At 34.7% G+C, this 137209-nt stretch overlaps 16 protein-coding genes and 1 pseudogene across 27 annotated transcripts; 8 read left to right on the plus strand and 9 right to left on the minus strand.

Annotated features, from left to right (window-relative positions):
- Positions 1-3280: 3280 nt before the first annotated feature.
- On the minus strand, positions 3281-7130 carry LOC110620886 (protein CNGC15b). The gene is made up of 8 exons (XM_021764826.2): positions 6703-7130; positions 6436-6506; positions 5845-6331; positions 5543-5755; positions 5148-5440; positions 4957-5068; positions 4616-4852; positions 3281-4544 (listed from the first exon to the last, which is right to left on the minus strand). The coding sequence occupies exons 2-8, from the start codon at positions 6462-6464 to the stop codon at positions 3891-3893; spliced, it is 2025 nt and encodes a 674-aa protein (XP_021620518.1). The 5' UTR covers positions 6465-6506; positions 6703-7130; the 3' UTR covers positions 3281-3890.
- Positions 7131-11258: 4128 nt separating this feature from the next.
- On the minus strand, positions 11259-13546 carry LOC110621337 (29 kDa ribonucleoprotein, chloroplastic). Its single transcript, XM_021765588.2, has 5 exons — positions 13078-13546; positions 12807-12908; positions 12171-12467; positions 11648-11752; positions 11259-11552 (listed from the first exon to the last, which is right to left on the minus strand). Exons 1-4 carry the CDS (start codon positions 13456-13458, stop codon positions 11690-11692), a joined length of 843 nt encoding a protein of 280 aa, XP_021621280.1. The 5' UTR covers positions 13459-13546; the 3' UTR covers positions 11259-11552; positions 11648-11689.
- A 1210-nt stretch (positions 13547-14756) lies between these two features.
- On the minus strand, positions 14757-17502 carry LOC110620887 (annotated as a pseudogene).
- Positions 17503-17647: 145 nt separating this feature from the next.
- Positions 17648-22449, minus strand: LOC110621702 (synaptotagmin-3). The gene is made up of 12 exons (XM_021765989.2): positions 22273-22449; positions 22085-22183; positions 21955-22005; positions 21737-21860; positions 21180-21298; positions 20857-20958; positions 20664-20738; positions 19746-19822; positions 19111-19360; positions 18292-18663; positions 18074-18202; positions 17648-17939 (listed from the first exon to the last, which is right to left on the minus strand). Exons 1-12 carry the CDS (start codon positions 22381-22383, stop codon positions 17811-17813), a joined length of 1638 nt encoding a protein of 545 aa, XP_021621681.1. The 5' UTR covers positions 22384-22449; the 3' UTR covers positions 17648-17810.
- A 3301-nt stretch (positions 22450-25750) lies between these two features.
- Positions 25751-33518, plus strand: LOC110620895 (ethylene-insensitive protein 2). Of its 4 annotated transcripts, XM_043959433.1 has the most exons (9): positions 25751-25963; positions 26100-26156; positions 26789-27608; positions 28127-28213; positions 28348-28458; positions 28535-28747; positions 29636-29821; positions 29936-32629; positions 32876-33518. In XM_043959433.1, exons 3-9 carry the CDS (start codon positions 27360-27362, stop codon positions 33212-33214), a joined length of 3879 nt encoding a protein of 1292 aa, XP_043815368.1. In that variant the 5' UTR covers positions 25751-25963; positions 26100-26156; positions 26789-27359; the 3' UTR covers positions 33215-33518. The 4 variants fall into 4 exon arrangements, with proteins under 4 accessions (XP_043815368.1, XP_043815367.1, XP_021620534.1 ...); XM_043959432.1 differs by lacking the exon at positions 26100-26156 and having other exon boundaries at positions 26764-27608; XM_021764842.2 differs by lacking the exon at positions 26100-26156.
- Positions 33519-40577: 7059 nt separating this feature from the next.
- On the plus strand, positions 40578-43689 carry LOC110620815 (phenylalanine ammonia-lyase). Its single transcript, XM_021764705.2, has 2 exons — positions 40578-41117; positions 41828-43689. The coding sequence occupies exons 1-2, from the start codon at positions 40729-40731 to the stop codon at positions 43575-43577; spliced, it is 2139 nt and encodes a 712-aa protein (XP_021620397.1). The 5' UTR covers positions 40578-40728; the 3' UTR covers positions 43578-43689.
- Positions 43690-44886: 1197 nt separating this feature from the next.
- On the plus strand, positions 44887-49662 carry LOC110621233 (isocitrate dehydrogenase [NAD] catalytic subunit 5, mitochondrial). Its single transcript, XM_021765428.2, has 7 exons — positions 44887-45164; positions 46600-46920; positions 47006-47167; positions 47256-47330; positions 47847-47956; positions 48029-48101; positions 49048-49662. The coding sequence occupies exons 1-7, from the start codon at positions 44964-44966 to the stop codon at positions 49237-49239; spliced, it is 1134 nt and encodes a 377-aa protein (XP_021621120.1). The 5' UTR covers positions 44887-44963; the 3' UTR covers positions 49240-49662.
- Positions 49663-51353: 1691 nt separating this feature from the next.
- Positions 51354-53318, plus strand: LOC110621303. Its single transcript, XM_021765535.2, has one exon. It carries the CDS (start codon positions 51562-51564, stop codon positions 52987-52989), a length of 1428 nt encoding a protein of 475 aa, XP_021621227.1. The 5' UTR covers positions 51354-51561; the 3' UTR covers positions 52990-53318.
- Positions 53319-58333: 5015 nt separating this feature from the next.
- On the minus strand, positions 58334-59058 carry LOC110620759 (indole-3-acetic acid-induced protein ARG7). The gene has a single exon (XM_021764608.2). The coding sequence runs from the start codon at positions 58903-58905 to the stop codon at positions 58525-58527; it is 381 nt and encodes a 126-aa protein (XP_021620300.1). The 5' UTR covers positions 58906-59058; the 3' UTR covers positions 58334-58524.
- A 7481-nt stretch (positions 59059-66539) lies between these two features.
- LOC110620807 (telomere repeat-binding protein 3) lies at positions 66540-74015 on the minus strand. Of its 7 annotated transcripts, none has more exons than XM_021764695.1 (9): positions 73812-74015; positions 70949-71120; positions 70315-70364; positions 70049-70139; positions 69553-69949; positions 69141-69456; positions 68530-68757; positions 68386-68454; positions 66540-67238 (listed from the first exon to the last, which is right to left on the minus strand). In XM_021764695.1, the coding sequence occupies exons 1-9, from the start codon at positions 73998-74000 to the stop codon at positions 67107-67109; spliced, it is 1644 nt and encodes a 547-aa protein (XP_021620387.1). In that variant the 5' UTR covers positions 74001-74015; the 3' UTR covers positions 66540-67106. The 7 variants fall into 7 exon arrangements, with proteins under 7 accessions (XP_021620387.1, XP_021620383.1, XP_021620384.1 ...); XM_021764691.1 differs by having other exon boundaries at positions 66540-66962; positions 67092-67238; positions 69141-69949; XM_021764692.1 differs by having other exon boundaries at positions 66540-66962; positions 67088-67238; positions 69141-69949.
- Positions 74016-87577: 13562 nt separating this feature from the next.
- On the plus strand, positions 87578-92270 carry LOC122724378 (dynactin subunit 1-like). The gene is made up of 6 exons (XM_043959110.1): positions 87578-87804; positions 89942-89996; positions 90120-90453; positions 90556-90749; positions 90883-91476; positions 92238-92270. Exons 1-6 carry the CDS (start codon positions 87578-87580, stop codon positions 92268-92270), a joined length of 1437 nt encoding a protein of 478 aa, XP_043815045.1.
- An 8147-nt stretch (positions 92271-100417) lies between these two features.
- LOC110621221 (OVARIAN TUMOR DOMAIN-containing deubiquitinating enzyme 12) lies at positions 100418-107034 on the plus strand. 3 transcript variants are annotated; one of them, XM_021765411.2, is made up of 11 exons: positions 100418-100625; positions 101233-101587; positions 101672-101835; positions 102819-102892; positions 104634-104688; positions 104845-104919; positions 105021-105094; positions 105185-105233; positions 105622-105706; positions 106294-106350; positions 106575-107034. In XM_021765411.2, the coding sequence occupies exons 2-11, from the start codon at positions 101263-101265 to the stop codon at positions 106580-106582; spliced, it is 966 nt and encodes a 321-aa protein (XP_021621103.1). In that variant the 5' UTR covers positions 100418-100625; positions 101233-101262; the 3' UTR covers positions 106583-107034. The 3 variants fall into 3 exon arrangements, with proteins under 3 accessions (XP_021621103.1, XP_021621101.1, XP_021621102.1); XM_021765409.2 differs by having other exon boundaries at positions 106658-107034; XM_021765410.2 differs by having other exon boundaries at positions 100419-100625; positions 101233-101560; positions 106658-107034.
- A 351-nt stretch (positions 107035-107385) lies between these two features.
- Positions 107386-108386, minus strand: LOC110621222 (transcription factor TCP11). Its single transcript, XM_021765412.2, has one exon. The coding sequence runs from the start codon at positions 108287-108289 to the stop codon at positions 107732-107734; it is 558 nt and encodes a 185-aa protein (XP_021621104.1). The 5' UTR covers positions 108290-108386; the 3' UTR covers positions 107386-107731.
- A 4418-nt stretch (positions 108387-112804) lies between these two features.
- On the plus strand, positions 112805-114941 carry LOC110621792 (high affinity nitrate transporter 2.4). The gene is made up of 3 exons (XM_021766095.2): positions 112805-113647; positions 113793-113908; positions 114002-114941. The coding sequence occupies exons 1-3, from the start codon at positions 112838-112840 to the stop codon at positions 114666-114668; spliced, it is 1593 nt and encodes a 530-aa protein (XP_021621787.1). The 5' UTR covers positions 112805-112837; the 3' UTR covers positions 114669-114941.
- Positions 114942-116977: 2036 nt separating this feature from the next.
- On the plus strand, positions 116978-117545 carry LOC122724457 (small polypeptide DEVIL 16-like). Its single transcript, XM_043959435.1, has one exon. It carries the CDS (start codon positions 117241-117243, stop codon positions 117415-117417), a length of 177 nt encoding a protein of 58 aa, XP_043815370.1. The 5' UTR covers positions 116978-117240; the 3' UTR covers positions 117418-117545.
- A 10546-nt stretch (positions 117546-128091) lies between these two features.
- LOC110620691 (cell division cycle protein 48 homolog) lies at positions 128092-133733 on the minus strand. Its single transcript, XM_021764511.2, has 9 exons — positions 133570-133733; positions 133256-133421; positions 132399-132627; positions 130084-130850; positions 129778-129999; positions 129610-129681; positions 129231-129512; positions 128711-129070; positions 128092-128618 (listed from the first exon to the last, which is right to left on the minus strand). The coding sequence occupies exons 1-9, from the start codon at positions 133596-133598 to the stop codon at positions 128328-128330; spliced, it is 2418 nt and encodes an 805-aa protein (XP_021620203.1). The 5' UTR covers positions 133599-133733; the 3' UTR covers positions 128092-128327.
- Positions 133734-134190: 457 nt separating this feature from the next.
- On the minus strand, positions 134191-135969 carry LOC110620296 (UDP-glycosyltransferase 86A1). Its single transcript, XM_021763980.2, has 2 exons — positions 135353-135969; positions 134191-135275 (listed from the first exon to the last, which is right to left on the minus strand). Exons 1-2 carry the CDS (start codon positions 135957-135959, stop codon positions 134362-134364), a joined length of 1521 nt encoding a protein of 506 aa, XP_021619672.1. The 5' UTR covers positions 135960-135969; the 3' UTR covers positions 134191-134361.
- Between the last annotated feature and the right edge of the window lie 1240 nt (positions 135970-137209).

Here is a 137209-nt window from a genome sequence, read left to right on the forward strand (position 1 = left end):
ATAAAAAAATTTTATTGTGATTTAACTGTAAAATTTAACTAGCCAGTGTATCCTAAAAAAACAAAGAGAGGAATGGCCTTCCCAACAAAGCAAAGTTTTTTTCTTTTTTGGCCTTCTCTCTCTCTACGCCTCCAAAACAATCACTTCCAAATCTCCAGCTTTGGAAAAACAGAAACTCAAGTTCTCCATACCCAATAAACTTCCAACTGAAATAAAGTCCACTTCCCCTTCAATTTTAACTGCAAAACCAGTACTCAATAATTGAATAATGCCAAAACTTTGGGGAAGCAATTAGGGAAAGAGAGAGAGAAATGGAGGAATTTGTGACAAGAGAGAAGGCAATGTGGTTTGCTTAAGTCCCAATGTGTCTTGCACTTGGGAGACAATTATAACTCAAAGGACTACTATCCCATAATCATCAGTTCCCCATAGGTTTCCTTGCCATCATCATACACCAAGTTTTATGCAGCACCATATATCACATGTGCTTCGAGTTTCTTGGTGGTGCTTTCTTGAAAGCTAAGTTCAATATATTATTTAGGACACACATACAAGTCTAAGCTAATGGGATTATGTAGATATGTAGTTGGTTTCTAACTAGGAATTTCATCAGTTTTCTACCAATGATGAACATCTTAATTATTGAAATGTTTTTCATATAACTTCCTATAGTTTTCTATGGTCCTACATTGTTTTTAAGAAGAGTGAACCATGACCTTGGAACAAACTTATTTAATTATTCCTACATTGAATCTTAAATGAAATAAAGTTCCATTTTGGGGGTTGATGTGAATTGATAGAAGTTGTAGTTGATTTGGTGCATGGCATGAATTATTATTGATTGGATGATGGGTAATAACACAAATAGATTGTGGTGGGTTTTGAGTTAATTTGTTTGCTTTACAAAGAAGCAATAAAAGATTAATGGTCTATAGATATGCAGAGTTTTAATAATCAACACTCATCCCATTTTTCAAAACTACTGCCAATGCCATGGCTGTGGTCCACATTGCTCCTAGATAAAAAAAAATAATAATAATAATAATTATTACATATATTTATTATCAGAATAAACTTATGAATATACCATCTTCAAATGCTTTTACCAAATGAATAGCCTTCTCCAATGCCAATGTTGATGGCTTTCCACACATTTCCTAAAGGTTACAGGTTACATATATATTTATAACTTCCATCTTATATAAAATTAGCTTAAAAGTAACATTCATATAATTTTTTTTCTTTCAAAAACTGAGGAAGATAATTTTAATTGAACGGACACTCTAGAGTTATATAATTGAGATTATAAATCAAAATTTTTAATTTAAATTTGTTAATTATAATCACAATCTTCAATAAGAATATTTCAAAAAAAAAAATGGTGAAAAGGTTAGTTTGCCTTTTCTTGGACCTAATTTGATTGCTTGGTTTTCTCAATTCTTCCTTTTATACTTTTCTCTTTGTTTTTTATTTTTATTTTATTTTTCGATTTAGACCAATGATGTTGAGTGTGAAATATCTTTGGTGGTTGGTTGATTTTTTTTAAATTAAAATTGAGAATTTAAATAATAAAATTTAAAATTTTTCAGATTTATTTAAATGTATTTAATATTAAAATAAATCTTTGAGTGTTGGATGAATTCTTTTCTTTTTAACTGTTGTTCTGTTAATTTGAAAGGTATTGACTCTAATTTTATTATTTAAATTTTTTTCACATTACATAATTACTTTTCTTTTGAAAAATAAATAATTACTATTTTTACTTGTTTGTGGATATGAAATAATTTTTAAAATTATCAAAAAAATAATTTAATATTTATGAAAAAAAGTGTGATTATTTTTGTGGGTTGATGAGAGAGGGAAACTGAAAAATCTTAAACTAAAAAAGAAATAAAAAGACTGAAAAATAGTCAAAGTGGGCCAGTCTCTGCTGACTAAATGAGAAGGTTCTCAAAAGGCATGGTTCGAATGTGACATGGTCAGGGGGACCATGTCTAGACAACCGTAATAACTAATTATTAAACTATAAAATTTTAATTTTTTTCTAAAAAAATTGAAAATTGCAGAGACATAAGGAGAGGCTCTGACTAGGTTTCTGGGGTTGATCATTTCATTGATGTTGTCCCACTTTTTGATGCTATGTTATGGTACATCCTTATCAATTTGTCTACCAATCTCAGCTCTGCATTCCCACTAAATAATCTCTGCCCAAAAACCCAAAAATAAAGAAAATAAAATAAAATAATCTCAAATATTTTTCCCTCCCCTTTTGAGTTTGGAATTCTCCATGAATTCTCATGCAATAATTCCCTACTTTGAGGCTATGTCTCCTGTGTGTGTTGTGCTTAACATCATTACCTTTAGATGGTAAGCCATGTCTTGACGAGACCTAGCGGTTCTGGAAATAATTTCGATTTTAATAAATTAAAGTTTTTAATTACAATTACTTTTTTCTGCAATTAAAGACTTAAAATGGTGTAGCAAATGATTTTATGAAAAATAAAAAGTAGAAAACTTCTTCTATTAATACGAAAAAATAATTTTCAACTTTTAAAAAACTATGCATTTCTTTCATAATTAAAAAAATAAATTATTACAAAATGTATCTAAAACCTTGTTTTGCTTTCAAAATTTTTAATATGCATTATTCATTTATTTTATAATAATATAATTAATTTGTTATGGTTATGAATAAATATTTGCTAGACTTTGGAGGGCACTCTATTCTTAGAAATTGAGAATTGAGATTATCCTACCTAAGTTGTCCAAAAATATCGGAGCCAAAAAAACCACCATGCAAAAAATGAATCATAGGTAATGATTAAATAAGACATTGCTTAGTGCTTTAGCCCATTCAAAATCTTCTAAAAGGGACATCGACCCAATAACGAAGACTCACTAAAGACAAAGGAAGTATTATCCAATCTATAATTTATTTTATCACCATCTCCATACAAATAATATGCTTAATTATAATTAATCTAATACTATTATTTTAAATGAAACCCTAACTTTGTGAAGCTTTCATATATTCTCTCTCTCTATATATATTTATATTTTACTTCTCTTTGGCTTGAAGACAAAGGTTACAGTATGATCTGAAATCATCTCTGATTCAACTTCATTAAAAAGGTGGAGCACAATCCCAAAAAGAAAATGAGCATGAAAAAAAAATTCCCCAAAAGATGGCAGCTCTCAGAATAACAGGTAAAGGAATCTGCAGCCAGAGTGAATGAGCCCAAATTAAGAAATGTCAACTACAGAATTTTTCAGTCCTGGACCATTTATGCGTGAATCCAAATGGTTTGGTAGCCTTAGGTAAAATTTGGGCTAAGTTGGAATGGAAGTGGGCTCAGCTTAAAATGGCTCAGTAATTTTGACCCTACCTGAAAGGCCTGGCATTGACTTTGACTGTGATTCGATTTTAAGACCAATGGGCCGAAGCCCATTAGCACTATATGTTATTAGAAGTTGAAACAACGATTCTAATTCATATTACAAGTTGCGTATAAGAAACCTGCTTGCTGAAGATATCACAGTCTGCATTTAGCAATGTATTTATAGTCACTAAGAATTGCCCAATAAAAACTGTTACATTTCCTAATGATATCTAAACTTTTAGAAAGAAAATTAGAATGTTCTGTCAATAAATGTAATGGTTAAATCAAGAATACAAATAGAGTTAGTTTCTTTTTGGCCTGTCTTGTCACACTTTGATTTTTCTAACACAACAGGGATGAGAATAACAAGATCTAATTCCCCTTCCATTGTTAATCCAATCTCTACCAAACTGAGTGTTACTTTCTTTTAACTCTTGTTTTGGACTGAAACTTGAAACTTTAAGAGTTCATTGATGTCACTACACCTACCTCATTATATTCATGAGATGTTTATTTGTCAACAGAAAAATCAGGTTCTTCTGGCTTTGATCCACCCCTCTTAGTGCTGGCAGCCAATTTTGATGCATAAATAGTGAAGTTAGTAGCCGCTAGAAGCAAGGATGAACATGTCTGCTTCTTTTCTCCTCCACCCATACTCGTCCGAATCTTATCCAACTCGGCTTCCTCTTTCCTTCTTTTATACCGAAACCACGCTGCTTGTATGAAGCAAGCAGCCCATGTCCTCCACTGTGGAGAGTGAAACCTGAACACATTCCTCAGTTGTTTGCTGTTGAGCCTGCGGAATTGAAATGCTACAAACTTCAAGTCCTCTGCAACTAATGCGAATACTTCAACATCAGTAATGGCAATAACTGTTCGTGTAGACGAAGGGAGGGTAATGGTCGAATTTGAACGAGGGTCCAATGCCCAGGTTAACAATTCCTCCCCACAGAAGTCACCAGGAGCAATCAGGCATGAATTGAAGAAATCAGCACGACCACCATTGGTGGTGTAAGAGTTCAGGCGACCTCTGATGATGAAAATCATCTCATTGACAGGATCACCTTCGCGAACCAGGCAAGTTCCTTGGTCATATAGACAAGGTTTCAGCCTTTCACATATTGCATCAAGCATCTGCTCATCCATCATGTTAAAAAGCTGAACCTGCCATATATTATTAGCAAGCTCAGAATCAAAGTGGTTAATTAAGAGAATAGAAAGCTGATAAAGCTTACTTTTCGGACTAAATCAAGGCAGAGATGTCGCTTGATGTTGCGTCTGAGATCCATTGGCAGGCTTTTCAGAATAGCCTCTTCATCAACTCCTCTAGTTGCACACCATCTATGTTGATTATATCTTCTAATGCTCTCCTTCATTTCAAGAGGCAGCTGCCTGTGACGCATCCATCTCTCCGTATCAGTCTTGAAAGTCCTCCATTGTTCGAGTCGTACACTGCTGGACTGGAGATATCTCTGTCAAACACAAATAAATACAGGTTCAAGAAGCTTGTTCAGAAATTTCTGAAACATAATAACCTTGCAAGAACTCAAGGATTTTTGTCAATGGACAAACTTACTTGCATATTTCCAATAAGCAACCCAAAAAGGATTAATGAAACAATTCCCACAATCATGGCATAATTTATTTCTCCAATGTAAGTGCTTGTGCAGAGTCCCTGTCCTAAAGAGCTACAAAATTGAGAGCAAAGAACAAGTCAAATTACATATTCAACAGTTCAACTTATCATGATGTTGTCTAGAAACTCACTTCAGATTCCGAAATGCCCACCAAAGGCAGTAGAAGAATTTCTTGAAGAAGCTAGAGGATGTAACTTGAGAAGACAACGCGTCGCCATAGATACCAAACTCGAAGAATCCACTACTTGGATAACATAGGTTTGAGACATTGCTTGATATTAACCAGGATTCTCTGCCAGGATCATCCGCAAAACTGCAGTCCATAAATGAATAATTGCATTCTCCTTGTTCCAGAATACAAACTTTTCTCCAACAGTGTTCCTGCCGTTCGATTGCTAAGAGGTACCACAAGCATCCCAAGACCTTCCACAGAAGGATTAATATGATTTAGACAAAGTAGTTTCAGCATAACATATCAGGAGTTTGTATTTATTAAGAAAAAAAGGGATCATAGTGATGATTTACATGGCTTGCCAACATATAGAGCACTAGATTATAAGCTGCCCCAGCCCAAGCTGTTTCCAGGACAAGGCCTGTAGCCTTGTTGATTTGAGATGAAAGAGGGAAGATAAGATAAAGTCTGAGAAGATACTGAATTATGATACTGGTTCGAATTACGAGTCTTGTATGTGCTGCTGATGAGCCTCTTAAACTTGGTATCACAGCCCATGTCAGAACCTGAAGCAAATTGCAAACAAGAAGTATTAATTTCTTGAAGCTAAATGTTAAGCCAAGTTCAATCAAATAATGAGGCATAGGTCGCAAACCTGAGGAATTGGTTGAGCAGCCAAGATGTCGAGCCAAAAATCCCTGTCAAGGTATCTTGAAGCAATCTTTGCAGGATCTACAACAAGCTCTCCTCTCCCAATTACCCGAGAGGAAGGAGCAACATAAGCCATTCGAAACCGAACAAAAACGTGGAAAATGTAAAATATATCAGCCAAGGATCTGATGGCTGTAAAAGCTACTTCAAGATTGGTAGACACATGAATGCAATGGTTCTCAACTTTAGGCAGTAAAAAGAAAAGAGGGTCAACAAATAATGAAGTTAAGCAAGCTGCAAAGAAAATTTTGTTCCATTTGTCTATGAGAGGTCCTCGAGGATCCAGTATTGTCTTCTCCACTGCATCATATTCATAATCCTCTGAAAACACTCTGGAAAGCACTTTCCGCGGAAAGATTTTGCATGCTGAAACGTTCTCAGCCTTTTTTGAGGCTCTAGAGATCTTTTCCAATTCAACATCTTCTTGAATACTGAAAATGTACGGGACTTCTCAATAATGAATTTGGTCGAGGATATGAATTTTTATGGATTAAATTAATTTGCTATATACAAAAAAGAATAAGTAGTTCAAGACCTTATAGTGCTCAATGTACCAGAAGCCATTTAAGTACTCAGGACTCAGTGTTCTGCTTGGTATTAGTTGTTCTGCCATAACAATGGTGGAGAATATGAGTTAATACAAGTCTAAATGAGACTAATGGTTGAATACTTGACGAGCTCATGATGGGAGATTTGGAGTTTTAAGTAATAACGGCAAGTCTGAAGGTTTTTTATTTTTATTTTTTTTAAAAAAAGAAGGAAATGAGAAACTAATGAAAAATGAAGTAATAATTATACATACCAAGCAAATGTTGTCTGAAAATGCAGGAGCTGGGGAAGGAGGAGGAGGAATAAATTGAAGGGTATAGATAAAATGGCTTTTCCACCGAAATTATTTTCGATGAAGAGAAATTTCCTGTTGTATTATTTAAATAGCTTTAAAGTTAACACGAGAAAAAAAAAACATGTCAGGGTATATGCTTCGCTGGTTGTCTTTGCAGCTTGTAATTACCATCGGTTTGACCATTTGTTGTAGTTTCAGAAAATTACCCATTTTGGAGAATAATTAGAAAGTGACATCGAGATTTGTGGTAATTAAGGATACTAAGACTTGATAAGTATCCCTTAGCTTTAAAAAACATGAATGTCTTTGTTCCTATCAGTATGACCGACAAAGAAATGAACCATTTCTCAAAGAAATGTGGCTCAAAGGTCCACACTGGGTTCTGCCTCTTCATGCCAATCTATATCTATACATATTCAAAATAGACTATTAATATATCCATAATTTATTATTTTTGTTATTACAATTTATATATAATTTTTAAATTTCTTTTTATTATTATTAGTATCTGATTTTTTAATATAATATATTAATTTATAATTAAAAAAATTTTAAATTAAAAATTAACTATATATTTAAAATAATCAATAAAAAAATTAATATATTATCTATCTTTTTAACTATAAAATTTGAGAAATAATATATTTAAATTTAATTACATCTTTTTAATTATATTTCTAGTATTAGTAAATAATAAATATATATAGATATATGATATAATTGGACTTTGAAATAGATTGATGAGAAAATGATAAATGATATAATTAACTCTAAATATTTATGACAAGTGGAGTAAATATATTTATAATTTTTTTATATATTTTTAATTTTATTTTATATAAAATAATAATTAATATATGTGTAATAAATATAATTTATAATTTTTTTAATCACTATTAATGTATAACTTTTGATTTTCTACTTCTTTATAATATAATAAATATAATTTTTATTATATTTATTATCACTATTATATCAGTTTGATGTTCTACTACTTTTTAATATATTATATCATTAATAATGTAATTAAAATTTTATTGTATTTTTATTATTAAAAAAATTTATTATATTTTTTTATTTTAATAATAAATAAAATGTTAAAAATATATTAATAAAAAGTCGTTTAAACAATTAAAAAAATCACTTTTATCATATAACAATAATTTTATAACAAAAGACTATATAAAAAGTTTTTATTATCTCATAATATTATTATTTATTTGATAATTTTATAAAATTATAACTAATATAATTTAATTACAAATACTTTATATAATGTGAATAATTAAATGGGATAAATATATATAATTAATTAAAATTATTATAAAAAATATTAACTATAATAAAAATATTAAATAATTAAAGAATTTATTGTATAAAATATTATCAAACTAAAATTTTATTAATTTAAATAATTATAAAAAATTTATAAATATAAATAATTAAAATATAATAATAAATAAAATTATAACTTTAATACTCGAAATCAATTTTCACAAGTATTAAATAATTAAGTTATTAAATTTAAATTATTATAATTTATTATATTAATAACTATAACCTTTTACTCTTCACAAAAATATAACTTTTATTATTTATTTTATATAAAATCTATTAGTATAATCTATATATATATATATATATATATATATATATATATATATATATATATATATATATATTTCTTCGCACGTCTCTCTTTCATTTTCAAATGACTCGTATTTTAATTTTTTTTATTTTTTTAATATTTAATATAAAATATATAGTTGTACTACTTTCGACAGCTAACTCAACCATTTTGATTATATTAAGGTTGGACAATAAGTTATCTAAATGTTTTGAAAAGATTATTTTATTCTTTCCCAATAGTAAAATATATTTATATTATAATTTTATAAAACCATTTATGTTATTATTCGCCTAACATAATTGATATATTAGATTTTATCATTCAAAAAATTGATATACTTAAAGGATATTGTAATAAAATATATGATACTCCTCTTTCACCGCCACAACTTTATTTTCTTAAAAATATAATTTCTTGAATAGAATTTATTATTATATATCAATAATATATGATAATAAATATTAAAATCTTTAATTTTCTTTCTTGCAGTTGAGTTTGATGGTATATAGATTTGTGTTTGATTACTATTTGGAATTTAAAATTTTAGACAAAATATTTTATTTTTTTTAATAAGCGGAGAGAATTTATAAAAAACAAATATTATCTTATAAAATAATATTATACAATAATAATATAAAAAATTTTTATACCCTCACACCGTATGAGTAAATGACTAATATATATAAAATTGAGTCTAAAATATGTTAAGAAGATATTGACAAGTAACATATTTAAATTTATGTATTTATACCAAGTGACATATCTAAACTTTTATATATTTGTATCGACTACTTAATATATTTTATTTTTATTTTTATTTTTAAATTATATTTTTATATTTAATAATATTATAATTAATATGTTTATAATAAATATAATTTATTTTTTTATTATTATAATTTATATATAACTTTTAAATTTCTTACTATTATTATGTGATTTTTTAATTTTTTATAATATTTTTAATATAATATATTAATTTATAATTAAAAAATCTAAAACTAAAAACTAGGCTATATTTAAAATAATTAATAAAAAATTAATACATATCTATTTTATCTAATTATAAAATGTGAGAAATAATATATTTAAATTTGTAATACATCTTTTTAATTATATTTCTATCATATATATATATATAATTAGACTTTAAAATATATTAATAAGAGATTGATAAGTGATATTATTAAATTTATCTAGGAGAGATTGACAACTGATACAATTAACTCTGTGTGGCGTAAATATATTTATAATTTTTATATAATTTTATTTTTATTTTTATATAAAATAAAAATTAATATATATGTAATAAATATAATTTATTATTTTTTAATGATTATTAATGTATAATTTTTTGATTTCCTACCTTTTCTAATATAATAAACACAGTTTTTACATTATTATGATATTTTGATATCCTACTACTTTTTAATATATTATATTATTAATATTATAATAAAATATATTTATAAAATTAAATAAATATTATATAAAATATTATTTAAACAATCAAAAATATTTTTACCATATAAAAATAATCATATAAAAAGTTTTTACTATTTATTTATTTGACAAATTTATCATAACTAATATAATTTATATAATGTGAATAATTATATAAAATAAAATATAATAGATTAAAATTCTTATAAAAAAAATTAACAGAGATAAAAATATAAAATAATTAAAGAATTAATAAAATTAATTATATAAAATATTATCAAACTAAAATTTATTTAATTCAAATAATAAGTTAATAAATATAAATAATTAAAATATAATAAAAATAAAATTGTAATTCTAAAGTGTTACAAATATTAAATAACTAAATTATTAAATTTAAATTATTATAATTTATTATATTAATAATTATAATAATTTTAGTCCCTTTACTTTTTTTTAACCTTCATTATCTATTCTTATATAAAATCTATCAATATAATCTCTATTCTATATATTTTTCAATCCAGTGCTCTCCATCTAGTACTCTCTTTCATTTTCAAATGATTGTGAGTGGGTTGAATTTTTTTTTTTTATTATCATTTTCTTAGTATTTATTATGGGATGCATGGTTATACAATATCCGATTATTAACTTAATTTAATTTTATTGACTACATTAAAATTGAATGACAAATTATTTATATGTTTTAGAGAAATTATAATATTATTATGAAATCATTCGTACTACTATAAAATAATATTTACTTAATATAATTAATATATTAAATTTTATCGATTAAAAAATTATCTTACATAAAAAGTTTTTCTCCTCTCTCACCCATTTTCATTGTCATCTGTCATGATTGAAATTTAGTAAAAAAAATATAATTTCTTAAATAGAATTTATTATTAAATATTAATAATATATGATAATTAATACTAAAACTTTTAATTTCGCGATTTTGATATACAAGATTCGTACTTATTATTACTTTAAATTTAAAATTTTAAAGAAAATATTTATTTTAAATAGATAGGGTAAATTTATATGAAAAAAATATTATTTTATAAAATAATATCATATAATAATAATATAAAAAATTTTAGTACGGACAAAATACGATTTTCCTTGTATCCATCGACCAATCCACCACCAGCAGAAGCTCACTCGGCCACCCATTGAAAGAAAAACCAACCTCACAAATAGGCTAGAGTCTAGACCTGTCTTTTTGCCCCAGGATGAGCCTGAGCCTGAGCCTGAGCCTGGGCCTGAACGAAGGCATAAAAGTTTCAGGCTTAATTGGACCTTCTGGACCTGGAAAATAGATCGGTCTAGTGGATTTTATACCCTACAAGAAGGCTGTGAACTTTTGAAAAGGAGGAAAAGAACCTCCTTGAAGAGGAGAAATTTCAATAAAAAAACGTTCTTGCAAACGTGCATGGGAAAGCCAAACTAAATAACTGATACATTAACTATATAAATAGCCTACATATGTCAGTTTTCATCAGGATCGAGTACCCAAAAAATACATCAAGAAATTTCAGTGCAGGGCTCTTGCTCATCTAGATGCATACGTCTAAGAAGCACATGGCTGTCATTCTCAGAAGCATTTTAGGAACAAGGAGCATTGGGCGTGTGTTTGAAGAGCGATACAGCAATAGATTGCGGTTGCTCATCTCACAATTCCCTGTCACAGAAATTTGAGGTTTTTGATTGCAAGTACTCATGCCCATACCTACAAATAACAAAAACTGCTCATCAGTTAAGTTCAATACAATATGAACATAGAAATCCACATAGGAAAAGAAAAAAAGCAAACAGATAAGGTACCTGAAGCATTCTTTCAGAAAGAAAAACAAGTACAGTTTACGCTCAAAATTGACGCCTTGGCCTAGCTTCTGCAATAGAGACCCGAATTGCTCTGCCATCCAATTCCTGAACCAAATAAATTTCACAAAGTACAAGTCAACTTGCAGCATTTATGGTCAGAACTTAGAAGCACATCCACAAATGGCATAGTAAGACATCATGTTGAAGTTAAGGATAACTTAATCAAATGACTAATACATGAAATATTTAACTTCCAAATTAGATTCACCTAAACATCATGTATCATTCAGTGAGTCAGCTTGATGAAATATGATCGAAGCTAATCATCCACATGAAAAACAAAACACTCCAACAGATAAAGCCACAAACGCATAATAGAAAAATTAATAATAATAGCACTATGAATTAGCAACATTGAATGCCTGTTTTGAGACTAGGAAATCAGATTCAGCATAAGGCAGTCAACCTGAAGATTATTTAAACAACACATATGTCATCAAGAAAGAGAGAATAATAAACTTACAACACCATTCAGGGACTCAATGGCAGTTTCAACCTCCTCAGCAGAACTATAAGTAACAAAACCAAAGCCCCTTGATCTACCGCTGTCTCTGTCATAGACCACCTTAGCCTCCACAACCCTGCCTTGCTCACTGAACAAGTTCTCAAGTGCCAAGTTATCAACACCCCAAGAAAGGTTACCAACATACAATCGGTTGGCTGAATCAAAAGCTTCACCGCCTCGTGGACCTCTAGAAAAAGAAGTTTCCCTCTGGGGAGGAGGTCCAGAATTCACTCTCAATGCCCTACCCTCAAGTTCCTTCAATTGTAACAAACACTTGCTCAGAAGCAATAACCTTAATCATGGAATATACAAGTATATGACGGTATCATAAACGAAGTGACAAATAGGCCACTTTGGCTGGATACAACCAATAATTCACCACTAAGTTAACCCACATGAATTTCAGTCCCAAGTAAGTCAAAGCTTACTTTCACGTGGTGCTTTTTATTTCAACAATTTAGAAATAGCCTCAATCAAAAGCAAGAAGTCTTAAAACCCTTTCACCCGTCCATTCTGATAGACATATAAAAATAGATGCATAACACATTACAAAGTAACGTTCACGAAAGATGTATAAAATATGATTCGACATACATAGCCATTGAACTGCTGAGCAGCTGCTTCAGCTTCCTCAATAGTTGACATGGTCACAAAACCAAACCCTCTGCTTCTCCCAGTTACTTTGTCATATATTACCTTCCAGAAAAAGAACAAGACTTTAGCACATAAAAGCTTAATTCCATATGAAAAGGGGAACCAAAAAAACATACTTTCAAAATGCTAAGTATAAACAAATCCTATCTTATCATGAGTACGTAAATTATTGTAAAAGCCACAAAATTTTGAATAGAATAATGAAAAATACCTCAACCATCTCGACATTTCCAGCACTTTCAAACAAGCCAGCGAGCTGGGCACTGTCAACGCTAAATGGAAGATTACCCACAAACAATTTGAGGTCGGGAGAGAAACTGGGTTCATCTCCGTCGCTCGTGACCTCCTCTTCTTGTCCGAACTCAGAAGAAACAGCGACGTTGGGAACAAAGCGAGAGGAAAAGGATTGTCGAAGAGCTCCCACGGAGTGGAAAAGTGTAGGAGTTGCAATGAAGCCCTTAGCATGGAGCCTGAGAGAAGAGGAAGCGGGAGAGACAAAAAAGAGAGAAATGGGTTTGTTAGGTTTGCAGAAGGAGAGGGTTTTATGATGGAGAGAAGGAAGAACAAGAGAAGAGGCTGCAGCTGTAGACATGGCTCTCCTTCCGAACTTGTGAGGACAGAGAGATGGATAGGAAATAGGATGGATAAGATTTTCAGGAAAAGGAGAAGGGTTTTTAAAGGGGATTGCCAAGGTCGAGATATTTATGGGCAAGTTTTGGTAAATTTGTTTTTAATAAAAAAATAATTTCTATTTGAAAATTAATAGATTTTTTTATTTTTGAAATTCAAATAACATAAAGTTAAACTAGTGATTAAGTCATTTATATTTTTTTATTGATTAAGAAGCAAATGTTAATTTAAACATAATTAAGAATAAAAATAATATAATTATTTCTCAAACAATTAATGAAAAATTAGTAAAAAATTGATCAATATATAGAAATTAAATTATTACATTTGAAAAAATTAAAAAAAATACTTTTTATTTTTTAAGTAAAAATTATGATGTTTTAATAAAAGATAAATATGATTATATATTTTTAGTAATATTTTAATATTTAAAATTATTTGATGAAATTTTATTAATATAAATATTATATTTATCATCAACTTGGATCCAGAATGTGGAGTCTGGACTAAACTCAAGTTGCCTGAGAAATGCTTACTAATTTACCCACTAGGGAAATAGACAGAGAAGGTTGCAACTTGATAGCATGGGATACAAACATCAAACCATTAGATGGCTATCTTCCAAACCTAGCAACAGGACAAAACCACCCTAGATATTCATAAATCCCATTTAACCATATAAATTTTACAAATTTATACACAGTAAATCTATAAAAATAAATATACACAACCAATTCATCATAAATAAAAATAATAAATAAGACCTATTTATTCGGTCTAGAATTTACAATGAAATCGAGTATAAATAAGTATTTTCCGTAAGCCTATACTAATAATCACCTGAAATTAATTCTGTATTTATGCGAGTAAAAATTCATGTCATGGAAAGACCGAAAAATACTGGATCATTACACAAAATATAAAGCAAGAACATGTATATCTAATTAGCAATGCAGAAGAAAAATGACAAATAATTATATTGCTTCAGGTGCACAACAATCTCAATATCACAGAAAACAGTTAATCTAATATTTAGTTCTGGCCTACCAAGAAGGTATCAGCGTATCTTTAGCATTAATGCCAGAACAAATGGATACTTCAATTGAAAAACATTTATACACATAACTGGTAATAGGAATGCAATTTAGACAAGAGTGATACAGCTTACTGCAAAGATGTAGGAGGAGAAGAGCAGACATGTATGAAGATCTAGCTACCTGTAATAAGAGCAACACCGCTATCATAAGATGCATTAGCCTTGAAGGAATAAAATTCTCATTAATTTTCAGAACCGGGCATATAAGCATAATCTATTAATAATATACTCTTCAGCAAACACATGGTCAAGAAAAAGCTGTAAAACCTGAGTTTGGTAATCCACAACGAATTGAATGCCGTTGTAAGTGGGCGAATGCCCCTTTCTCATTACAATAGGAAGTGAGCTCTTAAGTCAAAGATAAGAGCTGGTAACACAACTTTCTTTCAGAGACAGATCTTATAGCATCAAAACCAGCTAATAGGGGTGCTAGTTGCAGTGAAGAGCATATCATTAATATATTGTGCTTATATGCGCAGTTTACATTAGTAAATTGTCAATCTAGAGTTAATAACTAAATTAAAATAACTAAATAACAAACAAAATGAGTACAAAGACCAACGTAAAGGATGGGATTAGCAACAAATATGATCAGAAGCCATCCATCTTCTGAAATCCTGAAGTAATAGAAGTAGAAATATCTTCTGGTCTACAATATCCTGTCTAATTCACTATCTCATCAAAAAATAACTCAACAAGGAAACATTTCTCCTGTTTGAAGGGATAACACCCTATCTTCAAAATGATTAAACAGAACATTTACATTGCTTTCCTCAAAGATTTATTCTACTCAATAAATCGAGTAATAATATTCCATTGGACATTGAACAATATTCTAACAACTAAATCAACGAGAAATTAAAAGTACTGCAATTGAAAAACAAAAGAAGCTTGTTTCTTTCCTTTCTTGTTTTCACGAGATTTCTGCCTTTCCTTTATCATTCTTGAGAGAACATCACCCTGCTTTGTGTTACCCTCTTGATTAAGGCTCTTAATCAAATCCTCAGAGCTATTCCAATCTGTACATGACACCCACTATGCGTTAGTAGCTCAATTCGTCCCAGAGCTTCCTCAACATGACCTCTCATGAGGAGAGCTTCCAAAATCTTAGCTACTAAATCCATATTCTCCTTCACCCCTTTCTCCATCATACTCTTCATAACATGGCTAGCAGTTTGAACCCTTCCATCTTCAAACAAACTCTCCATCACTGACCTGAATACTGATGAATCTGGGACATGTCCATCTTTAATCATAGCATCCAAAGCTGTTTTAGCATCAGATGGCTCACCTTTCCTCAGGAAGCTCTTGATGAGCAAGATATAAGCATCTGCATCCCGGGGGATGGCTCTCCTACCCATGATCTTTATAATTTCAAAAGCAGAATCAGGAGAACCTTCTTTTGCATGCCCACGGATCAAATTATTTAAGGCATTTGGATCCTGAACACCCTTTTTCATCAACTGTCGGAAAAAGATTTCCGCTTTTCCTGTTTGCCCCTTACTGCACAGATACTGAATCATAGGGTTATAAGCGTTGGACTCCATTTACAAAGTATTCTGTGGCCTCAAAATTATTTCCTTCTCAACAAGCTTATCCAACAACTTCATTGCCCGATCATACTCCTCAGCCTTACAGAAATTTTCTATTAAGATACCGTAATGTCGATCCTCCGTTGGTATGCTCAATCATATCATTGCATTTAGCACGTCCTCAGCAGCTTTCCAATCTCCAGCCCTGCACCGGCTAGATAACAAACTCATAAATACGGAATTGTCCTAGGGAGCAAGATGCATCCCCGCCATCTCCTTCAAAATCTCTTTGGCCTCGGTCATTTTCGCAGAATTACAAAGCCCCTGCAACAAAGTCGAATGAGTGTGAGCATTAGGCTTAATACCAAACGACTTCATCTCCCAAAGCAACCTCAAGGCATCAATACACTCTATCCACTGATCATGGTCGTATAACTAATGACTGTAGGAACTCTGTCCTTCCCCCTCATCTCCACAAACAACTTCTCATCCTCCTCCATCTTTCTAAATCTATAATACCCATTGACCATTGTATTGTAAGTAACTACATCAGGAGATATCCCTCTGCTCTTCATATCCTCATAAAACCTTATTGCCGTTTCCAACCTCAATGACAAGAAGAAACCCCAAAGCATAATATTATAAGTATGCCTAGTTGGCGCAATCCCTTCACTTAGCATCTTATTAAAAAACCTCTTAGCCATCATATACCTCCCTCTCCGCAGAATCACTTTAAACAAAGCATCATAACTCTTAATTGACCTCTTAACACCCAATTCATTCATTTTCTGAAATATCTTGACAGCTTCTTGAACTATCCCAGCCTTACCATAACTCTCAATTAGTACTACAAACATATCCTCATCCCATCCAACACCCGTCTTTGGCATATCCAAGAGAATGCAGCGAGCCTGATTGAGCTTCGAAGCTCGACCCAAAATCTCAATAATCTTCATATGGGTATCACGGTCGTGTCGAAACAAACCCGCCCCCTCGACCCACCTGAGGAACTGGAGGGGCATGCTCATAGTTACGAGCACCGTGCATTATAAACTAAAGAATGGTGAAATTCGGTGACCAAATCCCGGATCGAGTTCTTCAATCTGGTCGTCCAGGCTCGACTTGCCATCATTCTGCATATTATATCCTCTAAGTTTTCTGGGGACGGACGCTTACCTCGCAGGATTCGCTGCTGCTTTTGATTCTCTGGAGTCGGATTTGGGGTCTCGGTTTCTGATTGGAGTTGTTGGCTAAGTTGCGAGATTTCAGTGACAGAGGAGATCGGATCCTGGGTTAATGCGCAGAAATGTAAGGGAGTGTAGAAGTAGGAGAGTATGAGTATGCGGATAATGGGACAAACCCTATGTTTAGGGATTAATTAGGAGATAAATATTTAATTTGTGATTTTAGCTATTTTTTTCCTTTAAAAGAAATTAAATTAAAAATTATAGCACACTTGTATGCGAATTGCAAAATAAAATAAAATATAGTTACCCTTCATCCACAAATAATTTGAAATGAAATATTTCTAAACAAATAAATCACCATATTAAGAAATTAGCTTTGGAAATTAATATACATGCGTTAAATGTAGGAAGTTTCAAAATTATATACTGCCCTATAGCTAATGAGATATTTACATACAGTCAATAACTATCAATAGAAAACTTTTCTAGAAATTGCATCTTACAGAGCCTTCCATCTAATATCAACAGTTAAAACTCCATTTCTGGAATTGATTAGATGATACTTCTGATTGATTCTTCCATTGTAAACCACATCCATCAGGTTAATATCCACATACCCCAGTGTTTCCTGCAACAACCTCCCTCATTAGTTCATGACATTAACTGATATCTCAATGATTTTAAAGTAGTCTGCACGGTATCAAATTCCAACCCCAATTACAGAGCAATACAAATACTATGAATATGGGTAAAATGGACAACCTTGGGTCTGAAGCTGAACCATGTCCTCTTGCTTATGACATCAATATGGATCTTATCTTTCAATGGAGCCTCTTCTAGTAAAAACTGGAATTCTTCATTCCATTTTGGATCTCTTGTTTTCCTAATCAACTAGAAAAAGAAAAAAAGAAAAAAAAACAAATCAATTGTAAGTACAAAGATTACAAATGGCTGAGATTGCACATGTAAGATGATATTACCTTGGTTTGCTTCTGCTCTCCCCTGAATATAACCATTGCATAAGGATTGTTATGGTGCTTTCCCTCAACGTCCTCTGCTCCTTCAACTGTAACTAAAAGCAAACCACCTCTATGTACCAACATGTCTTCAGGTACCCCTCCAACTCCACTTTCCTTTCTGACATGGCAATCTGAAGGGCCATTAAATCTTTCACCATCTTCCTTAAAAGGATTAAATGCCATCTCCACAACAAGTTTGCCTCTGGGTTTTTCATTCTGAGGATCATCTGGATTTCTGTTTTTTACTAAATCGAGCGTAAATCTTTTGGTTTCATATGGAGTAAGCAATCTAAGTGGGACTACTTGCATTCCCAACTTATCATGAGTGCCAACCTGTGAAATCAGATATAAAAACTCAACCTCAAATCCCATCAATTGCCAAAATACACAAATGAGTTTAATCTGATATATTTTTACTAGCTAGAATAACAAATTCAATAGTTTGATTTCTTGGAAATAAAAGTCATGTGAGCTTGTTATTGCTCTCTGCAATTAGTATATTAATGGAAAGTAAGGCTTCAGCAAGTACAAGAAACCACTAGTTTAAAGTAAAAGATCTAGTACTTCTAATAGAGTGTGAAGCTTCACATAAAGGAAAGTCAATTTATGTTAATTAGGATAATTTCCTTTTTGTACTTCACCATACCCATATTAACTCATCCATTTTAGAGCATAACCGCAGAAAAAAGACATCAATTTGGCCTGCTTTAAAAGTGCATGGTTCAGGGGAAACATAAAAATTGAGTTAATGAATTCGTGTAGTTAACAAAAAAACACAACCTTTTCCCAGTCGTTAACATGCAACTGAAGGACTTGAGACTCAGGATCCTTGACAACAAGCTTGAAGCGCTCGTTCCACTCAGGGTTAAGGTTCTTCATCTTAATAGAAGTTCTCTTTGCTGGAAGCCTCTCTCCAGTCAGGCTGAGTTGAACATAAGGATCAGATGTTCCCAACAGATCCATCTTCAAAAGTTTAACTGCTCGTACGACCTTCACATGCAGAATGCCTACAGGCTTCTTCATAGCCCCTCTATTAATATTAAAAAAAAAAATTGTCATTGATGATTTCCACTGATATTTTAGATGGTCCAAGGTGGGATTCAACGGAGTTTCGTTAGCAAATATCCATGCATGAATCTAGAACTTCGACCCCATTAGACATTTTAATGAGGTCCAACTGCATTGCAACAACCATAACATGCCAATTGTATGGAACATTTTCCAATTTTTCAATGTTCAATGAGAAAAGAAATAGTAAATAGAAACTAGCATTGACCTATTTAATTAACAAACTCCTGCCTATTGTTTTATATATTCAAATGTGATCTCCAAGTTGCAGAACACTTTTTTTCTCTCATCAATAACGTAATTGCTGTCAATTGTCCTCGGCTACAGTGCATAACATAAAAACTTACACTGAACCATCCAGGATCTGTATGTCAAGGGTTTGAGGCCAGAGATAAAGACTAGCAATTTGTCTTCCTATACGATCCTGCAGGCAATGAGAAGAAAACATCACTACCACAGAATGCACATAAGCACAATGTGTACTTATGCAAGTATGCATAAGTAATTAAGTATACCTATAAACACATGCTTACTTGCATGAGGTGTAAGCTTAAGAAATAGAATATATCCTTCTCCATCTTCTCTTCTAATGATGCCTAAGCTTAACTAATCTGGTTATGCATAATTCAAAGTGAGTAGTCTTGGGATCTCAACTATACTTATAAGCTGAATCTTTTCATATTTTCAATGGTATTTTCACTTCACCCCTAAATTACACTCAACCCAAATTATGAATAGTTTATCATCTAGATCACATATTAACTTGTACTTCACTGTGATTGATGCACATCTCCTTACACCTCTGTCATTAACTTGACACTGGCAAACTTGCAACCAGCAGTTGTCGTCCTGTTATATCAGAGAAGTATTGTTCTGCACTGTTAAGTGACAAAGCTTATTTAAATGTGGTCTTCTTGGTGATGTATATCAAATTATAAAATAAGAGGACTATATTTACAATGATAGGACACATTGTAGAATAAAATTTTCAATTCCTTAAAGAACGGGAAAAGTTAGTTGACTTCTAAGGGTAGCACTTTCTTTCTTTTTTTTCTTAAATTAAGAGTGTGGCGGATATAGTTTGATAAATGTAGATGGGTTATGATCATGTTAGTTGTTGGGGTCAACTCTCATAAGGTCAACTAATGGGATTTTGAACAATATCCTAATTACAATATTTTAGATGAACATCATTACTCAAATGAAGTCATTGTCATAAGCTGAAAAATGTTGTTGCAATCACATTGGAAATTGTAGGCGAGTACCTGAACAAATTGATACAGACCAGGGATTGCCATCACATCAGCTCCAAGCAGTTTCAATCCAAAGTCTACACGTGGCTGCAATTTAATAGCTACTCACTTCATTCAAACTTAAAAGGAGGATGAGAAAAAGAAGAAATTGACAATCTAACGTTTTGAAATGTACAGTACTGCACAAATTTGGCTTCACCATTACCTTTTCTAGCAAAGAAACTACCAAGCTGCCAAAACAAGGGAAAGTAGGCACAAGAGGTCTTAAGGTGATCCGTGGTGCTGCAAATACTTGAACATCCAACAGCTGAAAGCAGCAATAGAATTTTTAGTAATATGCCTTTCAGAAAAACTATTCCAAGTTTTGACAGAGCATGTGCATAACGCAAATACAAATCATATTTTTTTCAATGTATATACCAAGCAATGCAATGCAAGGAAATTAAAATCATGATGATGACGATGACTCGTAACAACCAAATTTCATAATTAATTATTGTCAACAAATAGTTTCAAGGCTTCTCTAACCTGCACTGTAATTGGTAGAGATAAGAATTTCAGCACCAGACTTATGTTAGGATTTCCGACCCATCTAACTGCAGGCTCAATTACTAGTTCTTTTTCAATTGTTTCATGCACTTTGATACCTGCCAGTTTGATAAATATGATCTCAATACAAGAAAACTCAAAAGAGAAAAAAAAAAATACTTATAACTAGACAGATGTTGTTGATTGCGAGTTGATAAGAGAGAGATCTGCTTAATTAATAAGTAAATCTCCAACGTGCACGTTGCCTTAGCCAACCATACAAGTATTTTACCTTGTGAAAAACTACTTAAACACTCAACTCAACTAAGCCTCAATTCCAGTTAGTTTGGATTGGCTATATGGATCCAATCATCCAATTCCTTCCTTCTACCCACCCTGTCTAAGACTTTATTTTCAGAAAGGTCAAGCAGGGCCACTAAGTCCTTAAATATAATATCATAATTAATTTCCTACCAAACTCCTTGGCTTCATAAACTTAACATGCTTCCATTAGGAACCTAAACACAAAGTCCAATATTTTTATCAGCTATACTTACCGTGAATATTAGGAGGAATAGTTCCAAGGCTCAAGCTCTTAAAATCTATAGACCTGATATAGAACTTGCCAGTGTACTCTTGAAATATAGGATTCACCATGCTCCTTGTTAAACCGCATACTGCCTGCAACAAGAATCAACTCAAACATTGAAAAAAAAAATTCATCGAAAACAGTAAAACACATTTTAATCATTTTGAACTGAAACATGAAATGAACCTTGTCAATGTAAGGCCACATATTGGATACAAACTTGTTCAGCCAGTCAACCTGCACAATTTATTTTTAAGAAATCACTAACAACTAAAAGGGTATGAGAAATGCACAGTAGAAAAAACTTGGGATTTACTCGATCAAAATCAGGATGCTTGACCCACATAGGAATCTCTGGGAAAATATCAAGCAGAGAGATAGTATCCAGCTCATGCAGAGGCCTGATTACAGGATCCTGCAAATGTAGTAATTCCCAGCTGTTTATTTTCCATGAGGAATTACAAGAATATTGAATAATAAAAATTAAGCGTCCATTGATTTCACCTTTGCATCTTCAGGCTCCAAGTAAATGAATATAAAGAATCCCAGTAAAAGGCCGATTGGGATTCCAATTCCAAATCCAATGATTCCTAATAAATTGCTCACAATTCCCATTTCCTCTCAATCAAAAGGATTCGAGAGGAAATATAATAAAAGCGAGAAACCAAACAATATTAAGCGTAAAAGTATGGAGAAAGAGAACGATGAAGAAAAGCAAAGAAAATGAAATCAGAAACGTAAAAGGATGGAGCGCGAAAGGAAACAGACAAAACAGTGTTTCGTTTGTTTCATGGGTTTCTTATAGTACACGTGTCCAGAACAGAATGTAGTTTCACAGATTCACGGTTTTGCAGCTCGTCTGGAGGTTGTTACTTGCTAGTTATCAGTTTTGCTAGGCCAAGGCCCACAGAATCTCACCTATCTTTTAATCATTCGGCGGTCACTGTTCAGCCACTAAAATTAATTCTTCTCTTTTTCTTTTGAAAAAATGAATGAAAAAAATAATAATTTCAATTGAATCATTCAGTTTTTTATTTTATCTAATTATTAATTTACTTTGATATAGGAAAATTGACTTGTGTTATTATAATGTATGAAGGATACCACTTTTTTTTCCCTTAAATTTTCAGTTTAAATCAAATTGAAATTGATAATTTTGACTCAATTTAATTTAAATTTTAAGAACCTCAATCAAACTTGATTATGTAATACCATGAGTCTAATCTCAAAAATTATTAGAAAAAACCTATTTCTAGTTTTAAATTAAACCATATCATGTCGTGTGTTGGTTTAATAAACTATGACAACGACTTTTGGTTCATATTGATTTGATTGGAATCAGCAATCAAGGATATCATAATCTTATATTAAAGTAAATGATCAATAAATTTAAATTCAATTTGACTTTAATAAATTTAATAGTTTTTTTTTATTATTTAGACTAACAAAATCCTATTCAAGTAATAGGTTAAATTGAATTATTCAATTTTAATCCAATTTCAAATTAATTTAAAGTCTATTCCTATAAGTCAATTTCAATTTTGAAATATATTAATTTAGGTGTTTGTGATACTTTTGCTGGGATAAATTGAATAAGGACATTAAAAAAAAAAAAGCTTGTTACAAAATTAGCTTTCAAAAATAGGCTATTTTATTTTACAAAACAAATAATTTGTTAAAAAGAATAAAATTAAATTAAATTGAATTGATTAATAAGTAGTAGTATATTATTTTTAATAATATAGAGAAATTAAATTATAAATAAAATTAAAATATTTTAATTAATTTTTAAAATATTAAAAATAAAATATAATAAATAATAAAAAAATTATTAAAATGCTAACCCATTTTCAATTTAACTTTTATAAATATTAATTTAGCGTAATTAAAAATAATTAATGATAAACAGTTCTTCAAAGGAGTTAAACTCTACTAAAAAGAGAATATAAAATATAATTTTTATTAATTAAACTAATTTTATTAACAAAATTATAGATCTGCAGGGCCTGCTTTGCATGAGCAACGTTCAATGCATATGTTTCAAAAAAGTGACTTGCATAAAAAAGGAATTTTAATGTTGCGATTATTTATATTATAATTGTCTGTTAAGATTAATAATAATATTATTTAATAATTAATTAGAGAAATTATAGTTTGATGCATTGAATTGCCAAGTACTAGACGAAGCATGTGGAGAAATCAGAAATGGTTGTGTACACGTAAGATCCTCTTCATTATTTCGATTATTATTATTATTATAATATTTAATTTAATCATTTGCTGTTGTGTTATGTTTCTTCATTATCATTAATTTGGTTCCCATGTTATGGTTCGTCTCAACTTCATATGATTTCTAATTTCAACGGAAAATAGAAAATCTTCTTATTTTTCAATACTATTTTTATTCCATTTTAAAAATAAAATAATAATAAGAAAATAAAGTTGAATACTATTTTTTTTTTGCTTATAATAACTATAAAAAAAATTGAAAAATAAAATTTAAATTTTTTTATGGAGAGAAAATAAATTATAAATATAATTAACTTTATCTAAAAATATAGAGCAAGACAAGAAGGGCATGACTAGATGCAATGGGATGAATGATGTGTAGTTTCATGAAGGTGTTGTCTCCTAGACTCCTAAAATCCAGACGTGTGATGTTCTCATTTTGTCATACATTTCTACTTTTTCTAATCTTCCAATTACTGCCATTCTTCATTTTATTATTTAGAATATATAATAATTAATAATGAATTGAAAATAAATAAAATAATAATTAATATAATAAATTTATTTTAACCAATAAAACGTGGAGTATTGAATAAGACTGATATACGAAAATAAAAAGAAGAAAACATTTGTAACGAATAAAAAAAATCGAAGAAAATGTAAATGAGAAGTTAATTTATGCAATAATTAATTGAATCCCATGATTCTCAATGCTTACATCTCTTTTTATAAGAAACAAATTAAACTATGATATGATTTTTATTATACTCTCAAAAGTTATTTGAAAAGTGAAATAATATATATAAAAGAGAGAATATGGTTCAGAAAGTGACACCCTTTTGCCCATATAATGAAAAGCAAACAAAGGTTTGTTGATGCTATGCCTATGTTTAATAATAATTAAAGTTTTTAAATATATTAGTTAAAATTACTATAATTTAAGTTTTATTAGACATTGAAGTTTAGAATTAAAATTCATTTTTTAAAAAAGCAATATAAAAAGAATTGGAGAACTTATTTTATTGGTTTTTTTATTATTATAATACAAACAAGATTACTTAATTTAGAGGGTTCCAATATATAGCAGTCTACACCTGGAAACCCATAAAGTTAAAGAAAAAAACCTGGCAGATAACATTGCAGATGGAGCTTGATGGTTCTGATCAAAGAGAGCTAGCTCCTTAGAGCTAAGGTTTATGCTATATGTGGAGGCCAAATTCCAATGTGATAGACCTGATAAGGCAACAACAAAGTTTTTATAGTATTTTAAAAAACATATTTTTATTAAATTTGATTATTTATATTTTTTTTTGAAAGAGAAATATATTATAAATTCAAAATATTCAAAGAAATTATTCGAAGAGGTTGAATATAAATTTAAATTCATTGATTTAATTCAGAATGAGTTAATATTGTTAGAATATAAACGATATTATTTACAGATTTAAAAATAAAATTATATTATAAGTGATTTATAATTTTAAATTAAAAAATTAAAAGACGATAAATCATCTAACCAACAATAGAATATATATAAAAGGTATTTTAATAAGCAATTATTCCAGACAAATCATTAAAATGGTATGTTTTTTAAGTGTGTATATATAATTTTTAGCATTTTCTTCTTGCTTTTTTTTTTTAATTTTGCTGCTTCAATTTCATTCTGGCTGAGAAATTAAATTAATTAAATAATAATAATATACGAAAATCACCATACCATAATATATATTTATCTTTATGTATTAACTTTTTCACAATGAGTTTCTCTCTCCACAGCTATCCCTGAAAACTGAGCTGCTTCTCTCTAGAAAATTGGAAAGAGGAAACACTTTGTTATTACTAACTGCGTGGCCTGTCCTAAAGCCCTCTTTGAGATCTACTTTGTTTCTCTTACTAGATAGAGATTGCAGTCTGCACACAGAGATTTCGATACATGCTTAGATAAAACACTACACACACACACCAGGTAATACTAATCTGCTCTTCAAACCCTAATACATAAAGCCCTAGACTTGTACGGTGCTTACTTTCTTCTTATTCTTTGAAGTTTTTTTTTTTTGGGTTCACCTAATTTGACCTTCAAATTCGTACAAATTGTTCAGATCTGTGCTGCTGGTTTCTGCTTTTCTTTAGTTTGTGGGTCATTTCTGTTTTTCAAGGTAGGGATTCTATATTTTTGGGGAAAAAAGTTTACTTGGGAATTTGAAGTTTCTCTCTCTATCCACTTTGTTAATTTCTTATTGTTGATAGTGATTAGGGCTTTTGTTTCATTTTTTTAAAAAATTTGTTGTGCTGTAAGTTATGTTTCAGTGAGATCTGAGATGGTGTTTATGCATTTTATTGACTGAAGGATTTGGATTTTTCTTTTTCTTTCTTTTTTTGTGATTAGTTTGCAGCTTTGCTGCTTGTAGCAGTGGTTTTAATTTGTTTTGAGTTTATTTTGAAGTTGGTTTTGTATATATTAATTAATATCTTCAGGGATGGGGCACTGTAGTTGTTGATACTAGTTGGCTTGTGTATAAGGGGTTTTAATGGTTTTCTGATTCTCCAACCTTTACATTGTTTCTGACCTTGGATAAATCTATGCCCAAGTCCTTTCTATCATATGCTGGCTCGTAATACAACCCTATTGCTTACACATTTCTTTTTTTCCAAGAAGCGGTGGTTTGGCTTCACATCTCCGCTTTAGTTGTTGATCTTGTAGTTTCAGTCTCTCCATCTAGTCTTTTATGCAGAAATATTACTTTTACTTTTTTTTTTATTCAGGGGACTAATTTGTTTACTGAATCAGGAGGGGACATAAGTGGAGACAGAATTCAAATAATTTTGGAAGCTTCACATGAAATGGCCTAAACACCTACTCATGGTCAGGAGATGAAAAGGGTAGCTAGCAGGAAGAGCGTTGCAATAACTCTATGATTGTTGCAACTTAATTTGAATGCATGGATTCGATTATTATCTGATGATCACAGCTAATGATTTTGCTGCTAGCTGGCCTTCATGTTAATTATTCCACAGGGAGATTTCACTGATTTGATCAGTTCAATTGCCTTTCCTGGGCCTGCAGGTCCAGCAATATCTATGCTGTTGTTTGAAACACTTTTCCTGCTTAGTAATCGGCTTCAAAGAAAATGAATGTGACTTTGGCTTTACTGATTCAAAGCATGTTTCATTGAGTGAGCCGCTAGTGTTTCATGGAATATTCAGTGATAGGTGTACAAACTCCGAGAGATGCAGATTTAAAGCTACAAGTAGCAATGTAATTTATTTTGGTTGACATTCATAGAGGGATTGTTCTTTTGATCAGAACTGCTATTTAAGTACCATCTTGCTCTGCAACCTACATTTTGCTTGTAAATAACATGGAGTCAGAGTTTGTCAATCCTAACTGTATGCTGGGTATTCTTCATCGACTGCTTCCTGCTATTGGACCTGGACTTTTAGTTGCAATAGGATATGTTGACCCTGGAAAGTGGGCAGCAACTGTCGAAGGAGGTGCTCGTTTTGGGTATGATCTAGTGGTGCCTATGCTTATTTTCAATTTAGCTGCTATTTTATGCCAATACCTCTCAGCTCTAATTGGTGTGGTCACTGGAAGAGACCTTGCCCAGGTATTTACCTATTTCTTTGAGGATACTATACCAGGTTTATATGCCTTCTTTCCATAGTTTGGCCACAAATATTCCCTAGGAAGTTTCATGATTTCTTTATTATTTAATGGTTTTAGGCAGGTTAGGCTGAGCTATTTCTTCTTCTTCATGCTGTAAATTAGTAAAATTTGAAAGTGAAAGATAAATTGGTGCAAGTTTACGTGGAATTGTTCATAGTACACTTTACAACTCTTGCTTTTTACTCAGGTCAAAACGTGTGTTTTTTACTTTTTCTATGGGTAGAAACACAATTATACTATTTATATTCAGGAGCACATATATGCATAGATCTAATATGCTTTTCACTTGGGTCAAAGCATGTGCATATGAATTCAAAGCATCAGACTTAATTTTATGATAGTTGGCATCTTTGTTGTAGCTCTTTTTTTTTTTTGGTTGTGGTTGTTTGGTTGGCTGGTTGGCTCCATCTTTCATTTGAAGTTTTATTAACCATTTCCTTTTTGCTTTTCAATAAATAGATTTGCCATGATGAGTACGACAAGTTCACTTGCATGTTTCTTGGAGTTCAAACAGCACTTTCTGTGATTGCATTGGACCTTACTACGGTGGTTTTCCTCATTCTTGTTTAAATATTACATCTGGTTGCTTTTCGCTAAGATATTGACCTAAGACATCTCTGTGATTATATACTACAGTCCCTTTGTTATTTCCTAACATATTAATGTGTTGATTTCACTAGATCCTTGGCATTGCACATGGTCTTAATCTTCTCTTTGGGGTGGACTTGTCTACTGGTGTTTTTTTAACTGCTGTTGATGCTGTTTTATTTCCACTTTTTGCCACCCTTCTGGTAAGTTCAATAACATGATTCTCTATCTTATCTTAGAAACATCACCTACACTTACATTTATTATTCTGTCTTCCAGGAGAGATGCAAGGCAAATCTCATATGCACATGCATGGCAGGCTTTATATTGCTTTTTTATTTCTTTGGGGTGCTTACCAGTCAAACAGAAATCCCACTTTCCTTGAATGGGATGCTGACAAAGTTGAGTGGGGAAAGTGCATTCGCCCTGATGAGTCTTCTTGGAGCGAATATCATACCTCATAATTTTTACCTCCATTCATCTTTTGTTCTGGTATTTTTCTTTTCCTTCCTCCTCGCTCCATGCCCCTTTTTGCCATTGTGATTTTATCTGGTATTCATTATCTTACAAAGAATTTTTCTGCTCAAACTATTTGAGCTTATGCACTTGTTTTTGTCTGACATAGCCAAAAGGCAAAACAGGCTTATCCTTCTCATAGCATTTGGTGAAATAAAATTTACTATATGAGTTCATTTCTGGTATTGAATCAGTGAATCTACACCTTTAGGTTGGCCAGGAATCTGGTGTCAATGAAAAGGGTACCTGATCTCTGGATAGGTCAGTGCATATGTTTGGTGAAGGGAGGTGAAGAAAAGGATTGAATTTAGAATAGAGATTAGATCAGGTGTAATTGTTTATTTTTCGATGTGACATAAGCATCGGTTTGCTGGTGATGCCATCATTCTTTTTTCATCAACGTTGTCGTTACAATCATTCTTTATATTGGGCCAAATGCTTGACAAATTGTTTGATGCACAGTTTTTCATGAGGTGGGGATGGAAATAATTTATTTATTATTTATTTATTTATTTTTTTTTTGGGGGGGGGGAGGGGCACAAAATTAGAACCTGTTGTTAAATCTTTATGATGTTTAATCGCCTTGAAGAGCTTTTCCTTATAATTGAGGAATGCCTAAACAAGACTTGTAGAGATGTGTTACTATCATATTCCTGATAGTAGCCCTAGCTTTGGAGCTTTGATGACATGCAACTTTGGTGTATGACTTTCACGTGGGATGTATCTACTTCCCTTTTTAGCCTATTGGTTTTGTCTAGTTGCTCCCTTTTCATGCTCAAACATTTCCTCCTTTTGTAAGTTAAATATGCTTTTCCCCCGTCCTTTGTGCAACTTCTTAAAGTTGACTGACTAACATCCTTGCAGCAGCATCGGGGTCCTCAGAATATTTCTAAGGATGTGTTGTGCCAACATCATTTCTTTGTCATCTTATGCATCTTTAGTGGCCTTTTTCTGGTGAATTATGTCCTTATGAACTCAGCTGCAAGTGTCTTCAACAGTACTGGCCTTGTTTTGCTCACCTTTCCTGATGCAATGTCACTGATGGAACAGGTATAATTCTTCTCTTATACAACTTGCTCTTGATTACTTCTTTTGGCATGCAAGCTTATTTTATATAAATTTCATAAATTCTTTCTAACTTTGATGTTTTGCAAATGAATTCAGGTGTTCAGAAGTCCAGTGGTGCCCCTTGCCTTTTTAATCACTTTGTATTTTACAAATAAAATCACGGCGTTAACCTGGAATGCTGGTGGGCAAGTAGTCTTACATGATTTTCTCAGACTGGATATACCTAATTGGCTTCAACATGCTACAATCAGAGTTATTGCCATTGTTCCAGCCCTTTATTGTCTATGGACTTCAGGAGTGGAAGGAATATACCAGTTGCTTATTTTTACACAGGTTATGATTGCATTACTGCTTCCATCTTCTGTGATTCCACTTTTCCGGGTTGCATCATCAAGGCCAATAATGGGTGCCTACAAAATTTCTCAGCTTTTGGAGTTTGTAGCACTGATTACTTTCATGGGTTTGTTAGGCTTAAAGATCTTATTTGTGGTAGAAATGATTTTTGGTGACAGTGATTGGGTTGGGAATTTGAGGTGGAACATGGGTAGTGGTGCATCTTTTGCATACATTGCACTTCTCATCACTGCTTGTTCATCATTTAGTTTGATGCTTTGGTTAGCAGCGACACCGTTGAAATCTGCAACTCACACAGATGCTTTGCTATGGAACTGGGAAGCACCCAATACACCTGAACCATCCATGTGGAGGGGGGAAATTTTTTTACCTGAAACTCTACATGATGGAGAGGAACTCATTCAAAGCGAGGAACAATTACCAGAACCACGGAATTCGGTGGAGAGTTGTTCAGATGTAATTGGTGTTAATGCTGAACCGAATTTGCCTGAGACGATTATGGAAACTGAACAGGAACTGCATTTGAAAACTAACAAGGAAAGTGATCTTGATGTTACTTTTGATAGCCCGCCAATAACATATCAAGAGGAATCAACTTCCTCAGTGGACACAACATCAGTGTTAACTTCTGTTGATGAAGTTGTTGATAGTGATCTGCTGGATGCTGCAATGATTAAGGTTGAGTCAGTGGAACCAATTGAAAAGACGCTGGGGATAGAAGGAGAATTACAGGCCGAAAAGGAGGATGATGAGGGAGATACTTGGGAGCCTGAAGAATCATCCAAAGTGGTTCTTGGAAGCACCCCTTCTCTGATATCTGATGGTCCACCGTCATTTAGGAGCCTAAGTGGAAAAAGTGATGAAAGTGGGAATGGTGCAGGAAGTCTCTCGAGATTAGCTGGGTTGGGGCGAGCTGCAAGGCGTCAATTAGCTGCAGTTCTTGATGAATTTTGGGGACAGTTGTATGATTTTCATGGGCAAGCAACTCAAGAAGCAAAGCATAAGAAATTGGATGTGTTACTGGCTGATTCAAAGCTTGCATATTCCTTATTGAAAGTGGATACTACTGGGAAGGAATTTAGTGGATATAATCCACCTGTAGGCAGCAGAGGAGCCGATTCTATTCTCAATTCAAGTTTATGTGATTCCCCCAAGCAGCTGGGGGTGCAAAGCAATATGGACTCATATGGAGTTCAGAGGGGATCATCCTCATTGTGGTCCAGCCATATGCAGTCGCTGGATGCATATGTGCAAGGTTCCAGTCACAATGTTGTCGACTCTTCTGAGAGGCGGTATTCTCGTGTGCGCACTCTTCCTTCATCTGATGGCTGGGATAGTCAACCAGCTACTGTACATGGTTACCAGATTGCATCTATAGTCAACAGAATTGCCAGGGAGAGAAGTTCCAATTTTGCAAATGGTCAGATGGAGTCCCCAGCTCCAATATCCCCATCTTTGGGCCCTGGAAACTATAGGGACTCACTTGCAGTTGCCTTGGGGCAAAAATTGCAAAATGGATTAAATTCTCCACTAACCTCAAGGTATCAGAACATTGCAGCATCTGGAAACAGCCCATTGCCATCTGAAACACCATATTATGATGTTTACTCTTCGTCTGCTGATAACTTGGGGATGTCGGCCAATACGAAGAAGTATCATAGTTTGCCTGACATTTCAGGGCTTTCTGGTCCTTATAGGGATATATACACGTCTGAAAAGAGTTCTCAGTGGGACAATACAGTTGGATATGGAGCAACAACAGTAGGGAGAAGAAGTTATGAGCCTTCCTTCTATTCAAATATAGGATCAGGAGTGCGAGGTTCTTTGGCTTTTGATGGTGTATCAAAAGGCTATGGAGATGCTTTTTCCTATTCTGTGAGTTCAGACCATGGATCTATTTGGTCCAAGCAGCCGTATGAGCAGTTTGGCGTTGCGGATAAAAGCCGTGCTGTTGGGAGTGGATTAGGAAAAAGGTCAAATTCAAGTACTCAAGAAACTCACTCTCCTGTGGATTCAGAGGTCCAGCTTCTTCGATCATTCAGATGTTGTATCGTTAAGCTTTTGAAATTGGAAGGTTCTGATTGGCTTTTTAGTCAAAATGATGGGACTGATGAAGATCTAATTGAACGTGTGGCTGAGAGGGAGAGATGTTTGTATGAAGTTGAAACAAGGGAGAAAAACCACATGGTTCACATGGGTGAGCCTCAGTATTCCTATTCTGACAGGAAGCCAGGTTCTGCATTGAAGAATGATGAGGCTGGTATAACTAACATTCTGGTTTCCTCAGTTCCTAATTGTGGGGAGGGCTGTGTTTGGAAGGCAGATTTGATAACCAGCTTTGGGGTTTGGTGCATTCATCGGATTCTTGATTTGTCACTCATGGAAAGCAGGCCAGAATTGTGGGGAAAATACACTTATGTGCTTAATCGTCTTCAGGTTAATTTCGTGAACCTTATGCTCCGCATATGATGTTTGGTCTTAAAATTTTACTCAAAGTTGCTGAATAACGCTTTTCATCTTGTGCATTTTTGCATATGCTTTTTCCTGTTTGAGCTAAGCTCATTACTTTCTGGTCCTCTCAATGTTCTTGATATGTGACCATGGTGTTATTTCTAAATGTGACCAACCGTTTATTTTTCTTCTTTCCTTGTAATACTAACAACGGTAGCTTTTGATTAGCAGGGGATCATAGATGTGGCATTTTCAAAACCTCGCAATCCAATGCCCCCTTGCTTCTGCCTTCAACTCTCTGCAGCATATCAGCGTAGGTCAAGCCCACCTGTAATGAATGGAATGTTGCCCCCTGCTGCAAAACCAGGGAAGGGGAAGAGCACTACCGCCTCAACACTTCTTGACTTGATCAAGGATGTAGAAATTGCCATATCTTGTCGAAAGGGTCGATCGGGCACTGCTGCTGGAGACGTAGCTTTCCCAAAGGGAAAAGAAAATTTGGCTTCGGTGCTTAAACGATACAAGAGGCGATTATCCAACAAGCTGATCGGGAATAAAGGAGGGGTGTAGGCCAAGCAAGGTTGTGACATGAACTCCTCAGAATCTGCCTCAACTGGAATAGTATAGGGCTGTTTGATTTTGAAATGCAGCTAATACTCTGATGAGAAGTTCAGTTGTGGGAGGCCTCTCTTCTCGTGTATTGAAAAGTCAATATGCTGCAAATTTTACTTGGTTGTATGTTCTGTATACATAGGATAAGAAGCAAGGGATACGTAATTGCAGCGTAGTTAAAGAAAATGGGTAGAAAGGTGGAACTTTGATAATAATAAATAATAAAAAAAGAAAAAAAAAACGCATATTCTGGTTTCTGCAACTCTTAGCACTTTTTAAGGCAAGGTAGATTATTGCATTGGGTGGGATGGGGGGGAGGGTACCTGTGCCTAGTTTATATCCTCCTAAAGTGGTATATATCTTTAGCCTGTTGACCGACAAAACTGACAATGTTATTATCTTCTTTGGTTTCATCATTTTTGTGAAGGAGATTGGTTGTTTCAATAATTTTTCAGTTGCTCGAATTCATCACAGGCATCGACTTCCTCCCACTTCAGGAATATTGGGAATACTCTACAAAGGAGTGTTGCCAATGCCTACGAACTAAACTTTGCTGTTGAAATAAGCAAAAACTAAAAGCCTAAACCTCCGCCGTGCGTTTTTGAGACTACCTGTGACAGTAACTTATTTTTCTTCTCAATTCTCATCTTTATTATTATTATTATTGTTACATTTTAATATTATTAAATTGAATTTCAAAACAATCCAAATAATTCCCGGTGGGTGAGCAGCTAACGTCACCTATAGCACCGTAGTGATAGCAGGGGTGCCACGTAGAGTGAATTTTCCTCCTAATCCGGAAACAAAGCCACGAAACTCCAACTCTTCCTTATTTTTCAGAAAAATTATCCGTCGTTTCTTTGCAACCAAAGACGATTTGCTTAGTTAATCGCAGAGAGGTAAGCTCTGTTTTTCCTCTTAATTGAATTCAGTTTTGAGCTTGATTTAAGTGAAAAATGAAAAACCCTCTGATTTCAATTCTTTAGAAAGAAAAGAAACATCAGATTCATAAAGGAAAACAGCAATAAAATATGGTTGATTCTGAATTTATGTTATCATAAAATTAAATCTGTTTGTGTTGCAGAGGAAGCAAGCGAAAGGCAAACCAAAGGAATGGGTTATATAATAGTGGTATCGTTGCCATTGATACTGTTTATACTAATATTGGCGCTTGCATGTTACCTAATTGGTAGGAATTCGGGTAGAAGAGAAGCTGCTCGGATTCCTCAGTATTATGGGCCTCCTGCTCCTGCGCCTCCTCCTTCCGTTGATAAACCATCTCAGGTTTAGATTTGCTTTGCTTAATTTTCCCGCTTCCAAATCTCATGTTGCTTCTTTTATGCTTGTTTGGGGTTTATCAAGAGCTAATGAAGATGAAAACCTTTGTACGCAATTACGTGTTTTTCTATTAATTTTTTCTTTTATTTTGCAAAATTCTTGATGCTAAAGTTAGAATTATTATTATTATTTTCAATAATCGATCAACATCTCATGAATCTGCGTTGCATATCCTTCGAGTATCAGTGAATTTATATTGTGTTTGTATATTATACTGTTGTAATTGAATTAAACCGAAGAAATTTGGTTCAATTAGTAACATTTCAAAAATTCCCCTATTTCTTTTATAGATTTTTTTTATTTGGGAATCGACGTTACTGAAGCAATTAATTTTTATTAATTAATATGTTAGTTATAATTTTATTAATAAAAATATGCGTAATTATTAATAAAAGATTATATATATTTTTTACTAATATTCTACTAATAATATAAAAAAGATATTATATTTTTTGGGTTTTGATTGGGTACGATTTTATACGTCAATTTTTATGAATTTGGTTAGTATTAAGTCTCTGTTGATGTATCCTTCCCATAATTTACTATATTAGAGTAGGCTTGAATCTTTGGCTACGAGTCCGTTTCATTTTGATTTTAGATTCAAATCGATGGTTATGGTTTAAACGGGAGGATTAGGGTCCATTTTTCAAGGTTGTTTAATATCTAATTTGATTTTAGTTTTAAATAAATTTTAGACTAAATTAATTAATTTTAATCAATTAAGTTTTAATTAGTTGGAGATTAGTCCACCTAGGGTGCACACTCGATAATATCACTAATCATATATATATAAGCGAAATTAATATTAGTCCCCCACTAATATTTAATACTTGTATTTTTGGAAAATATATCATTTACTCGATCACATTGATATTTGTATTTTTGTTAAAGAATATTAAAACTCTCTTAAAAATTAAAGGACGAGAATTTTTATTATTTAATAGAAAAAAGAAAAAAATAGTGAAATTAAAATTTAAGATTTAATTAATGTGTTTTTTTTAATATAGTGATTAAATAGTAATGTTGTGACTCGATATAGTTTAGTAGGACTAGAATGTAATAGAGCTTCCCTAGCTAGCAATGAGCAGTTTCATTAACTTGTTTCTTAATTCAATAAAGGGTCCAATTAGATTCTTCCTGAAAAAAAGAAGACAGACAATCTCAATAATTAAACTAAACTCAAATAGATGTACGCAAGCTTGGGCTTCATTTTAATATTAATTATTGATCTATTAGTTTGGGATAACCAGACAACCAGATGAGTATTTTGAGGGATGGATGTAAATTCAAGTAAATTGCTTCTGCATCAACAATAGAGAATTGTGTTGGTTGTAAGAGATGTGATAATAGGAGACTAGTTGAAAGCAGGGACGAACCCTGTTATGGTTGATATATACACCGTCCTCAAGGTCTCGGATGACAGCTCCAAAGACTTTCCTTCCTAGTTAAAGATGGCAAAATCCATATTACACTTTAGATGAGCTCTTGTTGGTCTATGCCACCTTTTGTTCACTGTATGATGTCCTTCATCTACTTGTATTGCTGGAACATTTGCATTGAGCCCGTCATTCAACACTGTAGTTGTAGATAAGGTGATGCCATGTGCAAAACTGCTTTGACTTTGCCTGAGAAACAGATTTTTTCAATTCCAGATATTTCATATCAAAGCACATGCTTTTCCTATCTCATATTCGTTCTTCATAGAGAAAAGATGATGCATGAATGTTGACAAGGAAGTAAATTGAGGAGACCCTGTAGGGATACATATCTTGGTCCAACAATTTTGTGCTAGCGGGCAATACAGAGAGAAATGCATGCCATCTTTCGGAGCAGAACAAATCAAACGCCTTGAATCAATATCAACTCTTTTTTGCTTGAGATTTAGTTTAGTGGTTAGAATGCCTCGCAAGCCTCTTCATAGGGAGTTCTTAATTTTTGGAGGGACTTAAACTTTCCAATTTTTTTTCTTTTAAACCTCAGGACTAATATTAGGGATATTGTTATCAATGGACGGATAAACAAATTTAACTGTTTATTTCTCATATTTCATAAACTTAGATATAGATATTATTTCTGTGCTCCAAGCTCAGTGATAATACGAAATACGGCTACAAATAATCATCATTTATCAAGTCTAATACTTTAAAATCTTCCAATCCAATCTATAAAAGAAGTGTCTAACAAGAAATTCTTATTCTCATCTCTATTTACTTAGGATCACCCTACATTCTAATATTAGTATCAACTCTAACTCTACATTTTCCTCTTTTATTAAGGAACTTTGGATTTGCAATAAGTTTATATAGATACATAAATTGTTTTTATATATTAAAAAAAAGAAAATGTTAAGAATAATTCCTATTTTATTGGTGAAAAATATTAATTATATTATATTTTTAATTAATTATGAATTATTATATTTTTCATTAATTAAAAAAGAATAAAGATTAACTAAAAAAAAGAGTATTAGAGTGTATGTAACATTTATCTTAAAAAGATAATTAATAAATTGCTAATATTGATTTATAATTTAAAATTAGTAAAAAAAATAAATATATTTTGTGAAAGATAAAGAGTATAAATCTAGATGTATCGGTAATAAATTTTTGATGGTTGGAGTTCATACAGACTGGCGGATTGAGGGTGTGCGGGGGTAGGTGGGATGAATGGCGCAGATCCAAATTCTGTTATCTTGACCTCACGCTGCTGTCATTGCATGTTACTTATAGTTTGACCTTTTCAATGTTCTAAAATTTTTGTCCTTATTTATTTTTTATTATTTTATATTTCCTACTAAAACATTTCCAAATTACCTTCAACACATTGAAATTACATTTTATTTTTGCAAACTATTTAAACAGTATATTTTTTCATATAAATTTAGTACATTTGTAACATATAATTTTAATATTCTTTATTTTCAACTAAATTATTCTTGCCGATTTTTTTTTCCCATTACTGTACTCAAATTTTAACATTTGCTCCCTATTAAATCATAACATTTTCATATTACAATGTTTATTACTTTTTTTTTTCTTTAATTAAATCCCAGTTATAATATTTGAATGGGATTTTGATATTTGAGATATAAATTTAGTGTCGAACTCTTAAAATAAAATCTATGACTTAATTAAATAACATTAATCATTAAGAAAGTCATATTAACCATAGAAAGTAAAACTTGTATCTATTTTAACTTGCGGATCATTTGAGATTTTTTTTATAAGTGAATATAAAATATTTTGTATTGAGAAATTATTTTTTGATTTAAAATTTAAATTAAAACAATTAATTCAAAACCATCAATCTTGTATTGAATTTAATATAGAATTACTTATCGATATGAATATTAATTAAATCTTTAATTTTATATATTATTTGAATTTTATGTAATCTAAGAAAATAATTTTAACATTAATTGCAAAGTTGTAATTTTTTGTATGAAGGTTTTATCATCTATTTTGGAGATGTTGCAATGAGGAAAAATTGCAGAATATTTCTGTAATTATATATAAGATATATAGTCTATATATAATGGAAACTAATAAATAAATAAAATATATAAGTGCGTTATAAAAATTCATAATTAAAAAGTTTTTAAAAAATAACAAAAAATTATTTAAATAAAATTGATTACGATGATTACAAGAAATAGCCAATTCCTTGTTGTTTCCTCTCTTACCTACCTCCAGAGACCACTAGTGAGAGAGGTGGTCCAACAAAGAATCTCTTCCTCGTTTATTCGACAGGGGCCTCTATATATATATATATACAGAACAAAAATAATTGGTTTCATGAATCCAACGACCCTATATATCTTTTCTTTTTTTTTTTAAAAAAAAAAATTATATTAAAAAACACTTATATAGAGTTTTTTTCATAAGAAAATTATATTTCAAAACCGATAAATACAGTAAAATTTATAAAGATAGATTATAAAATAACTAATTTAATGGTAACACAAATAAAATTTAATTATAAATCAACAATTAATTTCATCGTGGTATATAAAAAGTATTGATGTATGAATTTTTCATACAATAAAATTAAAGGGATACCAAAAATATTATACAAAATATAAAAATCTGTTTCATATCCAATTATTGCCGCACAAGATGAAATCCGTGACGGCAAGAAAATATAAAATTTAGTTGAATTTTAAACTGAGAGTGGCTCATGATTATGTCATATTTTATCCATGTTTAGCTGAATAAAAATATAGGAATCAGGAATATAGCTGCAAGCATTATTTTTAATGTTTATTTAATTTTAATTAAAATTTATTAATTTTAATATTATCAAATTAAAACTCATTTATTTCAAAAGAAAAATAAAACTCATTAATAACTATAAAAAACAAAAAAAAGATGAAGCGAGAGACAAACGGTGAGAATACGCACACCAACCCACTTGAAATGGGAATCTTTCTCGGTAGGAAATTTGTGAAAAGCAATGACTTGGTTCATCACATCTCAACATCACCGTATAATATATTTTTTTTTCATTTACCCATTTTTCTTTTTTGGATAATATTTTATTTATTATCTTTCTAAAATATTTGTATTTTCAAAGAGTGGTTGATATATAAAAATTAATAAGAGAAATGTAAACAAAGGATAAGATTGGTCATTAAGCCAAATGAATTCTAAGGTTTAGGTTTCTTACTCCTTTAAAGAAAACAAAACTCATTATATAAATATATACATCTTCTCTCTTTTGTGTAAGGTTTCATAGTCAAAATAAAAATTTATAATACCTAAGTAAAATTAAGTATATAATTAATAATTAATTTGTATTCAATGATTACTTTTTATAAATTTAGAGGTTAAATAGTTTATAATTTAATCAGTAAATATTTTAAAGCAATATTTGGTTAATACTTAGATAATATTGACCATTATTTTGGCTTCTTATTACAAGTAGAGCCATTGCTAGCTAAGGACAATATTCTATTATTAATAGTCAACAAAGGTAAGCTTAAGCTAAAGTCCTTAATCAATTGTTCACATTTTATCAAAATAACTTCAATTCTTAAGGGATACTATTCCCACCTACCATCGCTCTATTTTTCTTTCTTTTTTAGATTTTTAATCACTGCCACCTAAACTATGTAATCTCTCATGGAAAATATTTTTTAACACAAAGTAAAACATAGAAAATTTAATTATTGAATTTTTATTTAACATAGAATTAAATTTAATCACTTCTCAGCCTCCAATGGCAAAGATCGATCCAAACAAATCATAGCTGTCCATGTTATGATTCCTCAAATCTCGTGTATAATTTCAAAATCAAAATGTTCAATGTACACTAAGCTTATTATGTTTATTATTTTAATAATAATAATTTTTACAATAAATTTTAATAAAAATAAAACATTAAATTATATACTAAAATTAGCAAATTCGGTTAATTAGCTTCAATTTTTAGTTATGTACAACACACAATTAATATTTTACTTACAAAAATACTTAATTATTTCAAATAAATGTTATATGTCTAATATGTTTAATTATATAATATAAAATTTAAGTTTTTTAATTATAAGTTTATATGTTAAAAATTACATTTTTTATTTAATAAAAGGATTTACATTTATATTTTTTTTTATAAAATTATGTCATATTTATACTAAATTGATTTATTAAAAATTAAAATATTTTTAATGAATATTTTTTTATTTATAAAAATTAAATTTACTTACTGATTAGGTGGCTGTAGCGTACGAGACCCAATCAATGGAAACCAATTTCTTGGCCAGTTGCCCACCAACCACAACCTCACCATGCACCACCACCACGAGTCAAATTTACCCTTCTCTCCTAATCATCACTCTCATGCAATCCCAACCCTTGGATTTTCCCAAATCAATGGCCATTATTAATTTTCAACCAACCCACCTTCTCTCCCTCTGCCCTCCTTATGCTTACCTACCCATTGCACACTTATATGGAAATCTCTTCACCTCTACTTCTCTCTCCCCACCTTCTATTTAAACTCCACTCCTTCATCCTCTGCTCCTCAGGAAATCCATTTCCTACCAAAGATTTCCTCTCTCAGATCCTTTGTTTCTCCTTCAACTTCAAGTTCTTCACTTCCTTGAGTTGTTTGTGCTGTCTGGGTATTTCTTTAAAATGGCAACAATCTCTCAGAATGGTCACCAGAATGGTTCTTTAGATTCTTTGTGTACAGCTCGTGACCCACTGAATTGGGGTCTGGCTGCTGAGTCTATGAGTGGCAGCCATTTAGACGAAGTGAAAAAGATGGTGGCTGAGTTTAGGAAGCCTTTGGTCAAGTTAGGCGGCGAGACCTTGACTGTAGCTCAGGTGGCAGCTATTGCTCGTGAATCTGGTGTCCAAGTGGAGCTTGCTGAATCTGCTAGAGCTGGTGTTAAGGCGAGTAGTGACTGGGTCATGGATAGTATGAGCAAGGGAACTGATAGCTATGGTGTCACTACTGGATTTGGAGCCACTTCACATAGAAGAACCAAGCAAGGTGGTGCTTTACAGAGGGAGCTCATTAGGTAAGCTTTGGTTCTCTCCATATTCAAATGTCTAATAGAAACAAAACGTTAAAAAAAAATTCTTTCTTCTGCTCTTTCTACGGTGGGTGACTCGGTCGAGTTGACTCAGTCAGTTAAAGGGTGAATCTATGGGATTGTCATTTGAGTAAGCCTGGTGAAAATTGAGCAACCTGACTTTATTTTTGGTCAGGCCGAGTTAACTCAGTCGAGTTAAATGAGACTCGACTGGCCTTTCATTTGCATGAGTTGTCGTACTCATGCCGGCCTGACGAGATACACTATGGCAAAAAAAAGTACTTATTTTAAAAATTTATTATGTTTTATGAAAAATTATATTTCTAAAATGGTTTTGGAAAACATTTTTATGTTATAAATATAAAAAAAAGGAAAAGGTTTTATCTAGCATTAACTAAATGCAAGATTAAATCCAATTTTATTACTTAAATATAAAAAAATATATATTAGGATGGATATGGTTGGACGCCTGTAGCTGTAGGTAGATTTGTCAATTTGCCCATTTTGTTTGACCACCTGTTAAACTCACATTTTATTATTAAATTAGTAAAATTTAATTATTTAATTAATACATTAATCAATTGAAAGAGAGATCTAACTAAATGATATTTTTGGCAGCATTAGAATTCATATTTTCCTAGAAAATTCATCCAAAACAGTAACTAAACATGTTGTATGTTTCTTTGTTTCTGCAGATTCCTGAATGCTGGGATTTTTGGCAATAAGACAGAATCATGTCACACTTTGTCACACTCTGCAACAAGAGCAGCAATGCTAGTGAGGATCAACACTCTTCTCCAAGGTTACTCAGGCATTAGATTTGAAATCTTGGATGCTATCACCAAGCTCCTCAACCACAACATTACTCCTTGCTTGCCGCTGAGAGGCACAATCACTGCTTCTGGGGATTTAGTTCCATTGTCCTACATTGCTGGATTGCTCACCGGCCGGCCTAATTCCAAGGCTGTTGGCCCTAATGGAGAACCCCTAGATGCCCAGCAAGCCTTTCACTCTGCTGGTATTGATTCTGGCTTCTTTGAGTTGCAGCCTAAAGAAGGCCTTGCTCTGGTTAATGGCACTGCTGTTGGTTCTGGCTTGGCTTCCATGGTTCTCTTTGAGGCAAATGTTCTTGCTGTTTTATCAGAAGTCTTATCAGCTATTTTCGCCGAAGTTATGAATGGAAAACCTGAGTTTACTGATCACTTGACTCATAAGTTGAAGCACCATCCAGGCCAAATAGAGGCTGCAGCTATAATGGAGCATATTTTAGATGGTAGCTCTTATATTAAAGCAGCTAAGAAGTTGCATGAAATTGATCCATTGCAGAAACCAAAGCAAGATCGATATGCTCTCAGAACTTCCCCACAATGGCTAGGTCCTCAGATTGAAGTTATCAGATTCTCAACAAAATCTATCGAAAGAGAGATTAATTCAGTCAATGACAACCCTTTGATTGATGTTTCTAGGAACAAGGCTTTGCATGGTGGAAATTTCCAGGGGACCCCAATTGGAGTCTCAATGGATAATGCACGTTTGGCCATTGCATCAATAGGAAAGCTCATGTTTGCTCAGTTCAGTGAGCTTGTAAATGATTTTTACAACAATGGGTTGCCATCAAATCTCACAGCCAGCAGGAATCCAAGCTTGGATTACGGCTTCAAGGGAGCTGAAATTGCAATGGCTTCTTACTGTTCTGAGCTCCAATACCTTGCAAATCCAGTCACCAGCCATGTACAAAGTGCAGAGCAGCACAATCAAGATGTAAACTCCTTGGGGCTAATTTCTTCAAGAAAGACAGAAGAAGCTGTAGACATCTTGAAGCTCATGTCCACAACTTTCTTAGTAGCACTTTGCCAAGCTATTGACTTGAGGCATTTGGAGGAGAACTTGAAGCACGCAGTCAAAAACACAGTAAGCCAAGTAGCTAAGAGGATTCTAACTACAGGAGCTAGTGGAGAACTTCACCCATCAAGATTCTGCGAGAAGGACTTGCTCAAAGTGGTGGATCGCGAGCAAGTTTTCTCTTATGTCGATGACGCCTGCAGTGCTACCTATCCATTGATGCAAAAACTAAGGCAAGTTCTCGTGGACCATGCCTTGGCAAATGGCGAGAGTGAGAAGAATGCCAGCACTTCAATCTTCCAAAAGATCAGAGCTTTCGAGGAAGAATTGAAAGCCCTTTTGCCTAAAGAAGTTGAGAGTGCAAGAGAGGCATACGAGAATGGGAATCCAGCAATTGCCAACAAGATCAAGGAATGCAGATCTTACCCATTGTATAAGTTTGTGAGAGAGGAAATAGGAACTGGGTTGCTGACCGGCGAAAAGGTCCGGTCACCGGGAGAGGAATTTGATAAGGTTTTCACTGCCATGTGCCAAGGAAAGATCATTGATCCAATGCTGGATTGTCTCAAAGAGTGGAATGGTGCCCCTCTTCCAATATGTTAAACTGTAACTTTCTTGTTTTGTTTACACTTAAAGATTTGTTTTCCAATTGCTTTTTATGTACTTATAGTTTGTGATGTAAAAAATCTGTAATGCATTTCTTTTAAATGTTCAATTGTTCTCTTCTCACTTTTGTGCTGGAATTGAAGGCAGAATAGCAATGGTAATTACTTAAAGATTACTGAACTGAAATTTTTTGAGTTATTCATTAATCTAATTGTTTATTTTAAAAAATTTAAGAGAATTTTAATTGACTGAAAGAAGTGTATCCATATATTTTCGAGGTCGAGAATCCATGAACGTGTAGCGGTTGGCGCTGTGCTGTTCCTCTCCTTGAGCTTATTGCTTGGCAGCTTGAGAGCCTCTCCTTGAAGGGAAGACGAGAGACGTACCTCTTCTTGTTTGAATATATGGGGCCCATTAGATTTCCCAAAATTAATGTTTCGTTGTTTCTACGTACTTCTGTTTTCACCCCAAATGTTGATGCTTAACAAACTCCAAAGTTCAATTGAAATTAAAAACTTTTATTGTGTATAAAGTATAAAATTGAAAAAAATGTGATTATGTAAAAAAAAAAAGAATATAAAAAATAAAATTAGAATATAATTAAATAAGAAGTTTTTTTGAAATTGAAAATTTTATTATATCTATCATTAATAATGATTTGGTCTTAGTGTTTAAAACAATAGACTGTTTAGTTCCTATTTTCTTTTGCCATACACTCGGATCGTTTTATCCAATTTTCCTTTAGTATGTTAATATAAAATTCTATTTAGTCCATAGATATTTATTTAAATTTCCTCATAATTATTTACAATTTCATATATTAATTTCTTTATTATTTTCTTTTAGAGCATAGAGATATATAAAAAGAGGGAGAGAAAATAAAGAGAGAGAAAAAGACATAAATATGAGATATGAAGTTATAACTGATTATTGGGACAAATTTACAGATAACTGCAATGCTCAAGAATTAACTAGTAATTTAATTTTAAAAACTAATAATAAAATAAATAGAAAAGGCATGCGATGTAAGCAAAAATAAGAGACTAAACAGTCTAAATTTAAAAATACAAATATCAAATCGTATTAATAATAAAATTTAAGGACTAAATATAAAACTTTCACTCAAATAAACACCATTGGGTATCAAAAACGGTGCCAAACCTAAAATTAAGAAATTCCGACCCACATAGCCAAGCAAGTCCCAATTGGGCAATACGTGGACTAAAGCTACAGATATTTCCGAGGCCTTGTTAGAATTTTCAAAAGCCCAATAGAATCAGTATTATTAATTTTGTTATTTTATTATGTGTTCTAAGAAGTCTGCGTTGTATTCTGCTTTACTTTTCAACCAGACGAGACGAGACGAGACGAACCAGAAAAATAATGGCTGCTCAGCTCCTCAGACGCGCTTTAGGAAGCCGCTCCTCCCAGATCCTCCCCAACACCACCACCGCTTCTGCTGGACCTAATTACTCCTTATTAGCTTCGGTCGCCAGGGCTTTCTCCTCCGCTACAACTCCAATCACAGCCACTCTTTTTCCTGGCGACGGTATCGGCCCCGAGATCGCTGAGTCTGTTAAACAGGTCTCTCCCCCCTCCCTCTCTTCCTATTCGGAACTCCTTTTGAAATATGTGGACACTGATGTTTGCATCGTCTTCCTCCTAGTGCTGTTGGTTTTGTTTATGATCTGAATTTTTAGCTGGTTACGGATTGGTACCAGGTTTTATTAGCTGCTTTTCTTCGAAATGATCTGTGTAAAACACTCATGAGATTATGTTCTGCGTGTTTTCCACTTCATTGCTTTAGTTGGCTGTCAATCCGAATCAAAATTGAATTTTGCTTTTATGAATTAAAAGAAAATTTTTTCTGCGCTGCAGTTTTAATTTAGTTAGTGTATCTGTTGTTCTGCAACGCATTCTCTTCCAGGGAAAGAAATAAACGGATCATAACTCGGGAGCTATCTTAAGTGTATTTTTTTTTCTCTTATTTTTTTGAAAATTAGAAAAAATAAAGAAAAAAAGAGAATAGGGTGGATATGTCTTAATTTTGTTAAACTGAGTCTAATCTTCATGTTCACTTGAAATTTAAAGAGTTCCGTTGGGAAATGTAGTCATTCCAGATGTCGATCTTCTTCAGTGCATCCTTGTTTCTGTGTTTTCTTGTTCCTAGTGACATTATTCAATTACATCCAGAACTTGCTATTGATATTATGCTTTTATCATATCGCTTTCCTGTTACAGATGAATTACTTAACGTGTTCTTTTGAATATCTGGCAACTCTTGAGCTTAATTGTTGTCTTCCTTTTGAAAAAAGCTTCTCAAGCATGATCCAGTGATAGATTGTTGTGCATATCCAAAAATGAGCTTTTGTAATTCTGGGGCAGACTTAGGCTCTTTTGTTTCCCTGAATATATTTTTTCAGTAAAACATTTTCTGTATTTCCTTGCATTTGGGGCATTGTCAAAGGAAAAAGATATGAAGTTAAATTTATTAATAAATTTTATTTTTTAAATTAAAATTAAGCAATAGAAAATAAGCTATCTCGTTGGAAAACATTTTTCACGGAAAATATTTTTTAAATACAAGTTATTTTTGGCAAACAAATGTAGCCTTGAGTATGGAAAATTATTGTTCAATTAATCAGGTGGGGCACCTGTTTTCAGGAGACCATCATCAATCATATACATTCAGATTCAGTTATTCTGGAAACTATCATCTTATGCCATGACTAGTTATCAGAGTAATTTTAGAAGGAATCAAAATTTAGGTTCCAATCAAAATTGACAGGAATTCTTGTTTGGTAGCTGTTTAATATAGGGTTAAGGGCAAAGACAATCCACTGTACTTTGTTATGGTAAATGTGCGGTGCATTCAAGATGGTTCCACTTCAATGGAGATTTCTGATATCTATATATGTTTCTGTAATAATTTTTCATTTTCCCCCCAACAGTTTTATGTATTGCTTTCCCTAATATACATGTAATTATATGGTTATTCATTATCATTTGATCGCGACAGGTATTTAAGGAAGCTGAGGTGCCAATTCAGTGGGAAGAGCATTATGTTGGGACTGAAATAGATCCTAGAACTCAGAGTTTCCTAACATGGGAAAGTCTGGAATCAGTTAGACGAAATAGAGTAGGCTTGAAAGGGCCAATGGCCACACCAATTGGCAAAGGCCATCGATCTTTAAATCTCACTCTCAGGAAAGAACTTAATTTGTATGCCAACGTCAGGCCTTGCAACAGCCTGCCAGGCTATAAAACCCGGTATGATGACGTGAATCTTATTACCATCCGTGAAAATACAGAAGGGGAATACAGTGGACTTGAGCATCAAGTAAGTTTCTTTCAGTAGAAAATGCTTATTTGCACTAACAAATATAAAATGTATGGACTAAGGAAGTTTTTAATTTTGATGATAGGTGGTGAGAGGTGTTGTTGAAAGTCTGAAAATTATCACTCGTCAAGCAAGTTTGAGGGTGGCTGAATATGCTTTTCATTATGCAAAGGCCCATGGTCGGGAGAGAGTATCTGCAATTCACAAGGCAAACATTATGCAGAAAACTGATGGCCTGTTTCTGAAGGTAATATCTATTTTTTAAATTCCTTTACCTTAAAAATTGTGCAGTGAGTGTACTCAATTGTTTGACATGAAGTTCAATTTATTTGCAGTGCTGCCGTGAAGTTGCAGAGAAGTACCCTGAAATAACATATGAGGAAGTGGTTATTGATAACTGTTGTATGATGGTATATTTGAATCCCTTTCTTTGAATATTTTGTGTATTTGGCCTTTTTTTTTCCGGGAAAGAAAATGAAAGGAGAGAAAATGGAGGAAGAAGAGGGATAATAAGTTTCTCTTCTATTGTTTTGGTTGGAGTAGAAACAAGAAAAGTTCTTTTATGATTCAGATTACCATAATGTCCTTCAGTGTATTCAGTGGAAAAAATTAATTATGTGGACAGGCTAGTGATAATGATTTTCACCCCAAATTGAGAAAGTCTTTGATGAGACCAAGCCATAAGATTCTTCTCCATTTTCTATTGTCATTTTCACCGCTTTTTCAGACTAGAGTAACTGGGAACATTTTCTCTTGTTTGCTCCCTGTCTTACTCTTCCCTATCGTTACCCGTTCCCAATCACAAGTATATGTCTAATTGAAGGAGAGGATTCTCTCTCTCTCCATATATATGTGTGTGTGTGTGTGTGTGTGTATAGTGACACATCTGATTAAAGATGCATCTGCTTGGTTGTTTGTCTGTGCAGCTTGTGAAGAATCCATCATTTTTTGATGTATTGGTGATGCCTAATCTCTATGGTGACATTATCAGTGACCTATGCGCTGGATTGATTGGTGGTTTGGGCTTAACACCAAGGTACCTGAAGAAGATCTTTCATTTCTGCTAGCATACATCCAGGTCATCTAACAAATTTGACATCTTTTACAGCTGCAACATTGGTGAAGGAGGCATTGCTCTTGCTGAAGCTGTACATGGTTCAGCACCTGATATCGCTGGGAAGGTTAGCCTCTATTGACGATTTATGTGTTTTATTTAATATATAGTAAACTCAGTTTCATTATAAAACTGTCCAATGTGTGTATGTGCACTAATCTTTTCTAAATGGTATTGTTTGGATTAAATACCTGTTGATAGTTTTAAAGGTATAACAGCCCAAGAAGAATTTCTGCAATTTTTTTATTGATGTAAACCCCATATAGTCAATTTAATTCATCATATATGTAGTAAATCCAACAAGTGTCGTTCTCATGAGATGCAAGAATCTTTGTCAAGAAGCTCCATTAAATGAGATGGCAACTCTACTTTTGTGTGTGTATACTCTGGGAAAAAAGAAAATTGAAGCTGTTGAAGGTTTGTTGATGTCGAAGGACCTAGAGAAAAAAAGGTTATAGCCTGATGAAACCCTTAGCATTTATTGATCGCTTTTCCCTTGGTTATTGAGAACTGGACTTTGAGGAACTGATCTGAGATGTCCAATAGATTCTTGGGAACTGTGTCTTATTGCAATCTGTTGACTGTGGAAATACTATGAAGTTAAAAGTGTTACATCTACTATGAGAATTTAGAAAGTTATATCTTGCAGTCTTCCGTAGCTTCATGAACTCATACTGGTTAAGTGGGAGAGCTTGACTACTTATGGATGTAAATATGTCATTGTTGAAGTTTTGTGATGATGGTTACTTTTTATGTTGCCTATCTGTGGGTGCATTTATTGGCCATTCAGGGTTTAATCTCTAGACGAGGAGCTTCTAGTAGTTGCTTTGAGCCACTTACCAGTAATTTATCAATAAAAAAAATTAAAGTGGAGTGTATTATAGAATCTTTTATCGCTTATATTATGCCTTCTCAATAAAATTTTATGGAATTGATTAATATCAAACAAGCTCTTAGTGTTTGTTTGCCAACATTTACAATTGCTCCTAACTTCTATGGTTGAATCTGAATAGAATATGGCAAATCCCACTGCCTTGCTGTTAAGTGCTGTCTCAATGTTGCGCCATTTAGAGCTCCATGACAAGGCTGATAGGATCCAAAATGCTATCCTAAACACAATTGCTGAGGGGAAGTACCGAACTGCAGACCTTGGTGGCACTTCATCTACAACAGATTTTACTAAGGCAATATGTGACCATCTTTGAAGATTCCTATTGAGATTTTTCTTTCCAATTTTTGCATTGTTTTCAACTAAATAGCTGCACCGTTCTTTTGGAGCCATGTTTGAAACCTGTTTTGTTTCCAGAGGAGAATAAGACCTCATAACTGTGATGGCTGTATAGAAGATCATTAAAATTACTCTACTTAGGAGCCAAAAACTGTTCTGCCTATTTTAGTATCTCGAAATGAACAAATGGTTGGATTCATTTGAGGGGGCTAATTTTCCATGTTCAAGTTTTTATCGAGTAGCATTATAACAAGAAATAAAGGATAATGGTGATATGGTTTTGTTCCACCTTTATCCATATTGCATTTACGTTTCTAATGTAGATTATGTTGATTTGTGACTCTGAATTCTATCATATGAATGCTGTTGCAAAGTTCATGAAATACTTTTTCGCTATGAATTCTTTATCTTTATTATGTTTACTCTTTTAACTTTCAAATTATGAATATTTTAATCCTGTGAGTGGTAGTCGAAAAGTTGAAGGTGATGTGCATATATTCTCACAATTTGAAATCCGGGGAGATAAACATGACAAAGATACTGTTGATATGGTATCATGACTTCTTATAAAAAGTCTTGCTTATCATCGTTTCATATCATCTCTATTTCAATTTGTAGCGAGTTTGAAGAAGCAAGCTAAGGAATCTAAGATGTCACAAGATTAGCATGAGAGGATGATCATTCTTATGCATCCTATAATAGTAGCCATCTCCTGAGGTCCTGTATATTTGTTGCGTTCGTATTGAACATACATTTATCAGCATTTATATACATGTTGATGGTGGCACATAAGGATGAATATTAAATGGTTTCAATCAAAAGACTTAATAAGTCTTGTTTGGTTCAAATGATTTATTTTTTTGTAAATTCATTTTTTTAAAAGAAGTAACTTACTAGTTGGGGAAGTAATATACTCTTTGTATATCAAAGAAAGTAACAACCTTGTTTTTATTAAGAAAAAATATCAACTAAATTAACAGAATTTTAACATTTCATGTAACTTGAAGTTTAGTTGAGTTATTTTAATCAAATAAGGATTCAAGTATGATCAGCAGTTTTTGAAAAATCCATCATCCACTCCTCTATACTCAAATCTTGTTCGCTTAAAGACCAAGACCCCTGTGCATTACCGAGACTTAGATGCGTGAGCCTCACATGCTTTGTGGTTTGCCTCTCTGTACTTGGTGATCCAATCGGCTCTCCAACTTCTGCAAAATGATTTTTCCAAATTTGAGTAAGAATTTTTCCCATTCTGCTTGGTATTTCCTTTTAGGGCATAAAATTTGTGATTTTAGTTTTTATCCCTGCATTTTGTTATTTATTTTAAGTATTCTGTTAAAATTTCATTAGTGATATGTGTGCTTGTTGAAAAGTGATTTGTGGATTTCAATTGCATCGTTTGCTTTTTAATATTTTATTAAAAAAATTAAACTGAACTAAATTCAATCGATTTTGTTTTCGATCATCAATTTTTATTTAATTTTAGTTGAGTTTATTTTAAAATTTTACTGTTTTATTAATTATAATTAAAATTGAAATTCTTAATTTTATAGGGCTAATTACAATAATACTGAATTTAAAAAAAATAGTATGTTCAAAAATCAAAATCTAACAGAAAAAATAAATAATCTTAACCGTGGTCAAAGTCGATATTTCAGTGAATTGAGGTCGTAGTATGAAATAATTTTAATTCAATATAATTTTAATATGATTTAAAGTAGTTTTACTTCTATTTTAATCTCAATTTGGTTTTAATTGGAAATTTTTAAAATTATAATAATATTAATATTTTGTGCATTTTCATACACAGATTCATAAAATAAAGGTTTATAAGAGAATATTTATTTAATTTTTACAATAAAATAATAAAGGAAATTCAAATAAATTTTTCTAAGTTGGAAAATTTTTTGTCAATTAGGCTGATTTTGATTTGAAATTGAAATGGAATTGACCATTTTAATCGATTTTAATTTTAATTTAAAAGGGGAAAAGCCTATAATTGGCCCCTTAAACAATAATTACGGTCTGATTTAGAAATAAGAATTATTCAATCAATATAAGTTTCGGTTTCCATTGATCAAAATTCATGGTTCAAACTGGACCATGGATTCCATCTCCCGATACCGTGAAGCTTGTTTGCATGCCATTCAAACGCGTGCTTAACACGGCAGCAACCGTCGCGTGAAGCCATCTCCACTCTCCTCTCCTCCGATATCATTTTGCACAAAATCAATAAAAAAGTAAAATACACTTCCAAATCGCAAGCAGAGAAGGAAAGCAAAATCAAATCAATTTCGCGATGACTGATCAACCCCGCCTCAGCATTAACAATCTACGGACGACGTCTCACCTCATCAAACAGGCCTCCGCCTCCTTCTCCGCCAATCTCTTCACCTTCCTCCTCCTCTCCTTCCTCCTTTTCTCCTTCCGTTCCCTCGTCGAGAATGGGACCCACGCCCTCACGTCCTTCATCGACCGTGACCCTTCCCTTAAATCTCTCCTCTCTCGACTTGACCTTGCCGGCCACCACCTTCATCCTCAACACCGCATTCACCGCCTCCCTCCTCGCCGCCACCGCCGCCCCTTCCTCCATCTTACTCGCGTGGGAACCCTAGATGATGACTTCTTCTCCGGTGACGACGATACCGATCGTTCCCTCTTTGGTCCTAACCGTAAGCTTCCTCCTAATGGCAGCTCTGTAATTCTTTACAATTTCGACCGGGAGTCGGGATTTTCCGAATTTGTCGTCGATAACGGGATCAAGATTTCGGAAACTGTTCATTCTGGCATTCAATTCAAGGTAGATAGTCTACCTATGGATGGTAGCGATAGAGAAGGCACCGATTATGGTGATAATGAAAAGGAAGAGGAAGAGGAAGAAGAAAAGGAAAATGGATCACTGGGTTTAGAAAAGGGCGGAGATTTGGACCGGATAGTGGATTTGCAATTCTTTATTAAGGGATTGGAGCTGGGCCGACGGGACGCGGCTGCCTTGTTCTTTCTAGTAAGTTTCTTATCCGCAGCTTATGGGTGGGTGATTCTTGGGTTTACTGCTTTATATTCGTGGATATTGGGCATCGTTTTTGTTGCTGTGGTTAGTGATTTGTTGGGGAGGTTTAATTCATTCGTTGCTGTTGTTTGGGATGGGTCTCGATTGGGACTGAAACGACTCACTGGGTTTATCCTCATGAGATGGGCGGTTAGGGATGCTTTAACTCAGCTTATCGGATTGTGGTATTTTGGTGAAGTTGAGGATCAATATTCGTTTTTTAAGCTATTTGTAAGGTTGAAATTGATGCCATTTTCCATTATGTCTCCATGGATTCGAGGGTTTGAAAAAGAAATTTCAGGGTTTTTGTTTACTTGGTTTTTGTTGGATGCATTTGTGGCGTTTATATTTGCAGTGGATGCATGGGTTACCATTGTGGATTCAAGGAGGACCGGGAGAGAGATTGTTAAGGAAGGTTGTTATTTGATATCAACCATGTTTAACCAGGCTATCCAAATAAAGTCTATGGAAACAATACTTTGCGGGTCTGTAGCAAGATGGCTCTTAACTCGGGTTTTTGGGAAGTTTCTTGCTGCAGTTTTTCAGTCAACCCTGGAGGTTTACTTTATGGTAGCTTGGTTGATATTTTACTTTGCTGCAAGGTGTAAGGAAGCTCATTCAGAAGGGAGGAGGTTTGGGAGGAGAGAACTGGAGGGATTGATTGATGGTCTTAGATGATAATAGCAGGTGATGAGAAATGATATTTTCCACTTGCAGGCGGCATCAACTGTAGCGCTAAAATAGCGTGTGCGGTGATCTTCAGTGCTTTATGTGTTCCTGTTTTTTGCAGCCCCAGTCTGTCAACACTGCCATTGGTAGGTGTAGTCACCAGCGATATGTTGTATGTACTTTATCACGAGGCAATATACTTCTTGTGTATATTTTCCATGGGAATGCTTTCACGTGTATATTTTCATCCAATCATTGTTCTAAGTCCTTTGCAATGCCCATTCTGTTATTGACCAATGATAATGATATAGATTGAGAAAGGTATTGATTTACATCCATCTAAGCTTTATGCTATTTCATTTCTGAATTTGAGATTGTATCTTGCTTATCTTTTTACTCAACTAACCACTCATGGTGTAGTTTAGTTTCATTTTGCATTTTCTTAGGCAAGCATCGAAGGACTAAAATAACACTGTTGTGTTACTCTAGAGGTTATTTTAATGACTAAATCAGAAACAAGTGAAGAGAGGCTTTATGAGTTACATTACACCAAGATTATGATTGTATTGTTTGAGGTATTTTATTGAATCTTGGGAAAAAGAAATTTTGGCAAAGGCATAAACTTGCTTTTATTAATGAACTAGGATAATGATAAATTGAAGGTGAAGGTGAAAAGATAGATTTACTTGCCGAGCTCATAGCATATTAGGGATGGAATTAATGCATCAGTTTCATTAACTGGGCATGCAATTTCAGCGTTTATTTTTAAAAAGAAATTCTTACATCAGTGCCTGAAGTGAGTGGAGTAGGAAATATAGTTTCGTAGGAGAGTTGTGTGCCCGTGCCAGGAAAGGTAAAAGATCTAGAGGAGCGATTCAGTTATTTCCTTGTGACTTATGCTTGAGACTTGCTAGGATAATATTATATATTTTGGTGAAATATATGAGAACAGAGTCAATAATATTTATTTAGTTCCTTAGATCTAAGAAAAGCTGATGCAGTGGGTGAAAAGGATTTCGGAAATTCATTTCTGATGACAATTATTTATGGCAGCTGTCAGTATTGCTGGTGCAGTGGGTGCAAAAGTTTACAGAATGTCATTCTGGTAACAAATCTTAATATTGCTGCCAGTATTCTATTATTTAGATTGAGAGAGGTACTGCAGGTGATGAGCTTGTTTGCACAGGGTGTTTTGTTGAGGCCACATTATTTTCTCCGAGTTTTCCACTGGGTATGCAAACTTCAGACTTAAGGGTATGGTGCACAAGATTTGAACAAATGTTGAATCGGGTAAATCTATTATTATTGGATCCTGCCTGCTACATGGAATGGCGCTGGAAGATGTTTTGCTGTCCAGTTTCTCTAGCCCTTTTTATGGTTGGAAAATGGGAAGTCTAAAGATTTCTTATTATGGTTTCCCGTGCAGTGTGCACCACTTCCCCCCTTTTCTGTGTCTTCCTCAGCATTAATATCTGGGTGTGGGTGGGTACCAGGTTTTGAAATTCACACACAATATGATAAAGCGAGAATGTTCCACATGCACAGAAATGTAAATGGTGTTGTAGATCTACGAACGTCTTTGAAAAACTTGAATATTGAGGCCATGATAAAAATGCATAAGATAATGCACCAAGTTGGCATGCGATACTCTCTGAGCTCAAGCGCAAGCTCAATAGCATGGGTGACTAGGCCTACCATATCTTGTTGACACAACATGACTGTTGAAGTCTTATTGTAGAACGGTATGAGAATCTGTTTCCAGTTATGGTGTATGTGCTAGTATATAGCAGGAATTTACTTTCTGAGATTGGGGAAAGAACAATTTAATTGATAGATGGGATCTTACTGGCATTCATTCATGGGGCTATCATGAAGCGGAAAGTTGTCTTTAAAGAAGTTACAGCAGATCTTTGGCCTTCCTGACCAATTTAATGTCCTGGGATGAACAAAAAGTCTTATCAACATGAATTTATCTACTATTGTGAGGTTGTTCTATCAATCAGCTGGCTGAGTGATCTGTGATCAGTGTATTTTTGTATCCAACATGGCTATTCTGTGACTTGCCATGTTGGAGGGTTGAACGGATCCTTAGTGAAGCCTGTCTTTAAATGCTCGTGTGCTACTTCATAGAAGTTATAAGCATCTTCAACTTTTTTGTCATTTGTCATAATTGCACTAATTAGATATTCACAAACCATAGGTATTCAGAAACCATCAATCACATTTGAAGTTAGTTCTTCACTACAAGGGATATAAAAATATTGTGGTTGATTGGCAGGAGAAATTTATAGCATCTAGACATTGTTTTATGATTGATTTGGATGAGGTCACCCGAACCCATGACTGCAATTCTGTTAATGCAAGGTTTTTTTTCTTCTTTTCCCTATTGCCTGCCTTGCCTTTCTCACCAAACATTTATGCTTGTTTCTCAGAGTACCTAGTAGTCAGGTGGCTTCTGCGAACTGTTGAACGTGGGTTGTGTTTTCTGGACTAGGAATGATATGTGTGTCCCTTTTATTCCAGTAAACCTTTTAGGACTTTCTCCATATCGAGATAAGGTTTGAGATTTCCATGGCCAGGAAACTGGCTCTAAGCTGCTGGATAGTATCCTTCAAATGGAGGCATTTGGGCACTTGGCAACTGTTTTCACTATTTGCTGCTGGGAGTTAAAACATTACTTTCAGAATAGGGATATTTTGCTAACACTAGCATGGGATGAAAAGTTTGATTATGGATGGTCCTATCAGAAAACATTATTCTCTGTACCATCAGATTCATTCTCTTTATACAGCAAACAGATTGGTAGGATGACCATGGGACAGACTTCCAGTTTGTCCAGACTTTACAATTGGGAGGGACTTCTACTTTCTGATGATGTTCCTCCTATTCATTTTCCATGAGAAGCTAGGGGGTGATGTTAGGGATTAGTTTTGCAGCTTATCATGTTAATACTGCCATATGTTTTCGGCCCTTAAAGATGTTTATCTCCATCTTGGTTGTAGCCCTGTAGGGCAATGGCCATGGATTCTGGTCAGGTAGATATACTCACACGTCTTCTATTGAAAATCTTATTTATGTCGGATAACAGGTACAGTTTGGCGCATATGCAGTCACTGTAGTTTATGCTTTTCTAATGAGGCAATTGCCACAATAAAACAGGGTCGTCTAAAGATTTTACAGTTCGATAATGTCCATGATGAATTCTAATTATCTGTTGGATTTCCAAATACGTCGCGCAGCAGACGAAAGATGTGGGAATCTAACTAATGTCTAAATACCATTAGATTTTAAGAACTTGGAATTGCAACTAATAGAGGATGGATTGTTCTGATATTTGTCATTTTCTGGGTCTGATTGGAACTATATGTATGCTTGTGAACTGGGGATCAACTGGGAATCATAGCTTCTGAACTTTTAGCTAGTTGATTGGATGCAGACTGCTGGTTGCATCTACTTGTAGAATCAAGCCATCATTTCCTTCCTTTTTCAGTAGAGAGTAGGTCTTGTGATTAGTGCTTTGGCCGGCTTTTTCCATTTTATGGGTTGATATGCAATGTCTGAGAATCATGAAGCCTAGTGCCCGACCTTTTCCCATACTTGAGGAGATATTGTTTCCCTTGAAGGCCCATAGTTGAAGGAACATTTGGAAGTCACACTCGTGGGCTGCAACACCTGCACTGCTGCCCTTATAACCTTTTGTTTTTAAAAAAAGACACATCATTAGCATTGTATGATGTCCACCGAGCCCTTTCTTTTTCCTTTTTCATAAATGAAGAGCCTGCGTAAAGCCAATGCCTGCGTGATTCTGTTTTTTGCAGCCGCAGTTTCTGCCGCAATCAATTTAAGGGTTAATATGGTAAAAAATAAAATAAATTACACAATTAACATATTCATTTTTAAAATTCAACCATCAAATTGTTTTGTAATCGGTCCATCTAAATGAAAGGTCTTTTCATTTTAGTTAATAGATCAAACAGAGAATAAATATTTTAAATATTTAAAATACATTCATAGATACTTAAATTCTTATTAATGTGAATAAAATATTTTATATTGTATAAACTATAATTCAGTCCTTGAATGGACTGAATTTTAGTATAATTAATAGATTACTCCTTGTATTTTTAAATTTAAATTCTTAAATCTCTTTATATTTAGTACATCTAAAATTACAGTATTTTCATCTATTATAGACATTAGTTTAAAACTAATAAGTAGTCAAACTTCTGAAAATAAAATTTCTTCTTAAAACACTTTTTGTAAAAATCTACCATCCATTTAAAAGTTATTTGGTACCACTTAAAAATGACTAAATTGTAAATATTTTCTATAAGTTTTGAAATTATTAAGTATTAAAATATTTTAATAAATAAAAATTGAATAATAAAAAGTGTTAAATTCAGTTAAATATGATAATTTGGATGTAAGTTAACGGAGAATTAAGTGTTATTTCAAATGAAAAATAAAGAATTAAAATATTTAAATTTTAATAGATAATGAAAAATAAATGAAATCTAACTTTTTAATATTTTTAATTTAAAAAGGGATAATAAAGATATTTTCATGCTTTTAATTCTAAGAAATGGATGAAAAGATTAGAATTTAAATGGATGAGAGATTTAAATATTTGATTTTAAAAATATAGGAATCAATTTATAAATTATGGTAAAATTTAAAGATTAATGTGTAATTTATTTATTTAAAAGAATAATAAATATGTTTTTAATTTTTAATGATAAAAATAGATTGAACAGCTTTGCATTTAGACGATAAATGTTAAAATATAAAAATATAAAAATTGATTTAATTATGTTAAAACTTAAAAAGTAATTTAATTAAAAAATAAAAAGGAAAAAAGGGTGAATATATAAGTGAAGTGAATTTTAAGGGAGGTAAATAAAGTAGCAAGGAAAATAATGACTTGGTATATTCTCTTTAATTTGAGCAGAAAATAGAGAGATGAGAGAAAAATTATACTATTTAAATGAAATCATAATTGTGCTCATATATAATCAAATTGGTATTCATAAAAGGATGTAACATTTTATTTCCTCTCATATATCAAGCTTTCCAAAGAAGAGAAAATAAAATTATTTTCACTTCTATTTTTTTTTTATTTCTTTTCATCCAAACAAGGCAATATAAAATATGTAAAGAATTCTTTCTCTTATTTTCTATTTAGCATACAACATAGAATTAATAACTAGAACTCAAAGGAGAAAGAACCTTTATCCAAGGTACTTTGTCTCCTGCCATTGAAATTCTGCCAATGGGATAAGATCTAATTTAAAATATATTTAAATCGTATTGATTGAAAAATAGTATTTTTCAGAAAAATATTTTTTTGGCTCCCTCAATGCCAAACACACAGAGCAGAACACAAATTTTACCATTATCAAACGGAATTACAATTGTGATCTAGCAGATAAATCTTTAGGTTACAGTTACTACAAATAGTATACAGCATATAATTAATGGGTTATGCTTAGCGTTAGCTTAAGCCTCAAGCAACAAGAATTAATCAGAGCTCAATTAAATGAATTTTCAGAGACACAGGCAGGTTCTTGAACCCTGTGGAGAGCTAGCACATCGAACAACGTCAAGGAAAATGCTTTCTTCACAGGGAATGCAGAGCTTGGAGTCAGCAGTGAAGTCGTATTCATCCTGAGCTTGATCCAGCAATGCCCTGAAGAGTGGATGGTCAAGTAAGCTAATTTTGATCACAAACCGTTTGTAATATTTCCCCACATAGACCACTAAATGACCCTTTGGGACATCTCTTGGTATTGACTTCCCTTCATGCGAGGAAGCCCACAAACCCCACTGGCAGCAGTGCTCGCATCCTGCACAAGGTATGACTCTACTCTCCATCTTACTCCACTTGTTAAAGCATGATTTTAGTAACTTCTTCTGCATATTCTTCATGTATATATACGTGTATCACACAGAGAGAGAGTGAGTGTTGTGGAAGTGAGAAGTGAGAAGGAAGAAGAAGAGGAGGAGGTGGGGGTAGTGGACTGGTGGTGGAGACAGTGAAAGGAAGGGTTTATATAGTGTAGAAACGGCCGCTCTTTTGGAGCTTAATATTAAATAGTTGACAAGACAGGGTAGCTGAGAGTATGAATCATAATAATACTCAGAGGTGTATATTTGAGAAGGAAAAAAAAAATTATACGTAGTTATATGTGATTGTCTGCCGTGCTATACTTTTCTTCCATTAAAGAAAAAAAAGAGAAACGGATTTTGATACGAAAGTGTACGAATTGGAACATGAATGATTGTATGATTATAAAGTGATATAAAAAGTATTACTGGTAAAATACCCACATAAGGAGCAAGCCCTTTGTGGGGTTTTCACTTGTAAGGATGGTGCTTGATCAGTGATCTTTCGAAGTTCTCGAAGTTAAGACCCCACAAGTTGAGAGAGTGGGAAAGATAAGATATGAATAAGTAGGGATGGGATAAGCTTCTTGGGCAAAGTGCGACGCCACTTACTATTGTTATATACACCAATGGGACATAGTAAAATATTTAAGTTTTTTGCTTCCAGAGAGATGTCATCTTTCTTTAGCTAAATTCACTTGTGTTCTTGTTTGGACTTAATTTTTTTATTCAACTACGGGTGTACTGTTCGCATCGGATTGCCCACTCAAATGAAAGTGCTCTGGGCAAATATTTGTTTAATCCGGTTAAATCTTTGACAGCTTTTAATACAATAGTAATGTGAACTTGACCTATTCTTTTATCATTTTCAGGTAAGGGTATTCTTACTGTGCTAGGAATGTGATTTTCTAGTTGAGTTTCGTAATCAACCAACTAATAATCAATTGAATAATTGAGCAATGTTGAGAATTATCAGCTCAGCTGGAAAGCACAATTAGTGACTGATATACTGCAACTGTTCTTCAGGAAACAAATGAGCTAAGCCACCACTAGCATTATTATACAAAACAATCACAAGTGCGTTCTGCCTTTAATCTAGTTGGATAAGTAAGCTTCATTTTCATAATTAATAATTGCCCTAAATGATGATGGTGAGTATTATTTGAAGATTTCAGCAGTTTCTGTACTTTCCGTACAACAGTCTTGGTTGACACAGTAGTAGCATAATCTTTGCACTGCATATGGATATGGGATGTGTTTTTGGTATCTCTGCAATCTGACCATGAATGCAGGAGATGGGGCTATGGCTTATAATGGGGAAGAAATCAAGAAAGAAAATACACACAAATCTTTGGTTGAAGAGCCAGAGACGAGGAAAAGTATGGAAATCCACATTTTGAATCTTACAAGAATCATTCCAACCCCAATGTAATCTCAACATTCAATGTTTATTTCTGACTCCATCTCCTTACCAACCAAATCCTAAGGGTCAAGGTTCTTTTATAGTTATGGCAGGTCATCTGTTATGTATTTTCTTTTTCTTATATCAAATTATCCTGTTTTTTGACTATTTTAAGTACTGGAAAGTCTACTCTTGTAAGCAATTCTCATGCTTGAATGCTTCTGTAGGTAGACCATTTATTTACTATTTGAATTCTGATGATCATTTTAAAAAATATTAAGAATTTTTACCTTTAGATCTCATATGCTCTTTGCATGATGAATTGATTTCTTTTTTCTCTCTCTCTCTTACCTGTAGATGGATTAATTTCCTTCCCTTATCAACAAGACAAGAAGAGACATGGATTGACATCCTCTCCTTGTGTCTGAAAAGGAAATGAGAAGGAATGAGAATGTGACATCTATGGAACTAGGAAGGTATCTTTTCTTTCCTTCTTTTAAAATATCAAGGACTTCAATTTCTTGAAACCTACTTCAGTGAATATATACAATTATTATACAGCATGCTCTGAGTTATATCTTCTAAATTTATACAAGTACAATTAAGTTCTAATTAATATATGGATCTTTTTTCAATAGTTATTCCATTTAAAACTAATTCTTTATTAACATCTAAAATTTATAAACTTAGCACATTTTCATGTAGAGACTTCTTTACATCGAATATGACCAAACCATTTTAATTGATCTTACATGCATTATCTATTAGATAAGGCCATTTTTAAGTTTATCCATTATTATAATACCATACATTTATTTTTCACATTCACACTTTTGTCACATCCAGTGGATATGTTATTATTATAAATGGTGAATTTCAATAGAATAAGATGAAATGAATGTCACTTTCACAGCCCACTTCCAATTTTCTACTGAATGAACTCACCCAAAAGCTTGCTTCCAATTTTCTACTGAATGAACTCACCCAAAAGCTTGTGTCTTTTAGTGTGGAAAAGACAAATGGAAATGAAAGCAAGAAAGGGGATTACATATTTCTCCATTTTCTTGGGTAGGTTGTAAGTGCTGAGGTAATTTTGTGCAGAGATGATGAAAAGCCAGCACATTGGTTCATCCCCTGAAGACAATTTTGCTGTACAGTGGTCGGCTCTAAAGGAAGAAGAGACCCTCTTTTGTACACATCATATGAATGAAAATGCCTACAGTTTTGCAGACATTGAGATGGATACAGCCTTTTGATAATTCTGAGTTGTCCATTTTCTATTCTGTCAGCTGTAGCTTTCCTTTAAGAGACTTGTTAGACTTGTGTGAACTCTCTTCAATTCCAGTCTTCTGAGCTTGTATGATTAATACAATGTGGCTCAAAGTTTTAAGATGAATTATGGGTTTGGATATCTCCTTGCAAATGGGTTGGATAGATACTGATCAAAGCTGGTTTTATTGCTTGACAAGATGGGTCACCGAGTCAAAAGAGGCTTAATGGATGAAGAATTTTAATTCAGGATATTAAATTCGTTTTTAAAACTATAATCTCTTAAATTCGAATGTCAATTAAACTTTAAAAAAAAAAAAAGCTTTTTAACAATTTACTACTTGAAAAAGTTGAAACAGAATAACATATATAGGTATTTTTCAAATATAATCATTAAATCACTTAAAAAATTTTATGTCAAATATGTATACGTAAATATACTGAATAATAGTTAAAGGTAAGATTTTTACATTAGATAAAATAAATATCCTCAAATTTTCTAAAAATAATAATAAAAAAACTCGTAACAACCTAAACTTTAAATATATTTTATACAAATCTGAGTATTACATTGTTTTCACAATTCTAAATAATAGGCGATGCGACTCTTTTAAACCATTTTTATACTAATTTGATCCTAAAAAGAAAACTTTTTTAGTGTAGAAAATATAAGGTTAGTTTCAATTTTAGAATTAGTATATTATGTATAATTATTATTATTATTAAGCTATTGAATATAAAATAGTGATTTTGAATAACAATTTGAGACCTGTTGATGGATGTCAGTGCATTTATACAGTTGATTTTAATTATATATTTTAAAATAATTTAAGTTTCTTGAAATATTTGTAAGATTTTTGGTAAAATTTGGAGAGATATATATATATATGGCGTTTACCTTGTGAACAAAGTTGACACTATTCAAAACAATTTCAGATGACAATCACAATAATTTTTATAAAAAAAAAAAAAAGTAATAAACCATATAGATTGAAGATACTTGATTCGATATCATTGGGAAATTAAAATTGGAGGTGATAGGTGTAGGGTAAGGGTGGTGGGGATGATAAGAAAAGGGATGTAGAGCACATGAAGCTGGGCCACTGGGAGACACCCAGAAGATGAACTGAGGATTGGGTAACTGTTCATACTCAACTTTTCTAAATTATGTGCAATATTACTCTAAGGTTTTGTGTCAAATTCTTCATGTTAGATGTGAAGCCATGTTATTCCATAATCCTTTGTAATTCAAAAAAGTCATTTTTATTGTAAAACTCCAACTTGGACTATGAGCCTTGTATATCAATGACCATAGAAGTTGAGTAGACCAAATTGAAGGAAAGAAGCAATAAGTGGCTTGAATTCATGGTCAATAGCCTCAATTTTCTATTTCTCTTCTCTCTCATGCCATTTCACGGCAAATTTGGATTTTATTAAAGCCTTAAAGCTGGACAAAGTGGAAGGGAGAATGGCCTTTACACAGTCATTGGTGGCAGAAGGGCCTAGAACCAAGGTGGTAGAGCTTTGAGTCTTTCAGTTAACAAATGAGACTTTTCTTAGATACTTAATTGCTCAAATCTTAGTTGATATTTTACTTAAAATATACTTTTTTTAATATGTAGATATTTACTGATTTATGTCTAGAAAGAGGGATTGATAGGTTCCATCATGCAATAGTAACACTTTCAATGATATTGCATTTATGTGATTTAATATAATATGGACTCAAAGCACAGTATAAATAGAATTTTAAAACACAAAAATAAAAGATAAAAAAATCTCTAGTTCTTTATAGAATTTTAAAACACAAAAATAAAAGGCAAAAAAATCCCTAGCTCTAAGGAAAAGCCCGAAGATCAAAACCCCAAGCTAAATACCAAGGAGAAGAGGTTGTCACCTCACCTCTCTTCCAAAATCGCCTCTCCCATCGTCAAAAGAGATAAACTAAAGCCAGCTTCAGGGAGGTTAAAGCTCTTAATAGCCAAATACTTAATAAGCTTAGAAGCAGCTAGTCAGACTTCAAGATAGAATCACCACAGTAACCTTAAACTTTGCATTTTATACAAGGATTGAAAGATTGAATTCATTATTAGTTCTTATAGCTTTAAGGAGTCTGCGTGGTAGAGGAGACCAATCAACTAAAATTCTTGAGATATCCTCTCACAATAATCATGCATCTTTTTAAAAGGCCAAAGAACACAACCTTAATAAATTATTTTATAAGAGAAGAATTTAAATAAATTTTTATAAAATCATGTATAATTTTATTTTTTTTTAAATAAAATTTTTTAAAATTAAAATAATTATTTTTTTATTTTAAATAATTAATTTAATAAAAAAATTGATTGAATTGAATTTTTATAAAATTTTTATTTTAAACAGATGGTATAATTTTAAAATTGAGTCTTACGGTAAGAGTGAAGTGAGTAAGAAATTAGTGAAGTGGTATAATTTCAAACGGCGGTAATGCAAGTAGGTAGAGCAGCAGCAGCCATCCCCCAGCAGTCCCACAGGCCACCGAGTGCCACTCCGATTTGACAGGACTCTCTCTTCTCTGTCTGTGGAGGCGTTTGCACGTGCACTTCTCAGTTGTTATTAGCTGGCAACTCTGCTTGGATTTTAATATTATTGAGTTGAACCACCCTCCCCCATATCTTCCTGTAACTCCTTCCCATGCTTCCTCTTGGGAAGCAATGCCTCTGATTTTTGTGTCTTTTTTTCATATTTTATCTGATTTCAAGTTTCAACTCATGCTTTAGGTCATTTTTTCAATTTGGCTTCTTCTAAATATTTTCTTTGGCTTCCCATGTCTTCCTTTTCTTCAGCAAATCAATTATTCTTTTAGTATTTATAATTAAACATATTGACAGATGAACCATAGCTCTGTCACTCTTTCTTTTTTATAATTTTTATTTATTTTTTTAATTATTTTAAAATTATTATTCATCTTTTTATAAAATTAACTATTATAATCTTATTTAATTTTATCTTAAAAACTTTAAAAATCTCTCAAAATATCTCTTAATATTTCATAAAATTTAATGTTTTAAAATGGATATAAAAGTTTCAATTTTAAATCTCAATAAAAATTATTTATAATAATGGAAAAATATTGAATTAAATTTTGCATAGCAAGAAATATTGGATTTTAAGATTGCAGTATTTCATATTAGTTGATACATTTAGATAGTTAATAATGAAGTTTTTTTTTATTTTTCAATTGAAGTCCAATGTTGGTTTATAATGAAAGAGAAGAAACCGCATTTACATTATTTTGGATATTTTTTAAAAAATTCTTATGATTAAAATACCAAATTTAATACTAAATTTAACATTCTATAACCAACATAATTAAAGAACTATTTTTTTTTCTGGGTAACTTGAATAATAATTTAAAAATAAATAATATAATTTCATATGAAAAACAAAAAAATGTTGTTTAACTAATTATAATAAAAAGTCAAATTTATCTCGAAATTATATAATAAAATTAAAAAATTAAATAAAATCTATTACTTATAGAATTTAAGAGTATTGCATTCTCAACCCTATATTCTTTTTGTTTTATTTGACTTTATATAAATTTATTTAAATTTTTAATGATAATTTACGAGTAAGTTAAATTTTTTTTTAAAAAGTCCTTTTTGTTTTATTTGACTTTATATAAATTTATTTAATTTTTTAATGATGGTTTACGAGTAAGTTAATCTTTTTTTTAAAAAAAAAAAATCTGACTGCTGCCTGCGTGTGGATCAACTACCAACCATGAAGCATGAGTTAATACAATTACAATGTTTAAATAGGAGAGTACTTGACTTCTAGCTCTAAAAGACACAGAAATGTGGCCATACTGGACTACCACCTACCTGCAATCCGGACCTTCCCTACCTATCAACTCAGCTTACTTGCTTTCAAACAGGGTAAAACTTGGAAGATCCTCAACAACTCTTCTTCAACTTCTTTTTCTTATGGGTGAGATATTTCTGCTAAGTTTGTTTCAGTTTAAGCTTGGACCAAATTTAACTTAAAACTCTAATTGTTTATCAACTTTGCTTATTCAAATTCAAATAAACGCTATCAATAAGCTTTACTTCAATAATATCAAAGTAATAAACAATATTATAAAATTTTAAGTTTGAATTTCAATCAAAACTAATTGAATAATAAAACTAAAAAACCCAGAAACCTATTTTATCATTTCCTACCGTAAGTTTAGAGCAAGAAGATTTTATTTAGTGTTTAAAGGTTAGGCATGTTGAAACATGAAAGTGATTAGCCATGGTGGTAAAATAGGACAGTGAACCAAACTATAGCCTTTGGCGAAAAGTTAACCCAATTCGAGTGTAAAAGAAAGATTTTGGTTTTATTGCTATTACATTCTTGAATTTGTAAAGAACGTTGATTTGACATCATTCAACAATTCAAGCAGGAAATCCAATACGCTTTTGAAGAATTTTGAGTACGATTATTTGCTCCACTCGAAAGATGGAGCTTCCCTTTTGAGGCTGGTGGTGCATGGACAAAGAATCACTACTGTCTATCATAGCACTAGAATTACGCTTGAACACTCAAATTAATAGCGAGTATTTTTAATTAAATTTAAATTCATAAATTAAAAATCAATTTAACTTGTCAAGATGGAAATCAAATAAATTCGACATACATTATACATTCACGAATTATTTTCTGAAATTTTGACAAAATTATAGTCAATACAAAAACACTTTCAATTAATTTTAAAACATATTGATGCAGAAAATAAAAGGCATATTGATTTTGATTTCCAATATTTGAATGAGACTAGAAGTGACAAAATATATCATTAGCTTTTTTTTAATCATTATTATGGCCTTTTGGAAAGAGATAGCAAAGAGGAGCAAGGAACTGTTAGCAAAATTTGGTTAGAGCCTTCTTTTAGGATGCGTTGGATTAAATTCGAAGAGGCCAAACCGAGCCACACAACTTTGAATTAGCAAAGGCAATTTAAATTTATGAAAAAAAAAAGGAAAAAGAAAAGAGTACCCTGGTTATAATATAATCTCTTTCAGAAGTTGCAGCTGCAGCTGAAAACAACAGATCTTGATGAAGAGAGAGGAGTCCCAAACTCAACAGTCACAGGTCATACTACAAGCCTTAAGGCTAAGAGCAAAACCAATATGAATTTGAGATCTCATACAACTAAACATAACTATATGCAAATTTCCATTAAGTTAGTTGACATCATTAAAAACATCCACTAAAACCTGTGACAGATAAATGACAAAGCCCATAATTTGTAGTTCTAAGCCTTGTCTTACAATCTGAAACAACTCAGGCTTGTAAAAGAGAACTTTGTTTGAGCATATCAGTTGCCATAATCCCAGCCATTACAGTTAGACATTTTGGGCCCCTTTCTGTGCAACATTCGCCACATTCTGTGACTTGGTATCTTTGCAGATTTGCGAATATGGTGAGTATGTGCATGGCAAAAACAAAAATAAAATAAAATTGAAGAAAAGATAGATGAAAACAGCATTTTTACAACTAAATTCCCTAGTGTGATTTAATGCTTACTGACATATGGGTCTTGAAGTCAGTTCTTCCTCCGTATGTATCTCCCACCAGGAGTAAACCTAGGATATGGATGAACTGTGGCTAGTTCAAGAATTCGGCATATCACAGACTTTGGTAAAGGGCGCATTGCATGCTTCAGCTTTTGGTCAACCTGCATTGATCACATTAACCTCGTCCCTTTTTTGCTAGGCATTAACAATAAACTCATACTATTACTCGTTAAGCTTTTATTGATAGATTGTAAAAAAATGAATGAAAAGTAAACCACTTTTCACAGTGAAATTTATTTCAGTTAGTAAAACTGAGCAAATACCTGCATTAGATTTATCTCAATATTGAAAATAAGTAAATAAAACACGTCTTTCCATTCATCAAGCCTATTGTACCTTGGCTATTGTATCTTGAAGAACACAAAGCTATTATGAAAGATGCAAAATCAATAGAGGGAAGCAACCAATTATGCAAACCTCTATAATTATCAAGCAAACTTTTACGAACCAGTAAAATAATCAAAAATTTATTTGCAAGATAAGCATGGACACAAGTGTGGGTCAGGATTGCCAAGCCCTCTATATAGCCGAACTCAACATCCTGTGTCCTAAAGACAGAATGAGAATTGCAATTCATGCATTCACTCAACCATTTCTGACGACTATTCTGCCCTTATTTTGGCAATATATCCAAGTCACGGCAATATTTTGCACATATTTCCTAAATTCACATTTTTAATGCAGTAAGAAATGAGTTAAGCTTAACTTACATCAACTAGTTTGATTAACTCTAAGTTCATTTGTATTGAAAAGAAGAATTAGTTAAAATATGGGGTATAACAGCACCAGGATTGCCACAAATTAAGTGCAGAATCAGTTATGGTCAATCCCCTGAAGAGGGCACCAAGCAAGAGAAAGAGTGAGCAACCTACTTTGTTAATCCAACAGGAATAGAACCAAGAACTGTCAAGGTTATCCACAGCCAGCCAGAAACTGCATATACACATGCACTAGTGCAGGAGTGCATGCAAAAGATAAAAGGATTGAAAATGTCCAACAAACTTTTACTGAACCCAGGATTGTGGATCGACCATCCTATGCACTGAAGCACAGAGCACAGAGTTGAGGTATTTTGGCAAAAATCTCCTAATGCCATGTTGAACTCACAGTATAATGCGCTTGGGGTGTTCTCATTTCAGAAAGTTTCATCATTCAGTTGACTTCACAACACAATCAAATTAATTTGTAATTTGTGCTGCACCCATAAGAATTAAGATGTCACAGTAGCAAGGTAATCAGAAGGCTAACCTCTTTCTTGTTCTGTTTCAATTTCTGCTTCTGCACAGAGCTAGCTCTTAGAAGATTCCTCCATTTATCCTGTAGAATGCACCATTCATATACGAATTTCAACTTTTAAAGAAATGTTTGATTGCATAAAGTGATGAAAGGTACCCTCAGATCTACAGGTGTGCGATATGCAGATGATGAAAACAAAAGCTTCTTTATATCAGTCCATCTCCCAGTTCCATATTGAGCAATACCATCAATTAACTTCATGACCTCAGAAAGAGTCCACATTCTTTGATGCTTTCTCCGATCAGCACTCTTCTTAGATTTTCTTCTCTTTGCATTGTCACCTTCAGACTCAGATGCAGCATCTTCATTATCAGATTCAGGAACCTGTGTAGCAAGACAGAAATGACAATCTGAAAATTGTAGTGTGGAACAAAAATTATTGCTGTGCTAAAGGCAAGAAATTACTTGTGCGAACAGGGATGAAAGAGCAAAATGCAATTTTGAACTCAATTTGTGACTCTTTCTGAAGAAAAAACATGAGGGTGTGGCTCTTCAAATGAAAATACAAGCATACATGAACATGTGGGATCCTGTGTCCTATGTAAATGCAGCACTTCATCCACTAACCAACGAATCAGGAAAGGAGAATAAATAATCCACCAATAGAACATGCACTTGCAACCACACAACATGAGAGAGTTTCCATATTCATTCTCAAAATAACGATTTAAAAAAAAAAAACTTGAGTGAATAAGAACTGTCCCTACTGGAACATATGGGCGTTTCTTTGGACGTCCCCTCTGAGGGCAAGATTCAAATGATGCTTGAGTGCTAGTTCCTGTGAAAGAACCCTCTCTGGGAACAGATTTGAACCCTCTCACAAGATTAAGTTCATTATGAGATTCAGTTTTCAAACATTTATCCTTTGAAGCAGGAGAAGGAAACTTTTGTCTCCTATTGATACACTTTGACTTCAGATCTGAAAGTTTTTCATCGTCATCGAGTGTTTCTTGAGTAATAATCTCACTTAAAGACTCCTCCTTGGTCAACGTCACTGATCCTCCAAGATGTTCATCATGGGATCTGATAGTCAGGGATATAACCCTAGAATCAGCAGTCAAATTCTTTTGTCTTTCCATAGCATGTCTTGACTTTGGAACTGAAAATTCTTCAATGTACCTCAGGGTAGGCTTACGAAATCTCTTCTGTCTGAGATTGCTTGCTTGGACAGGTTTCTTTGCATTATCATCAGATGACATTCCACTTTCAGGCTTCGCATCATCCACCTCATCAAGATTTTCCAAATCATGTGTAGTAGTAAACACATTTTCCGGAGCTTGATAATCCCAATTATCCCCAGATGAGTCATTTAATTCACATTTGACTGTCTTGTTCTCAACTCCGATCTTGCATTCAGAATCTGTAACAACTGCTATTGATGATTCTGACAACCCATGAACACCATTGCTACTCCCACTAAATCCTGGAGATTGACTTTCTGAACTTGAGTCTCCGAAATGCAATCTTCCAAGTGGAGCACAATCCAGATCAGAAATCTTTTCAGCCAATTCAACATCTGCATTCAATATATGTTAAAACTTAAAGGAGGTAAAGGCGTAAGACAACTTCAATTCAATATAACTGAACTCATCATATAATATGGCCATAGTGTTACCCAAAAGAAACTCTTCACATGCCCTGGAGATGTCATTTGCTGCATGAATATCATCTACTTCATCAACTTCATCTAGCAGACCATCGAGAACCTACTAGAACACCATTCATGAGGTCATGATGATTATGATGCAAACAAAAAGCAAGTAATGTATGTATGAAGCAGGGGCAGGTGAAGGTCTTGTTATATATTTTTTTTCTCTCTCAAGGGAAAATGTTTCAACAATAAGAACTAAACATGAAGAATTGACAAGAAGAGATACATACTCCAAACTCTAATTCATCTTGTCCTTGAGTAGTATTACAATCCAGCCCACCTTATCACCAAAAGAGAGAAAAAAAATTAATAAAACAACTCAGCAAAGAATACCAAAATTTGATAAGACCTAACAGCATCTATTGCTCTTAATATTTACCACACGCCTAGTTCAAGCCTGTTTGAAAGGATTTACGCATATCATATAGTTCTGCTCAAAACCTAGGGAAGAAATTAATTTTTTTAACTTTAAAATTTCTAACAGAAGGATGCAAAAGATGAGACCTTGGAAACCAGTGTCAAAGAAGATTTCTTTACCACACAACTCATGAACTATGATTATGGATGATGTTCAAAGAAGCAACAGAAGCCTGTATACATCATGACTATTTTAAGCGCACTGTCATCTCAGTATTTTGTTTTTTAATATATTCTTATGGTCAAGCATTTTCATTCTATGTACCTACATAGAAAAAAAGATTCAAAGATTAAAGGATACAAAAGATGCATTAGGATTCCAGCTATAATTATGGCACACTAAAAGAATAAGGAAATTGATCCTTATTATAATGAAATCTCAAAGTAGGTAATTTGACAACAAAAGTATCAAAAGAAAAGAAGAGCAACAAGCTATTAGAAAATTACCATAGTTCCTTTTAAGGCCATACTCAAACCCATAGGAGAAATCCTCAATATCCAAGTGTTTCCATGCATCACCATCTATTGAGGTGTGATCAGGTTTAGATTCTGCAAGTAAAGGCTGAACTTCTACTGCTTTACCTTCTACCGAAGGAACAAAGGATTCATCTACTTTTACCTAATAAAAGAATATAGAAAAAGACAAGAATACAGCTTATGTAAGACTTCCGTTCAATGGAGAAAATTTCAAATCTGCAGTTATTGTCTAAGGATATTGCTAGTTTTAAGACATTATTGGCAAAATCACAAATTCAAGGACATGTACACCAAAGAAAACTGTTATTGAAAACATGCAATATATGCTTAATGCATGGAATAGGACTGTAAATACAAGCTAAAGCAACACAGCTCCATTTTCCTCATAGAAAATAAAAACAAATCTGTAATCAGTCCACTTGACATGGTTTGCACCAGTAAGGGAAGAAAAGAATATTTCTATATATCAGATTTAAATGGAAAAATAACAACTCAGAACGCCCCCTCCAAATAAATAAATATTAAACTCTTTTATGTTGGCATGAGTTAAAGTTGGTGCCCATACATTAAGAATCTCTGAATACCCAATTTTCATTTCCAGTAACATTTTGCATCTATAGCAGCACAGAATACCAAAGGATTTTCAACAAGTATATAGAAACATTAGCCTCAGGATAGTTATCTCAATCCAATTCACTAAATTAGCTAAGCGTCAACTTGAAACTAGCAAGGGTTCACTAAAAGGATACTCTTCACCAACTGTAACAAATTTCTTTGCTTTTTCCAAATTCCAAAAAGTCTGATTAACGAGTAACCATCTTTGTAATTACTAAGGATCATCAGATAAATCAACCAAAACAGTGCATCCACATGATTTCCCCAACATGGAAAAAAGAAAATAATGATCAAACATTACCGACACATAGCATAATTCCAAATTCTTGATTGGTAAGATAATGCCAGAAACCTCAAGTATCAATAGTTTCCTTACCCTTTGACATTTCATAGTGGCGAACTTCTTATTCAAATTTTCTTCTTGATCATTTCCAAATAAGCAACACTGTATGCATGATTTCCTATTACAGGATGAAAAATCAAAGTGACCAATTACTCTCAGTTAGCCAGGCAAGAAGGCCAACATAAATGACCAGTAAGAAAATCAACATGCAAAATGTATTTCAATTGTCTAATTGACAGCACACAATTATTATAAAACTCAAAAGGGGAAGGTAACTTTTGCAACATCTTGCAATTGATTTACTTCACCGAGTGCAGAAATGTCTAAATTTTGGGAAACCAACATCTACTAATAAGGTTCTTTCAATTGCATAGAGAATTAGAGATGGACATAAAAAAAAATAAAATAAAATAAAATAAAAACCTCTGGAATTAAGTAATACATGCCAACCAATTGTAATCAGGACACACATTTTGCATTATACTTTTGCAAGATTTTAAATCTGAGAGTTTCTCCATGTCCTTCTCACTTTCATTGCTGACAGTTTGATGCTTTCTTGAAAATCAAACCCCTTACCATAATTCTCCTTCTCAAATTCCACATGCTAACTTCTCTAAACAATTTATTTTAGCTGCATTGTACAATTAAACTGTAGGAATAACAACAGCTGACTTGCTTATCCAAGGAAGCATACAGGCATATCCATAATCATAATTCACTATTTCAATCACTAAATATCTTATTAATATCATATTATCTCACCTTTGTGTGAATATGTTTAGCGTCCTCACTAATACTTGGCTAAGACATCAAATTACTTATACTCTTAAATTGCAATTACCACGAAGACTAAATAATGAGAATAAATAATAAGATTATTTGTTCACTCTAGCATTATCGTGAATTAAGAGTTATTAACTCGAGGAGAAAGTAAAACATCAATAAGAAAGTAAATAAATGTTTGTTTTTATATTTGGTAATAAGAATGGGCGATTGTTAAAATAGCGGTGGGATGGGAAAAGGAAAATTGATTGTGGGACTGCTTCGAGAAAAATCAAGCGGCCTACCAAGCTCCATGCAAAACGCAACTCTAAATGTTTATGAAGCAAGGTTGTTACAGTCACCCACCACAACAAAGTCAAGCAAGCAAACACCAAAAAATGCTAACGATAAAACTAAAATAAACTAGTAAACCAAAATGTAAACAACGTCATCACACTATCTAAATTCTAAATGAACTCCATAAAATATGGTAACGTTCAAACTTTGAACTTTAAGTTCACTTTTCCAATAATTCCATATCGACAACTAAAGAAAACAGTTCAAAAAGAAATCGGCGCATGTTTGGATTTGAAATTGCACGAAAAAGAAAAATCCGATGTCTGTTATGATATTTAAAAATGCAGGTCCATTAAATCAATGCTAATTAATTTTTAATTTTATTAAAAAAATAACATATTTTTTATTTACAGTGAGAAAAAATAATAAAAATAAAAAGAGAGAACACCCTCATCAGTTCAGCTGAACTGAGCTGAGCTCATCTACTCAGAGATAGGGAGAACAAAAAAAATAATTCGATTAAGAACTTAAGAATAAAATTTCCAAAATTTTCTCGGGAACCAAACAGACAGTAGATAAGAAAAGTAAAGCAAACTTAAAAAAAAATGTAACAAAAAATAGTTAAAAGAATATAACTCATTCATCAGCGGCAACGAAACTCTCACAAGCTCAAACCGGCGATCTCCGAGAGCATCCACTCACAGAATCAACAGATTAAAACCAAAAAAAAATTCCTAAAAAAGAAGCAAATCATGGAAGGAGAGCAGGAGACACAGTGTAGTAATAAAAAGAATAAAAGGGAGAAGAAGATCTAACCTCAGAGAGAAAGAGAGAGTGTGAGTGCGCGCGTGTATGTGAGAAATTCGAGCGAATGTTCGAAACCGAAAAGCTCAAAACCGCCAAAAAGCGACACGAAGAGCAAATGAAAGAGAAATACTCTAGTGTAGCGTAGTGTAGTGTTTTAATCGACGGAATCCAAATGGATTTTATTAATCTTTTAGACATATAATTTTCATTTCACGTCCGATGACAGGCGGGTGGACCGTGGACGACAGCTAAAGAAAATTGACGCCAGTTTACGTTTGGATGGTGCGAAATTAATATGCCGCCCTCCACAGTGATTCTATAGTACTCATTTTAGGCAAGCATACGTGCCCTCTACTCATAGGCATATATTTACTTTTCGTTTTTATTTATCTTAAATTTTAGTATGTTTTTCTTTTCAAAATAATAATTGTCTATTTATTATTTTTAATTATATCTCTACATTAAAAAATAAATATATTAATTTCAAAAAATAATATAAATATAAAATGTATTACTTTAATTATTTTAATTGTATTATTTAATTTATGTGATTATTGTTAAGGAATAAAATAGAAATTTATACGTGAATAAATAATAATTACTGAATTTGAAATAAAAATTTCTTATAAATATTTTATAGGAAGCAAATAAAGCCCTAAATTTTAATGGTGATAAAATACATGCAACACCGTAATTATTCTAGAAAATTATACCTATATGAAATAATAAATTAATAAATTTTAGAGGCTTGTTTTTTCTTGGACCTTATATTTTGAGTCACATTGTAACTTATCTTTTTTAATGATAATATTATCTTTGAAAGATAAATATTATATATAGAGAGACAGATATTATTTATATTTTAATTAATTATATATTTATTATATAAAATTTTTAAACTTTAACTGATTCCCATGTGAAGTTCTTTTATTTATTAAATATATTTATTTTGTTTTTAATTAATGGGCCAGGAAAGCAAAAGGAGGAAGGATCACATCGGTGGCTCTTATTGAATTATTTTTGTTTGATAGTGGGGAGGCGCCCACAGGTTAGTCACAGCTCAGCCCTTGGATTTGGATACGGACCTACTTACGTAGCACTAGAGAGCTCGGGCTAAGCGTACGGCGATCAATCCATGAAGTAATCAGATGAATTAAAAGGCGAAATGGCACATTTCATAAGGCTTCAAAGGGGCTATAGTTCACCCAATATATATGTAAACTTTTGGATCATATCCGCAAATTAAACCAATTTTAATTTGCAACATAAAGTATGTCAACATTAATTATACTTTATGAAAATATATAATCTATTATAATTTTTTAAAAACTTTTAATCTATTATAGTTAATTTAATTATTTTGTTTCTTTTTATAAAAACCTTTTGCCCTTTTCAATTTCTATTTTTTTTTACCTTGCATTCTCTCTCTTTATAGCTCTTTACATCTTCCTTCTCTTCTTTTTTTTTTTGGGTTTTTCAATTCATTATCCATTTGATTTGTTACTTTAGATATTTTATTGCTGTTGTAATTTTTTAAGTGAATTAACAATACTGAATATTAAGATAAAGAAGAATAAATATTTTACCAAATGACATCTCTTAATATCAATGTGATGAAAAAGCAAAATTTATAATTTTGATAAGAATAAGACTTTATTTGATATATAAATTTTTCGATTAAGGAAAATAACATAATTTTATACTAAAAATAAAGATCGATGGATAAAATAAAAAAATATATATATTTAAATAGAAAGATATTTTTTTTTATTCAATATGGCCTAATTAGACTTAGTTTTTTGGGCTTGAATTTAGTTTAATTTTTTTATTAGCATGTTTTATATGATCTGGTATTTGTTACTTATTGGATTTTAATCTATTATTAAAATAATTATAAAAAAAATAGAATATAGAGAACTTTTATAATAAAATCATTATATATATATAGGAGTTATATTATAATTATTGATTATCATATCATAATTAATAATTAATATAACTGTTGTGTATACTATTTATATGAAATAATTTTTACATGAGGTTAAAAAAAAAAAGATGATGAGGAAACCATAAAATTATACTCTTCATGCCACTCATTTCCACAGGTTGAAACTCTCCAACGCCAATAACTAACTAAGAACAAACATGACAAATGCCTTGAACAATGGTGTAAACACAAATTCGCACAAGGATCAGTGGGGATCAAAGCTGAAAAACTACAATCTTTCAATCAAGTTTTGAAGCAAAAAAGCACCGCCTCTAAAGCAAAATTGTGAATTTGATAGGCTAAAATATCAATTTTTTTTATCATGCAAAATGTGTTACGTTAAAAAAAATTCAACTGTCTTAAAATAATAGTTTTAAAAAAACAGTCTTAAAATAATATAGTTAAAAGATAAAAAAAAATAGAGAATTCAAAATAAGTTCACAGCTCACAATAAAAAAAGTCCAATAAGTCAATAGAGCCCAATAAATCAATAAAGCCCAATAACCTTAACACCGAACACTGAATACTATATCCAAAGTATAGATGCTGTGAAACTGAGCAATAGCTGAAAAAAAGCCAAATGAAGTCAACTTTATACCAACAACCTTTACAAGCGAAAATAAAAATAAGACTAAACTCTAAGGACAATTGGCAAAATAAACGAACCATGAGAGCCATTGCCATCGCTTGTCAGACTAAAACCAATCTATGATATTCTCAGTCTCATATAATTATGGAGCAACCGTAATAAAATTGATTAGATTATAGCGCCAAATAGATAATCGGTCTAGTTTTTAAAATTACCAATTGATAAATATTTTCCTCTTCCTGGTCCATGATAGATCTGGTTTTCTTCTGGGTCCCTTCTTGTTGGGCTCCCTGGTGGATCTCTCCATGTTCTTCCTGGTGAAAGGACCTATAAAATAAGAAAGAATGGTCAGGGGCCTACCGGGTGTGCCCCGGCAGAGGCCCTCCGACGCTCAAGTCAGATTTTATGGCTCAGAGTAGTATATTTAGGCAAGGGTTACAGAAAGAATAAAAATGGTGTCCAGGAAGGAAAAGGAAGAAGAAGAGAGCCCCCCTCTGCGTGGCCTCTACCGTGATATATATATCTGTCTCTCTGCCACAATGCTAGCTGTCTTCTGTTGCCTAACTCCGTATGCACGGATGTGTCAGGCGCCTGCTCCATGCGTAACGGTCATTAATTCTCCTCTGATACGTATGATTCTCCTCTGATACGCATGCGGAATGACCTACCAGCGGGGCATCTTGGTCATTTTCCCCTTTCCGGGCTGGGTTGAATGGTAGGGCTAAAGTTGAACCTGGTGAGGGCCTGATTACTGGGCCGAGAGGTTTGGGCCGGTTTGATTGAGGAGTCTAGGCGGAGTCCGGCCCTGTGACTGAGCGGGCTGGACTGGCTCTCGAGGGGAATATTGAAGCCTTTGGATCATGGACTTTTTTTATGGGCCTGGCCTTTTATACCGGGGTGAAGAAATCCAGTGATCATCAATTGCCCCTTTATCTCCTCAGCAGTTATTCCATGACTGGTGAGGGGATAAATCTTTAAACTCTATTCATGACCGTGTGGTCTGAGAACTGCTCCTGTCGAAAGTATCCCTTTCTTGCCTTTTTATTATTTTTGCCTGAGCGTTGGACTCTTGTGTATGTTTTTTGCCCCTAAGCATTTATGGGCTGTCTTCTTTCGAGCGTTTTGCGGGCTCTTTGTTGCTTGGACCTTTCTCTAGGTCAGCTGAGTTGGTTTAGTGTGAGCGGTCAATTCTCGAGGTTGTTGCCTCTCATGATTGCCCCTGATTCTCTGTTTGGCTTTGTATTTTGGTATGCAGTGTGCTTAGGAATCACCTTGCCTTAATTTGGTCTGTCTTATCGGGTTTACCAGTACTGCGCTCGTTTTCTTGAGATCGGCATGATGCTTTGGTACTTTTGGCTGTTGTGTGAGATTAAAGTCTCTCTACCTGATGACTTGAGCTCCTTTGGGAGGTCGGAGTTTAGCTTTTTCATTTATGGTCCCGTGCCCCAATCTTTTATGTGAGATCAGAACTATGTTCTTTATGAGTTGTTTTTGCTTGTAGCACCGGATGATCTTGGGGATTCCGGCTATTTTTGCTCCGGGAGATCTTTGAGATCTTCGTCGGTCTTCTACCTCAGTGAGGTCTTCTGCCTCATTGAGGTCTTCTGCCTCAGTGAGGTCTTCTGCCTCAGTGAGGTCTTCTGCCTCATTGAGGTCTTCTGCCTCGGTGAGGTCTTCTACCTCAATGAGGTCTTCTGCCTCTTTAATGTCTTCTGCCTCATTGAGGTCTTCTGCCTCAGTGAGGTCTTCTACCTCAGTGAGGTCTTCTGCCTCATTGAGGTCTTCTGTCTCAATGAGGTCTTCTGCCTTTTTGAGGTCTTCTGCCTCATTGAGGTCTTCTGCCTCAGTGAGGTCTTCTGCCTCTTTGGGGTCTTCTGCCTCATTGAGGTCTTCTGCCTCATTGAGATCTTCTGCCTCTTTGAGGTCTTCAGTCTCAGTGAGGTCTTCTTTTGTCAAGACCTTATTGAGGTCTTCCTTTGTCAAGACCTTATTGAGGTCTTCCTTTGTCAAGACCTTATTGAGGTCTTCTCTTGCTAGGACCTCAGTGAGGTCTTCTTTTGTCAAGACCTTATTGTGGTCTTCTCTTGTCAAGACCTCATTGAGGTCTTCTCTTGTCAAGACCTTATTGAGGTCTTCTCTTGTCAAGACCTTATTGAGGTCTTCTCTTGTCAAGACCTCATTGAGGTCTTCCTTGTCAAGACCTTATTGAGGTCTTCCTTTGCTAGGACCTCAGTGAGGTCTTCTTTTGTCAAGACCTTATTGAGGTCTTCTCTTGTCAAGACCTTATTGAGGTCTTCCTTTGCTAGGACCTCAGTGAGGTCTTCTTTTGTCAAGACCTTATTGAGGTCTTCTCTTGTCAAGACCTCATTGAGGTCTTCTCTTGTCAAGACCTTATTGAGGTCTTCCTTTGCTAGGACCTCAGTGAGGTCTTCTTTTGTCAAGACCTTATTGAGGTCTTCTCTTGTCAAGACCTCATTGAGGTCTTCTCTTGTCAAGACCTTATTGAGGTCTTCCTTTGCTAGGACCTCAGTGAGGTCTTCTTTTGTCAAGACCTTATTGAGGTCTTCCTTTGTCAAGACCTTATTGAGGTCTTCCTTTGCTAGGACCTCAGTGAGGTCTTCTTTTGTCAAGACCTTATTGAGGTCTTCTCTTGTCAAGACCTCATTGAGGTCTTCTCTTGTCAAGACCTTATTGAGGTCTTCCTTTGTCAAGAGATCTTGGGGACCCTGGTCTTCATGCTCCCGGAGGTCTTTTAAGATCCTCACCGGCCGTTTTTATTTTGTTTTCCTGGGAGTTCTAGGGGATCCCGGTCTTCTTTGTTTTCCCGGGAGTTCTAGGGGACCCTGGTCTTCATGCTCCGGGAGGTCTTTTAAGATCCTCACCGGCCGTTTTTATTTTGTTTTCCTGGGAGTTCTAGGGGATCCCGGTCTTCTTTGTTTTCCCGGGAGTTCTAGGGGATCCCGGTCTTCATGCTCCGGGAGGTCTTTTAAGATCCTCACCGGCCGTTCTGGGGTGACCTCGGGGCCCCGCCGGCAGTTTTTTGTTTTGTTTTTCCGGGAGTTCTAGGGGATCCCGGTCTTCATGCTTCGGGAGGCATCTTTAAGATCCTCACCGGCCGTTCCGGGGTGACCTCGGGGCCCCGCCGGCAGTTTTTTGTTTTGTTTTCCCGGGAGTTCTAGGGGATCCCGGTCTTCATGCTCCGGGAGGCATCTTTAAGATCCTCACCGGCCGTTCCGGGGTGACCTCGGGGCCCCGCCGGCAGTTTTTTGTTTTGTTTTCCCGGGAGTTCTAGGGGATCCCGGTCTTCATGCTCCGGGAGGCATCTTTAAGATCCTCGCCGGCCGTTCCGGGGTGACCTCGGGGCCCCGCCGGCAGTTTTTTGTGCCTTCTTGAGGTTTTTGCACAAGATTCAGGCTCATTGGCCTTACTGTCGCTTCGTCATCTCAGCTGGTTTTGTGCCTAACTGAGGTCTTGTTCATTTTTCTGAATTTTTCTGCAAAATAAGAGCTTGCACAGAGCGTATATAACGAGAATGCTTGTTGTTAATTCAATAATATCTGTCAATAAATAATATGCCGCACGTGTCACTTGGTTTCATTCTTCAGATGAACAAATGCAAGTATTAACTCTTACAACGTTAACCCATGCATTTTTAGAGATGCAATAAACAATATTTTGCATGTGTAAATTTCTTCAGGACTTTTCGATCTATAAAATGCAAGCTATTATCAGGATATCTAAACTCATAGAGGTTTATTTTAAACTTAGTCTTACTATTTACATGCGAAGCATGCCTTTTAATCAATTTATAAAATCATCTGTAAAAAATAATTACCAATAACCAAAGGCAATCTTGAAATTTAAATTCTATCTTACCTATTTGGGACTTCGAATACCAATTGTAAAAAGAATCGGTTAATTTATAAAAAAAAGTCTTTTTCTTTTTCGTTTTCTTTTTCTTTTTTTTTTTTACATGCATGTCTATATGTTATATTATCATGCACATGACATGGCATGAGATGAATGCATATGTAGACACATGCCTACATAGAACTACGAGAAGAGGAGATAGGAACCTGAATGGGAAAAGCATCCATGTCAGCTCTGATGGCAACAAACGGAGGCCCACCAGTGCCGATCTAAGCCCGAATACCCATTTTCTTCTGCTTTTTCTTTTCTCTTTTCATCCTTGCTGTCCTTTAATTCATTTGCAAAACTCTCTGGACCTTTCTTCTGGTTCTCCTCATTCAGATCTTTCACATAAGCTACACCAGAATGATTATCTTTTTTAAATAAATTGTCCTTCAATCCATTTCTGCACTTCTCTTCATTGGCACAGGATGATCCCGTCCCCTTAGTTTTCTTTGAATGGGTCATGAAGTCTTCATCGTCACTCAAATTTTCCTTATAAGAGACCTGTTGCTTACGCCGATCAGATCTCCTTAGGCGCTTTCCATAGCTACTCGAATTCACTTCTGCCTTAAACTCACCATCTTCATCAACTAGCATATCTTCTTCAGCAGGTGTGATTCTTCTTGCATTGATATAAATGTATATGTATTATTGGCATACAAAAAAGCCAATAGAGAGGACACTTGTCCTGCTGTTATAGGCTCTAGCCCATTCACGCGTTCACCTTCCTCATCTCCTTTTCCTTTCTCTGTTTGGTTCCTGAAAGCATTAAACTGCCTCCCAAATATTTGCTAGTGTTGTTTCTTGCGGTGGTGCTACTCACTACTCACTCTCTTACCCAATACAAGCCACTAATTAACAAGCCTCCTCCTGCAGTTGGTACAAAGGACGCAACACACAGGCCACCAGCAAAGAAGAAACCCCCCACTGTACAGCCATAGGCCTCTGTCATCCGATTAAGCGCCCAACGCTAGAGCTGGCCTATTCAATTAGGGGTTGAAGGCTTGCCGACCTGGTAATCTAACCGGCCTATCGAGCTCTTGATTGTCCGACCTACGGGTTTGACCACGCAGATCCCTCGACGCTCTAATCAAGCGTTCCTTCGATGCTCTGCCCAGCGAAGTTGTTTCCTGCAAGAGACAATTTGGTGAGCTCGTCAAGCCTGGAAATCTGAGGTGAAACAGAGCCACACAGATTCGATTCTGTCATCTCCCATGAAACCATACGCCCACGAGAGCGACGAACTCCTGCGCTCGTCTTCAAGCCGGCCAATGTCTACAACATTATTCCTTCCGACCTGAAACGCGAGTCCGACCTCAAGCATGGCTCCGACCTCAAACACAAGTCTAATTTCGAGCATGGGTCCAATCTCAACAAGCAATCTATTACTATAGTCGTTGGATTTGCCGAGTTCTCCGGCCTCCAGCATTACGCGAACCAGAAACAAGAGAGCGGCAACTGGACGCGACAATCATTTTTATCCGACCCAAAATGTGAGGCCGATCTCAGACACGGCTCCGTCCTCGATCACATCTAAGCTCGAGCACGGATCCGACCTCAACAAGTAATCTAACGCTGTGGTCGTCGGATTTGCCGAGTTCCTTCTGTCTTGTTATTCCGACCAACCAACCCAGAAATATTTCTCTGCAGAACAGTGGTTCCAGAAGCCAAAACCCAGGAAGAAAGGTAACGCTTCAAACACGGATCCGACCTCGATCAAATATCTAAGCTCGAGCATGGATCCGACCTCAACGAGTAATCTAATGTCGGGGTCATTGGATATGTCGAGCTCCTTTCAGTTTTGTTACTTCGACTAGCGAAACCATTGACGGTCTTACTAGCGGTGCTTGATCAGTCATTCTCTCGACAATCAGACGGACTAATGCCGACCATGCCGACCTGGGTATCTCATCTCACCTTGTCTTTGAGCTGGACGACGTACCGCGTCCGAACTTATCCACCTTGCCTGGATATTTGATTATTTCCTATTATCTTCAGGTTGCTCTGATACTTGAGGGGCGTTGCTTTCCAACAGAGTTGGATGGCTATGAATTGTGTATCCTCTGACCTCATGTTCTATCCGACCTGAAATGTTAGTCCGACCTTGTCTATTTTTCATTTATTAATTTTCTCTCTAACTTGCTAACCTGATATTTTACAGCCGATCTCACAACTTCAACAAATATATATATACTTCTCATTCTTTTTTCCTTTTACAGAAAAGATTAAAATCTACACTCAGAGACAAGCACTTCAATATGAAGTTTCACCTCATCACCTCATCAGATCTCAAAGAAAAAGTTAGTAGTAATAAAATTCAATAAATGTTAAAATAAACAACGAGGGTAGGAAAATGAAGATTAAGAGACTGTCAAGATATTCTTACACCAGCTGGGTCTTTCTTTTCAGCTGGGTTACTGTAAATCTCCAGCTTTCTTTTTCGTGTAAGCTTTCTTTTTTGTATTGTCTCCCTGTCGCCCCGATGCTTTCCATCTGTCCTGAAATGCGACTCCAACCTCGACCACGAATCTAGTTTCGAACATGGATCCGACCTCAACGGGCAATCTATCGCTGTGGTCGTCGGATTTGCTGAGTTCCTTTCTGTCTTGCTAAACACGGCTCCGACCTCCTTTTTTCTCACGGACTCCTCTTCTCTTTCTCTCACCTTCTTCTTCTCTCTTTTTTTTTTTATATATATACAGCGGACCTCAGAATTTCAACAATACATATATTCCTCACCTTTTTTTTCTTTTACAGAAAATATTCACCAGACTTCAAAGAAAAATCAGCCATAATAAAATCTAATAAATATTAAAATAAATTATCTGAAAGACCATCAAAATATTCTTTAGCACAATGAACCTTTCTTTTCAGCTGGGTTATCTGCTCAAACTTTCGTACCTTATGTGGATCTCAATGGGTGGATCTGAAAACTTTTGAGATAGTAAAATCTCTTTCATGGAGGGCACATTCCCGGCCAAGCTCGGCGAGGGGTTAAAAGGAATGGGTGGTTGGTTGTTTGGAGTTGTAGGACTGGAAAATAAGAACCGCTGCCCCTCTTGGGCAGAGCTCAGATTATTTGGAATGACGTTAAGGTTATTTTCTTGGTGGTTTGCCATTGTGGATCTCAGTGGGTTTTGAAAGTGAAAACTCCGGTGATGAAAAGATCTCCTTCGTTTCCCACAGACGGCGCCATTTGATAAATATTTTCCTCTTCCTGGTCCATGATAGATCTGGTTTTCTTCTGGGTCCCTTCTTGCTGGGCTCCCTGGTGGATCTCTCCATGTTCTTCCTGGTGAAGGGACCTGTAAAATAAGAAAGAATGGTCAGGGGCCTACCGGGTGTGCCCCGGTAGAGGCCCTCCGACGCTCAAGTCAGATTTTATGGCTCAGAGTAGTATATTTAGGCAAGGGTTACAGAAAGAATAAAAATGGTGTCCAGGAAGGAAAAGGAAGAAGAAGAGAGCCCCCCTCTGCGTGGCCTCTACCGTGATATATATATCTGTCTCTCTGCCACAATGCTAGCTGTCTTCTGTTGCCTAGCTCCGTATGTACGAATGTGTCAGGCGCCTGCTCCATGCGTAACGGTCATTAATTCTCCTCTGATACGTATGATTCTCCTCTGATACGCATGCGGAAGGACCTACCAGCGGGGCATCTTGGTCATTTTCCCCTTTCCGGGCTGGGTTGAATGGTAGGGCTGAAGTTGAACCTGGTGAGGGCCTGATTACTGGGCCGAGAGGTTTGGGCCGGTTTGATTGAGGAGTCTAGGCGGAGTCCGGCCCTGTGACTGAGCGGGCTGGACCTGGCTCTCGAGGGGAATATTGAAGCCTTTGGATCATGGACTTTTTTTATGGGCCTGGCCTTTTATACCGGGGTGAAGAAATCCAGCGATCATCACCAATAATTATTATTATCGCAGAATCTCATGTCAAATAAAAAAATCAATGAAAAATAAAAACAAAAAATAAAACAAAAAAAATCAAACAAGATCAAACCATCGAACTCCTTTTCTCAAAGGAGAATAGTCCAACACGGATCATTTGTCTTAATTTTTTACTCTTTTTATCTCATTTTATTCTCTTTAATTTCCTTTAAAATATCAATAATTTGATAATGTATTATTGAATATTGCAACTCACTTTATTCTCCCTATTTTGTATGATTGAATATTGCAATAAAAAATTAAAAAATTAATGGTGGGATACCAAAAAGCGAGGAAACGTGGGATATAAAATAAAACTTTTAAAAAAATAAAAATGAAAAAAAAAGTTTATTATAGTTCATTGAAATTAAAAGTAATGTTGATATTTAAATAAAAGAAAAACATTAAAAAATCTTTGTTTTTATCGTTTAAATATTAATAAAAATAAATTCACAATAAAAAAATAATTATTTCCGCGAATAAGGCAATAATTTTTATCGTTGACTATTATTGTGGAAAAATAGTGAAAATTTCAATTGAGATGGCTTGAAATGAGAGTATCTTTCTACATGACAAGAAAAAAAAAAGGAATATTGTTTTTATTTTTTTTTTTTTTTTGTCATTGGATAGAGTTTTTTTTTTCTAAATAAAATTATTTATTTTATTAATAAAATTCAATTAAACAAATAAAGATATCTTCCCAAAAAGTGTGACGATTATGCCTAATAGATTTTCCGGTCAAAGTATGAACAGCTAGAAAAGCATTACGACGAATCCATCTAACAGAAATACTAATTATAGAGTTTAACAAAAATTTACAATTATTCAAAATTAAACTCTTGTATAAAATAATTTGATAAAAATAATTTGATAAAAATGCTCATCAAGTACTTGTCTAAACGCTGCGCAAAATAATTTGGCAAAGATACTTCTCATTCTTTCTTATCTTTCGAACATAAATTATTAAAGTCTCCCGAACAAAACTACCGAAGAGAGTTTCTACGAGATAAAACTCGAATAACATTCCAAGACTGACGTCGTCGATGTGATTTCGAAAACCCATAAAAACTAGTAAACATCCATTGAATATTACCTTTCGAAACAATTAAATCAATAAAATTTAAAGAAAAACTAATTATATAAACAGATACATTACTGTAAGGCCTCATCCCAATCATTATCTATTAACCGAGAAACAACCATTTAAAATGTAAAAAATTACGAAAAATTTTTATAATAATAAAAATTAATTGGATTATATGTGAGAAACATCCCCACCATATAGAAATCATAAGTGACGATCGAAATATCTCTGAAACTCTTAATAGGGACAACAACATCTTTTTTTTATCGATAGCCAATTAACGCAGATCGTCTTTTATGAAAAATAAGAAATTAAGTTTAAGAGAAAGAGAATGCGAGAGTATTGAGTCACAAAAGAATTATAGAGAAAATTTGCGTCGAAAGTTTTATAAAAAAAATATTGGAGAGAGATTATATTATTTTTTTAACATATAAATTGTATTTACTGATGAGAAATGTTGATACATTTAACCTCTATGTATGTTATGAAAAATATATTTTTTTAAATATTAAAAAATAGTTAATAAAAAATATTTGTCCAATAAAAAATATGTCATTTAAAAAAATAATTTATTTTTAAAAATTAAGCATAAATTTTAATTTCATATATACATTTAACGAATAAACTATTACATGTATATACATAATTTAATTAGAATATTAGGAAATAAGTTATTAAACTAATAATCTGAATTATCCAATGTATACATCACAATATAAAAACTAAAAACTTAAAAATATATATATATAAAAAAAGTAAAAAGATATCACGCATCCAAAACTAATTTTCGAAGTTGGGTTTTGGCCATTTTGCTCTTTAGTTAAATATTTTTTTTTTTCTTTTAATAAGCTTGCATTTAGTGAAATTAGCTAATTACAATACTAAAAGGATGTAGAGTTTAACTCAAAAAACTAAAATACATTAATATTTCACAATAAAACCAACAAAATCCACAAATTCAGTATAAAAAATCCAGAAGTCCACAACTAAAAATTTGCAGTAGCCACAGTGACCCAAGACTCATAATCTGCAACAGTCTACAGCCCAAAAGCAACATACGATTCTGCTAAGACATCCCTTACCGCCATAGCCGACTAGCAACACTAATATCCATTAAACAAGCAAAAGCAGGCCATCCGACCTTGCTAGCAATCAGAGGACAGTGAGAATTATATTAATTAATTCATGAGAGTTAATTTTATTTAATTTATGCTTAATATAATTGATGATCTGAGATCCAATAGAATAGGGTTTTTCAAGGGTTTTGTGTTACAGAATAAGGCTTAAAACTTTCTGAGGAGGGGACTCCTCTTTTATACATTGTCTTGCTTGCTGGTGACGTGTAAAGGTCTCTCCAGGATTGGGTCACGCGTCTCTGCCATACAGATTCGGGTGTACTAGGGTATCAGCTGCCTGTTACATGCGTAACGGCCTCTGATTCTCCTCATACGTACGTTCGAGCGGATCTGCCAGGCTGTCTGGTGAGTACTGTTCTGGACCCCGGGCTGGGCCGAGAGTTGGGCTGGACGCTGGGCCTGAGAGGGGTCTGCTGGTCAGGGATCAGGCTGGACTGAGTGAGAAAGCTTGGTCGAGCCTGGCCCGGAAGCTGGAATGAGCCAGGCTTGTTGGGGGGTATCAAGTACGTGGACCTCTGTGTCATGGGCCTTTGGCTGTGGTCAAGCCCCTGTTCTGGGGTGAAGAAATCCAGCGGTCATCAATTGCCCCTTCACCTTCTCGGGAGTTATTGCTCCAACTGCCGAGGGGGTGAATATCAAGAACCATCATGGCTGCGCCTGTTCGTGTCCAGGTGTCTTTATAATACTCTTTCATTTTTTTATCTTTGCGCAGTTTCTGAATCCTATCTGCTCTTTCCTCTTTCGGACTTTTCTTTATTCTCCGCGTTCTCGGTTATTTTTGCTTTCCTGTCATTGTTATCTGGACATGTCTTTTCTTTCCTTTCTCATGAATATCTTTGAAGAATTCTGACAGCATTAATTGAGAATTCGGCTCTACCTTGTCCTGCAAAACATAAACTTTTGGATATATATATTAACCTCACCTCTTTACCATTCCCAGGCACTTTGTTGGAACAGAGAGATTTTCTTGTTTTATCTGTGAAGGATCCATTTGGTGCCTTCTTCAAGCGGGCGAAGGCGAGCTTGATATTACATTGCTGTGTTGCCCCAGGAATTTGTTTTAATCTTACTTTTATCATCTCGACGGAAAATTGTGCTAACTTATCTCTGTTTTGGGACTCTTTCGTAGTACCTGAGACGAAGATGAGTCAATTCAAAATTTCAGAGGAGTGGATGTTACCTCTAAGGAGTTTGAATGTTGCTTTGGGGATCCGTCTGGTAGGGCGGTTGATGGGTGGGACCATTCGGCAAGTTGCTGAAATTATTTTGCCCAGATCTTCTGGCCGACCTCCCCCGTTGCTGCCTTCTTTGGATATAAATGGAAGGGGCTCAAGTGCTCGGCTTGTTGTTTTCTTTGATGTGAAGCACCAGTATTATTAGTCTCTTTGATGTGAAGTACCAGTATTACGCGAGACTGAGATCTGCTACACTCAGTCAAGCTTCTGCTGGTACCTTCACACGTTAGCCCGGCGATCCTCCTGAGGTCGTAATCTGAAGCCCGTGTTTTTTTATGCGTGATATACACACAGCATATGACATGTGAGTTTGTCACGCGTATCACACTTGGGCAACCGAATGCCGACCTACAGAGGATCCATGGGAAACGCTTATGAGGATTAACTTCTTGGCTTTCTGCAGCTCTTTCTGCCAAACTCACATATCGAGCTGCGAGAGTTTCTCCGAACCGAAGGCCGAAGTAGTAGGATAGGTGATAACGATGTAATTGTTGATGATGATGCATGTGGCTATGTAAATCTTTTAAGGATAGTCTTTCGTCCCGTAGTGTAGGCCTTTGTAACGTGCTGTAATGTGCTTTTGTTTTAATGAAGTTCTCGTTTTCGTTCATACTTGAGTTGTTCTTTCTCTACCATGGATGGGGTACTGAAACTGCTTTTCTTCGTAGCTTTAACTGAAATTTGTTTTTTCCGAGCTGAACTAACTGTACTCGTGAGCCGGACTTCGGATCCATTTAGCCAACTGGGCTTTCATATTTCCAAACTGGGTTGTCTGACCGATCTATGAGCTCGGTCTCTACTTAGATGAATTGAGCTTTGAGTCTCCTTCATCCGGGCTCTCAGGTGCGTTGTCCGAGCTAGACTAGCCGACCTGAGAGCTCTGTCTTTCGCTTAGTGAAATGAGCTCTGGGTTAGCTGGTCGGGCTCTCAGGTCATGTTGTCCGAGCTGGACTATTCCGACCTATGAGCTCGGCTTCTGATAAGTTGAACTCTAAGCTCTCAGCTCAGTATAGATCCGAGGTACCCTTGTTTTAACAAGTCAAATCTTATATATTCTATGTGATGAGTAGGTCTAACCTTTATCATGCTTTCATCTGCTTGCATCTTTGAGTTTTTCTTTCCATTTCCTTGATACTTGCCATGGATGTGGTGAAGTGATGAATCTTGTGGGTTACGTTGTCTTGGCTGGAGATCAGGTCTGAACAAGTTGGGCTTGCCTGGGCCTTTAAGTGATGGGCTATCATTGTGGACCTGGCCCTTGATAGGTGTAGACAAGCCCAGCGATCATCCGTTTGCCCCTTTACCTTCTCTCCGGTTATTACTTAACCGTTGAGAGGGTAAACTTCGAGAGCAATTAATGATCGCGCCGCTCCAAGACAAAACTGTTCAGATCAACGTTCCGTCTCATCATTGCCTTTCATTTCGAATTCCTTCTGTCTTCCGAAGAAATTAGCTCTCTTCTGCTCTCTGGCTTCCTGCGACTCCTTTTGCGTTTTTCACCTTATTGTGTTCTCAGGTACGCTCCCTTGTTCTTCAATGGCAAGTTCAAAGCTTCCTGATGTTGTTAACCTTGAGTCACGTATTACGTCTTCCAATATAACTGATCACATCTCCCGGAGGCTTCTAGATACTCCGTTGTATTTTATTCGAGCACCTCGTCCAAATGAGAGGATAGTTCTTCCCTACCCTCCCCCTCCTGGTTTAGTGGATCCCCAAGAGGGTCGTAGCATAGTGTTTTTCCTAAAGCAGAGAGAATTTGGTCTACCATTTCCTTTTTCCCCTTTCTTTGTTGAGGTCTTTGAATACTTTGGGGTAACTCCTCGAATGTTATCCCCAAATTCCATTTTATTCATGTCCTGTTTCGAGTCTATCTGTCTGTGTTGGGGTTTCACACCTACGGCCTGTCTGTTTGTTACTTTTTTCCGCCTGGTTAGGGCGAAGCAAAACTTCTATTACTTTTCCCCCCGCAATGGGCTATCTCTTCTTACGGGCTACAAGGATTCTATAAAGGGGTGGATAGAGAATTTCCTTGTGGCGGAGCTGAAACTAGGGTCCTGCCGATCGTGGGATGTGGGCCTAAGTTGGGGGGAGATCTTTCCGGGCTGTAATGATCTGCCCGAATTGAGTCTTATTGAGCAGGTTGGGCTGCTTCGACTGACTTCCGTTGAGAGGAAGTATGATGTCGAGAAGTGTATGTTTGCGGCCAACCTTAGGGATATCCAGGACACGGGTATAGTGCTTTGTCCGGCTATTCTGTTTCTTCGTTGTTAAGAATATCAGATAATATGCTGATTCTGTATAACTTCTTATTTTTTGCAGCTTCTGAGGTTAAAATGGACGGCATCAAATTCCCCAAGAACCTTGACCTGTCTCGGGAGAACATGCACGCAATTTTTGACGCCTTCGGGGATGGGCGTTCTGTAACTGAGATTGCTATAGAGCTAGCTCAGATCGCTTCCTCCGAGAAGGTCAGCCGGCCTTCTGGTAAAGCTTCTTCTCGAGCTTCCAAGCCGAGCTCTCACAGCACTAAATCAGCTCAGCCATCTAGCCGTGGTGGGTTGAGCTCAAAGTCTACTGAACAAGTGGGACAGGGTGATGCCCATTCTACTGAGGAGGTGTCAAGGGGAAAGTTTAAGTCCCCTGCTGAAGACAAGGAGACCTCTGGGACGGGGATGGAGATCATCCTCCTAGGGGGTCAAAGTCCAGAGGTTTCTGGTGAAAGTGCCCCTGCCCCTGTGAGGACTGAACCTGAGGGTTCTGAGGGCATTCCAGCAAAGATCGGAGGCAAGCGCCCAGCCTCTTCTGGAAAATCTGCCTCTTCTCCTGTCCGGAAGAAGTCCAGGGTTGCAACAGGATCTTCTCCAGCTCTTCCTCCCATTGGGAAAGGGAAAGGTGTTGCTGCTGACCCGTCATTGCCTTCTCCTGGCAATTCTCTAAAGACGTCGGGTATTACATCCGAGTCTCCGGCCAGTGCTGTTGCCGACCTTCTTAGGGAGCAAATGTTTGGTGGAGCCATAGAGGCCTCGGATCCACGCCTTCTTGCTCTGACCGGCCTTTTAGCCAGCTTTACCAAGGAGCAAGCATCCTTCCAGTCTCGCTCTCGTGAGGAGCTCGGATCGTCCATTAGGGAGATGCTTCTAATGGTAAGTCATTTTTCCCCCTCCTTTCAGTTTGCTTTGTTTCTTTTTCTTGATGGTTGCGTTTTCATGTTAGGTGACGGGCCTCTTTATGGAGGTGGATATCCGTGATCGCTCCCTCCGGGAGTCCGTAGATCGCCGAATTGAAGAGGCACGTCTAGAGGAGAATATATCTGCCACCAGTGATGCGAGGGGCAATTTGGTAGCTGCTCGGGAGCAGATCCAGTCCCTCCAGGTGGAATTGCATTCTGCGTTGGAGGCCCTCAAAAAGGCTGAAGAGAAAACAGCCGAGACGGCAAAGCATACCTCGTCCTTAGAAGATGAGTTGTCTCGGACTCGCAATGTTCTCCAGGAGGCTGATGAGAGGGCAGCTACCTTGGAGGTTCGCTGTAGAGGAGTGCTAGAGCAGCTGTCCTCTATGACAGAGGCTCTCAAGGAGAGAGATGAGGCCGTTAGCCAGAAAGCTGAAGTCCAGCGCCAATTTGATGCCTTAAAGGCTGATCTCGAAGGACTTCAGACTCATCTGGAGGAAGTAAAGGCTCAGAGAGAGATGGCCTTAGCTCGGGTGCAGGTCCTTGAGCAGGAGTTGAGCACAAGCTCTGACCGTATCAGAGACTTGACTTCCTCAGCTGAAGAGTTCGACCTTCGCCAACAACAGCTGAAAAATGAAGTCAGAGTTTTGGAACATAAATGTTTAGCCCTGCTTGAGGTGGTAAAGTATGCCGAAGGGAAGGCTCAGCTGAAGCGCGATCAGTACATAGCGGAGTATCAGGAGTCTGATGAGCTAAAGGGTAAAATTGAGCAGGCCTGTGAAGCTCATCTTCAGGACTACAAAGATTCTTATGAGTTTGAGGAATTTGTAGCCGAGGCTTGTGAAGAACATCTTGATGAGTATAAAGCTTCTAGTGAAATGAAACAGGCTATCTTTGATAAGGCCTACCGCATGTATGTAACTGGCTACAATCGCGGTTTAAGAGAAGCTAGACAGGCTCCTGATATTCCTTTGGCCAAGCTTCGTAGGCGCGAAGTGGACTCAGATGGCGAGTCAGTGCTATACGGGGAGGATGATTTCCCTTTGCCCCGAGGAGATTGCCGGAGGGACCGAGATCGGCCAGCTGAGTCTTCTTCAGAGGGATCCGAGCTAGGGTCGGAGGAGGACGATCCTGATTCTGTGAAAGAAGGCCTTCACCCTGGGTCAGAAATTGCCCCTACTATTGAGAGCTCTGGTCCAAAGGACACCGAGCTTCCTTCAGGGGTGGCTGTAAATAGAAATAGTGAGGGTGTTCTTATTGATGTAAGTCCTTTAAGGACTATTCATCCTCCTTCCTCACCGGAGAAATAAATTGTAATAGTTATTAATGGAATATTAGTTTCCTTTTTGTTTTTCATATTCTTTGACATTTATCTTTACTCTTCGTATGTGTAATGTAGACTTCATATGTTTATTCAGAAGCTCTAAATTAATCTTAAGTTGTGAGTTCAGCTCTTAGCTGTCGTCTGAGAGATCAAATCTCGTACCCATTTGATGGCAACTGTCATGCTAGTTTTTGACTTCTAGTCCTTCTTTCTTCGTTGTGACTTTGTATATTTATTTTAAATAAACTGATTTAGGCTTTTGATTATAGCCTTAGTATCCTCCTAAGGATTTATGAGTTCTTCTATGGAGGGCGCTCGGCCTTTGTTTTTGGCTTTCGTATCTTGATCTTTTGAAGAAATGAATCTATCCGAGCTAGGAGCTCGGTTTTGGGCTTATCGGTCCGAACTGGGAGCTCGACCTCTCTCTCTCTTTTTTTTTTTTTTTGGCGGGCCCTGAAGTCCTTCACCAACTATTCTTACCTTCAGGAGGTCTTACGAGATCCTGGCTGTGCCGGGGTGACCTTGGGGCCTCACCGGCTATCCTTTATTTTGTTCTTCCGGGAGTTCTACGGGATCCCGGTCTTCTTCTTTACTGAGGTCTCTATGTCTTAGGGAGGTTTTCTTTTGCCAGGAGATCTTGGGGATCCTGGTCTTGTAATTCCGGGACGACCTATCCTGGTCTTGTAATTCCGGGACGACCTTGGGGATCCCGGTCTTCTACCTCCAGGAGGTCTCTATGTCTCAAGGAGGTCTTCTTAGTGCCAGGAGATCTTGGGGATCCTGGTCTTGCATCCGGGCGATCTTGGGGATCCCGGTCTTCTACCTCCAGGAGGTCTCTATGTCTCAAGGAGGTTTTCTAGTGCCAGGAGATCTTGGGGATCCTGGTCTTCTGCCTCACCGAGGTCCCTATGTCTCAGTAAGGTTTTCTAGTGCCGGGAGATCTTGGGGATCCCAGTCTTCTACCTCCAGGAGGTCTCTAGTGCCAGGAGATCTTGGGGATCCTGGTCTTGTATCCGGGAGATCTTGGGGATCCCGATCTTCTACCTCCAGGAGGTCTCTATGTCTCAAGGAGGTCTTCTTTCGCCAGGAGATCTTGGGGATCCTGGTCTTGTGTCCGGGAGATCTTGGGGATCCCGGTCTTCTACCTCCAGGAGGTCTCTATGTCTCAAGGAGGTCTTCTTTCGCCAGGAGATCTTGGGGATCCTGGTCTTGTGTCCGGGAGATCTTGGGGATCCCGGTCTTCTACCTCCAGGAGGTCTCTATGTCTCAAGGAGGTCTTCTTTCGCCAGGAGATCTTGGGGATCCTGGTCTTGCATCCGGGAGATCTTGGGGATCCCGGTCTTCTACCTCCAGGAGGTCTCTATGTCTCAAGGAGGTCTTCTTTCGCCAGGAGATCTTGGGGATCCTGGTCTTGCATCCGGGAGATCTTGGGGATCCCGGTCTTCTAGTTTTGTTCTTTCTTTTTCAAAGAGAAGTAACATTCTTAATGGAGATAACATCAATGCGTAAAGAATGGCGTTATTTAATTTATTTGTGCCTTTCAGAGTACAATATTTTCTTTACATATATTTCAAGGGAAGTACCTTTTTAAGTGCTGGATGTTCCAGGCGTGGGGCTCGGGGTTTCCTTGCATATCTTCAATTCGGTATACCCCGGGCTTAACCACTTTTGTCACCTTGAATGGACCTTCCCAGGTCGGTGCTAGCTTGCCTGCGGCTGCTCTTTTTCCTGTAGCTTCCAAGTTTCTTAAAGTCAGGTCTCCCACCTTTAAGCTTCTTTCTCTGACCTTTTGATTATAATATCTTGCCGCTCGTTGTTGATAAGCAGCAGTTCGGACTTGTGCTTCTTCCCTAACTTCTTCAAGAGCATCCAGGTTGCTTCTTAACTTGTCCCCATTAGTGTCCTCGCTGAGAAATTGAACTCGATGAGTGGGGATCTGTAATTCAACTGGAACTACGGCCTCTGTACCGTAAGCGAGTGCGAACGGTGTTTCCTTAGTGGGTGCTCTGGGAGTAGTTCGGAGTGCCCATAGGATACTATTGAGTTCTTCTGCCCAGTTTTCCTTTGCACCATCCAGCCGCTTTTTTAATCCTTGGAGGATTGCTCTGTTAGTGACTTCCGTTTGACCATTGGTCTGAGGATGGGCCACGGAGGAGAACTTATGCCATATGCCCACGTTCGTCGTGAAGGTTTTGAAAGTGTTGCAGTCAAATTGTCTGCCGTTGTCTGAGATAAGCACTCTGGGTATGCCAAATCTGCAGATGATATGCCCCCATACGAAATCTATCATCTTTCTGGCTGTGATTGTTGCTATTGCTTCTGCCTCTGGCCATTTCGAGAAGTATTCCACAGCTACCACTACAAATTTTCTTTGCCCCGTAGTCTTGGGGAAAGGGCCCAGGATGTCAATTCCCCATTGCGAGAAAGGCCATGGACTGGATATGCTTGCTTGAGGAGTGGCAGGGGTCCTGATGGCATTAGCAAATCTCTGACATACGTCGCACCTTCGGACAAACTCTTCTGCTTCTTTCTTAACAGTGGGCCAGTAGTATCCTTGCCTGAATATTTTGTTAGCTAATGTCTCTGCTCCCTCGTGAGCCCCACATAGGCCTCTATGTATTTCCTCCATTACCCTTGCAGCTTCTTCCGGACTTACACACCGGAGCCATGGGCTGGACTTCCCCTTTCTGTACAAAGTTCCCCTTATTACTTGGTAATTGGCAGCTCGAGCTGCTATCTTTCTGGCTTCGTCTTTATCTTCAGGGAGTTCGCCCTTCTCCAAATATTTCAGATAGGGGCTCATCCAAGTTGGGCTCTGGTCCACCTGCAGTACCGTGTTTGTCTTCTTGAAAGCAGGTGTGCGGATATGCTGTATGTATACTTCGTCAGGGAGCTGCTCTAATTCTTCTTTGGTCAATCGACTAAGCAGGTCTGCCTCCTCATTTTCATCCCGAGGTATTCTTTGAAATCTGACAATAACTCCCCGTTCTGCGAGCTCGGCTTCTATGGCTTTTACTTTATCCAGATAGTTCTGCATGATGGGGTCTCTGGCTTGATATACCCCCGTTACCTGGTTGATCACCAGTTGAGAGTCACTATTTACTTCGAGGTCGGTTACCCCTACTTCCGAGGCTACCAACATCCCATTCACCAAGGCCTCGTACTCGGCCATATTGTTAGAAGCCTTGAATTCTAACCGTAAAGCATAACACACTTTGAAGCCCTCCGGCCCCTTAAGCATTATCCCTGCGCCGCTGCCCTCAGATCCTGATGCTCCGTCTACATATAGCTTCCAGCTAAATTCTTGGGAAAGCTCTCGCTCTCCTTCCTTTCTAGGCATCTCCGAGGATGATTCTTCCTTCTCCTCGTTGAATGAGCATTCTGCTATGAAGTCAGCCAGCGCTTGAGATTTTATTGCTGTCCGAGGTCGGTATTCCAGACAGTAGGGGCTGATTTCCACGGACCATGCTAACATCCGTCCTGAAGTTTCCGGCCTACGTAGGATCTTCTTTAAGGGTTGGTTCGTCATCACAACTCCTTGGTGGCCTTCCAGATAAACTTTGAATTTCCGGACTGCTAACAACAAGGCATAAGCCAATTTTTCAATGTTCGAGTACCTGACCTCAGTGTCTCTAAGTACCTTGCTGATGTAGAAAATAGGTTTCTGCTCTCCTCCTTCTACCCTTACTAGTACCGCGCTGATTGCCTGTTCTGAGGCTGCCAAATATATCAGAAGCTCTTCCCCTTTTATGGGACTGCTGAGCACGTGAGGCGAGCTAAGATATTTCTTAAGTTCCGCGAAAGCTTTTTGGCAGTCTTCCGTCCATTCGAAGTTTGGTACCTTTCTCAACTTTTTGAAGAATGGTAAACACTTTTCTGCTGACTTCGACATAAATCGGTTAAGCGCCACCACTCTCCCGGTTAATCTCTGGACGTCCCTTACGCAGGTCGGCTCTGGCATATTCAATATGGCTTCTACTTTCTCCGGATTAGGCTCAATGCCTCTTCCACTCACCATGTATCCCAAGAACTTTCCTCCCCTGATGAAAAAAGCACATTTTGCTGGGTTTAACTTCATTCTGTATTGATCTAACACCCCAAATATCTCCCTTAGATCTGCTATGTGTTGTTGAAAAGTTGAACTTTTAACCACCATGTCATCCACATACACTTCTACATTCCTGCCAATCTGGTTCTTAAAGATTTTATTCATTAATCGTTGGTAAGTTGCCCCGGCATTTCTTAATCCGAAAGGCATAGCTTTGTAGCAGTAAGTCCCGTCTTCAGTTATAAATGAGGTTTTCTCCTCATCCGACTTCTCCATTGGGATTTGGTGATAACCAGACATAGCATCCAAAGAAGACATATAATCAAATCCGGCCGTTGAATCGACCATTTTATTAATATCGGGGAGGGGGTAACAATCTTTGGGGCAGGCTTTATTTAGGTCGGTAAAATCTATGCACATCCTGTATTTGCCATTGGCTTTTTTGACTAACACAGGATTTGCCAACCATTGTGGGTACATTGCTTCCCTAATAAAGCCTGCTTCTTCTAACTTCTGCACTTCCTCCCGGGTGGCTTGCTGTTTTTCTCTTCCTACTACTCTCTTCTTTTGCTTCACTGGTCTGGCCTCGGGGAGGACATTCAATCGGTGTGTCATCACTTTGGGGTCAATTCCTGGCATGTCTGAGGGCTTCCATGCGAAGGTCGACGCGTGACCTCGGATCAGAGTCATGACTTCACCTTTTTGTTCTTTGGTGAGGTTGGCATTAAGACTGAAAACCTTGCTTGCATCTGCTTCTGATAAGGGGAAGGTCTCCAATTCTCCGACTGGCTCTGTCCGGGCTTCTTTTGTTTCATCTCTGACCTCCAGAACTTCCGAGTCGAGTGCTTCTCCAGTTGAGCTCGGTTCTGTTACTGTGGCCAAGTATACCGCCCTTGCTTCTTCCTGGCTGCCCCGAACCATTCCCACTCCTTCTTCTGTTGGAAACTTGAGTGCCAAATACCTGATGCTGGTGACAGCTTCAAAGCTAAACAACGCCGGCCTCCCTAAAATCGCATTGTAACTCAGTGGGAGTTTAACCACCAAAAACACCTCATGATGGGTGCGAGCTCTGGGTGCTTCTCCCAAGGTAAGGGCCAGCTTCACCTTCCCTTCTACAAATACCGGTGCTCCTCCGATCCCTTTGATGGGTGACTGGTCCCGAACCAGCTGTTCCTCCGGGATTCCCATCTGCTGGAAAACCCGATATGGCAATAAATTGACCTTACTCCCATCATCCACCAGAACCTTCTTCACCCGAAAATTATGAATGACTGCTTCAATAACAAGCGCGTCATCATGGGGCATCTGAATGCCCTGTGCATCTTCTGAAGAGAAAACGATGGCCATGGGTGAGTGTTCAACGATCTGCATGACCTCGCCATTGCTGATCTCTCCTTCCCGGTTTCTCTTCTTTCCTCGACGGCTCATCCGTCCTCCAGTTCCTCCAACAATCATATTAATAGTCCCACTAGACCCATCATTCACTGGTCCAGCTCCGGTTCTCCTGGGCATCTGGGCTGCCGGACTGGGCGGAGGCCTCTGCCCCTCCGGTTTCTTCACAAAATTTTTGAGATGCCCCCTTTTTATCAATCTTTCAATCTCCGCGATTAACTGAAAACAGTTATTTGTATCGTGGCCATGTGTCCGGTGGTACTGACAATACTTGTCAGGATTCCTCTGATCTGCTTCCGACCTCATGGGTTTAGGCCACTGGAGGAACTCCTTATCCTGGACTGCCATGAGCACTTCGGCTCTGGAAGCGTTGAGGGGAGTAGGCTTCTCAGGAACCCAGGGGGGGAGCACTCGTGGTTCATGAGCCCTGGGAGGAGGGGGGGGCCTTTGATCCCTTCTTTCCCAGGCCTGCTTATATGGCTCAAGCCTCTTCCCACGCTTCTTCTCGTGTTTCTCCAGCCTTCCTTCCTCCGGGGCTTTCTCTTTTCCTGCTACCCCTTTGGCAAATCTACTCGTTACTAAGGCGTCATCCTGCCTTATGTACTTTTCCGCCCTCTTCATCAACTCGGCCAGTGAGGTCGGAGGTTTCCTGCTCAAAGAACCAAAGAACTCGGCAGAGGTTGTTCCCTTTTGCATGGCCTCTACCGCCCTTCCTTCGTCGAGCTCGGGAATCTGCAGGGCCTCCGTATTGAAACGGGCGACCTACTCTCTGAGAGATTCACCAGCTTTTTGCCTAACTGTTTCCAGATAGCTTGTCTTCCTATCTGCTGGCACCCCGGCTACGAACCGGCTGATGAAGCGGAGGGCAAGGTCTCCAAAACTTTTAATGCTTCCGGCCTCCAGGCTGTTGAACCATGCCCTCGCTGGTCCCGAGAGCGTTGTTGGGAACACCTTGCACATCAGATCATCTGACAGAGTTTGCAACTCCATGAAGGTCTTATAGTTCATGACATGTTCTCTCGGGTTTCCAGCCCCATTATAGGCCGCCATCGGCGGCATCATAAACTTTTTGGGAACGGTCTCCTGCTGCATTACCTTTGAGAAGGGAGAAGAAGTAGGCAAGGAGGTTTGACTCTGATCTTTCTTACCTAGCTCGGCTAGGAGCTGCTCCTTCAACCTTTTCAGTTTTTGGTTCATTTTCTCGTCTTCTGGGTTGGATCTTTTGCCCAAACTACATTCTTCCTCCTCTGTCTCAGTTCCCGTTTCCCTGGTTGTTTCAGCAGAATAGTCGTCCACCTCTTCATTTTCTATCATCTCTCTTGCCCTTCTCCCATGGATTCGGGCCTCCGGTTCTTCCTCTTCTCCGGCATCGTGGTTGTTAGTTTGGAGGCGGATAGAGGTAGGTCGGGGTTCATCGGTTCTGGGTTCCTCCACTACTGGGAGTGCGTTTACTGGGGTGCTAAGTCCCCTTTGTTGCATTATCTGCCCCAACCAGTGAGCAGTGGTTTGTAGCTGGAGAGCCATGGTTTGAATGTCTTGGTTAGACAGGGTCATGGTGGGAGTATTCCCTGCCAAGCCTGGCGAGGGATTAAGAGAGATGGGTGTTTGGTTATTCAACGTCGTAGGGCTAGAAAAAGAGAACTGCTGCCCCTCTTGGGCGGAGCTTAAGTCATTTGGAATATTAAGGTTACTTTCTTGGTGGTTTGCCATTGTGGATCTCAGTGGGTTTTGAAAGTGAAAACTCTGGTGATGAAAAGATCTCCTTCGTTTCCCCACAGACGGCGCCAATTGATGATCTGAGATCCAATAGAATAGGGTTTTTCAAGGGTTTTGTGTTACAGAATAAGGCTTAAAACTTTCTGAGGAGGGGACTCCTCTTTTATACATTGTCTTGCTTGCTGGTGACGTGTAAAGGTCTCTCCAGGATTGGGCCACGCGTCTCTGCCATACAGATTCGGGTGTACTAGGGTATCAGCTGCCTGTTACATGCGTAACGGCCTCTGATTCTCCTCATGCGTACGTTCGAGCGGATCTGCCAGGTGTCTGGTGAGTACTGTTCTGGACCCCGGGCTGGGCCGAGAGTTGGGCTGGACGCTGGGCCTGAGAGGGGTCTGCTGGTCAGGGATCAGGCTGGACTGAGTGAGAAAGCTTGGTCGAGCCCGGCCCGGAAGCTGGAATGAGCCAGGCTTGTTGGGGGTATCAAGTACGTGGACCTCTGTGTCATGGGCCTTTGGCTGTGGTCAAGCCTCTGTTCTGGGGTGAAGAAATCCAGCGGTCATCAATAATTATTGAGTTTACAATATTAACATTATTTACTAGTTAATTTTTATTCTTATTAATTACATTAATTAATTCAAAATATTTAATTCTATACCTTTTTTTGTTTAACAATTGCATATGAACAATTTCCTTTTTTTTTTTTTCTCACAATTGCATAGAGTATATTAATCCCAAAGAAATCATATCCAATGTTATTTTTGATCACATAGTTAATATTACTTAGATAATAATATAATATATTAATATGTTATTTATTATTGTACTATATTTACAATTAATAAATATATTATTATTTTCTTAAAAAAAAAACACGTGAACTTTTTTTTGCCCTTTTAAGCTATATTTTGAAATGAAGTACAAAATAAATATCAATAAATTCTAATGAAATTAAATTTCATGAAGTATTTAGTATAATTTTTATTTTTACACCAAAATACAAATATCAATTTATGAACATTAAAAATACAAATAAATTAATATTAATAGATTAACTGTTAAATAATTAATGAGGGTTAAATTGTATTCCCTCGATAAATTAAGCAGCCAATTTATGCAAAAAATTTCCTCAATGAATTAAGGGAGAAAAATCTCTTCTCTTCTCTTCTCTTCTCTTTCTTTCGTTTCCTTCTCCAAAATTTTAATCGTTATCTTCTTCACTCCTCCTCTGTATAAAATACACAGTTTCTTTCTCTCTTTTTTCTATTGCCCGAAAGACTGAATCTATTTGAATCGAAGCTGACCAGGTGAGTTTGCTTCTTCTCTGTTGAATGATCTTATATTATCTAGTCTTTTTTCTTTCCATGTTTGTGTCTATGTGTTTGATTCTAGGATTTGATTAGTTGCTTGATGTTTTGCTGATTAAAGAAAAGGATTTTTTTTTTATAAAAAAATTGCATTTAAATCTTGGTAATTGATTGTATATTATTGGCTTTGCATGTTCGGTAGTTCATATCTTATTGGCTGCTAAAATAGACGAAAAAAGGAATTGAATTATTTATGAATTTTAAAGGGTTAAACTCCATTTTTAAAGTAATTGAATTATTTCATTTGGAAGTTTAAGAAAAAGGAAAAAAGTAAAAAAAAAAAAAAAAATTCTCTCCTTTTCAGAGACACGCTTATGCTAAAAGCTTTAAGTTTGTATGATCTCCAGTTTTTAATCTGGTAGTGGGTTCCACCATTGAGTGATTGCTTTGAAGATTTTTTTTTTCTTTTTCTCGAATCTAATGGTTGTCAGCCTAATCTCAAATGAGCTTGAGGTTCTCTGGCTACACCCTTGTTATTAGTGTTTTGATGTTAACGCAATAATATGTTATTATTGGACTAACTGGAGTAGCTAATGCAATTATTCAGGTTTTGGGTTGGGGTGATTCTTCAAAGAAAATGTCAATGTATGAGCAAGATTCAGATGTAATCCAATGGGGTCTTCGTCTGCTTGATGGGGATCCACCTTTTTATTCTGGCTATTATGGTGGTGCACTACAAACCGGGGATGATTATCATAAACATTATAGCAGATATCTTGATGACATGTCGCATTTTAGAGTTGAGGACAGTGATGAGATTATTGCCCGCACGCTGCAAGAAAAATTTACACAGTTAGCTATTGCTGAAGCCTCTGGATACTCACCGGCAAAAGAAGAGCACTTGGAAATATCTATGCATGAGCATGATTGGCAAGGTACCTCAACAAGGAGCTATAGTTCAGTTATGTGGTGAAGCTGCTGGCTGTACCTTCATTTTCTTTGGCAAGTTTCTTTAGTTGTTCTGATTAGATGTTTATGATGTGCAGGCCATGAGTATAATAGTCATGAAGATTCTGATGATATTTTTGCTTCTAGTTCATGTTCCAGCCCTGATAACGAAGAGGAGTGTTCCCATTCTCCAGATTTTACTGATGAATATGGACTCGATGAGGAAGTAGGCAAGAGGCTGAATCAAATGATTCCTATCCCTGTAAGTTTAGCTGCTATAAATCATCAGGATGGGTTGTTTTGCCCTCTTGGTGAGGCTAAATATGCCTGGGCATTTGTGGTTTCTTCACTATTGTTTGACTGATGGTTCTTCCAATTATAAAATAATTGACTTTTTTTTTTGTCAAAGGTTAAAAAATTGACTTAGTTAACTTGAAGAGGGGCCGGGTGGGGGGGGGGGGGGTTGATGCCTTTTCCATTAAGTTTCAATTACTGAATAATACAATAGATATGGGATGGAAAGTTGGGGTATACTCACCCAATTCACAAGTATTTGTCCAGTGACTGAGGGAGGTTCTGAATTTTATAATGTGCTTTTGATGGGGGCTTTGAAAGTTTGAAACTTGCACTTGCAAGTCCAATGTAATTTAGTAATTTAACATTTCTAATATTTAATTAGACTTACTTTGTGAATGATTCTCTGCTTGCTTTGTTATATTATGAAAATCATGTCTAACTGAAGATTGTTGCGTGGTTTACGAATAACTATAGCAACAATAACTAACCCTTGATTCCAAACTAGTTGGGGTCGGTCATCTTTTTGTCTATCAGCTGTTTCTGAATCGTCTCTACCTCTGCATCAATGTTCAATAATTGTAAAATAATCTGCACACATTTAATTGCACAAGGTCGATTCAATTGACATGCTTTCACTTGTATAGCTGTATAGCATATTCTTCCTTTCTTCTTCTCCAAAGGAGATTAAATGATCTGCTCTAATATGATTTTGCACATCAGAAAAACCTATTCATAGTAAGCACATAAATACACAAGCCTGAATGCCAATGTTTTGGCATGTGTTCAAGCTTTTATTAAGGCAATAATCCTACATATAATTCATTCAATTACCATTTTCTTCAACTTAATATCAAAGCGCACGCGTCTGCATGCATAAATTTTTTTTTAGCATATGAAGCTATGTTTATGAATTTTACTTATCCTAAATTTGGCCTCCATTCTGTGTAGCATGTTCCTAGAATCAATGGAGAAATACCTTCAATTGATGAAGCAACTTCAGATCATGAAAGGCTTCTTAATAGGTAATAGACTTAAAATTTGTGTTGTCATGAGCATTGTCAACAACTCAACACAGATCCTACTGAAGATAGCTCTATATTTTGGGTAATTTGAATTAGGCCAAGGGTCCAAATTGGCCCCTAAATTTATACCAAGCAGCTCATATTTTCCCTATATCTCAATTGCAGTAAATCAAGCCCTTTAAAAAAATTCACATTAGGTTAATTAAGTCTAACTGATATCTACTAGTAATGCATGAATACGTGCAGATTAGTTGGGAAAGACGAATATTAAAATCATTATTTTGATAAAAGATCAATTTCAAAATCTCCCAATTCTACTTAGTGAACTAAAAAAACATTTAATATTAGTTTTTAATATCTTTTGAGTACGGAATTCAGATCTTTAACCTCCCCAATTCAATCGTCACTGTTGCAGGCTTCATGGCCAATTATCTTTTTTTTTTTTTTTAAATTTTCTTTTTCTTTTTCAAACTTGTCTCTATGAAAAGAGGCTTCAAATTTGATGGGTTAAAACCCTAGTAGAATGGTGTGAGAGAAAGGAAGAGAATGGTGGATATGGTGGTCGAGTTGTTTGCCACCATCACTTCCTCCTATCTTTTAAGGATAAGGAAATCAAATCCTCCTCTCTTCAATCTCAAGAAGCCAAATTCAACTTTCTACTCCCAAGAGTTCGACAAGCTCCAAAATGTGCTCGTCAAGTTCAACACTGATAGTGCGTGCAAATATCTCATTGGGTTTGGTGGTATTTATAATTGATGAGTTGATGTGCTCTATAACAAGCTGTGGCGCGAATTTAATGCGTATGATGAGAATCCACTTGCAGGAGATCCAAAATGTGCTCATCAAGTTCAACACTGATAGTGCCTTCAAATTCCTCATCATTGGGGTTGGTGGCTATTTATAATCGATGGGTGGATGTTCTCTATAACAAGCTACGGCTTGCATTTAATGCATATGATAAGAATTCACTTGCAGGAGATCTTGATGAGAAAAGTTAAAATAGAAAAAGGTATAAATGGCTGGCAGTCATGGCTAAGAAAAACCGACTATTGTGAAATGTGGATGTACTTTACTAGGGAAGTCTAGGTTTTATGGATTTTTTCTAATTTAGTGATGCAACAAGAACAAAAAGGGAAAAAGTAAACGCAGAAAAATTGCAGTAGGCAATGTATATTAATATTTAATTAGAATTTACTAGAAACTTGACAATAAAGTTGCAGTAGGTAATGTATATTAATATTTAATTAGAATTTACTAGAAACTTGACAGATTAGCCAATTTATGTTTTATCCAAAATGTGCATTTCTAAGTATCAGTAACTAATGGTGTGCATGTTCACAAGTTGGTGCAGTTATCAAGTGACTTAATTAACTATATTTAAATTAGCGAAAGGTTTGATCAACTGTAGTTGAAATAAAGGGGCAACTTTGACTAGGTACAAGTTTAGTGGCTGGTTTGTAGACTTTTACCCTTCAGGTTTAGCAACATTTTCTGTGGGCATTTCCTGAAACAGAGGCTGCTTCTCTATATAATCAGAATTATGCAAAGATGTAAACTAATCCTGTCCCATTATTTTGGATTGTGGTTGTTTTGAGTTTTCTTTAGGTTTTCTCTTCGCCTTAAATTGCTTTGGTGCAATTGTCCATTGCATTTTCTGAGAACTTGTTTTGTTTTCTTTCTTCATCATGATGCATATAGTACCTATTGGTATTTCAATGTTTATATATTATCTTTTATCTAGATTGCAGTTATATGACTTTGTTGAGGTCAAAGTTCAGGGGGATGGTAATTGTCAGGTTAGTTTCTTGGTTGCCTTTATCTTTTTGTCTATCTTGTTAGTCCGAGTTAATCTTATTATTGTTGTTGCTTGATAAGCTTATTTATTAACAAAGTACTAGTAAAGCTAAAATCTTAGTATTTAGCGGACTGAGTATGACTTCTTTATTTCTCAGTTTCGTGCTTTATCAGATCAATTGTACAACACACCTGATCGCCACAAAGTTGTGAGGCTACATGTTGTAAATCAGGTTAGCTTTATTCCTGAACCTAATAATTAAACAGAATTTTTACTGAGTTGGTTACAATGGATGTGCCATTTATTCTGATGGCAATTCTTTCTAATCATCAGCTCAGATCTCACCCAGAGATATATGAAGGGTATGTACCAATGGAGTATGGTGACTATTTGAAGAAGATGTCCAAGTATTGACGCAACCCTTTCCTCCTAGTTAAGTATAAAGAGTTTTGGGTTCAATATGTTGATTCTATTATCCTTCAATTTGGTTATGCCAGGAGTGGTGAGTGGGGAGATCATGTCACATTGCAGGCAGCTGCAGATTCGGTATGGATAATAATGATGTTTTCCTTTTTGGGTGGGGGATGCAGGGCCTGGTTATTAAACTCTCACCTAAGATTTTCTGTTCAGTATGGATAACATGATAACATCTATTTCTTCTATGAAGGACAGGGGGACAGGAATTTTGTTTTATGCTTCGAATAATAATTGATGATTGACGTTATACGTTCCCTTATTTAAATTAAGCTATGAAAATGATTTTGAGGTTTGGTGAAACGAGTATGCCACCTGTCGTGTATATATATATATATATATATATTTTTTTTTTTTTTCTTCTGGTTTGAAGACAAAAGGTTCTGTAGTTATGTTTTCCCATTCCGTTAGTATCAACATGATTTTGTTCGATTCTAACACTGCCAAGTACTAATTGCAGTACGGTGTGAAAATACTTGTTATGACCTCTTTTAAGGACACCTGCTACATCGAGATCCTTCCTATTGACCAGAAGTCAAAAGGAGGTAATTTTTTTCATTTTATTTACCTGTTGAGCACTGGAAGCTACGGTGACATGTTCCTACAGATCTGTTGCTAGTTCTATTTGTCTCTGTTGGCAGGAAAATCCAAAAATATTTCCTTTTTAATTGCTCCAAATTGTTGCTTTTTCTGATATCAGTTCAATTGTATCTTACGTTATTAATGGTAATAAATGCAGATAAAGTTAATCGTACAAATTCTGATTAGATAATAATAATAATAATATGCTCCTGACCCCAGATTGGCAGAAACTTCATACTTTATACAAAGCATTGACGTAGAAGTTCTCACTTCATAGCTTGTTTCTTCATTAACTTCATATAAGCACTAAAAATTTGAAACCTTGAATCTAACAATTACGCCATAGTGCATAGAAGCAAATTGTTTGGACTTATTGATAATGATTTTGTAGCTACTTTTTGCTCTGCAATTAGATGTTCTTTTCTTCCCTCTTTCTCCCTCCCTTCAAGCATAATGCATTACTTATGTTATCTTTGTTTCTTGAGTAGGAAGTAGGAATATTTTTGTGGAACCTTTTTCTTTTGACGAAGAATTTGTATTATATATGCAGTAATCTTCTTGAGTTTTTGGGCTGAGGTACACTACAATTCCATATATTTTCAAGGAGGTAACCTCGGTTTCTTTTGCTTCGTGTATGTTTTCTTAAATTTACTGTTGGAGCCCTCTTAGAAGCTCGGAGAATGCTTTATCAAACTTGATAACTGGCGGAGCTTAACTTTTACATGATAGATTACAAATTAAATGACCAACTAACTTCGTATTTTTCTAAAACCATAGCTTTGATGTTGGTGTCAATTTTTTGCTTCATCTGATATGAGACTATGGTTTTAGGTGGATAAAAATGGAAGTTGTTAATTTAGCTGTCATTGTATCCCTGGGTGACTGATGCATCTCTTTTCATGGTCTTCATTCAGATATAACTTCTAATGAGCACCGAAAGAAGAAAAGGTGGTGGAGTTTTGGGTATAGGCATTAGGTATATCTGGCTCTTGTGGGCTATTCCTTATGCGTTCTCTGCTGCTATGGCTGGTATCTAGTGTGTGATCTTCTTGGTACAAGGCTTTCTTGTGTATATATATATATATATAATTTAAGCTAAAAGGATTTTATTGATAAGTTCGTACTCGCATTGTATTCTTTTGTATTAGTTTTCGTATCCCAAATTTGCAGGCATGCATAGCATGCCAGACGTTTCTGTAGAAAAAGAGAGGAAATCAAAGTCTGTTTACTTCGTAGTCTTTGGATATAAGATTAGAGATGGAATACAGGTTTGGATGAGTTTCATTTCTGATTCTCGACGAGTTCTCTGGTTTGGCCATTTCTCTGACAAAATCCTGAAATGATTTCACAGAATAATATAAAAAACAAAGAATTTTGACCTGATTATTTGCTCCCAATTTTAGACAAGTTCTTGGTGGACATTTTGTGTGATTTAATTGATTTTTCTTTTTTTTTTTTTGTATTTTCAAGGCCATGTAACTAGGACAGCTACGGCTATTGAACATTTTCATACAGCTGCTGAGCTGCATCTCCTCCAGTGCTGTAACACTAAGGAAAAACTTCTTTCCATAAGTTTTTGGTCAAGAAAGAGAACAACACAAGCACTATAATCATTAATAGTCCCTCTTGAAAATGGCTCATAGACCCAAGAGAAAAAGATTTCTGAAAAACATGAAAATGGGGCCATCTCATTAACATTCATCAATGGTGGGTCCAGTTTTACTACATCAGCATGGTCCCCATTAATGCCAACCCTATGCCACAATTTAAAGACTAAAAATGGCATTCATAAGCTTCTTCACTTACCAACCTAATCACCCCCAAAAGAAGGAAAAAAAAAAAAAAAAGAAGACTGACATTTTGATTTTAAATAAATAAATAAAAAAGACAACACTATGACCCACTACTCAGAGCCCATACAACACCTATTATATTATATAGTATTTATTTTTTGATATGCAAATAGCTACACCCCATCCATCCAATTCCTATATCTTCTGCTGATTAGTATTGTTCTCTCCAAGTACTTCCTGATTCTCCTCCTGCTGCTGCTCACCAGCTTCCTCGGCAACTATAGCCGTCGGCTGCAGCAACAAAGCAGTAAACGGCATGTGCCGATACTCCAAGTCTAGCCTACAGCTCGGAGGTGGAGCCAGCGGAAACATTCCATGTACCGGACCACCTCCCATTGGTTGAACCTGAACCGTACAGGGAATGGAGAGCGGAGAGGCTGAAACAGGGGTAGTACCAGAACTGGTGGAGATGGGTCCAGCAGGGACGGTACCGGTGCCAGTAGCAGCTATGATGGAAGGCTCAGCATGACGGAGAAGCCACTCAATGGTCTCACCATCAGAACGATGGCCAAGTTCTCGGGTCAACTGAAAGATCCGAGCAGCACAAAGAGCTGGCATTCGAACCCGCCTGCCCCTGCCATTAACTTTAGTATGGCGGTCTTTGGAGCTGGACATGGAGGATTTTCGAGCCAATTGGGTGGTGGTCTTGGGCTGGGAGCCGGTAGCGGGTGGTGGTGTTGATTCAGAGTCCATGGTGTGATTGGGTGTGAGAGTTGATGATAGCAGGGAGAGGATTTAGGGTTTTTATAGTAGAAGAGAGAGCAGGTGGTGGTCGGATAAAGGCAAAGGAAGTGGGGCTTCGGGGGATTCTATCGACCCCACGGAAAGAGAAAAACTTTTCTAACCGATGATTTTATCCTGTGTGGGGCTGGGGTTTCCCTTTATTGTGGGTCCCACCCAGACTCATGTGGGTCCCACTTGATGACTCACTCTTTCTGGTCGTTTGTGGGTCCACCAGGTTTTGGACAGGGCCACCACAGGAGGTGAATTCGGTGGGGAAATCAAAGGTGCAATGTATTAAATTCATCCAGATATGCTACCATTAATGTCTTTTTTTTTTTTAATTTTAAAATAGGTATATAATTATTTTTTATGCGTTGTAAACTTGTTGGTTGTATTTTTAATTCAAATTACTTAATTATTTAAAAAAATATTTACATGGGATTCAAATCAATAATATTAATTTTTTAATTGAAAAGGCAAAATTCATATATTTTGGTTAAAAATTAGTACATCAAGTAAAAATAAATTAAAGAATCTTGCTTTGAATTAGAATTGACTACTAAAGTAATTGAATTAACAGCATATTAGAATTATTTACTAAAATAAATTGTATTAGTTGCAAAATGATTAAATTAACATCTAATTGCTTTGTATTTATTGACTTATACACTTAAATGTGTTTAACTAAAATAATTAAATATGTTAATGAAAATTATTATTATTATTATTGCGGGTTTTATTAGGGATGTAAGCGGATAGACTATCGCGAAAATTTAAATTATTTGAATTCAAACTCTATTTATATTAATAATATTTAAATCCATTTCAAACTCGATTAAAAATTAATTTAAACTATTCGAACTCATTTCAAATTCGATTATTATTTTTGGAATAAAATTCGAATATGTTTAGTATTATATATTTTAATTAATAATTTATATAAAAAATATTTTTTATTAATAATTTTCATTTAAAAAATTTAATATTTTTAAAGAATATTTAAGTTTAAAGTTTTAAATAAAAAAATATAAAAAAATTTATAAATATTATTGTAAAATATATTTTTTATATTTAATTAATTATTTATATAAATAAATTTGAATAGTATTTATCTATACATAAAATCTGAATATACATATATTATTTTTTAAATTTAAATTCGTCTTAAACTCGATTATACTTGTCAAAACTCATATTATTAGAATCGATCGAATCAGATACTTAAAAATATTCGGCTCGATACCGTTCCTATTTTTATCAATTAAAGAGTCAAATAATTTATTAATTCATAAGATTGTATATTTTTTATTGAAAAAGAGTATGAAAAGTACAAAGTGTAACATTAACTATCGAAGCAACTAAACGTATATTTATTTTTATAAATGTATTTCAACACAAACAACCATATAAAAATCCAAAGAACTTGCTAGAAGTTGCATTGCTACATTTGTATGAGATGGGATAAAGTGATGCTTGAAATGCAAAGACATGAGAGCTAATGAGGAGTAAATAAGTGAAGGAAGGAATGTATTTGGTAAAATCATTGCTTGAAATGTAATGAAATAATTGTGCTATGAATCTTCAGGTTTTGTTTAACAATATCACTTGTTTTAGCAACTACTATTTGTATTTTGTCGTGGTTAGTTAAAAAAACAGTTTTTCATATTTTACTTTCTCAACTTTTAAATATCGATGTAATAAAAATAAATATTAAATAATTGCGGAGAGAGACGTACTCTGAAGCGAATTACAGGAAACAATCACTTGGATAGTTGTAGGCCAGGAAGGTTGAAAGTCTAGAATGGTCCATGGACAACTCTTAAGAAGATTGAAATAGCCCATCTCTACATCAGCCCTAAGCCCAAACGAAGGCTGCTTTTCTTTCTTTCTTTCTTTCTTTTTTTTTTTTATCCATTACCATTAAAAGGAGAAAAGAATGATACCATAGGGTTGAGCCCATACTTGTCCAATCAATTCCCCTTTAATATATGAAAAAAATATTTTGGAATTAAAAACTAAAAATGGAAAAAGTTTAAATAAGTTTTTTTACTTTTCTTCAAAAATTCAACAAATTCAATTTGAAAGTTTTTATCTCTTTATTAAAAGCCGAATAAATATAATATTTTAATCAATCACTCATTATATAGATTAATAAGATATTTTAGAATATGGTAAAAATGCATTATTTATATATTTATTTTTTAAGAACATGGTAAACAATAAAAAAGCAAGAAGTGAAATCTCTATGTTATCCCTAGATATTTCTTTAGGTGAAAACTCTATGAAACAAAACAAGACACAGGGCGGGAATTCATGCATAAATTTTCTTTTACTTTTATTTATGGATTAAATTAGGCAAAAGAGGGTTTTTCTTAAAAGATATTATTCTTTATTTAATAAAAATGAAATTATAAATTATTTATGATTGTTATTATTATTTTGATTTAAATATTTAAATTGAATTAATTATTATTATTGTGATTTTGATGTTAAATTGATTTGACGTTATATTATTTATTTATTTAATAAAAATAGATAGAATAAAAAAGAAAGAAAAATAACTAAATAATCTAGAATTGGACGTCCAGATTATACATAATAAAGAAAAATCTACAATATCTATAAATATAATCAATAAAATAATTATGATTAATCTGGATTTGTAGGAAATAAGAATTAAATTTAAAAGTCTATTTAAATTCAAAATTATTAATTATGAGAAAAAGATACATGTCATTCTATCTGATCATTAAAATAAGATTAAACTTTTTTATTTAAATTATTATTATTATCAGACTTCCTAAATTAAAATTAAATTTTATTAATATCACAGTATTTTTAATGAATATATATATATATATATATAATTTTGCCATACCTTAGACTAAACACTAAAAAAAGAATATTAACTTATTTAAAATTTATTTAATATTATCGCTAGGTAATTGTTGAAAAAATATTTTTTCAATAATATTTAGAAAATATTAAAAAATAATATAAAATTATTTTTAATATAATTTAGCTATAAAAAAAATTAAAATAAAAACAGATTTAAAATTTATTGGCTATGAAATTCAATGCAAAACGGCTCTTAAATTTATTGGCAAGCGAAAAATCCCGTTAAATTTAATTTTCCAATTTCTAATATTTTTTGACATTTTCCGACTGATCCATTTAATTTAAAATTGAACTTAGATAAATTTAAATTGATTAAAATCTAGAATTTATTTTAATTAAACTAAATAAGTTTACCTTATATAAGAATTTTATTATTTATTGGATTATTTTTCGATAACTGATTATATAAAATTAAGGTTTAAACTTATGATATATAATTTATGGTGAAAATTATATAAATTTTATGTATTTATATTATAAATAAAAATTAGGTTGTAAATATTTATTATACTTATTAGTTTAGCATGCATAAGCAACAAGCAAAAAGGGAAAAGAGGAAGGAAGGTATTGCTTGAATTCGGCAAAGCATACCAAATAAACTAAAAACAAAAAACAAAAGCCTAAATGCTGATTAATTTATCATAAAATTAACCATCGATCCTAAACAAACACATTTAAGCCTCTCTTAGATCAACCCAAAGGGTAAAGCTCCTCATTTCTAAATTGTTTCTGTCTCAGTCACTCACAACCCCTATATAGACTTTTTTTTGCCAGTTATACAGAAAAATAATTAATATAATCCATAGCATTAATTAATTCAGTTAAGATTTTATATTTCTTTTTGTTTGGTTTAATTTTAATTTTTAAAAAAATTTGATTATTTTAATTTTAATAAAAAATAAAAAAATTCTAGCTAATTAATTATTAATATTATATTATTTTGATAATATAAATAGATTAGAACCTAATTAAAATTAAAATATTTCAATTAAATTATAAAATACTTAAAATAAGGTATGTAAAATAAAAAAATATTAATCGATTTAATTTCTATAAATACTTAAATTTTGATGTATAATTTATTTAATTTAGTTTGATTTTAAACTAAACCGATCAAATCATCATGATTAATGTATATTAAAAAAAGATTTTTTTTTTAAAATTTGAATGAAATCTTTGTATATATGTACACTTATATGATATTATTAATTTAAATTTAAATATAGAAACTATTCTGATTTTTGAATAATATATCATATCTTTATTAATCAAATAGATAGATAATCCAATGCATATAAAAATTATTTTGATTTGAAAACGTTGATCTGGTTGATTATTATTATTTACATTAAAAAGAAGTCCTTAAATAATCCATTAACCCAAATTGGGATACAATATACCAAAATCTTCGGCCGAACCCTTCTTCCACTACACATACAGATGATGTCAATTTTGAAGCTTCAACTAAAACTATGAAAAAACCTCTTTGTGCGTCAATATTTGGAATATCCTGACTATCTAATAATTTGCCATTTATATATATATATATATATATGTAAGAAACCAAGTTTGTCTCCCATACTTTCTCTTGGAGAGAATAACTTACAAGTCCAGTAATTAATGGCAAATACAGAGATGTCTCCAGGAAGCTCCATGCATGGAGTCTCAGCTAAGGAACAAACCTTTGCTTTCTCAGTCACCAACCCAGATGTCCCAACAGACACCACTGCAAAATTCTCTCTCCCAGTGGACTCAGAACACAAAGCCAAAGTATTCAACCTTTTCTCCTTAGCCAACCCACACATGACAACTTTTCATCTTTCTTGGTTCTCCTTCTTCACTTGCTTTGTCTCCACATTTGCTGCAGCTCCTTTAGTTCCCATCATCAGAGACAACCTAAACCTCACAAAAAAAGACATAGGCAATGCCGGGATAGCTTCAGTCTCCGGCAGCATATTTTCAAGGCTTGCAATGGGTGCAGCCTGTGACTTATTAGGTCCTCGTTATGCTTGTGCCTTTCTCCTGATGCTTTCTGCGCCAACTGTGTTTTGCATGTCGTTTGTGTCATCTGCTGGAGGATATATAGCTGTTCGATTCATGATTGGATTTTCTTTAGCAACTTTTGTTTCATGCCAATTTTGGATGAGTACTATGTTTAATGGGAAGATTATTGGGGTTGTAAATGGAACTGCTGCTGGGTGGGGGAATATGGGAGGTGGAGCTACGCAGTTGCTTATGCCTTTGCTTTATGAGTTGATTAAGAGAGCTGGGGCTACTCCTTTTACTGCTTGGAGGATTGCTTTCTTTATTCCTGGATGGTTGCATGTGATTATGGGAATTTTTGTTTTATGTTTAGGCCAAGATTTGCCTGATGGGAACCTCACCACTTTGCAGAAGAAGGGAGATGTTCACAAGGATCACTTCTCTAAGGTCAGTCTGTACTTAGCATCCAGACATAACATTAGAGATTATATTTCAAATTTAGTATGTAATTTCTAGCATCCAGACATAACATTAGAGATTATATTTCAAATTTAGTATGTAATTTCTATGTAATTGTTTTGTATATATGTAGGTTCTTTGGTATGCTGTGACGAACTACAGAACATGGATTTTTTTCCTTCTCTACGGCATGTCGTTAGGTGTGGAACTCACCACTGATAACGTTATCGCCGAATATTTCTTTGACAGGTTCTTTAACCGTAATCATCCTCTCACTAATTTTAATTAAATTATGATGATGAATATTGCTAGTAATTAAGCTTATATTTTTGTCCATTATAGGTTTAACCTGAAGCTTCGGACAGCCGGCACCATAGCTGCCACCTTTGGAATGGCCAATATATTTGCTCGTCCCGCCGGCGGTCTCTTGTCAGACTTGGCAGCGCGCCGTTTCGGCATGCGCGGCCGCCTCTGGAACCTTTACATCCTTCAAACACTTGGAGGCATATTCTGCATCTGCCTTGGCAGAGCAAACTCCCTTTCTATCTCCGTTCTGTTCATGATTCTCTTCTCTATAGGTGCCCAAGCCGCTTGTGGCGCCACCTTTGGCATCATACCCTTCATCTCTCGTCGTTCTCTCGGTATCATCTCCGGCCTCACCGGTGCAGGTGGCAATTTCGGGTCTGGATTGACGCAATTACTGTTTTTCACGAGCTCGAGATACTCCACTGCAACTGGGTTATCTCTGATGGGTATAATGATCGTTGCTTGTACGTTACCTGTGTCGCTTGTTCATTTCCCGCAGTGGGGTAGCATGTTCTTGCCTGCAACAAAGAATGAAGAGAAGTGCAGCGAAGAGTATTATTATGGGTTGGAGTGGAATAAAGAGGAGAAGGAGAAAGGGTTGCATCAAGGAAGCCTGAAGTTCGCAGAGAATAGCCAGTCGGAGAGGGGACGGCGGGCAGTTTCTTCAGTTACACAACCTAGTTCTCCACCTGGTAATGTGTAGAGGTTGAATTTAGCTTGTGTTGTGTGCTACTATGCTTGTTTCCTTGCAGTTGGATAGGCCTGATATGAGGAAATCCATAGAAGGAACAGGCATGAAGGGGATTTGTTAATGGACTCGGCCCATGAACAAATTAAGATTGTAAAATGCCTTATAAACTTCAGAAATTCTTCTACCATATTCATACTCAGCTACCCAATAACCCAAATGAATCTATGGAGCAAACAGATAAGCTAATATTAGCTGTTGTAATAATCGGTAGTTATTTTAATAATTCATAACTGTTTAAATAGTATTAATGCCTTCAATCACTAAAATCTTAATATTTTAATTTAATTAAAATACTAAACATTACTTTTAAAATTATTACCGAATGGAGTTATAACTAGTCAAGTCGCAGCCATGAATGCCCAAACTCCTAAAATGTCACCTTTATTCATTTCTTGAATCACTACTGCCAGCCAAGGAAATTCATTACGTTATGGTCATAGAGAGATTAAACATCATTTGATGATCATGGATCAATTGACAAACCTAAACTAATGCACTTTAATTCTTAAAAATATTAAATAAAATAAAAGCATACGTTACCAATAAATGTTGAGTGTAATTAATAACTCAATTTCAATTCCTGAAAAATGTATTATTGGTGAGGAAGTTATTATTTATCTAGTCGGTAAGAAATTTAAATTTTGATTAATTATTGATCTGATTTACCCGTAGTACAAGCTAGAACCCTAAAATATACTTAAATTTGATGAAGCCGTACAAGGAAATTGGTGAAAAACACTGCAAATAGGGTTAAACATCAAAACAAATAATTAAGCATAGTGGATCACAAGAGATGGCGACCCATCGGCTAAAAGCTTTCCTAAGACCAAAAAGGACTAAAATTAAAGACTGCTAGCTTTGCACATGGCAGGGCCCATCAACAGGATGTGTGACTTCCCTTTTTGAATGGTACAACACATTAAGAAATTAACAGCATCATCACTAACTTCAACCTAAAAACCTAACCCTAGCTACACACCCCACCCTTTAAACTACATATGCCCTTAATCATAAGTCCCACTCTTGGTGTGAAGGGACATAGAGACACCACCAACCCTTTTTAGTTTAATTGTTGGCTTAAATATTAAATTTGTATCTAAATTATACAACAGAGTCAAAACACCAATTTTTTATTTTTTATTTAAATTTATTTCTATATTATTAATAAAAAAATTAAATAAAGTTATTATTTATCATAATTTAAGAGTGTGAACTATATTATACTTATTCTATTTAGTCTTATTTGATATTTTAATAATACTTCAGAATAAAATTTAAATTAAAAATTAAGAATTAAAAATTAATATTTTTAATTTCTTTATGAGTAAATTTAACTTCTTTTTTTTTAACTTTAATTATTTGCGAGTGAGTTAGCCTTTGGCTCCAACATTTCTGGGTTCAATTTCATTCATGGGTATTTTATTTTAACTTTTTTTTTTTTTTCAATTTGAGATGCAAATTGCAACATTAAAGGGAATGTGACATCTTGGAAATTGGGAATTACCCTCTTGTTGTGATTGCCAAAATACTCATAAAATGTAGCTAAGGGAAAATTTTACATGTTTTTTCTAAATCAGGAAGATTCCAAGGGTTCAAGCGGTGATTGCCTGTGAAAAGACAATTGCAAACAACTAAATAATGTATTAATGATTAGGTGATGATAAGTACATTATCCTTAAAACTCCACCAAAAGTTTGATTGACTATAAGAAGAATCACCTATTACTCTTTCGCTTGAAAACATTTGCCTAGGAGTTGATTCAAAAATCCACCAATCCATTTTTCAATTTGCATACTCATGATTTCCTTAATAAAGCCGTCAATAAATTTGAGAAACTTTTTACTCATGATTTCCTTAATAAAGCCGTTAGTAAATTTGAGAAACTTTTTTGATCACCAATAGGTAAAAGACAATATCCATACTATGCAGGAATCTGTTTGATAACATCAATCATCTCGCAATTTTGCATTTTTTTTTTCTTGAATTTGAAGTCTTCTCTTGACTCTTGCAAGATCATAGAATCTGTGAGATCAGATGAAATTTCAAATTTAAAACATTCTTATAGCTGATATCAACTCTATTGAACATTTAATACATGAAAGGCTCTAGAAAGACTGAACTGCAATCTTTGTGGCAGCAAAGTGTAGAACTTGATGGTAAAAGTATATATATTATATAAATATAAATATATTTTCTAACAAATTAAGGAATGGGTCCTAGGCGTATTTCTAAAATTTGAGGTGAAATGGCAGGATCATTGGTCCATACTGTGTCTTCATATGCTGCACCATTCTCCCCTGACAGCTGGTGGATTACAATGGCTACACTCCATACCTAAGACCAAGAGAGAGAGAGAGAGAGAGAGAGAGAGAAGCCTCAATCCAACCCACACTAATCATAACTTCAACTTGAAAATCTTCTTCTTCTATCTATAAATACACACCAATCTCTCATCTCTGCTCTTTATATTTTACTGCTTCTACTGCTTATAGTTTTATCTTTTTTTCACTCTCTCTCATGATCAATGGCTGACAAAGAGAGGAAGACCAGCTTTAATAACCATGCTGTATGCGAACCCTGCAGATCGTTTGGCCAGAAATGCAGCCATTTGGTGAAAAAGCAACGGGCCAAGTTCTATATTCTCCGTCGGTGCATAGCCATGCTTATTTGCTGGCATGAGCGCGAGCGTGGGGAGCCCTGATTATATATGAATCACCTGCAAGCCCAACTAAGCTGGCTAGCTAGCTTTTGTCTGCTTGTATTATTAGCTTATTTGCAAATCTTGATATGTAGTTATATATATATATATATGAGAATGTAATTAATAGAGCTGCTTTAACATATTAAAAATCGTAGTTTTTTCTTTAATTTTCATAATCTATACTGTCATTAATTATTTACTATAGATCTCTATCCTAGCTAGCTTCTGTCAAGATTCTAAGTTCCTCATATATGTCACTTTCGCTTCTCTCTCTCTCTCTCTCTCTTTTTATTATTATAAATAAGCAACTGTCTTCCATTTTCTCGGTAAACAAACAGATTTGGTTTCTAAGATGTCGGTATGGTATTCTTTAGTTGGTCAAATTTGCTCTCTTCTTCTTCTTCTTCTTCTCCTTCTAGAAATCGTAGTTTTTTTCTTTGATAATCAAATCGTAGTTTATCTTTAGTTTTCAAGATTTACATTATAGTGTTAAACTTAACTAGCTTATCTCAAGATTCGAAGCTCCCTATGTATGCTATTTTCCTCCATTTTCTTGGCAAACAAACTTGGTTTCGTTGATGTTGATATGTTAGTTCCCTTCTTCTTCTTCTTCTTCTTCTTCTTCTTCTTTTTTTTTACAGTTCTAACTCCATCTGGTAAAAGGAGGAATGATTCCATTAATTTTACAGTTCTTGTCATGAACTTGTCATTTTCTTGCCAGGAAGCAAGGGGAAAAAAAAAGTCACTTCTTTTCAATTTTTCTTTCAAATAATTAAATTAAAAATGGGAATTTAATAAACCCTTTTAGATAAATTAACTAATAAATTAATAAAATAAGTTAGAGACATGCTAAAAGATAATTTTATTTTGCAAATAAAAAGTAGCATCAGGGAGCATAGAGTGTCCCCCTCAATCAATAATTACCATGCTCCCTACACTCCAAATTCTATATATATAAAAAAAAAATTGCTCATGTTAAGGGAACACCAGACACAAGCAAGCAATTGATTAATTTTTGAATTACTTGTCTTTGGACTTTGGACCATACTCCAATTTTTAGTTTTTCTTATAGTCATGTGTCCTCCAAATCCCACCATATTTTGGATTAATGTTTCTCTATGAGCAACAAAATATCAGTGGTTGGGATGAAATGGAATGGCATATCATATTTTCTTATCATGCTAAATAATTAATTTTACCCATAAATTTACAAGTAATAAAATTTCAATTCAATTCTCAAAATAAATTACAAGGATAATGCATGTGTTTAAAACACATATTGCTTTTTCTCAGAGATTATTGAAGGCATAGGACTATCTATCTTATGTTTAATTTAAATTCTGTATTACTTTTTTATTTCTATATATACACTCATAGTTTTCAAAAAATTATTAAAACAAACATTGACTTGTAGAAAGAAAGATGGCAATGGACAAAAGAAAGAAAGATAGGAAAAAAAAATATATATCAATCGCCAATTCACCATTTCCTGTTTTGCGTTTCTTCAACAGGAAGAGGCAAGCTTTCTCAACGGATATGATGGGGTACAACATCATTGTACTAAATACCAACTCAATTTTCAAAATTCATCCTTATGCCTATTTAACATGATCCCACTTAAAAAAAAATATCTAACAATGCATTTTTTTTATAATAATAGTTGTATATTTAAAGTTATTTTAAAAAATTAATTATTTTGGATAATTTAGATTAATTTTAAGTAAACTGTTACAAATTTACAGTATATCATTCTAGCTTAAAGTAAAATGAAATTGATATTAATTTGGATTTTTAAAAATACCCATTAGATCATCAACGTGCTGTGAGGTTCTAAAAAGGAAGAATGAAGAAAAAAAAGCAGTGAAAGGAAGAGAAGCGGGTAGAAGAGTGGTAAGAAGGTGAAAAAGAAAAAAAAAAAAAAGAGAGAATAGGAAATTAAAGTAGGCACTAGGCAGGAAGAAAGAGGAGGGTGAGTAGCCGACAACGAGAATCCTAATGAGAAGAAAGAGAGAGAGAGATAGAGAGAGTTGGAGAGTCAGAAATAAATGGCCACTCGTGCGGCCCTCCCAGAGTCTAGTACTTTCAGCCTCTCCCTTAGTTTTGACCCGCTTCTCTTTTTCACACTTGCCTCCCAATTTTTTAACCTTGGTTGCTACGAATAGATCAAATATTCTTTTACAGTATTTTATTTTTTAATAAATTCACTCGATTTAAATAAATAAAATAAAATTTATTATTATACTAAAATTAAATAGACTCATTAAAAATACCATTACCATGGTGATTATTAATTTTATTTTAAATAAAACCCTTAACATTATTTGAGTAAAAAAAAAATCAAACTATTCATCACAATATTTTTAAATCCTCATCTCGTATTCCCATGCCTTACTTTCAAACAAACAGTATTTGCTTGAATCAAACTTTTTACTTTATACTCCTAAATTCTCTCTCTTATTTTTATGCATTATTTTAAGCCTTGTTTTGGTGAAATAAACTACCGATGGACTTAATTTATAAAAATTAATTTATAAATTATTATTATTTTTAAATTTTTGTAACGTATAAGCATATAAATTTTTTTAGTAAATTAAATATTTATTCGATATTTGCAAATAATTAATAAATAATTGATATATTTAATAATAATAAGTGCTTTATAAACACATTTATCATTAAATATGTAAAAGGACATCAAATAAAGTATTTTGTGAAATTTCAAAATTAAATAAAAGTAATTAAATAACTTATTTGATCAAATCAATTTAAAGTTTAGTATTTAAAAGTGTAACTTATAAGTACAAAAATCTTATACACAAATAAATAAGTGTATTTTAGTAGGCTAAAACATATTATTTTCGTAGAAAATATTTTAAGAAAATAATTTATTTTATATTATTTGCTTATAAAATTAAAAAACAAATAGAGTTAATGAGATTATGTATATAAAACTTAATGATGCTAAAAAAAAAAAATTCAAAATCCAAAAATCATTGCTTCATATTAAAAAAAATTCTTTTTATTAAAAAAAATTATTAACAAATTTTTTAAAACATTTCAGGAAGCAGAACATAAAAAAAATGCAGTTCAAGAAAGTAAAACGCAAAAGAAGTAAATTTACTAATTTGCAAAATTAGTAAATTTTTTTAGAAATAAGGACATTCTTAACCTTTTTTTAGGAGTGATTTCTTAAATTCATTTTCCTCAAGTATTAGGTAGTTGTCCATTAATTTTAATATTTTAAATTATGTTATGAATATTATCTTCAAAAATATAAAAATAAACTTAATTTTTTTATAATCCAATACATAAAATAAGTTTTTTTAAGTGTATTTAAAATAAATAATTTAATATATTTAAAGTGCGGCCTTCACCGACTAGTTTATGATAAATTATTTCATATCGGCGAAATACGACAATTTTAAATGGTATATTATAATATATAACACGAAACTATTAAATAATTTAGATTAATTATTATGAATCAAATAGAAAGTGGATTCAAAAGTTGTCGGTATTTTAAAATTAAAATAATTAGAATAAATTATTTTTTATTTTTTAAATTAATAGGTATATTTTTTTATTTTAAAATTTAATAATTTATTCTGTATATTTTAATTTATCAAACTAATGATCATTCTATCTAGCTCTCTATCGATTTTTCCTCAATGAGAAATAATTAAATTATATTATAATTAATATACACATTTCTCATTTTCTGAAAATATATAAAAATTTAATCATATAAAATGAAAAAAAAAGAAACAAATGAGTCTTTAGTTTAACAGAGTTAAAATATATAAACTAAATCATTGAATTTTAAAAATAGGAAGAGATATGTATGTATTTATAATTTTGATATAATTTAAATAAAATATAATTTATTAATTAAAAATTATTTTTTTATATTTTTTAAAATGAATTTGAAAAAAAGTATTTGAATGTTAGACATGATTATTCATAGACTTGACTACCGTCCAGATCCAGTTGATATTTTTTTGGTAGAGAATTGAGACTTTAATTTAAATTTCGAATAATATGTTTCGATATTAAACTTAAATTTTTTAATTGAATAATATGCTTTTAATATCGAGATTAAATTAGATTAGAAAAAAATTATAAAATATCATCATTATATATGCAAATTACTAAAATTCGATATAAATAAATGTAGTTTAGAAAAAAAAAATTGTTCAGTAGTTTTTTAGTATTCACTTTTTTTACTTTTAGGTTATATGTTATTTACATGTTTAAATTTCGATGAATTAACGTTTCGTATAAGATTGTATCACCAATTCGCAGCTTAATCAAGGTTTCAATCTAAATTTTAATTCGCCCTAATTTTAATTTAATTCAACAAATAGCATTTTTTTTCTTTTCAAGTTTGAATAAAAAATTAATTTAAATTTGAAATCGATCCAATTAATTTCTTAATAAATTAAAATATAATTATAATCCATTTAAATTTTATTAAAATTGATTTAATTTGAATCAATTTCAATTTCAATTTCAAATTAGACTTATAATTATTAAGAAGGTAAAACAAAATCAAAATTTACTTTGAACATGTAATGGAAAGAAAATGATTCCCCAACAACCTCAACACTGGGGAGTAGGACCCACACAGTAGGAAGCGGAACACGTGCAATCCTGACAAGGTTTGAAAGAGAGATGCCACGAGGGACACAATTGACTAGTAATGTGACAACGTTTCGTTTGTATGTAGGAACCTTTTTGGACTTTTACACGTGGATACGCACGTGCGGGTGAACAAAACTGCTCTGGATTCTGCAGGCACCTGTTCTCTGAAGAACGAGGCTGGCTGGCTGGCTGCCTGGCTGTGGCTTTTGTTGTTATTATTATAGAGAGATGGAGAAGTGGCCCATCCTCCCAACCTTCTTCCTTCTTTTTCTTCAACCACTTTGTCAGTTCTCCCATCATTTCAGATTCCCTCCTCTTAGGGATTAATGTATCATCTCTCTCAAAAGTCTCATCTCCATTGAAGAAGCTCCATCATCATTTTACCATATACATTTACCCACCGCTTGAAATGAAAAAATTTTAATTCAAATCTCTTTATAAAAAATTTTGATTCTAACAAGAGGGGGTGTGGGGCATAAGGTGTACCCATAGACATGATTGATACCTACTTCCATGATATGATATGATGTGCTTTTCACCATTATTAATTTGTTGATTTATATGTAATGCATTTGATGATGCCAATGGTGACCCCTCTTCTTTGAATCAACACAAGTGCTTGTCTGCTTGAGAAATTATTACACATTGTTGGAGCCTATGGTAATAATTTATTTAATATTTATTAAATTTTGAATTCAATGTAAGATATTTTCAATGGGGTTTCATGTTGGGGATAGACAAGCTAGAACTTGCAAAAAAAGACAATTATAATTAAGCAAATGAGTGGCCATTAATCTCCAATTTTTCATGTGTGGATGTCTCCCAAATGTCTTGTAAGCATCCATCCATCTCTATCCCTCTTTTCATTTCATGGCTTTGCTATGGTTTTGGAGACTGACTCCTTATCTCCTGCATTCCTCAAAACTAGCTAGCATTAAATCCCCACCGTTGGATTAAACTTATCAACCCATGATCCGTAACCCTCACCTAATAATCAAGTGTCTGTCTCCTAATATGAAACTCATAAATTCAAATCTTAATAATTTCGTTGTCCTTCATATACCTTTGGAATTCACTACAACTGCTTATATGTCACAATTATCTTATATGAGTGTATTTCACAGTGGTAAACAAAAGAAAATTAACTTAGATAGAAAACTTGAGATTTTTCTTTTGTCTCTAACGGCTTTAAACTCAAGCACTCTCAACTGTGAAAACGATTCCGGTATGAATGTGTTAAAACTCATTGGTAAAGTTGAGATATATATATATTTTTTCTATAAACCATCTCGTATTCAAAATACACTAACTGAATTATTTCAGATTCACATCGAGTAGGTCAATTAAGGGATAAAACAACTTTTAAATTTTAAAAGTATTTCATACCCAGATCTCGAACTTAAAACCTTTGATTAGAGGAGAAAGAATTTGTGTTATCCCATCTCACCCCTCAATAGGTGGTAAAGTTGAGTTATTTTTGGGATACTCATTCAAGTTTTTCATGAAGTGTGAACATAAAAGAGAGGTCTAGTCAATATATGCAGCAGAAGCAAATTGTCAGTGTGAGCTATCCTGAAATGAATGCAAAATAGGTTTGCAGTTTGTCAATTTCCATTAAATTCTTGACTTCTCTATGTCACCTACATATATTATGGTTCAACAATGTTTGAAAAATCAATCTCTTCCCTCTGTCAGTCCATTCTCAGGAACTTTTCAAATGCAGAATTGGAATGAAATCAGCAATTAGACAGTATATCAAGTTCACAATTTTAGGTACCTCAGAAACCTTATCAGAAAAATAATAGATTAAATCCAAAAGGAATCTAACTGGGTTTTATCTGGCAACCAGCAATTATTTATGATATGCATTTGCAGCCTTTTAGAAAAAAAAATTGTGGGAAAAAAAATCATCAGCAATCCCAAGGAAAAATGTGATCAGGTCAGACATGAGGTTCTGAAATATTGCTTCCTCTTCAGACTGACACATGCAACAATTTACAATGAGTGGACATGTCTGACATTGCCATGAATTGTAAGAAAAAAAAAATATAATATCCTTTTACAAGTTACTGTAATGCCACTGCTTCCTGATTGATGTCCAGAGTTATTACAGCTATCCTTATCTTAGTATAGTTTGATTCAAACTTGGATGAGAATACCTAGATCATGCAATTGTATGATCAAGAGTAACCAAATCTTGATGTAGAATTGAAGTGGTAAAAGTAAAAGCTACCATTGGCATCAGTTGCTTAAAAGTGAATGCAGACTGTACATGCAAATTGAAAACCCTACACCCAAAAAAAAACATATATACCAGTGCTGCAGTACTAGTTGCAAATCTAGCTCCCACCGTTCTTGGATGCAGCAACGTCAAATGCAATAAAATATAACGAGAACTCTGCTACAAGATATGATAGAAGCAGGATGGAGAACCTTCAGGATATTATTGTATATTTTCATATGTAGGTCGCAGCATTATCTTAAGAGTATCAAATAATCTTGCCTTGTATTTAGCACTTGGAAACAATTAAAATTCTGTAGCTTAACCAAAGATTTTGGAATGCAAGGCCTCCTACATCATCTCCAGGTCCAATTCCACACAGAACTTGGAAGCAACCATGCGAAATGATGCACACTATACAGCACATTCAGGAGCATTGTATATCTTCGTGTGTTGGTCACAACAATATCTTGCGGAGTATGCAATAGTCTGCCTCCTTTTCGTTTGTGAAACAAAAATGGAAACCGTAAGCAATGCAATTCTGTAGCTTAATGAAAGATTTGCAATGCAAGGCCTCCCACATATTCAGCAGATCGTCGATAAAATCCTTCTATTTATTATTCAAGGAAGTTGACAAAGTCCTTTCATTTTGCAGCACCTTAGATAGCATAGCTTTAAAGTTGATGGCGAGATTCAAATAAGAGAACGAGAACACGTATAGTGGCAACTTGGACACCCAGAGAAGGGAGAGCAATTTTTCAAATCATGCAGAAATGGAAATTTATTTTTAAAATCATGCAGGATCCGAAAATATTTTCGGATCCTGTGTGTCAATGCACTGGGTTCGGCAGTCATACTGCCGAACCCAGAAGTTCGGCAGCTATCTTGCCGAAGAAGAAGAAGTTCGGCACCTATAGTGCCGAACTGTTGTCAGAGTCACTTGTTCGGCACTATAAGTGCCGAACAAGGGGGACCGTGCCACGCGAGCAGACTAATCTGCTCGCGTGGCTGCAGCGTGGCATGTTCGGCACCATTGGTGCCGAACATGCTTCAATGCTTGTCAGACTTTCCTGACGAAGAAAGAGTTCGGCACTGATAGTGCCGAAAAGAGTTCGGCACTGATAGTGCCGAACTCTTTTCTTCACATGCAGAGCCACACGGCTCTGCATGCACAGCGCCCGTACAGAGGGGACTTTGGCTTTAAGCCAAAAGTGTCCCTCTTCTTCTTCCCTTTCCCCCTTCAAATTTTTTTAACCTCCATTCTCCTCTGCGCGCAGCTCCCTTCCTCCCTTCCTTCTCTCCTCTCTCTCGACAGTTTGCCGGAAGCCTTCATCTCCAGCGCAGCTTCTCCAGCGCAGCTTCTCCTTCTCCAGCGCAGATCTCCTTCTCCAGCCCAGATCTCCTTCTCCTGCCACCAGGTTTTGCTTTAAGCAATTTTTTTTTTTTTTAAATATGCATATATAATTTTTTTCTTATTTAATTTATAGAGAAATTGAAAATAAAAGTGATCGGAAATGGGAAATGAGAGTGATCGGAAATGGAATGATGTATAGAGCGCTGGAGGAGAAATTTATAGGCGGGGAGTTCGGCACCAACCCTGCCGAAGTAGTTCACGGACTGCCCCCACGCAGCGTGCATGCATGCTGGTGCATGCATGCCTATGCGTATAGGGGTGCATGCACACCAGCATGCCTATGCGTATAGGGGTGGCCCTGCATGCCATTCATAAGCTCTTTGGCACTTTATTAAAATAATAAATAAAATAATTTTAAAATAAAAAATAGAACACTTTATTAGATAATTTATATTTAAAAATTATAATAATAATATTAATATATTTTAATTAATATCAATAAATAAATTTTAATTTATTATAATATTTTATTAATTTTTTATAAAATTTTTAAATATATATTTATTTAATATATTTTATTTTCAGGCAATTTGTTCGGCAGTATCACTGCCGAACAAATTTGTGGGATGGGATACAATTCCTGTACATTCACATGGGATGGGCTGTGATGCAATTCCTTCACATGGGAAGGGTTCGGCACTCATAGTGCCGAATTCCTAAATTTGGTTTGTTTTATTTTATATATTTTATTTTCGTGAAACATAGATAATTTTAAGTATAAAAAAAATTAATATTAATATATTTTAATTGATATTAATAAATAAATTTTAATTTATTAAAATATTTTATTAATTTAATTTTTAAAATTTATATTTGTTTTACATATTTTAATTTCATGGTAGAATTTGTTCGGCAATCAAATTGCTGTACGTGTACATCCCTGCATGCACCTAAGTGTAGGTGCATGCATGCAGGGCTTGCACGGCCTGCAGGCCCTGCCATCTTTAATTAGCTAAATAAAAGTGTTCGGCACTATAAGTGCCGAACACATTCTTTAATCAACATGCCTTGATCCTCATGCTAATATTATATTTTAATTGATATTAATAAATAAATTTTAATTTATTAAAATATTTTATTAATTTAATTTTTAAAATTTATATTTGTTTTACATATTTTAATTTCATGGTAGAATTTGTTCGGCAATCAAATTGCTGTACGTGTACATCCCTGCATGCACCTAAGTGTAGGTGCATGCATGCAGGGCTTGCACGGCCTGCAGGCCCTGCCATCTTTAATTAGCTAAATAAAAGTGTTCGGCACTATAAGTGCCGAACACATTCTTTAATCAACATGCCTTGATCCTCATGCTTGTTCGGCACCATTGGTGCCGAACATGCCACGCTGCAGCCACGCGAGCAGATTAGTCTGCTCGCGTGGCACGGTCCCCCTTGTTCGGCACTTATAGTGCCGAACAAGTGACTCTGACAACAGTTCGGCACTATAGGTGCCGAACTTCTTCTTCTTCGGCAAGATAGCTGCCGAACTTCTGGGTTCGGCAGTATGACTGCCGAACCCAGTGCGTTGACACACAGGATCCGAAAATATTTTCGGATCCTGCATGATTTTAAAAATAAATTTCCATTTCTGCATGATTTGAAAAATTGCTCGAGAAGGGAAAAGGTATTAGCGAGTAATGGAATGCTTTGAGGAGTTAAAAATAAGGGTAGATTTGAAGATTCCCAAATAAATCAATCTTCGAAATTGCCATGGACAGGCAAGACATAACCTGGTAAATTGAAACAGATTAGTAACCAGAGGGAAAGATTCATGTGGCTCTCTTACTTCCTTTGCAAATCAGCAGTCCTTAGGCCGCCCGCTTGATTGACTTCATTACATCATCCTCTTCCTCCTCAAACTTCTAAGCAAGGGAAAGGATGGAACTTCTTTCCCATTTCCAAAACCATTGGAGAGAGAAGATACCGTTGGACTAATATCGTAGGCTCTTTGGCTGTTAGAAATTGAAGAAAAGAAGAGAGAGAAAGGAGCGCCGGTTCGATTCTAACATAATCTTGATGGAGTTGCAAGGAGAATTTCTACCAAGTCAGAAAGAAGCCTACGCCTAAGAAAATGGGCTCAACTGTGCTGAGGTGGTGAAGCAGCTTTCTTCACCAAGCTCGGACTTGGACCATCTCCGGAAGTGCTCTCGCTAGTTTCTTCTCCGGCAGCAAGTCAAGTGGCTACAACTCCTTGCTCCTTGTTCAGTCACTTTACTCCGACCATTCTACCCGGGTAAAGAAATTCCGTTGTTTTCTCAGTGGAAGCCACAGTTCAGCAAGCAGCCGTTTAAAGGTTGAAGTACAGATTAGGGGTACCCTTTATGGTTGTGAAAAGCAATAATCTGTAGACAATCCCAAACAGAACCCGTAATCAACTGTATTAATTGACGCATTATAAATTGCAAAGTGATTATAAATTTAACATTCTAAAAAGTTGGTACATCAAGATTCAATATTCATCCATGATCACCAATATAGAGGCAGAATCTGTTCTATCGACTTGGAAGAGTAGCCATAGTCTTCCACTGGCCAGAACCCAAGGCTCCACTAGGACAAAATAAATAATCACGTGGACTCTTAAAACTACAACGTATATGGAAGTAAACAGATACACATAACATTTGAAAATGACAAATTAATTGTAAAGGTCATCATCATCAGCCCCCCCTGCAGAAGCCGCAAAAGGATCACTTCCAGTAGCTGCACCACTGGCTTCAGAAAACCTGAATTCAGTTCCAAAGCCTCTCGACTGTTGCAAAGTTTGAGCAAATGCCTGGTATTTGCGGATGTCAGCGTCGCTCACACTCCTGCGGGCATACTTCATTGACTCCTCAAAATGTGCTGCTTTAATCTCTGCCACATCATCCTCAACATCTTCCTCCATTGCTTCTGGGTTCTCTCTACGCTTCCTCTCCCTCTCAATATCCTGCAAGACATTAAGAACATGGGGGTACTCGGTCATATTCTATAACAAGGAAAAGTATAGCAGGGGGGAGAAGAAAATAAGGATAAGCATACCTTTTCAATGTTCTCTCTAATAGCATATTTGCAAGCACGCTGGCAAATCTCAGTAATATCGGCACCACTGAAGCCCTGAGTATACTTGGCAAGAGCTCTGAGGTCAACATCTTTGGAAACTGGCGATTTCCTCAAGCAAGCTTTGAAAATTTGATGACGAGAATCCTCATCAGGAAGAGGGATGTAAATCAGCTGATCAAGACGGCCAGGACGCAGAAGTGCAGGATCTATGATGTCTGGTCTATTAGTGGCTCCAATTATAAAAACAGTTTTCTTTGCAGACATACCATCCATCTCCGTCAGAAGCTGGTTCAAAACCCTATCAGCAGCACCTCCGGCATCCCCTACACTACTTCCTCTCTACATGATAATAAATGGCAGAAAACAGCATCAGCAAGAAGCAATGTATAAAATAATTTTCACTTGTATACTAAAGGAATTACCAAATCCAACATGAACACAACTGAACAATTAGTATATATGAACCTCAAACTACCAGGGAATTAAGAGAGAAACAAACCTGAGTAGCAATTGAGTCAAGTTCATCAAAGAAGAGGACACAAGGAGCAGATTGGCGAGCCTTATCAAAAATCTCTCTCACATTGGCTTCACTCTCACCAAACCACATTGTAAGCAACTCAGGACCCTTGACACTGATGAAATTTGCCTGGCACTCATTGGCAATAGCTTTTGCCAGAAGAGTTTTCCCACATCCAGGAGGGCCGTAGAAAAGAACCCCCTTAGAGGGTGACATTCCAAACTTCTCAAATTTCTCAGGATGCTCCACTGGATATTGGACAGTCTGCATCATGCAAGTAATCGGACACCAACAAAATTTTAGCCAAAGATACACAAGAATGAAAGTCATATGAGTAACCTAATAGATCAAGAACAATTACCTCTTGAAGTTCTCGCTTAACATTCTCCAGACCTCCAATATCTTCCCAGCTCACATTAGGTACTTCAACAACCTGGTCCAAAAGTTCTCGGTTAGAAACTTAACAAACAAAACAACAGCCAATAAGAGAAGTAAATCAGGTCCCTACAAATATCTTGCAGACACTTACTGTTTCACGCAGGGCAGATGGGTTGCTTGTTCCAAGTGCAGTTTGGAAGTGTTCATTACTAACTGCCATAGAGTTAAGTATCTCAGCATCTATTGACTCATCTTCCAAGTCGATCACATCCATCTTCTCCCTGATGCACTGAAGTGCAGCCTCAGTGCAAAGAGCAGCTAAATCAGCACCAACATAACCATGTGTGTCTTTGGCAATTCTTTCTAAATCAACCTGCAAAATAAAAATCATAGAAGTTGAATTAATCGAGTAAAGAATAAGTATTATCTTCAAAAGGTACAGAGAGATTGAATTTACATCTTCAGCAAGCTTCATATTCTTAGTATGGATTCGAAGAACCTCAAGACGTCCAACTTCATCAGGAACACCAATATCAATTTCCCTATCAAATCTACCAAACCTTCTCAAAGCTGGGTCTATGCTGTTGGGACGGTTTGTGGCCCCAATAACAATAACATGTGCACGGGATTTAAGTCCATCCATAAGTGTCAATAGCTGAGAGACTATCCTCCTCTCAACTTCTCCATGTGTCTTCTCCCGCTTGGGAGCAATTGAATCAATCTCATCAATAAAAATAATGGATGGTGCATTCTTCTCTGCTTCCTCAAAAGCTTTTCTGAGATTGCTTTCACTCTCACCAGCCAATTTGGACATAATCTCAGGTCCATTAATACAGAAGAAGAAAGCACCAGTTTCGTTGGCAACAGCCCGGGCAATTAGTGTCTTCCCAGAACCAGGAGGTCCATAAAGCAAAATTCCTTTTGGTGGCTTCACACCAATTGATTTGAATAGCTGTGGATGTCTAAGTGGAAGCTCCACCAACTCCCGAATCTGAGCCATCTGTTTTCTAACACCACCAACATCATCATAGCCAACTTCATCCAATCTATTTTCATCTTCCCGCCTTACTGGCTCTCCCTCACAGAAAATCTCAGTGTCTGGGGCAACCACACAGTACTCTGCAGGGTCCGTCTCAATAACCTTGAACTCGACACTTCTCATTCCCCCTCTCACAAGGAAGAGATCACCCTTCCTGACTGGGCGATATGCCTCCAGGAAGTAAGCTGCAGATTCAAATCAGAAGCTCAGAAGCATAACATAATTTAACCAGCATTTACACATAAAGTAGATAGACTATTAAGTAAGAGACTGCAGACTGGATATTAGTATATAAAAAAAAACAAATGGACAGAGTCAATCTCGCAACTGCTCTATAGTCTATATAGCTCCAGAACTTTTTATTAGTGACCTCCCACCATGACAGAGATAGACCAGTAAAAAAGCCTTCACTTATATCAGTAAGGATACAATACTTGTACAGTCAATCAGTCCACAAACACTGAAAGTTCATGACTATCACCCCTCGGAATGAGAAAATTCTGTATAACATGAGGACTTGTGGATGCACATAGGTATATAGAAACAATAGCACTAACTGCTTCTGTGTTTGTGTCTGTGCAAACAAGCAAACAAACGGCACCCATGCAATGAGAGCAAAATTGAGGACAGGGGCAATGATACAAAAGTCTCTCTAAGCAGAAAGTCTAAATCAAACATAAACGAACATGAGTAAAAGTCTAATCCTATGGGAACAATATATATATATATAAAAGGAAAATATTGAAATGTTATTTCCATATTGAATCACTCACATACCTAATATATGATATAACAAATAATGATAAATGGTAAGGCACATAAACAGTGTTGTGAAAGGGAAAATGAAAGACCCACAGGAGAACAGTCTCTCAAAAGTCATAAACTTAAATTCTTAGAGAAAGGGCAAGTGAGTAGAAAAAACATAGAACTCATAAATCTTATATGATGTCATACGATATAAAAGAAAGAAGAAGAAAGAAAAAGGAAAATTGAAGAAGAGAGAAAACATGAAAATAAAGAGACCAATTTAATTCCAAAAACTAAATACTCTCAAAGCGACAAGCTTATATAAACAACTAAAATGGGAAAATGCTAAATTTCCTGCTCAATATACAACTTCCTAAAACCCTATACAAATAAAATTAGTTATTAGATTTCCTACAAGTAAAAGAAGAAAATTACTAAGGTGCCTTTCTTTACAAGAAGGGTTAAAATCACATCTAGGAGTTGGATTATGCCTATTGAAAGGATCGGAGATGGATTGTGAATGTACTCCATGAAATGGGGAGTCAATTGATATGTATGCATGCATGCATGTATGTTGACTCCCATAAATTTAATAATTGAACTCTCTTTTTAATATAGTGGAGACAAAAAAAGCATGTGGTAAATTTAAAGATTTATTTACTTCTAAAACTCTAGTATTCCTATTTGTATAACTGTATGTGTGATCACTAATCAACTGACAATGATTAGTTACTTATATATAAAGAAATATGTATCTGATAGCATTAATAATGATCAAGCTTTTTATAGTTTTCAAGGCATTAGATCTCATCAAGTCTAATTATAAGATATTACTACTATCCCTTTTGGTATCTTTTGCAGTATTTTATTATATATTGACTCAAAAAAAAAAAAAATCTTAGACCCATCATGAGAGAGTAAAATATAGAGAATCATAAATTATTTTCAGATATCAGCTAGAAATAGAAGGTTCAGAATAAACTCACGCTTCAAGTATGCATCAAAGAGATTTCCAGTGACCCCTTCAATTGTGTCATCTATAGGCAGTATGTGAACACGCTTTCCATATTTGACATCGGGACATTGGTGCACAGAGACAACATCTCCAAGCCTAACCCTAAGGTTTGACCTCACAACCTTATTCATCCTGATCTTTGGCTCATCACATGTGTCATCAGCAAGTGCAATGCAGATTGTATCTTTCCTTTTCTTACCCTAAAGGACATAAAGCAGCATAGTTATATACATGCAAATAAGTGGAATTTGTTTATGACTTCCTCTGAGATGGTTAGCAACCCGAACAAAAAAAAGCCCATAGTAAAGAACAACAAAAAGAACTGCATCCCCATTGTAGAAACTATTTTAGTGCACCCATAAATCATAGGATTAGCCAACAAGCTGACTATATAATGCTTAACAATATGAAGGGCCCTGCAAAAGCCAATTCCTTTTGAAACCACAATCACCGCCTCTTTTCAAATGCCATGTTGGAACTACCATTATGAACAGACCAACAAATTCTATCCTCCTTGCAAATTGGGAACCAACTAAACGCTCAATCAGGAAAAGAAAAGCCTCCGTCTACAATGAACTCAGTAAGACGCACATAAAAACTAAAAATATGAAGCAAAATTCAGCTCATGATCTTTAGACTCCATGAACCCATATTAGATAACTATCCAGCAACCCAAATCTCTCATAACACTAGATATAAAACACAAATCTCAATCCCAAACCTAATCAAACATAAAACGCATCATAAAGACACATAATCAATATCCAAAAACCAGCAAAAACAACTCCGAACAATAATTCAAACCCGGAAGTAAAGAAGAATTCAAACCTTAATTAAGATCGTGTCACCCCGAAAAAGCTGGAGCTTCTCCATGGTGTCGGGGTGGAGCGAGACAACCGAGTTATCATCATTGGTAGCCTCATCAACAACGAGCCGATTCGGCGCCTTCTTGCGCTCCAAAATCGCAGTACTAAAATCCCTCTTCGTTCCCTTACTGAAAACCAAGTACCCATTAAGAAATGAATCCTCAAAAATAAAAAAGTTGCAAAATTTATTCATTGTTCTGAAAAAAAAAATCGAAATCGAGGATTGTAAAAGGAATAGATACGTGAATGTAGATCTGGGTAATGGATAACACTTACGAGTCAGAGGATTCGGCTTGGTTAGACATGGTCGAGAGATGGAGAGCTACACAGAATTGAAAATATCGATGAATTTTACAAATTTGGATCTGAGCAGATGGAATTGGGTAATTTATAGGAGACTGATAAGCAGTAAGCTCCTTTTCTTGTTAGGAAAGAAAAGAGGTTTATTTCTGCTTCTTTTCTAGACTATAATGGAATTTTTTTTTTATTAAGTTATAAATAATTAATTAACTCTTTCATGTAAATAATAATAATAATAATAATTATACTCAATTTCATAGTGCAAAATTCTTTTACATTTTAAAATTTTATTTTTAATATTTAAACTGGATAAAAACATTTCAATCACTTGATAAATTAAAGTCTTAGTTTCCATAATTATTCCGTATTAGAAAAATATTTCAATATTTCTTTGCACTAAAAAAAGTTTAATTTGTTTTATATTGTTATTTGATTTTAAATAATTATAATTGAATTTTTATATTAAATTAATGCATAAAATTGATAAAATTATTTTTTATATAATTAAGAAATATTTATTACCAATGTCTATTATTATTACCATTATTCAATCCATTGATTTGAAGGAAGAAAAAAAGGATTAAAGACTTATAAAAGTGGATAATCTACAGTTTAGTAGATGCATTGCTTGGCTTGCTCACATCTCAATGGTAGAAATTTATATAAAACGGTTACTTTTACACTTTAATTTATTCTTTAATTGAAGTGAGAGAGGCTCAAAATTTTATTCCTTAACCTTTGTGCAAGTCTATGGAGCTTCATGAGTCCTCATCTTGCCACTTGGGAAATTTTGACCTTGAGATCAACAATAAACTGCTTGAAATTTTTTTCTGACGATCCAACGCTGGATACTGCATCTTCCACCTTCCCTTTGATTTTCTCCATATTCTTCCTTAAATCATTGGCTGATTTTCCGATCATCAAACACTTGATCTTTTCTGCAATCTCATCCCTTCTGATTGGCTTCCTATCACAAAGATTGATCCCAATCTTCCAATCATCAACCACTAATTTTCTATTAGTGATTTGATCAGTAAACAGAGGATAACAGAGCATTGGAACATTAAACCATATAGTCTCCAATATAGAATTCCACCCACAATGTGTTAAAAACCCACCAACCGTTGGATGTGAAATCACTGAAATTTGGCAACACCAAGGCACAATCAATCCTCTATCCTTGATCTCATCTTCAAATCCAACGGGTAGAATTTCAGAATCATCACAACCCAAAATACCTGGACGAAATACCCAAATAAAACTCACTTTGCTAAGCAAGAGCCCATGGGCTATCTCTACGACATCCTCCCTGCTCATAAATGCAAGTGAACCAAATGAGACGTATAAAACTGAACCAGGAGGCTTAGCTTGGAGCCACTGGGTGCAGTCAGATTGGGACCACAGGCTAGTAAACACAGCTGTTTTCGTGAAACCACTTAGGAGAAAGATTGGCCCAAGAGGATAGAATGGCTGCTTCTCTTGGAGGGCTGAGATGGTTCTGGGTTCAAGCTCTTGTACTGTGTTGCAGATAACAAGATCTGCTTCTTTCACACCTTCAAATATGGCCTTATGAATCATCCTCAGCGCCACACATGTATCGGGAGCTTGAAGATATGAGGGCAAGTCCTTGGGCTGGATACTCTCCACTCCTGGAATATAATCTATGACGTCTTCTCGATTATCTGTATCACACATATTGAAAAATAATAAATTTGCAGCTTAATGAAGGAGATATGCTGTTGAAAAAGAAGATACGTACCATGACAAGCATAATGGCCATTGATCTTGAGGAGGTCCAAGTGATAGTAGAGAGTGAAAACGAGAGCTGGTTCAGTCCAGAAAGAAACATTAACAAGATTATACTTGTTAGAAATCATTGATGGCCAAGTAAAGAAAGTGTCTGCGATTAAGCAAGTGATTTGTGGAGTTTGATGAACTAACTTTCCGACAAGATCATCAACATGAGCTGGGAAGACAAGCATGAGACCTTCCATGAATTGGTCTGAGTTGATAAATCTGTCGAAACTTAAAGGAAATCCATCGCTTATAGTTGTGTAGCGAATGTCAAGGCCAGATTTACGAGCTTCAGTAAAGATATCGGATTGGGTGGTGTTGGGAGGAGAAGATTTAGTGATGAGTTGGTGGAGTTTTTGTGTGTTGATGAAGGTTATGGTGAAGCCTATGGATGCTAGCTTTATTGCAAGATGAACAAAGGGGATGATATGTCCTTGGAGAGGACAGGGTACCATAATCGCATGAGGCTTGTCTTGGTTTTCGGCCTCCATTTCTGAGCCTCTGTGTGTTTTGAGAGAGAGAAAGAGAGAGTTGTTGATAAGTCTCCTTACAGCAGAGGTGGCTAGATCCATTTTGATCCAATGATTGAAGTTCTTTATTATTATTTTTTTAAAAAAAAATAATTTTAGCTTTAAAAGGAGAAGAGAAGAAGAAATAGCTGAAAAGGCCTTTTTTGTCTATATTTTTTATTAAGTTCTCTTATAGAAAGAAAAAAAAAGCCTCTATTTTATTAAGCATTATTTATAAGAAAGCATAAGAATACTATTTTTTTAGCATATTTTTTGGATAAATTATAGCCATTGAATTTATTTTAAAATTTGTGAATATATGTAAAAAAAAAATGCCAAACACTTTGTGAATAAAAAAGAGATGGTGAGTAAGAATGCAGGGAAAAGAAGATTGCCCAATCGACAAAACATATGACAAAAAGTGAAAAATCGTGATTTGTGGTTTCTTCATTTTTGTTGGCCGTTTGTAAAAACATTTAAAGTAAATGGATAAAAAGAAAATCAATTATTCAACAACCGAACGTGTTATACTTATTGAAAAATAAGGTGAAAAAAAAAAAAAAAACGCAAACATTAACGAACACACCCTTACGTGACTATGTGTTTTCATTATGTACTTCCAACGTACTACATCCGACCCACTATATACACACTCTCATGTGACTGTCTTTTCATTATGTACTTCCAACCCAGTGCATCCGACCCACTATATTTTTAAATATAGGATATAAGACAAATCAAATTAAATTTTTAAAAATTTAAATTTGATTCATTAAATTTTTTTAGTTGAAATTGAATTTAAATTAAATATTAGTAAGTTTAAATTTATCTCCTTCAGCAAATAAACTAAGGCGAGTTAAGTTTTTATCGAGTTTAAATTTCAAATAATTTATAAATGATTTAATTTATTTATAATTATAATAAATTTTAATTTAAATTAATAAATTTAAAATTAAATAATTTTAATTAATTAAATATATGTATAAATTAATTTGTAAACCTATAAAGAAGAGCTCTTATATATTAAGAATTTAGATATTTATAAATTCTAAAAGTATAATAAAATCGTATAGTTTAGAAAATTTAGAGTGACTCATGAAAATTTATATATATTTTTAGTACAATTCTTTTATGACATTGAATTTAATCAATTTTACAAGTCAATTTGTGAGTTTGCCATAAATCTGAAAACAAATCAAGTATATAGTTTTAATAAACTAAAAATTATAGAACTTAAGTTTAATTTATTTATTAAATAACTATAAATTTGATATTTTGAATTGGAGTCGAATTAATTAAATTTTTATTAAATT

Source organism: Manihot esculenta, chromosome 8 (genome assembly GCF_001659605.2).
Source record: "Manihot esculenta cultivar AM560-2 chromosome 8, M.esculenta_v8, whole genome shotgun sequence".
NCBI classification, from domain to species: domain Eukaryota; kingdom Viridiplantae; phylum Streptophyta; class Magnoliopsida; order Malpighiales; family Euphorbiaceae; genus Manihot; species Manihot esculenta.

Coding starts and splice junctions, on each gene's coding strand:
- LOC110620886 (XM_021764826.2), bottom strand. CDS start 6,464: ATGGCTTCTGGTACATTGAGCACTATAAG. Junction 5,756..5,844: donor CTGCTCAACCAATTCCTCAG/GTTTGCGACCTA, acceptor AATTTGCTTCAG/GTTCTGACATGGGCTGTGAT. Junction 4,545..4,615: donor GCCTTGATTTAGTCCGAAAA/GTAAGCTTTATC, acceptor AATATATGGCAG/GTTCAGCTTTTTAACATGAT.
- LOC110621337 (XM_021765588.2), bottom strand. CDS start 13,458: ATGTCTACAGCTGCAGCCTCTTCTCTTGTTCTTCCTTCTCTCCATCAT. Junction 12,909..13,077: donor GAAATGTCGAGATGGTTGAG/GTATTTTTCATT, acceptor TTTTTCTGGAAG/GTAATATATGACAAAGTAAC. Junction 12,468..12,806: donor CTCAGCAGTTCAATGGCTAT/GTATGTCGAATC, acceptor TTACAATTGAAG/GAACTTGAGGGTAGGGCATT.
- LOC110621702 (XM_021765989.2), bottom strand. CDS start 22,383: ATGGGAATTGTGAGCAATTTATTAGGAATCATTGGATTTGGAATTGGA. Junction 19,361..19,745: donor CAGATCCTGGATGGTTCAGT/GTAAGTTTTTAT, acceptor TAATATTAATAG/AGGGGCTATGAAGAAGCCTG. Junction 18,664..19,110: donor ATGTTAACGACTGGGAAAAG/GTTGTGTTTTTT, acceptor CTGATTTCACAG/GTTGGCACTCATGATAAGTT.
- LOC110620895 (XM_043959433.1), top strand. CDS start 27,360: ATGGAGTCAGAGTTTGTCAATCCTAACTGTATGCTGGGTATTCTTCAT. Junction 28,214..28,347: donor TTGCATTGGACCTTACTACG/GTGGTTTTCCTC, acceptor TGATTTCACTAG/ATCCTTGGCATTGCACATGG. Junction 28,459..28,534: donor CACTTTTTGCCACCCTTCTG/GTAAGTTCAATA, acceptor TCTGTCTTCCAG/GAGAGATGCAAGGCAAATCT.
- LOC110620815 (XM_021764705.2), top strand. CDS start 40,729: ATGGCAACAATCTCTCAGAATGGTCACCAGAATGGTTCTTTAGATTCT. Junction 41,118..41,827: donor TTACAGAGGGAGCTCATTAG/GTAAGCTTTGGT, acceptor TTGTTTCTGCAG/ATTCCTGAATGCTGGGATTT.
- LOC110621233 (XM_021765428.2), top strand. CDS start 44,964: ATGGCTGCTCAGCTCCTCAGACGCGCTTTAGGAAGCCGCTCCTCCCAG. Junction 47,168..47,255: donor CTGATGGCCTGTTTCTGAAG/GTAATATCTATT, acceptor ATTTATTTGCAG/TGCTGCCGTGAAGTTGCAGA. Junction 48,102..49,047: donor CACCTGATATCGCTGGGAAG/GTTAGCCTCTAT, acceptor GAATCTGAATAG/AATATGGCAAATCCCACTGC.
- LOC110621303 (XM_021765535.2), top strand. CDS start 51,562: ATGACTGATCAACCCCGCCTCAGCATTAACAATCTACGGACGACGTCT.
- LOC110620759 (XM_021764608.2), bottom strand. CDS start 58,905: ATGAAGAATATGCAGAAGAAGTTACTAAAATCATGCTTTAACAAGTGG.
- LOC110620807 (XM_021764691.1), bottom strand. CDS start 74,000: ATGTCTAAAAGATTAATAAAATCCATTTGGATTCCGTCGATTAAAACA. Junction 70,365..70,948: donor TGGCCTTAAAAGGAACTATG/GTAATTTTCTAA, acceptor TTTGGTGATAAG/GTGGGCTGGATTGTAATACT. Junction 68,455..68,529: donor GCACACCTGTAGATCTGAGG/GTACCTTTCATC, acceptor TGCATTCTACAG/GATAAATGGAGGAATCTTCT.
- LOC122724378 (XM_043959110.1), top strand. CDS start 87,578: ATGAGTCAATTCAAAATTTCAGAGGAGTGGATGTTACCTCTAAGGAGT. Junction 90,454..90,555: donor CATTCCAGCAAAGATCGGAG/GCAAGCGCCCAG, acceptor CCATTGGGAAAG/GGAAAGGTGTTGCTGCTGAC. Junction 90,750..90,882: donor CCAGCTTTACCAAGGAGCAA/GCATCCTTCCAG, acceptor TTTTCATGTTAG/GTGACGGGCCTCTTTATGGA.
- LOC110621221 (XM_021765409.2), top strand. CDS start 101,263: ATGTCAATGTATGAGCAAGATTCAGATGTAATCCAATGGGGTCTTCGT. Junction 101,588..101,671: donor AACAAGGAGCTATAGTTCAG/TTATGTGGTGAA, acceptor TATGATGTGCAG/GCCATGAGTATAATAGTCAT. Junction 106,351..106,657: donor TTCCATATATTTTCAAGGAG/GTAACCTCGGTT, acceptor GTCTTCATTCAG/ATATAACTTCTAATGAGCAC.
- LOC110621222 (XM_021765412.2), bottom strand. CDS start 108,289: ATGGACTCTGAATCAACACCACCACCCGCTACCGGCTCCCAGCCCAAG.
- LOC110621792 (XM_021766095.2), top strand. CDS start 112,838: ATGGCAAATACAGAGATGTCTCCAGGAAGCTCCATGCATGGAGTCTCA. Junction 113,648..113,792: donor ACAAGGATCACTTCTCTAAG/GTCAGTCTGTAC, acceptor GTATATATGTAG/GTTCTTTGGTATGCTGTGAC. Junction 113,909..114,001: donor GCCGAATATTTCTTTGACAG/GTTCTTTAACCG, acceptor TGTCCATTATAG/GTTTAACCTGAAGCTTCGGA.
- LOC122724457 (XM_043959435.1), top strand. CDS start 117,241: ATGGCTGACAAAGAGAGGAAGACCAGCTTTAATAACCATGCTGTATGC.
- LOC110620691 (XM_021764511.2), bottom strand. CDS start 133,598: ATGTCTAACCAAGCCGAATCCTCTGACTC. Junction 130,851..132,398: donor CTTTGATGCATACTTGAAGC/GTGAGTTTATTC, acceptor TTGAATCTGCAG/CTTACTTCCTGGAGGCATAT. Junction 128,619..128,710: donor TTAGAGAGAACATTGAAAAG/GTATGCTTATCC, acceptor AATGTCTTGCAG/GATATTGAGAGGGAGAGGAA.
- LOC110620296 (XM_021763980.2), bottom strand. CDS start 135,959: ATGGATCTAGCCACCTCTGCTGTAAGGAGACTTATCAACAACTCTCTC. Junction 135,276..135,352: donor TGGCCATTATGCTTGTCATG/GTACGTATCTTC, acceptor TGTGTGATACAG/ATAATCGAGAAGACGTCATA.